At 39.4% G+C, this 144,179-nt stretch overlaps 2 protein-coding genes across 5 annotated transcripts in view; one reads left to right on the top strand and one right to left on the bottom strand.

Annotated features, from left to right (window-relative positions):
- Positions 1–37,695: 37,695 nt before the first annotated feature.
- Positions 37,696–130,000, top strand: DCLK2 (doublecortin like kinase 2). Of its 3 annotated transcripts, none has more exons than XR_012463468.1 (17): positions 37,696–38,113; positions 51,801–52,135; positions 88,288–88,390; positions 90,809–90,910; positions 95,456–95,550; positions 101,819–101,891; positions 102,869–102,977; positions 108,934–108,991; positions 112,724–112,843; positions 114,565–114,711; positions 116,955–117,088; positions 118,390–118,467; positions 120,282–120,378; positions 122,257–122,337; positions 123,487–123,603; positions 124,640–124,722; positions 128,614–130,000. XR_012463468.1 is itself a non-coding variant. In XM_074155221.1 (17 exons), exons 1-17 carry the CDS (start codon positions 37,696–37,698, stop codon positions 128,833–128,835), a joined length of 2,340 nt encoding a protein of 779 aa, XP_074011322.1. In that variant the 3' UTR covers positions 128,836–130,000. The 3 variants fall into 3 exon arrangements, 2 of the variants coding, with proteins under 2 accessions (XP_074011322.1, XP_074011323.1); XM_074155221.1 differs by lacking the exon at positions 124,640–124,722 and adding an exon at positions 92,245–92,295; XM_074155222.1 differs by lacking the exon at positions 124,640–124,722.
- A 10,084-nt stretch (positions 130,001–140,084) lies between these two features.
- Positions 140,085–144,179, bottom strand: part of LRBA (LPS responsive beige-like anchor protein) — a 416,351-nt gene continuing 412,256 nt past the window's right edge. For both annotated transcript variants that reach the window (XM_074154664.1, XM_074154665.1), the window contains one exon: positions 140,085–140,175. In XM_074154664.1, the coding sequence (XP_074010765.1) occupies positions 140,085–140,175 (91 nt within the window). The remainder of the gene's footprint in view (positions 140,176–144,179) is intronic.

Genomic DNA, 144,179 nt, shown 5'->3' with positions numbered 1-144,179 from the left:
AAGATATGCATGACACAGCATTCATATCCCATGTACACAACATGACACTACTGCTAAATTTATGTTCTTAGTAACCAGTCAAGTTTTTTCCCCAAACTTAACTCCTCATATCATCTCAGTAATGCATCTTTGACACTTTCCAAGCTTTATACCTGGCTTCTGTGTGTCCATTCTTACAGCAATTATAGGTTATGCTCTCTGACATAGCTAGAAAGTGTTTTACTTGCTTCCTTTCAAACACAGGGGGGAGAGAGAAAAAAAAAGAGAAGTAATTCTATTGGGCATAGTTCAATCTCAAACTATTCTATTCAGACTATAGTTTAATTCCCAGTACAGATCCATACACACTGACCCAAAAAGCCTAGCCTCCAGCCCATGGAATTTTGCTACTAACTTCACAGGGATTTTGCCTGAAAGAAATAGTACTAAGTTCTTTCACTAGATTGAAAAGTTGAGGTGCAGAGGGCAAAAAAAACTCATTGAAAATTCAACAGATGCATCGCTTTTAGAGACAATCAAATTAGCTCAGATAACCTCAGTTTGCCCTCCTTTATGACCTAGTTTAACGAAATCTTGAGTAAAACTTCACATCGAAATGTCACAAAAAAAAAATACAGATGTACTCAATGTTTGGGACTTCAAGAGGGAGAGGCTACGGTGTTATCTTAGAGGATATATCTTACTGGTACAAAAGGTGAATCTCTTCTTATTTTGACAACTAATTCATTTTGAACTTGATGTTAAGACCTGTTGGGAGATAGAAAGTTTTAGCTGGGATCTAAACTGCCTAAAACAGCCTTTACATTTTTGCAGTAGTGTACAATGGAATCCTTAGTAAGAGATGAGTCACACCCTGGAATCCCTTTGTCATTTTAAAAATATACATTTTGATTGACATTTCTAAATGCTGACTTCTCTAGATAACAAGGGAAGTAAAAGAAGTGATTAAAAATCTAACAGTAACTTTGTGGGTACAGGTTACTTCTTGAAATATCAATTGTTAGCTAAGATTTGCCAAGCACCATGGATCACAGTTCCTAGAAATTCTGAAATATGGACAATATTCTTGTGAAAACTTAATCAAATTCCCAAACTTCATGTTAATCCAATTTGTTCTCTGTGCCTGGGATTTTTTCACCCAAAAAGTATTCTTCTTTTAAGAACATTTTCTCCTTTGTTAAAAAAAAAAAGCCAACTCCCAAAAAAAAACAAGGGGGGGAAAAAAAAAAAAAATCCCTGTTTAAGTGTTGGTATTAGATGAATAGTTCTTCTCATCCACTCCTATTCCTGATCCTCTGCAAAATTTTCACACTTTATAGCATAATTCAAGTAAGAATATTATTCAATGTAATAAAACTTGTGTTATCTTACATGATGTACAATATTCTTATTCTCATATATAAACACGTATATATAAGAATAAATTTATTCTTTTATACAGATAATTTACACATAAATAACAAAATATTTTATCTACATAAAAAATATAAATATTATTTAATATTTCTTAAATGTTCTGGTTTCATTTATAAGCCTATAATATATACTATCTAAAACTATGCTTTTGCTCCTTAATCCTAACACCTCCAGAGTTGAAGGACCGCAAGATGTGGACCCGGGGGACAAAGTCCCTCACATTTTAAGTTCAGTTCAGCTCATGGTTCAACAGAATGGTTCAATAGAATGCTGTGTCCCTCAGACTAGCTACATGATTTGTTTGAAAGAGTACAAAGATCGGAGAAGGTAGAATTTGGAAAATCAAGATACTAATCTTAGATATCTAGAAAAAAAAAAAAGAAAAAAAAAAAGGATTGGGCTATATGGAACTGCCTAACAACACACTAATATATTAACCGTGCTAGTGCTTTCAAATTATATTAATTTTTCCTGCTTTAATATTCTGTGTATTTTTAAAAGTTTACTTTAGAAATAAACTCCATGGGGTTCCTGGCAGAGCTGCTCTGCCACAACAGTTTATACCGACCATCTGTGGTGTGCCAGAAGCTTCCCGAATGTTCTGCCACCTGACTCAAAATCCTGAAGCTTTTCAGATTTTTCTGCCAATTTTCATCCATACTATGTCTGTTTCCAACACTGAAACCCTAAAAAAGCAAAATATATATCTAAAAGACGCACAGAATAGTAAATTCAGCCACAATATCATGGCCAAAAAAAGACCAAAGACTACATTAATCTGCATCTGTGGGCTTTAATCATCAAGGACAGTTGCATACTCTGAAAATAGAGTTGTTAAAGAGGGCTCCTGCCTTTTCTAGGGACACAGAACATACAAAACTCAGTGTCATTTCCTTTCAGAACATAATAATGTCAGGCTAGATGTAAGGCTGATTTCTGTTTTTGTAGGTGACCAAAAACCTTTCTTTGTAACAACAGCTAATACTTCTTCTGGCGATGTTTCAGTTTCTCACATGTAAAGCACAGAAAACATAACTACGATTTCATAATGTTTGGTCAATTTGCAATAAATGAAGACCTCCTTCTGGAAAATACAGCAGATGATCAAAGAAAGCACAAGAAAAAAAGGACACTAAAATAATTGAACTGTTACGCTCGCCAACAACAGGAAAGGCCATGATTCAGGAAAAGATTCATATTTGTGCTGCATGGAAATCGACTACCAGGGAAATAGATCAGCAGCACATGCTTAAGTTCATGGAAGTGTTTCTACTGAAGAACAGACTCTTGAAAATGAAGCCTTATTTACACTATGAAAGAAGGTAAAACTAATTTCACTGAACAGTGACACTGAAGTACTTAATTAGTACTGAAATAAAGAGCTTGCTAAGGAACATGTAGAAAATAAACACGATGTGATGTGAAAGAGCCATCAAGAGCTGGTAATTGTGTGGAATTATCATGCTGCCAGTATGGACGTCCATATAAGTTTTGCTTTTCTTTCTGATTTAAGCACCTTGAAATGCTGTGTTCCAGTAAACAAACAAAAGCTGCCCTGTTTGTAAAGATCATCCTGTTTTTCCTGAGAAACATCTGCTCTTCGTGTAGTCCCAAAATAAAGACCCTAACAGGTTCAAATCCTCATGGAGTCTGTCTCAAGAAAAAAAGTCTGAAAGCCTAAGATGATGTACTAAAAGCAGATAGAAGAGCAGCAGAATAACAGTCAGAAGCCAGTTTGCTACTTGATCCACGTGAGCAACTCTGCAATAACTTTCCAAGGGCTTAGAATAAACCTCTATCAAAGATTTGGTCCAGCTGTTTCTGTACAATTCTACCAAGGTTAGACATGTGCTAAAGCACACATATGTAGATTCAGATTAATTATTTTTTTTCTGGTTAAATTATATTTTAAAGCAGATTATAAAACCACTTTTTACTAACAACATTGATGCCACAAAATAGGTAACTATAATTTATCAATATCTCATAAATCCATCTTACATTTGAGTAATAACATCCAACTTGCTCTTATGAATACCTAGCCAGTAAGCATTCAAAAACCACTTCTGTTTTTAAAATCAAGACACTATAAAGTATTGTTCCCTGACCACTTTCAGCACAGAAAGCTGTTTTTTACAGCCCAAAACGGCTCTTTCATTGTGATTGTCCCAACACCAACCTGTTGAGTCTGCAATCATATTCGAGCTGGGCACCTAAGAACAGACAGATTTCTCAGAGCCCCCAGGAAATCCTTTCTAGACACTGTCTACTCTTGAGCAACACTATTATTTAAAGGAAAAAAACAAAAAACAAAAAAACCCTGAGAGGTCATTTCTTAGGCATTGATGCAATAAGCCTCCTCTTTCAAGTGAGATCAGAAAAGGGCTGCATTGCAGATTTGTTTTGCCCTGGTAAACCCCAGATCAATGTCTATCCCTAACCAGGATGTTGGGATCCCATGGTTTAAATGTTTGTCTCTGACTGGGTGCTACAGAAACTTTCCAGACATGCTTTTCAATCAACATGTTTAAACAATACCAAAAAAGCAAATATGAATTTCAAGCACCTACTGGTACTGGAGTTCTGGGGGGGGAGAGGAGCTGGTGGTGGGTTGTTCTCTTTTGCTTTGTCCATCTCAGTTTGGAATTTGTATTTTGTGCAAGCCAGACTTTTAAGAGTCATTTAGCTAAAATATTCTCGTCATGAATTCTTATACAACTCCTGAAGCTCCGGTGAAAGAACTGAGTGTTCAAAAGCCAAAGTCTTTTTCTAACTTCCCTCGCATACCCTTTGAACTTTTTAAATGGGGAATGAATTTTCTCAGCTACATGCTTCAGCCGGTTTCCTTGGATTTGGTGCTGATATAAAGAACCCCACCAGCTGTCACTTGCGTTACTAGATTCTAGACTATCAGACAGAAATGTGTTGGCCTTTGCATGTATTATCCAGCTTTTGCCAGTGTAGTGGTCTCAAGCCTGCATTAACAATTTCCATGCTACCAGACTGTGTGCCTTAATATAATGCAGATGAACTTCCATACTTTCTGCTGAGCCTTTGCCCTATATTGTCTCTTCTGTTATCATCATCATCATATTTCTCGCTTTAGTTTTGCTCTTGTAAAATTGACCATGGTCTTTTAGATTATACCAGGAGTTTGCAAGTTGTTCAACAGAAGCCTGTGAGAAGCAGAGTGTCAACAATAACAAAAGATTCTGGTTTCAAACCAGCACTCGCTGCATGTTCCACAACATCCAAAACATTTCCAAAAGCTAAGCACGTTCTTCTGCCATTAACAGCATGCTATTCCCTGTGACTCTACAAACATGAGTTATCATTCTCTCACGCACAGCTGGCTGACTGTCTTCTGTCACAAGCAAGAAACCTGTTGCCTCTAGTAACAGAGTACTTTGTCCATGTCAAAAGCTACTACTGATTCTTTTCTTCACATAAAAAGAGCTCGCTCTCCTTTTGGCTCCATGCATCTTTCCCACTGACAATTCTTTTTTTTTTTCCCTCTGCCTCCCCTCCCCCCAAGAGAGACTCCAAATGTTTACATTTCGTAATTGAATTTGTGCAGAAAGGAAATCCGAGTGAACTTTGGCTTATGCTCGACAGTAATTCAGATAAGAACTAGAAGGAAGTTTGAATTTAAAGAAGAGAAATTAGAAACTCAAGCTACCAAACGTTATTCAGTGGCATGTCAAATGCTTATCAAGATATCATTTATGACATATTTAATTCTTCCTTGTAATTTGAGTAATAGGAAAGACTTTAGTAATAATGAATGTCTCATTGTGTTTCTTTTTGAAGTGCTGTCTGAAACACTGAAACATTTAAAGAGGATGCTATAATTAGACTTGGCTGGAAACTTCTTGATTAAACACTTCATTTGAAAAATGCTGATTTTTCAGAAGTGCAACTTTTTGCAGAAATGTATGTGTTTTAATGAAACTTTCATGAGAAAAGCTTCTCAAGTCAAAACAGGAGATAACCGGAGACAAACCATGACAACACTCAGCTCACAGAGGTATAATGTTGTTCTGTTGTGCCCTGAGACAGAGGCCTAACAAAGAGGCTGTTTTGGTGCAAGTTCCCTAGTAAATGTTACAGGATAAACTGACACGGTATCGGACACTAACTGGCATCTTACCTTTCCTTCCACATCTGATCTTGTCACCTACCTCCTCCATAGCAAGCTAAGCATTTCTTTATTCTAGAAACTTTGCAACTTTGGCTTTACCAGGTTTTCCTGACTGCTACTGCATTCTCCTTGGTTATCCCAGTTCATTATAATCTAAATTTTGAGTACTTCTGAATCTGTAACATTTCATTCCACCAGGTCACCTTCCACACTCCACCCAAATTAGGGAGAGCTTATTTAGTTGGTTAGCTTTCTTTAACTGGTGTTCGTCAGAACCAGTTCAAACTGATGTTTTCTTCATGTCACTGACAAACCCCTCAAATTCTGCATGACTTTAAGAGTTCACAGAGAGCCATCTTCAAAGCTTCATCTGTAGTAAAAATACAGTAAATCAGTCAGTCAGTTAATTAAGACTGAAACACCACTGTGACCTTTTCAATCTAATTCTGAATTTCATAAAGAATTGCTTTCCAGAACGGGTAGGGTTGCATGATATAGTGACTGAAGCCAAAACTAACAAGATCTTTGAAGGTCTTGAGTAGTCTGCTTCCAGTGAAGTCTAGAGTCTCCCAGACTTGTTACCTGGCACACAAGCTATACCATCAGTTCTCATGAACAGATTGTGAAATTTGCAATTTCCTAGGAAAATTTTTGTGCTGCAATCTACCCTGATTTTTTTCCGTTGTCAGGCTGCTCACTTCTCATGCCAGCTGCTCCACCCACCTGTTCCCCTGTGTATAACTTAATAATCTCCATTTGATATAAACTAGAGCAGACCGCGGAAGTGTAAACTTTCAGTGTAGGATGATAGTACGGGGCGACTCTGGGGGAGTAGAATGTCTGGCAGTATACATACAGCAAGCACAAGATTTTGATCAGCAGCAATGAATAGATAGGTTCAGGGATAATGCTCATTAAGTCGGCTGGTGCTACGCGGATTGATTCTGCAAGGTGCTGTTCATCTTGTGGCCATACAAACATTTTTGAGCAAATGAAATGTTCTTCCCCACTTTCCCGTCTTCTAGCATTCCACAGAAGTCACGGTAAGAATTCTGTATCCAGGAAGGAATTCTAGCTCCTACAATCACAGGGTGAACAAACTGACAGACACGTCTTCCAGTCTTTGATTAAAACAAACCAAAACAAACCCCAAAACACCACCAAACAACAACAACAAAAAAAAACCACCACAATCCACACCAAAGAAAAACCACCCTACCCTACTCCCACATCACTTTAAATCTCCTATGGAACTTCCCAAAGTCTCATGTTGAAGTGATGGCGGGGATTTCCTAGAGTTTTAATAAGTTATTGTTTCAATCCAATGGTATGAATTCTTTGGTAAAAAACCAGTGATTTAATGTCATAGAAAATGGTGATCTTTCTTCAAAGATCAGCTGCTGAAAAGTTAAACATCAAAGGTAGCAGGCAAGCTGACCGGAGTCCCCTCCACTAGCTGTAGAAAGAGGAGAACTTTCAAATTGTGGTTCATCCCATCTTTCATTAGGTGACAAGAAACACATTTTACAGTTCCTTATTGCTCTCCATTGACTAATGAGGCAATCTAGATTAGCAGGTTGGAGTAAATGTCTAACTTTAGAGCGTTAGACTTTTAAAGTTTAACACAGGTGACACAAAGTTGACCCTAGAAATTTCCTTGTACATACCACTGCATATACATAGAAATATCTGTATAACACTACAAAAGAATTGCCAATGTACTTTCATATCACCATTATAAAGAATCAAGTCTTTGAAGATCAGCTGTAAGTACATTAATTTTCAATATTATCTTTGAGTAATTTATTAATTGACTGAGAAAGTTTTCATAGTTTCTCAATCTGGTGGCAATTTTTTCCCCTATAGAACCAGGAAATACAGCACTAATTAGTTTTCTAATTTTAGATTTGTATCTCTTGGTTTTGATTTCACATTTGTTTAATTGCATTTATAAGTATCGGTAAGGGGTTTAGATACTGAGCAAAGGTAGTTTAGCTAAGTAATTTGAACAACTTTTTTGTTTGTTTAATTATATGTTATCAGTCTACAGCCAAACACTTCACCTTATTTAGTCAAGCAGTGCCACTGCCTTTGCTATATTACTTACGCAAGTAAAATGAGCAGAAGTTGTGTGCCATGACTCTTAATTAGATGCCTAACTCATCATTGAAATCCATGGGGAATCAGAGGTTTAAATCTGGACAATTAAACACCTTCATGCACCTGGGCCTCGGTGGCCTCCGTGTGCTGAGCCTGCTCTTCTCTTACTGTTTTCAGTGTGAGCCAAGTTGCTCAGCATCTCACATTTCTCTGCCTGGATATGAACTCCATTAAAAGCTGGCAGTAGCTCTAAGAGCTAACAGTTGGGAACAGCTAAGTAGAGGTGCAGAGTCCATTTGGACAACAACAGTGGAAAAAGGAAGTGTATTACAAATCAAAGCCTAGGCTACACATGCAAAAATAAAGAGCATTTCTGACAGGAAAAACACGGCTGTCAGGGTCTAACCCCAGCCAGCAATTAGGACCATGCAGCTGCTCGCTCACACCATCCCCCCCATCCCCAGTAGGGCAGGGAGAAGAGAAATAAAAGGAGCGGGGGGAAAACTCCTAGGTTGAGATAAAAACAGTTTAATAGAACAGTAATGGAAGAGGAAAATAACAACGACAATAATAATAATGGTAAAAGAATATACAAAATCAAGTGATACAACACAAATCGCTCTCACTAGCCTGACCCAAGCAGTGATCGCGGATTCCTGCCCCTCAGCCAACCCCGATCTATACACTGAGCATGAAATCTATGGTATGGAATATTCCTTTGGCCAGCTTGTCCTGGCTATGCTCCATCTCAGCTTCTATGGGAAACTGAAAAAGTTCTTGACTAACATAAACATTACTTAGCACATACTGTTTTAGTTGCTGCTATTAACAGTATTCTCATACTAAATCCAAAACACAGCAGCTACTAGAAAGAAAATTACCTCTATCCAGCTGAAATCAGGACAATGACTACCTCTTACTCACCACAGGTTAAGAGATATAGCCCAGAGAGCAGTATATTCACAACACTATGAAAATAAGTAACTACAGTTACCAATGAATTTAGGAAAAAAGGATAGTATATTCTTATCTCTTTAGAAGCAATGTGGTTTTCTAGTTGCCCTTGTGGGCGCTCAGGACTAGATCAGGACTGTGGTCTGTTAGCACTATAGGTACCTGTATTGCATTTATTGTCGCACTGCATAGAAATACTTTAGCTTAGTTTTCCTAATAGTTCCTATTATTTCCTAATATTTCCTAATAAAATAGCTTTAGTTTCCCTAATCATTATGGATTCACATGTTTATGAGTCCTTCCCTCCTTAAGTTTTCTAGCACTCTGCTGGGTATTTTTCCAAGGGAATCCATACCTCAATGATACTGTTACATCATCTATTTCTAAAATCCCATGACCACTGCTGCTGCTTTTCCTCTAAATACCCAATTCTGTATTTTAGGCATTGTTACACAAGGTGGCAGACAGGAGCTCTTTTTTACTGTAACGAACCTGGAAGGATTTTTATTTCTGTAACTGTGTCAAGATGCAGTCCTAAAATCCCAAAGCTTTAACTACTCCCAAACACAGAAGCAGCGTATTCTAGCTAATTTTACAATACAACACGATGGGCGCTTCCAAGCACCTTCACCTGGGGTTTATTTCCATACTTAACGACATATATTGACATAGATACATTTTATGGATTACAATTCTAAACTAATAACAGCTGTTCTGTGTGGGTCTGATAAACCCTCCTTACAAGTATGAGACACTTTGTTAAATTATTACACTGTTAAACTTGGGAAAGAACAAATCCTGCCAACATTTATGTATGTGCTTGACTTTACCAGGCTGACTACTCCTGGCATCAAGTATGATGTTCATAAGATCAAGGCCTAAGATTTCATATGCAATAACTTGGAATACTTACAGCCTTCTACAAAAATAACACTTGCCCTAGCTGAAAGCTACTGAGATTTCATTGCAATTAGCAGCAGCAGCCTGGTGAATAAACATGAGATGCTCAGGAATTTACTCTGGTCAGGCACCAGGCAGAAGAACAGCACAAAACAAAAGAGGAAGAAATGAGGCAGAAGGGCAGAAGTGATTCTTTATACCTTCCAAGTGTTGTGATTTATTTTGAAATGTCTGGTTATTCTTAGTGAAAAGTCAGGCAGGCCTAGAAAAGGGCCAAATGTGTGTGCTGGGACAGATTTTAGTGTAAAACACATTTTGGAAGTAAAGCTCTGGAATCACAGTAGCTTTGCCTCTGAATTCTGCGCCTACTTACTACAGAAATAGTTAATGTATCTAACAGGACAAGGAGATCTGCGGCTAAAGGCTTTCTCTTTATTGTTAGTGTAGTGGAACAGAGGATGAAATAGGATACACGTGATTAACAAAAAATCTCATACCACTCTGTTTGATATGACCTAGATCTGGGAAAGGTAGGTATTTACTAAAAGGAATTATTTAATATCCCAAAGAATATAGGGAAGCTGTGTCATGGATTGGCTTGGAAATCAGTCGAGCTTATGCTATGATTTATTTTATTACAAAGGAAAAGGTTTTAGGTTTGGTTTTTTTTTTTTTTATAGCTTTGCTGCTTTTCACTGGTTACTTCTGAGCTTTGCACTGCTACTTCTCATCATTAGACCTTTTCATGTTAAAACATCATCTCATTTTCTGTCAAATCCCGATGTCCATAAAAGATCCATTATTAAATCCCTGAACTGAGAGGATCTAAGGTACTCCATAAACAACCTCAAATTACAGAGATAATTTTAAGTGGTAAGACATGGTCAAGCTAAACCAGTGGCTTCAACTATTTCTGCTGAAATTCCCTACGTTTTTGCATCTGTTAAAAAGGACTCCAGACTGTCACATTCCTTGTACATGCTTCTAGCTGCAACTTATTTAATATTTTCCTATATTCAATGTTTCCTATATCTGAACTACAGAATCTGGAAGCCCTTCCAAGCCGTTTGGTCTAGCTGCATTCTCTGTCTGCATCCTGAAACCATGTCAAGTCAGGTGCTCAAGAACTTCTTGGCTCCCTCCACACTTTTCATCATACCTTGCTTCCCATGGGAAGAAAAATAGACATGAAGAGTGGGAGAGTGTTGTAGTATGCTGTGGCCAAGTCTTCAAGTAGGACAATCATGTGATCAGGTCTCTGGGTGTATCCCAGTGTTTAGACATAGTCATTATCCATTCAGTGTTTAGGGTAGTACAGTCATTTTCCCTCATGTGAAATGAGAAGGTGTTGGAAATGATCACAGCCCAGCTCCTTCATTTTATGACAGACAGACCCAAGTCATTGGAATATCATCCTGGAAGATCTGTGATAACTGAATCTTTGAAAGATGGATCACAGGCAGAGTAACTAATGTCACTAGGACTTCCCCCAATGCTGAGGACATTATTCCTCATTGCTAATTTCTACATTAGCCCCACTGGAATTGTATTCTAATTTCCAGATGTATGTGGGTGAGATGAAAGGAAAAGACTTAAGGGACTAAACATGAAGGTGTCGCGACAGTTACCTGGTGGGGCAGCTTGCAAGGGCTAAAGCTACTGCAAGGAATAGCTTGCTTAGCCATGGCCCTAGCTCTGCAGAGACTTGTTAAGTAAAATTGAATCAACAATAAAGCTCATAATTTTTACACGATAAATGACATTTTACAAAGGGTGTTGAAGGAAAAGGAATAAAGCATATCATAACTGCCTACCGCTTGTGGAACTGTTGAACCACTTTCTGGTTCTTTCTTTTTTCTCCTTGCCTTTTTATTTTTCCATTACCATTCCAAGAAGTTTCTAAAAACTACACCACTGCTAGAGCTTTTAATTTCCTGCTGTGATTTGTGGGCAGCAAGACTGTTGTATTCCTCTATTCTTTGGCAGTGAAGAACGGAGAAAGATATTGGAGCTTTCTTTCTGAGACACTACAAGAAGAGACAGAAAAGAAGGAATCGCCTTGCTACATAAGGCAGTAAAAGATTGCAAATTCTCTTCAAGCACTCTTCCGAGACAAGCAAAAGCAGTAGGATTACTGAATAAATGATCATTTCCTTGAAAACTGTTAGGAGAGACAATCACAGAGAGAATATTAAAGTTCTTAAAGTGCTGATAGATTATGGCATTATCTCGAGGAGAAGATCTGGTTTGGAAGGAGTTACACTCTGAGGCATTGAGAGGAATCAAAAGAGAATGAATAATATTATCAAACCAGCTGCTGAACAAAGCAAATGGAAGTCTGCTTCGTCTGACCTTTCTGTCTATACAACAAAAACTCACAGTACACTGGCCTTGAGAGACCTGAAATAAGGATAATTTTTCTGAGCCTTTTTTTCTCTAGATAGTACAAACAGGTTGTGAGCAAGAATTCAGGAAACTCAAACCTTATCCTAAGATCTAAAAGTAATAGGAAATGACAAAATTTAGTGTAACACAGAGATCCTAGTATTAGTGAAAATTATTTAGGATTGTGCCTAGCATTTTCTAAACTCCTTTCTTTCATACCAGTCCTGGTTCTCATTAAGTATATTAGAAGCCTTTCAGAAAGAAATTCTCATTTTGTTGTGCAAGAGTTCAACAGTTGTGTTGGGCAACTGGTTTCACCTCACCCTGTTCAGTTCATATTCCAAAATGACAACTGTCAGAAGCTGGACTGACGGCCTACTCTTATCTATCCTATTCGGTCAAGTACAGTCAAGGACAGCCTGATTTGAAGATCTGCTGATCTGCCTCTCAATGAGCTATTCAAGGTCCAGCCCCAAAAGAGAATTGCTCCTCTAGTTTCTCTCGAGTTACTTCAATTTTTCTTGACCAGCAGCCATGCCATACTGGGGTATACCTCTCCCTTGCTGAGCATGTGGTGCAGTAGAAGCAGTGGTAACAGAAGCCCAGAGTCTATCTTCATAGTGATCTGACTCCTAAGCAAAGATCCCCACTTCTGCCAACGCAATAGTACTCCTCCTACCTCTCTCACTAGACTGCCTAGACAGCCACAGAAACAGCTTCACGGAAACACAAAATAGTTGGATCCAAGGAGCAGGGGCTCAGTGCCACGTGAGACTGAACAGGCCCTGGGTCAAGGACAAAGGGTATTTAAGAACAGCACAGTTGAATTCCTGATGAATTCTACCTCTGCAGGATATTTTTTGGTAAACAGTTCACTGAGGCAGACAGCTTGCAATAATATTTTAATTAAAGCACGCAAGTAATTGTGAATAACTAAAGTCATGACAGGAAAAAAAAACACGTATCAGTCTACAGATACTGATACAAAACTAGTTGCAATTGAACTTACAGATGAGAAAAAGTACAGATGACACAGTGCTTGTGTCAAAGATGTATCATTGGATTATCTGGAGTAGGAAGACACAGACTTTGCTGTTGAAAGAAAATGGTTTCTTAAGATATTAAAAGCAGATCCTTGGGTCAAATCAACTAGCTCATTATCACAAGACTAGACTCTGGTTTGCTAAGCATACCTGAGACCAGAAAGTAGTTACTCTCATACCGACCAGTCTGCTCTCAGTGCTTCTATTACAGAAATGCTCGTGGTTTTGTCAGATTCATTGAAACAGAAATTTCAAAATAGGTAAGGAAGGGTGAAAGGATAACTGCTGTTCCACTCCCACACACACCATGATTCCTCCCCTTACTGTCATTACAGTAATGTCAAACTCAAGCTTTCAAAAATAATCATAAACAAGGACTCTCTAAAGTAATAAAATGACTTCATAGAAGCAGAACTAAAAAAAAAAAAACCCCACCACAAACAAGCAAATCAAAAAAACCCTAACCACCCCACTGCATAAGTAGGCAGGGAGCATAAAGGGCAGGGAGTTCTTTGTTGTTATTCACCTTTTATAGTTCATTGTTCCAAGTTCTCTTAAGAAACATTTCTCTAAACATATTTTAAAATTAGTGGCAGATGATACTATCTATAATTAGTTAATTCCTGGAGATGTTTAGAAGAGACATCAGGTATCTCCCGACTGCTTCTTCATAGCATTATATTTCCACAGCCAATACATAAATATTCTCCTGTTTCATGCTTTTTCTCAGAACACCTTAAAATTCAAGATTCAACAGAAGCCAAACAACACAGAAGAGAAAAATTGGCCAGACATCTTTTCTAATTAAGTGCACCCCACAAAACAGTTAGAAACCGTTTCAAAATACACTTTCTACCTATGTATCTTGGTAATATGCACTTGGAAAAATACGTACTTTCAGTGAAATACCAAAGACATGCACAAGATTAAAGATATGAAGTCGTTTGTATTCAGGTGTAGGGTAAAATTAATCACTAATACAGGAAAAGGCGAAAAAGTTGTGAGAGTATCTGTGGACAGTGACTGTGCATTAAAAAAAAAAACCAACAAAACCAAACCAAAACCAAACACCAAACAAAAAACCCAACAACTAAAACCAATCAATCAAGTATTAGTTACACTCACATTCCATACAGATGACTTGTTCTGCTTTTAATAGACATGCCATTTGTAACTAGAAAGGTTTTATTCAGTGTCCTCTGCTCTGCGAAAACAAGACTGTATTATTAGAACCCCTCTTAAAACTAATCAGGTAGAGTTTAAGTATGACACAAAAACCTGAATTCAGTATGACACTATTCTAGCGTTCCTAAACTTGAAGATACACATACTGGACCTGACACAGAGCTTTGTCTTCCTTTCAGTTGAGTAACAAAAGATTCTTCCTGCTATCTTCATAAAATGACATTGAAACATCAATTGATCCTAAGAGCAGTTTGACCAGTACTGTGCAAGCGCAGAAGGACAGCCTCTTTGCAGATAGTTTTCCACTGATATTTGCAGGCCTTTCAGACTGTTCAAGCAGGGGCAAAATTTGCTCTTTGCCATATGTAACTTAGAATTATTAATTTGCTAAATCAACAGGTCTTCTAAAATAGCATTGTTATGGGAGTTATAACAAGAAACAGCTTAGCAACAAGGGAAAAAATTCCTTTTGTAACTTAAAAAGAAATGGTGATAGCCGTTCTGCTTCTGTACTTTTTCTCATATATGTATATTCTTGCCAACTCATGGAGAAACTAGCTGAGAGAGTTGAACCCCGCAGGAAATGCAGATGGCTCCTTGATTTAGTTATTGGTGAAATAAAAAGAAATTCTGCCTGTGGACAGAAAAGTGGGTTTTGTTCTTTATTTTCCATTTACTGAAGATGAAAGTTCCCATATAAGAAATGTAGAAATCCATGCTGCATTTCTTGCTTATATAGACATCAATGACCTAGCATGCACACAATTGCCAAAACCTAGATTAAGCATTGTAAATGACCACAGCATTTTCTTCCTGGAGCTAAAGCTATGATGTGATCTACGACCATTATTCCCTTATTTGGAAACCGTAGGGTTCATACTCCGGGCAGAGTAAAAACACAACACAGGGCTATCAAGCAAAAGTAATCCTCTTTATTTCAAAACAGATGACTAGCTATTTGCATGGTTAAAAATACCAGAGTTTTCCCTGGGTAATCCGCTAGCCAGTCTGGTCTACTCTTCCCCCACCCCCTCCCTGCAACTCTAGGTCATTCTTGGATTAAAAACAAGAGACTCCACCCTTACTGAAATTGTCCTTAATACCTTCACAACTTAAACCAAATAAAAATCCAAAACTATCACCTAGACCTTTACAACTCATTTATTTTTTTTCTTTCATTAGCTTTTTTTTTTTTCAGTTACATTTTCATATAATGTTGTAAATACTCAGTATTGTAAACTTCTTATGTATGGTAGTTCAACTTTTGCGACTATTAGATTTCTGCACTTCCTGTAAGAATAATTATGACTTCTGCAAGTATAAACTTAGTAGCAAGATGTCTACTATGGAAACTGCAAGAAACTAGAGGAAACCTCCTCATCCCTTTGTAGAGCGCCGGCACCACCCAAGAGAATGGGTAATGCTTATTGTCAAAGAGGCTGGGCCATACCAACCAGGTAAGGATTCAGCTCCTCACAGGAGCCACAGCTCCCAGCAAGGCCCTAAGAATTGTTTAAAACTCCTGTTTATCAAAGTAAGCAGGCTCCTGAGGCCGTGGTGGTAGACACAGCTTGTCGCCTCTTGTTGTGCATAAAGTGAGGATTTTGCAAAGGACTCCAATTTCTATTGTAATGAATGAGATCTAGCGAACACAACTGTAAATAGCCAAATGTTCCTGGTGTGACAGTGTTAGATATTCATTGTAGGAATAGATGGATCGTGGCAGGTAAAATAACTCTCTCCTTGGCACTTTTACAAGTTTTTGAAGTTTTATGCCAGAGTATACAGTAGTCACATGAAGCAGGAAGAAATTAACAGGCTTGCTTAAAAGTCAGTATTATGACACGAGCCATCAGATAGATGGTTTGGGATAAGAATTAATTCTTAGGTAAATGGTAAGCGCTGACAGCAATATTTTTTTCCATCTGTAATATACATAAACTTTTTTTAAGATAAAAATACTGATGTGAAAGAAAAGTTGACCTAGAAAGGGAAAAAATTCATCAGAATCTAAATCCTTCTGAAGTAAAACTAAATAGAGAAAAAAATGAAAAATTTAAGGGCACACAAATTAGCTTTCTGAGAAATTTCATGCTTACTAGCAATAGCACTCTTTTTAAGAAAATAAGTATATACAACTATTAACCCCATTTTAAGACATAACCCACACTGAGAAATTACTGGCAAGGTATCTTTTATAACACTGCGCTAATATAGATCTCTGGTAACAGCCTCACACAGGCTGTCACTGCTATTCTCTGATGTAGGAGGGAGACAAGTATGTGAGGCAGCACAGACTGGCAGAGCAGGCTATACACACTACACTTGCCAAGACGCCTGAAGTATGGAGCAAAACTGTGCCATTCAGCCAAATACGGAGCCTGTGGAAGTCTAGCAGCAATAAACAGTGACACCTAAGGGAAGGAGTGAACATTTCCCAAGGGAAATAAACATTCATGCAACAGAAGAAAAAGCAGCTATCCTAGCCCTCTTGAAATTACCTTTATGATTCCCAAGAAAAAAACAGTTTTAAAGGGGCAGGTTGTCTATCACGCTACCTGCCCAGAATAGGAAAACTGGCAGAAAACAACGCTTCAGTCATTAGAAAGGCCTCTAGTCACCCAAAAGGTCAAAGCAGGTACTTCCATTATCACCTAGGACAACCTCATCCACCTTTGGACTACGTGTAGATTTTAAAAATAGCCTGCTATCCAAGCAAATTTCCATGTCCAGAACACTAGAAGTAATATAACATAATATAATAATGTCAGTATTATGATTAATACCACATCAATTCCACAGCTAAACAATCTCCTCCAAAAAGGTCAAACAGATCCATCCTCTCTGTTAAAAAAATTTATTTACCCCTCTGGAAGAACATATTTGTAGCTTCATACTGCATAGAAACAACAAAGCCTACACATCCTGTAACAATCTAGGTGCTAGCAGGGAACAGGTGTATTTTCTGTTCTGCTGTTCTATGGTCTGCACTTCCTCAGGAGCATGCTTCTCACTAATTTTCTGCTTCCCAGCTCTGATTACCAGCAGATCCCCACATTTGTTCCATTCAGCAACCATAATGCTTTAAAGATGCTGTCACCTGAAATAGAAAACTATACTAGCAAAAGAATTACATGGGTTTACCAGAGGGTAGGAGACAAAAATCTCCCTTTCTTTCTTGCTTTTAACACCTCTGAACTTAATTTTAGCTTGAGAAATTCCCTGATGATATGTTACATACTTTAACTGAGAATAAGACCTCAGAAAACACTGCAGAATTCAACCTTAAGTCACAGCCTCACCATTCTGACACGTCTTCTGTATCTTACTGTGTCATGTTCTTGTTTGTCCATGTCCCACAATATAGCATCTGCGTGTTTCTCTATCTTAATGTCACCAAATGCTAGTTTACACAGAAGGGCTTGCTTAGGTTCTAGCTAGTTATATACTGTACAAACACAAATTAGCAGCTACAAAAATTACTCTGCAATCTTCAATATCTGAGAACATAAAAATAGTCCATTTACTCTCTCCAGTACTGGTATAATAGTAGATGCTTAGGAAAGATCACATAAGAACAGAACAAACATGCAGTGATGTACCGCAGTACTCCTCCAGCTTCCAGTGGTCTTGGGGAATTAACTTCATCAGCTAGAAGTCTTATCGTTGGGTTTTATTTTATTACTTTTAACCTGCCTAAACCTTTTGGCATGCACAACATCCTTCAGCAGCAAACTCCACAGTTCAGATGCACATTATGTGAACACGTTTGTTTTGTTTTGAAGCTCCTGATAGCTCCTTTTAATGCCCTTCTTTCACAGGCCAGAAAAGACTATGATCGCTTGATCTTATTTGTTCTCTCAATGTCACTCATCATTTTATAGATCCTATTGTATTCCCCAGCAGCAGACTTTCACAGACTGTAGAGTCATTAGGTCTGTAGTCACTTCTCATGTGGAAGTCATTCTGTAATGTCAATCTACCTTTTTTCTCTTTCTGCTATGGACATCTGAGATCTGGAAAGTTATGGTATTTGTTTTGCTCTCTGTTCCATCTCTATCATTCTTAACACCTACCTGCTTTTTCGTAATTTCCACAGAGCACTACACTTACATTTTCATGAAAATACTCATGACTGCAGCATCTCTTTCCTGACTGGTAACAGCTAATTCAGAACTCTTCATCACATATAAAAAGTTAAGAATTTTCTTCATCTGTGTTGCTTTACCTTTCTCTACAGGGAATTTAATCTGCCATTTTATTATTCATTGTCATGAGAGTTTTCTTTTCTACTCCTTAGCACAGCTTAATGCCATCAGGAAGTGTTGACACCTCCCTCTTCACTCTCTTTCCTAGATTGTTTACATTCAATAGCATGGGCCTTAATGCAGATCTCAGTGGAATTTGCCCTGTGAAAAGCCTACGCTGAAGAAAACTGAACATTTGTTTCTACCTTCTGTTTCGTATCTTTTCAACTGTTACTAATCTACGTGAAGACCTTTCCTTTTATCCTATGGCAGTTTGGTTTCTTTAAGTACTTTGTGGGGATTTCTGAAGGCCTTCTGAAGTCAACCTCAATTAGCTCACCTTTGTCAAGCACACCACAGTGATTCCTTCAGGGAACTACAGCAGGGTTGCAAGACATGACTGTCCCCTGCAGAAGCTACACTAGCCCTTCCTGAATACAGTGTATTTACCTACAGCTTCACCACCCTGTACAGACATCAGACTCACCAGTCAGGAATTTTCCAAAGTCCTTTTAAAACCTGGTAACTCATTTTCTGCCTTCTCTGGTACAGAGGCATTTCTAAGTGATAGTTTATATAACATAATTAAGGGTTCAGCACTATCTAAGTAACAACCTCTATTCACGCACTATTTCACACTTACATCAACCTTTTCAGAATGTCACAGTAACCTTTGCTTTCCATCCTCTAAGTAATGCCTAGAATCTAGGAATTAGCAATAATTTCTTATTAAAACCTTTTTGTTGTTGTTTAATTCTTCTTATTCCTACATGATGAAGGCCGCCTCCTATATGAAGAGGGCTGGCTGACCAAAGTTTCTATCCTGTACACAGCAGGTGCATTACAAACAAACATCAACCTATTTGATGTTCATTCAAATCCTGACCTCAACTAAAGGATGGGGCTGAACACCAAACAGCAGCATTTGCAGTAATAAACATCACATAAACAGTGATCAATATCCATCTGCAAGGGATGCATCTTTGCATGCAGATAACTCAGCAATGATAAAAACATAACTATTAGGAACTACAGGTCTGATCAGCTCTAAAGTGCAAGTCTCTTCCCATTTTAATTCTTATTTAGGTTTTATTAAGAAAATCTAAGGGAGAAGAACAGAAAATTTTCAGTGGCATAACTTTTAGTGATATTTAGGCATCAAGCGCTCCATTTTGTGCCCTTGAAATCTCATGTCCTGTCATTTATCTTCATTACTGAAATAAAAAATTTAAAAATCAGTACAAGGGGTGCTTCCCGTTGAAGTTCCACTTTTAACAATCTGTTATGGCCGACTTACGGAAATGTGCCAGAAGTGAACTATACTTATGTGTTCTTAAAGACAATGTAGCAGTTGAAAAAAAAAAAAAAAAAAAAGGTAGAGATCTAAGTATCCTGTATGTCAAATGGTAATTTTGGCATTTGTCATAAACAAATGAAAGTATTGTCCGTGTAGCTCATTGAATTCTTCTGCATGTTTTACTCCCTTAAGTAACTAACCCACCTCTTCTGTGTCATCTTCTAACAGTCTGACCCACTCAGCTTGCCAGTAAAGTGTTTCCAATTTCCTTCTCTACAGGCTTCCTCCCAAATCTAGTTCTCCAAGGTATACATAACTGATGCAAGCCAATATAAGACCAGTAACAGATCAAAATTTAACAGTATTCTGGGGAAAGGAAATACGAATTGCACTAAATAATAAAAATGGAAAGTTTTCCTTCCACCAGTCTAAAAAAGTAATTTTCTTCCTCAACATGAGCACCTTACTTACAAACTACCTTCTTACTTTGGCTTTCAAGTAGCTGAACACCAAAACTATGATGTGTGTTGTGTGCAGCAACTATGTTCAGAGCTGTTTGGAGATTCAGTAAAATTATGGTATTAAAGAAACTTGACTTTTCACATGGAGTAGTACAGCAGTTAAAGCCAATTTTAGAAGCATATCTAAGCTGATGTCTTCTCTTTCACTTGCAGAGCAAAGATACCCAGGGAAGATGACTGATTTACAGAATACAAAAGTTCATAACTGGACTAAATTAAACTAGTTTGAGAGTCTAAAAACTGTATGAGTACACTTTAAATGATAAAATTTTTCACACAGATTAAAAGAACAGTTTTATTAACCCAGGCTATGTATATATTATAATACAAAGAAGTTTCCTGTAGGGATTTTAATGAATAATTGTATAAAGTACTATAGACAACTGTATCTTAGTTATAAACAGCAACGATATAAAGTCTGTTCTTATAAATGGTATAACAACTAGAATAACTGTAGAACCACATTGCTTTCACCTTTATTCAAATCTATTGGCTTTTTTTATAGGGCAAATATTCAATAATCAATAATTTTTTTATGATTCATGGATGACAATGAAGGTAAGTCATCACAGGGGAGCCCACAAAGCACTTCTTGGTATTAAATTTGGTGCCTAACTTAGAAGTTTAGGATTTGACAGGTATCTCCCTAATTGAATGCCCACAGTTAAATGAATCTAATCTGCTCTATACTCCAGCCATCTCTTCTCAGCCTCCCGCTCATCAACACACAATGGCATAAGAAGACAGTGACAGAAGTCTTTTCAGAATTAAGTCATTTTGGAGGTATTGTGCCCATTACTGTAGAAATGCTAGGAACATAAATTGAACCTGTTTAGAAAGGACTCCCTAAGGTAAAGTCTCTTATAGTCCCATTTCTCATGTTTCTTTGCCCTCTGATAATAGCTGAAAGATGCAGAGCAGACTTGTGAATCTCCAGCAGGTAACATGCAACCAAATCCCCTTTCCTGGGATATTTACTTACAACCAACTATCTCCTTTTGCCTGCAAACTTCCAGACACAATAAAGAAAAAGTGAACTGACTGTTTTACAGGGCAGAGATGCTAAAACACACTCCTTTAAGATAGTAAATTGGTGCTGACAGTGTCCCATTTAATTGGAAGTTTTGTGAAATGAAGCAAAAGGAAGCTTAGCCTTAACATGTTTGCTTGGCTGGAATCTAAAGAGACTCATTTTTCACCGATTCAGCTAATTTACATAGAAATTATTTCACTCCTCAAACATGCAAACAATTCATTAGTTGGAGGGGGAAATAAAGAAAACCCCCATCAACCCTTTCAAGTTGTTGTCTGTCATCAAGACTTTCCTAAACTCTAAAGCCAATACCTTTTCCATTGAGCACAAGCCGCTCAGAAAGCGAAAAGGAAGCAGATGTCAAAACAAGTCTAGCAGAGTGGTTCAGGATGTAATCCAAGTGCCTAACCAGGGCAAACATCAATGCGACATAGGTCTTCATTTGGATCTTGCTATTCTCTGTATTGCAGAAACCTGCTCTATTTATGGTGCTCATTCTGTAATCCACTCCCCCAAGCACATCAGCTTTCTAAGAGAGGCTTTCCAGAGTTGTCTGCTCATGTCCTTGGGACAGTCCCTTACCCTACAGTTTTGCAGGGGTTTAGTTCCTTCTAAGTTTTACATAACCATGTCCATAGCTGATATGATAAATTCAGAATTGTAATATGTAATAATGATCACACCTCTTCGATCATCACACAGTCCTGACTTGTCTTACCTTAGCACCGGCTGATACAATGCTAACAACTGATCTGTTCAGTTTGAAAACTAACTTGGACAGCATGAGCAAACTGAGATCCTCCAGCCACTCACTACACTTTTCCTTCAGCTAAAGTACCTTATAATCCCTGCTTGCCTGACCATAGCACTACTAGCTGTAGCAAATAGATAAGAAAAATGAAGGAGAATGAGATGAAGGTGAGAAAGGAGATGAAGGAGGGAGGAAGGAAGGAAAATATGGAAGAAATCCAATATAGAATACCAGACGCAGATTCAACAGGGTTCAGTTGATAGAGACCTAGCAATAGGTGTCTGATGATAAGCAATTGCTCTCTTAATTCAATAGAAGTCAACCCACAACTCCTGCTAGGTTTTAGGATCAGCTGAGGACAAGTTCCCAGCTCCAATACTTAGCACAGAATAGACAGTTCACCCGAAGGAATAACTAATTCTCCCTATAGGCTATAAGCAGGGAGTCTTGGTCTGAAGTGCTCCTATTAAACCCCAGGTGGAGTTTAAACAGCTCTCCTAAATTATAAAACATGTGAAAGGATTGCAGTAGATTCTTGACCTTTTGTCCTTCCCTGGAGTGAGCACTTGCAGTACAGTAGCCGTCCATCTGCCCTGTTAACACCCTCTATGTTTCAGTAACATACAATATTAAAGCTATTCAGTATCAGGCAGTGTAGATCTCACCTAATTTAACACCTGGTACAAAAAGCAGCAAGCTATTATTATAAATGGCAAACACACTTGAATGTATTTCAAGGGAAAAAAATACAGACCCATGATTAATAGACTAGCCATGCCCCAACTAGACAGTCAATTACTAGTATCTTTTTATTTCATTTGAGTTTTAAACACAAACCAGTGACATCGGTAACCTCCATTTAGACTGACTAGAGTAACTTCTACTCAGAGTGCTAGTCATTTGGAAGTATTGACTTCCATTGACTTGTCAAAAAAATGGCATTCCTGTAATTTCTCATCTAGGTTTGACAAAAATGAAACGGAACATTTTCTGAACACTCCTTTGCAAGCACGGACATTATCAGCTGTATAGAAAAAAATCTGCAAAAGAATACAAGGAATAGGAAGCAATCGGGGACTAATCGTGAATGTAAGACTAAAACAAAATTGAGTAATGGAAGCAACAGAATACAGATACACAGAGTGTGTTACTGCAACAAAGAGAAGGGTAGCCAAAACGCAGAATGAATTAGTGCAGTCAAATCAGTTAAGAGAAAATTGGATGGGTTATAACAAATCATGGAAAGAATACAACTGGACAGAACGAAGGACTTAACGAATGAGGAGGCTGCTGAAATTAATGAAGCACATCAAATGGTTGAGATACTGCACTGCTTTATAAAAACATGTCTTCTGTGAGGCAAGTTGAGAACAGAACTGCCATGTTATCAGATGGGTAGATATATTTAATGCATTGTATTGACTGTAGGTAAGAGAGGACTTCTAAACAAGACCATATGTACCTAAGAACTTCTGAATTCAGGAGACAGGTATTTCTTTTTCAAGACATGCATGCCTTGAGAGGTACCAAGGTATAGGAGAAAAGAAAGGCAAATACATTTTAACAAATACAAAAAGAAATCTTGTAATTATTTTCCGTAAATTCAGCTCCAGTTACTGGCCAAATAATGGAACTAAACCATTTCCTGTGCAGGAGGTAAGCAAGCTGTGATCTAGAAACATCATAGGTTATAAATTGTACCCAATCACCCTTTAAAAACATATCTTAAAAATAATAAAAAAAAAAAGAGGAAAAAAAAGGGAGGGGAGTAATAGGAAATAGAATTTTTGAAAATTATTTAATAGAATCTTTTGGGGTTTCAATTCACACATACATGATAGTATTGTGTTAAGTCACCAGAAAATAAAAATCCAGATGAGGGAAATAAAAAGACTAATGGCCACATTCATTAGGGATTTGCCTGAACTTTCTGAATCTTTTGAAAGTCAATTGATAGAAAGCAAATAAAGAATATCGATAAAACTTCTGTTTATTGACCTGAGGAGGGGTATCAGGAAATGCAAGCATTATACCTACACTTTAATGTTTGCCTAATTACAGGAAGCATAAACCTGACTTATTCCTGACAAACATGATGTATTCTACAAGTCTTGCCATTAATGAGTTGGCAGGGAAGTAGAACAACACAATTAGAATTACCAGAAGAAAAGAAATTCAGATATATTGAAATATCAGAAAGAACAAAATAGAAGAGCAGAAGACAGATAGCTCAGGAGCAGAAGGAAGAAACTGAAAAATCCTGGAAGGAAATTTAAGCTATCTTTCAGAACTACGATTTGTCATGGCCAAATCATGGAAAAATTGTTGCTGATAAAACTAAAAAGGTGAGTATCAGATACTAAAGGTGCTTCCTCATCAATCTTTCTGGCATCCTTTGCCCTGATTCTGCTGTTCAAAATACCTCACATTTGCCACAGCCCCTGTATTTCATACCTAGCCCCTGTATTCTGTACCAGTTGATATGCCTGTCCTGGCCTTGCTCTGCCAATCTACTCTAGAAGAGTGAAATGTGGGTTAGAACAAGGCAGAAGGTATAACAATATTTCTCTATTCTTGTCATTGACTGACATTATGATCTTAATCAAATTACATTCTGTGGATTCCCTCATCTTTGCAACAGGACTGAAGGCTATTAAAACAAGAAGGGCTTTCAGGTAGTGTTTTGAGAATTAATTGCTCCACGTAGAAGACTTGTACCTTGTGTTAGCAATACTGTAGGAACCCAGAGAACTAACCTTTTGCCCAGTCAATACATGCAACTCTGCTTTCAGCATGGGGATTCTTGATGGATTTAGATGCCTGTTCAACCATTGCCACTAACATGCACTATTCAAGCCTCCTTATTTATTCATCAGCATTCAGGGAGAAGACTAAAATCAGCACAGTTAGAATATGACCTTTTTGTTCCAGTTCATATAAATAATGCCATGAGATCATATTTCTGCTCTCCCTGATGTGAATAGTTACATGAACTGAACAGAAATAGAAGCTTTCAGAACTTTCGCAGTCGCAAACACAGCATCTCCCCTAAGTGGCTAAAAAGCAAAAAAGGGCAATTCAACCCCTGAGTAGCATGAGTGCTAGAAAAGGCAAATCTGACCTATTTACTGAATGAAAAGGATATTAGCAGTACTTGTAATCTTCATTGATACTCTCAGGAAATGTAACATTTCTTTTTTACTTCCTCCACATTTTCAAGAACAGAAGAAAAAAAAAAAAATCATTTTACCCTACTACTGAAATAAACCACTCCTGTCTAGTGTTTTTATTTTACCCAGAAAGATCAAAATAATTTACAGGTATTTATGCAAGAATTACTTCTGCTTCACAGATGGAGTATGTGAAACAAGACTTGTTTAGCAGCTTTACATCAAAGGAATGTCGGAACTCTTATTCTGGCTGTGTAAATCTTTGCTGTGTGGTATTGACAAAGTTGGATGTAACTTTGAAGCTGGTCCTGCTTGGAAAGGGAGGTTGGTCAAAATGACCTCCAGACATCTATTCCAATCTACTAATATTCTGTGATTCTAATTTGCTTTATATCTTTCAGCTTTCCAGCCTGAACATCACAAATCGCTATGCAGACTTCACAACCCAGATACGACATATTGCTAGGCTCTGCACAAAGTCAGTGCTTAATAGGGAACCTACTAGGACACAGAATTTTAAATAGCAAAATCTAGCCCTGAGCATTTGAGCATCATAGTGTTTGTGGAATGACAACTGAATACCCCTACAAGCTTTAAAATAAGTGCTAGCACATAACACATCATTGTCTTCCACAGCACAGAACACCCAGCTGTTTTCAATTAGAAGAAAGCACCACTTGACTTCACTAAATGTAAATAAGGCTATTGATTTGTAAATTACAAGATATGTTCAGCAAAAGATCACAAATCAAGTTTTAAATTATCGATTTCATAAAAGAATTCTAAATTTCTCCACTAGTACTGAAAGGGAGAGATCTCTCATGTGCTGCAGTTTTGTTTGGCTGTCTGTCAGCATTCTGTCGTAAAGTGGTTTGTTTTCTCTCCTCTAGGAAAACAACTTGAAAGCCTAGAAAATGTTAGTTGAGAAGCAGGGTAAAATGGATATATTTTAAAGCAAAGAGGCAGATGACCTTGTAGTAGATAGCTTGACTGAAAGGGCTGAAGAAAGAGCTGAATACCTTGTTAGGCAACCAGCAGCACTGTAAAAACTAAAAATTAGAATTACTTTTAATTCAACTGATATTTTGCACATCAGTACACAGGATGACTGATACCCGTGACTTTTTGATATCACATTGCTCTAAGTGGTTTTTACTCCAGCTCTGTAAAATTATGACTTTTTTTTTTTTTTTTAAGACCAACTCTGACCAGTTACCTTGCAAGTCTTCTGATTTTTGTTGATGTAGCTGTGTTTTCATAATTATCTCATTTGCTTTTCAGCAAGGACAACATGCCTTCTGATTTGTCTAATGCCAGGGGTTTTGCTGACCATACTCTAGCATCATCATTCTTGTTGCTGCTTTCTCTGCAACATTTGCAGGAGATTCTTAAAGCCTTGCAACTACAACATTTTTAAAGTTATTTTAATTGTTTTAATTTTAACCTTCTTCCAAATGAATTTTCAGAAATGCTAATGTAAATTGCCGGTTTTGTATCTTAACTGCAATACCATTACCTAAAAAGCAGATAGTCATTTCTTTAATTCTTTTGGATCTATGCATTTTTTAACCTTCTATTTCAGTACTGCTTGTTTCTTCCAGATTTATTTTCCCTTAGAAGTTCAACAAACTTTTTAACCACAAAACTAAACCACAAAACTCACTTTTGAGATGAAAAAGAAGTTTAGGATCTGTGGAGTATTTCCCCATTTACAGCTAAAAATCAATTGCAGGTCTTCATGTCTTTGAACATAAGATCTTTTGAACTTGGGTGCACTTGATTAAAGTTACTATCACCTGCAGTCCTCCCCTCTGTGAAAAGCTATTCCCCCATAACCATCAATAAAAGCAAATCTGTAAAACTACTCAAATGTCATAGTTCAGCGTCTGCTGCAATTGATTAATTCACCAGCAAACACAATACCGCAGCTAGTACCTTACGTAGGGAACAGAGGGAGCTGAAGAGCTGACAGGAAAAGTAACCTTCAGAGACAAAGACAGATGGGGAAGTAGCAGCTTAAAGCACCAGAGGTAAAACTGACAGCACCTGTCTGTCAGAGCCTTTGTATGTTTTAAAAAAACACACAAAATCTCTGTTTCCTTTGAGAAGAGGAACAAGGCACACGGGGATATTTCTCCAGCAACATACCTCTGGCTCCTTTACAGAAGCAACTGCCTTGTACCACTGCCTCTAGGGTCTCATTTAAGAGAAACTATTAACATCCTTTGTGCTTCTTTTGGTTTTGGTTTTTTTTTTTTTTTTTGATACTTATTTGCCCTCCACTTTCCATCAGAGAAAAAGCGGCCAAAAGAGCAATAGCCTGCAAGGGTGAGCCTGCATGGTTGCTAACTCCAGCTGTCAGAGAAAGGTTTAGGCTTTTTCTTTTAACTGGACTTCAGAGTTGCTTTTTTACCCTTCCAAAGTCTAGCTTTCGATTCTTTTGTTCTTAGAATTCATCCACACGGGTAAATTAACAGGAAAAAGTATTGTGGAAACAAGTTGTCTGCAGTAGCTATGAAATCTCTCTCTGTGGATACTGATAGACAAATGAGGGTGCCTTTCCCTAAACTAGTTGCTCTGTAAAGACGGGACAGTGGGACTGGACATCGGAGATACCCAGAACATCTGCTGCAGTTGTTTAGCACTGGGCTGACCTGAGTGGCTAGACTGGGCTGGACTGGAAGTTTTCCCTTCAAGAACTGTGACCAAAACTGAATGCAGTGATTCATGTGAGGATGGGTTTTTCTAGGGTGGCGGTAGGGGGGTTCTTTTGGTTTGGGTGCTCTTTGTTGTGGGTTTGGGTTGTTTTGGGTTTTTTTTTTTTTTCCAATAGAGTCACAGCAATTAGAAACAGCAATTAGAAACAGCAGGAATAAATCATAACCAAGGCAAAACTGTTTTCAATTGAATGAAAGATTTATGGTCATGTTTTTTCACTTACAGCCTTATTTCATTCCAGTTATTTCAAATTCTGGGGGCTAGAATGTACTCTGCCCCCATTGCTACCTTATTCTTTTCTGCTTTTCAGGACTATCCTTTAGTTCACCCCAGGCATTTTATTCTGTTTTCCTGTCTGGGTTCCAAATAAGCATTCTGATATGTTCAACAGAAACACCCTGATGAACTTGACACCCACAGTAAAGTATTAGGACTCGAGACGTGCAAAATTTATTGCCTCTATTCTTCACATTGTACCATCCAGCCTCAAAATATTTGTTGTTGTTATATTTGGGCACACAGTATTTACAAAATACTGTAAAAAACATCAACACATTCTTCAGCTTCAACCCATAAAATAACTGTTCTCTAATGACTTCATACAACTTCTCAGTCTTCTCATGGAGAGCTTCATCTTGAAACATAGCCCTCTCCTCAATGGTGCAAATCACTAACATGTTTTCCTCCTAGCAATGCTTAACTACTATTTCCATTCAGTTGTTCACTTAACTTGCTGAATGTGATATGATTTCTAAATATGGACCAACTCGTTTTATTTTCCTGTTGGTCTGCTGCCATTGTAAATAGTTCACAATATGTAAAAATGTAAAGATGAAAGGGGTCTAGGAGAAAGAAGATAAGAGTTCTGGCTCTAGGAGTCTAACCACACGATATTGCTGTACTAATTCCCTTTTCTAAAGGGAAGAAAAGATGTCCTGTCTTCCTCTCTTCTTTTGTCTAGCCTGCTCTAAAGGTGAACTCTTTGGGTACTATACATCATTTTTTATATATATATACACACACACACCCCCCTGATGTAGTTGAAGATGCCCCTGCTCATTGCTGGGGGTGTTGGAGTAGGTGACCTTTAAAGGTCCCTTCCAACCCAAAGTACTCTACGATTCTATGATGTTTGGAGAGCACCTCTTACAGCTCATTACTCTCAGCTAGAGCCAGCATATTTGTGCAACAGCAATAAGGCAACAAGAAGTCACCTGACATGTTCCAAATGTCTAGATTAATCAAGTTTAGTTAGTTATGTTGATGTCTACATCCCGAAATAGCCTTTCCCTATGCTTTTTTTTTTTTTAGCCATCAGAGACATACACAACACAAAACACCTATTTATTTTCAGTACATAACAGCACACAGCCTGAGATAAGGCTAGCTAGATCCAATTTGTGAGCTAGATTTCTACAGTTGTGCATAATCTCTTCTTGCAGCCCTTCCTAGCTCTCAGTTAAGAAATGTCCAATAATTTGTTGTGAATAATTTGTTGTGAACCAGTCCTGTTGTGGATTAGGCTGAAGACAAGCACGACAGCAATAGGTCACACAGTACTCCTCAGTGACAGAGATACAAAGATACAACAGTCAAGCAATCTGTTATCTGTTCTAAAAGGACTCTTTAAGACAATAGGGGTTTTTTGTTCTGTTTTTCTGGAGGCTCTCTTTTGTTGGGGGGTGGGGGTGGGTTTTTTTGTTGTTTGGGGGTTTGGTTGGTTTGTTTCTTTTTGTTTTGTTTTTCTTTTTTTTTTTTCCTAATAGACAAAGAATTTTACTCCAAAAAATGAGATTTAAGTTTCCCTTTTTGTTACTGTTGAATGCCATAGGTAGTAAATACGTTCCTTAATTTAAGAAAAACAATGAAAAAGGAAGAAAAAACTAAGTTGTGTAATAGGATACAAACACATGATTAGCTAAAGAGCCAACATGCATTTGGAAGTTATGTTTCTTTCACATTTGTTCCTTTCTTATAACAATACCAAAATTTTATTCCTGCAAATATTAACCTACACAAATATAAAACTTTATTTCTAAAATAAGCAAAAATTTTTCACATCCTCGAATTATCCACAAGATGGCAGTGCTTCCATCATACAGAACAATCTGACCAAACCGATTATCAGTACAACCTGTCTTTCCCTGACTACATATATAGCTGTCGGAAGATGGTATTTTACTCATACCCAGACAAAACACTCACCATTTAGCAACTGGCTGAGCAGTATTTAACACACTGTAATAATGAATTGTACAGGCTAACAACTGACAGACAGATTGGAGAAGGTCATTTGGGGTTTACTCTTCTGTGAATGAAACGCAAATCTTCTGGGGGAAAAAAAAAATAAAAATTATAGGCTTCATCTCTGGTGCAAAGAGTGATGCAAGGGCTGCTAAATTGGTCAATTTATCCTCTCCAGCCAGCTGGCTAGCTATCCAAGACCCACTCAACAGCTTAGTTTGGACTGGTGACAAATCATGATAATCAAATATCATCCCGTGTATTCCTAAGCAGAAAACAAAGGCATGATAGTGCATGTGTTACAATGTGTGTATTAGTTTGATATAGCTATTGCAGTGAACACAGAACAGCATATACTATCGATTATAGTATAAACTCCTCACACACCCTTAGTCTTCATTCACCTTGCTATTGTTCCTCATGCTAACAATATCAAACTTACACAGAACACCCACATGGCCTACAGTCGTATTCTCATTTAGCTGGACAGATTTTCACTGTCCAGGTTAAATCATGTTTTATCTGAAAAGCAAGGAACTATCATTGTTTTAGATAAAGGAACAAAATATGGAGAATATTTCTGCTATTGTGAAACTATCCTGTATCAGGAACAGTGTGGCCAGCAGGACTAGGGAAGTGATTGTCCCCCTGTACTGGGCACTGGTGAGGCCCCACCTCGAGCGCTGTGTCCAGTTGTGGGCCCCCACTACAAGAAAGACATTGAGGGGCTGGAGTGGGTCCAGAGAAGGACAACGAAGCTGGTGAGGGGTCAGAGAACAAGTCTTATGAGGAGCAGCTGAGAGAACTGGGGTTGTTCAGCCTGGAGAAAAGGAGGCTGAGGGGAGACCTTCTCACTCTCTACAACTCCCTGAAAGGAGGTGGGAGTCAGTCTCTACTCCCAAGTCACAGGCAATAGGGCAAGAGAAAACGGCCTTCAGTTGTGCCAGGGGAGGTTTAGATTGGGTATTAGGAAAAATTTTTACACTGAAAGGGTTGTCAAGCACTGGAGCAGACTGCCCAGGGAAGTGGCTGAGTCACCATCCCTGGTGGTATTTAAAAGACAGGTAGACATAGTGCTTAGTAACATGGTTTAGTGATAGGTTTTGTCAGTGTTAGGTTGATGGTTGGACTAAATGATCTAAAAGGTTCCTTCCAACCTAGGCAATTCTATGATTCTGTCACCACTCTGCTTCTCTTTCTACTCCACTCTTTTCTATTTCTTTACCTATTTACATATCTTCAGTCAAACGCAAGGCTGGGAATACCATTTTTTTTCCCCCCAATTTAAAAATCTTTACTCGAGTATGGGGCAGTGGGGGAAGGATCAATCAAGTAAGAACAAGATTATTAAATTTTATCTGCAAAATTTTTCAGATAAGAAACACTTTACAAACTAAATATTAAATCCCTGGTTTAATCCACAGCATATTCTTGCAATAGATGTTCTGAGAACAAATAATATTGACCTACAAGTTCAGAGGTTACTAAGTCTCTGCAAATTTCCTGCTCGCTGTAAATGAGCAGTGCAGAACAAAAGTTCTAGCATGTCCACGTCCTCCTGCTATTCAAAACAAAATAAAAATGTCAGTGGGCAACACAAGTGTCCAAATTTAAAAAATATAAAATTAATAAATTCAAACTAGAAGTATTTCCATAGTATGATAACAGCTGACTCTCATGACTAATTTGCCAGTAAAGGATCAGACAACAGAACAGGAAACCAGATGGAATATCTGTTGAAATATGTAGGTTTGCACACCAACCAAGTATATATCATCCCAGCTGGTGTAAATCCAGCTCACACTGGACCATAAGCCTCTATATTATTGGCTGAAACACTGCAATAGAACAGTTACTGCACTTGGATTTGGACTTTGAATGAACTAGTATGCTTATATTCTGTTTCACTCCTGCGTGTCTTGCTAGATTTGAATTCCTCTTATATAAGAATAGAATTACAAACTAGCACAATTTAAACTACTTTGGCATATGTCCTTGTTAAGCAGATTAATAGCCTAATTCCCTGTTATCTGCTCTGGGTAACTATCTATAAAGTAGTACATATGCTGAAACTAAATATATATATATATATATATATATATAAAAACTTTCAGTTTTTTATGAAAACCTCTAAGATATACGGTATTTCTTAAGAGTTCTCTACTAGAAGAGAATAGAAGTTCCTAGAAAGGTTTTTTCCATAGATTTTCCTCACCTTTAAAATTCACCACTAATTTGTACAAAATAGCTAGATATGTGACTTTTAGACCACTGAGGAGAAAAAAAAGAGACAGAACACCTGTGTGTGTGTAACAGAAAAAAATGAGTAGTAATCAACGTTTCTTGTTTCCCCTGTATTTTCCCTGTAACATTGTATTTTGGTTCCTGTTCTGCAAACACAGGGGAGTTTTTAAAGTCAATGAATTACCATTTGCACGCACCCTCTTTAAAGATAGTATCTTTGGACTGTAACCTCTATGAATTTAGGATAAGCGCACATGTGACACTTAACCCATAGTCATTACACAAGGAACAAATAAATAAGCGATAAAACTGAGTGCTTCAGGCACAGTTTCCTTTTCCTGAGTTCTACACAACCAAAGGGCTATGTTGCATTTAAAATCTCCCATCTCTAAGATTTGAGGAAGTTCCTTGTGAAAACAGGATTCAGACTCCTTGAGTTCTCTGAGAAGGCTTGATTTAGAATTAACCCCTAACATCTGACTTTTCTACAAGAAAAAAAAAAAAGAATTAAAATTATTACTTCCTTTCCAAACTCAAGTCTCAGCAAATACACTGAGAACTCTGGAACAGCCCAATAGTTACTTTGTGCCTACAGCCATACTTGTTCTTTTGTCAGCAGCTACCTTCTCACCATCTTCTGTGCCCTTCAGCTAGAAGTATGACTGAGAGAATCCCAATTTTGAATCCTAATTGATTCAAAACTGACCTTGAAATTATTTAGCTTAAGAGTTTGCCTTCTCAAGAATAATAGTTGTCTGCACTTGACGATCTCAAGGTAAATACTTTAATTCTATACTATTTCCAGCTCTTTTCAAAGCAGCACAAACGACTGCCCTTTTTGGAAGAAACATGACTGGTTTTGCAGAAAATTGTTCATTTTCTAGCCCACACACCCTACCAGGACCTGAGAAACTCACAAGATTTCCTCCACTTACCTCTCATGATTTCTTTATTTATTGATAAATCAGATTCTTTTCCTCCTCCCAGACCTGTCAGGATGAGTGATCCTAAAGGAAACCATAAAATAAGAAGTCATGAGGTAGCAATAGTCTCAGTTAAAGTCATCTGTAGAGAAGACTCATGATATTCACAACATTCCTGACAACATGCTTGACAAATTTGTTGGCCTTCTCCGATGTTGCTACAGCATTGGTAGGTAAGGGAAGAGCAACAGACGTCATCTACCTGGACTTGTGCGAGGTGTTTGACACTGTCCTGCATGTCATCCTGGTCTCTAAATTGGAGAGACACAGATTTGATGGATGGACCACTTGGTGGATAAGGAACTGGCTGGATGGCCACACTCAAAGGGTTGTGGCCAACGGCCCAATGTCCAAGTGGAAGCCAGTGATGAGTGGTGTTCCTCAGGGGTCAGTACTGCGACCAGTGCTTTTAAAATCTTTGTCGGAGACATGGACAGTGGGATAGAGTGCACCCTCAGCAAGTTTGCTGACGACACCAAGCTGTGTGGCACCGTCAACATGCTGGAGGGAAAGGATGTCATCCAGAGGGACCTGGACAGGCTTGAGAGGTGAGCCCATGCGAACCTCATGAAGTTCAACCAGGCCAAGTGCAAGGTCCTGCACCTGGGTCATGGCAATCCCAGACACAAATACAGGTCAGGCAGAGAATGGCTGGAGAGCAGCCCTGAGAAGAAGGACTTGGGGGTGTTGGTGGATGAGAAGCTCAATGTGAGCCAACAACGTGCACTCGCAGCCCAGAAAACCAGCCGCATTCTGGGCTGCATCAAGAGAAGTGTGGCCAGCAGGTTGAGGGGGATGATTCTATCCCTTTGCTCTGCACTGGTGAGACCCCACCTGGAGTACTGTGTCCAGTTTTGGAGTCCTCAACACAGGAAGGACATGGACCTGTTGGAACAGGTCCAGCGAAGGGCCACAAAGATGATCAGAGAGATGGAGCGCCTCTCCTATGAAGAAAGGCTGAGAGAGTTGGGGTTGTTGAGCCTGGAGAAGAGAAGGCTCCAGGGAGGCCTTCTAGCAGCCTTCCAGTATCTGAAGGGGGCCTACAGGAGAGATGGGGAGGGACTCTTTATCAAGGAATGAAGCAATAGGACAAGGGGTAGTGGTTTAAACTGAAAGAGGGGAGATTTAGATTAGATATTAGGAGGAAATTCTTTCCTGTGAGGGTGGTGAGACACTGGAACAGGTTGCCCACAGAGGTTGTGGAAGCCCCATCCCTGGAGGTGTTTAAGGCCAGGCTGGATGGGGCTTTGAGCAACCTGGTCTGGTGGAGGTGTCCCTGCCCGTGGCAGCGGGGTTGGAACTCGGTGATCTTTAAGGTTTGTTCCAACCCAAATCGTTCTATGATTACTGCCAATAATTAAGCCCCAAAGCAGTATTTTGTTATTTTATTAAGGCCAAGAGTTCAATTTGGCAAAGTTCCAGCACAGTCTTCGACCATGCTGACTGTAGTAGTCGAGAAACATCATTCTGCTGCTAATGTAAATGGTTTTGCTTGCATGAAGCAGTCAAACGTATAAATTTCTTGTCAAAGATACAAACAGTACCGAAACATCAAGTTACAGAAACAGCACGTGAAAATTAAAGGAACGTTTCACAAAATTGTATCTGATTTTCTTTTAAAAATTAAAGCAAGATTCTTATCAAATGAAAGCCAAATGACTGCTTTCTCTTTTCTTCAGCTGACCCCATTGACTGAAGTTCATTTTGTATTGTGCTTATGAACAGGTAAAATAATTTTGTTAAGGGTAACTAAACCCATTGCTTGTAGTTAGGAACTAAATAGCAGCATGTCATTGTCCATTAAATCTGACAACAGACACAGAAATATTCACAACATAATTACTAGAGCAGTCACACAAACCTAGAAGGCCAGGACTGGGTTTGGTCCCTCAGCTTCAAAACACCACTTATCTTTAGATGCAAGAATTCTCTAACAAAAATTACTAGAGCTCTAAGCTGAACCCAGTCTCCACGGATGTTCACAGAACATATATTAGCACAAAAAGAGTGAAATCACTCTGAGTAGATACAGCTCAGTCTCCCTCAGTAGCTGGCTAGGTGAGCTTTAAATAATGCTATAAAATTATTATCTGTAATTTCTGCAACCCTTCTTAAAGACATCCATGACTGTATTGGAACAGTATAAAACAAGAAAAGGCTCTGACACTTTATAAAGTCTATTCCTGGGAATAGCACTATGATCCAGGACTTCCACAACCAAGTAGCAACAAGGGTAAGGCCCGTACACAGGCTTCGAAAGCAAGATACGCACCCACAGTCATGGCCGTGCTCACCCTACACATAGCAACACATACCAGCAACAACAGTTTGCTTCCTTTCTGAAAAGCATTAAAATTTAATTCTTCTTTGTAAGAAGTAGCTAGCTGTTTAATCTACTTTGCAATTAACCCATCAATAATGGTGAGATAGTGCTTGAATTAATTGGTATTTCAAAATATTCAAAGGGAAAAATAATAAATCCATAGAAAGTGTGGCAAATAATATTTCCAAAAACTGATGAAACACAAAACCAAACATTGATAAATATTCTTAGCCAAATCTCTTCCCTTTTCCAGTATATACAAATAGACAGAAAACCTATTTCCTAAGCTTTGTAGAATATTTTTAGTGAGCAGGGACTTTTTTATAAAGCTATCCTCTTCTCTATGTGTCTTTCAGTTACTAATTTTTAATTTTCGTATAGAGAAGCTCCACCTGCAGCAGTTAACACTTGCAATGCAGAGGATCAATCCGAGTGGACCTCCTGCCACCAGCTGAGTAAGCAGCATGGAGAAGGGTGGCAAAGGTTCTCGTGGACAAAAGAGCAGCTCCTGTGACAACCTGTAACGATGTAACTCAACCCACCTCTCCCAAAGCCAGAGACCTGACAAAAAAAAGTGAAAACCTGGACTTAGTTGTAAATACCTGGTTAGGTCCCGGTTTGTGTCGGGTTCTCACAATACCTTGTACATTTTTAATGGAGTTACTATGCCAAGAAAATAAAGTATATTCTGTAGTAGTTGAAAAAAAAAAAAAAAAAGTTGAAATTGCCTCCATTTTAATGCACCTGTCGGCCATTTCTACCAAAAGGGAATTTGACTGGAGCAGCTGAGGGAACATTGAGAAGCTGCCCAGGGAAGCCATGAACCCTGGGCTAAAGCACATGTAGGAGGTTGAGACTGCCGGAACAGGAGTTGGGCTTATTTGGTTCCTCAGAGAAGGTGAGAAGCTCAGAGGCAGGGACGTTCACAAGTGAAAGAGGGAAACGACAGGGATGCCTAGCTTCCTGTCCCGGGAGATGTATTTTAGGGAGAAGGCCATACAGAAAGAAGCCCTGGAGGCATTTTTAGCGTTTTAACTTAGTAGCCGAGCCGACCTAAGGCCAGGAGAGAGCTAGCAGACAGCTCCTCTGGTGCGCCTGAGGTGGTCCTGTCAGAGCCGCCGCGAGGGGGGCAGAGCTGCTGCTGCCAGAAAACTGCTTCCCCAAAACCCTTTCCCAAGCGAACCCCTTTCCCTTCATCACCTGAGCCCGGCCGAGGAGCCGACCACGCCGCCAGCTCCGCTCTCTTCCCGCTCAACACCCTCACCCGCCCGCCTGCCTCTAGTCAAGATGGCGCCGCCCCCGCCCCGCCTGCCGCCCGCCCCCTCAGCGGCCGCGCCGCCCGCCCGGCCCGGGAGCCCAACCCCAGCCCCGCCCGCCCCGCGCTCCGCCACCGGCACCGCGGGCGGCCGGGCCGCGGCTCGCCCTTCCCGCCAGATCCACTGCGGTTGATTTTCTTTCCCAGGCGGGCGCTAGCAGCGCCTCGGCCCGCCGAAGACCCAGGAGGCTGCGCCGCTCCCTGCGCTGACTGGCGGCCCTTACCGCCGCCGGGGGTTCCTGCTGCCCCCGCGCTGGGACCGGAGCCGCAGCCGGAGCCGGCTGGGAGCTGGCGGAATAGGCGCTCCGTCCCCACCCCCTCGCTCCGGCGGAGAAGCGGCTGAGGAGAAGACCTGCGCGTACGGCGTCCTCCGCATTGTGCGAGCCCGCATGGGCACGGCGCGGCCGCGGGGCTCCCCCGAGCCTCCCGCCGCCCCCTCGCTCCCGCCCCGGCGTTGCCCGTAGCCGCCGGGTGAAGGCATTGAGGGATGCTTTTGTGTGCGGCCGCGGGCGGAGCAGCGGGTAACGGCGCAGCTAGCGGCAGCTGGGGCTGCGGCTGTGGGTCAGGTCGGGCGCCGCGGTCAGCCGCAGCCCTCCCGGCGAGGCAGGCCGGGGGCGATGCTGAATTAGGCGAGCAGAACCCTTGCAAAGCTCGGGGGCAGGCTTAGCAGTCTGTAGCTGGCCCTGGGACCCAGCGGAGCTGGGAGGGCGGGCGGGCGGCTCCCCATGGCGAGCAGCCGGAGCATCGAGCTGGAGCACTTCGAGGAGCGGGACAAGAGGCAGCAGCGCTCCGGGCCCCGCCGCGGCGGCAGCGGCTCCGGTGGGGGGGGCGCGGGGCCGCGGGGCAACGGGCTGATCCCCAGCCCGGCCCACAGCGCCCACTGCAGCCTCTACCGGACGCGGACCCTGCAGGCGCTCAGCTCGGAGAAGAAGGCCAGGAAAGCCCGCTTCTACCGCAACGGGGACAGGTACTTCAAGGGCTTGGTGTACGCCATCTCCACCGACCGCTTCCGCTCCTTCGATGCCCTCCTCGTCGAGCTCACCCGGTCGCTGTCGGACAACGTCAACCTGCCCCAGGGGGTCCGCACCATTTACACCATCGATGGCAGCAAGAAGCTCACCAGCCTGGACGAGCTGGTGGAAGGTGAGGGGGCTTCCAGGGGCAAGCCGGGGGTGCAGGCCATGGGTGGGCTCTGCAGTGGCATGTTGAGGTCCTGCGAGAGGTGGCATGGGGCCCGGTGGTGAGCTGCAGGCTCTCCCAGGGGTGGGCTTTCCTCTCGCTACCCTGGTCAAAGCTGAGAGAGGTCGCTTTGCTGAAAATCTGCAGCCACAGAGCCCCTGTGGGCAGGTGGGCCAGAGTTGCCCGCTGCTGTGAGATGCGCACACCAAGAAAAAAAAGCCCTTGTGCTGTGAAAAGTCCATATTCATAGAAGGAATTATCTACCTTGTTTGACTTCCAAAAGTATTTTCAGAATTGTCCCTAAGTAGCTTTTGATAAGGGGACTTAGCTTCTCAGGTTATGTAGACCTTGCAAATCTGAGCAGAGCAGCGCTTGACTTTTCAAAATGGGGCCAGAAGTAGGGTTTTTTTTCTGAATGAAACATATGCCTCTTGTTTGTAGGGAATGATAATCACCAGAACAAGGAGCAGATTTACCCCGTGTTCTCTCATGATGTCTTAAATACAGTTTAAACTCAGCGTTTCGTGAATCGGCCTTTCAAATGCATGGGTTCTGTTGTAGATGCTGTGAGGTTCGTAATCAATTTGCACTTAATGCCTCTCCTCAGGTATCTGCCTGGTACCAGCCACTTCAGCCTTCTACCCAGTGACTCTATATACCAACTACAGCTGATTTGCATTAATAAAGAAGTACCATTTGTAGGTCTTCTAGTGCCCCCTCCTTTTTAGGCTTTCAGTTGTATATCCTTTAAGCTTTGATTTGGAAACTCCCCTTTTCGGAGCAATGCTGAATCGCAACTGGAGAATTTGATGAGAAGGGAAACTTGAAGACCTCTATATAATCCATCAGTAAAGGCACTGGGCATTAGGAACCAGCAACTCCAGAACATGCAAGAGGAAGCGAGAGGCTACAGCATTTGCTGCATCAAGGGGGTCTTAATCAAAAAAAAATATGCATGAAAGTGCACTTTGTAGTAGTAACGCAGTGCCTGAGGACATTCCCCATCATATGATCTACCATAAAGCTGTTCTGCAGTCAAAACAGAGAAAATGTGAAATGATTGCTGAGTGAAATGCTGACTCTGTGGTAATGAAATAAATGTGAAATCAACCAAAAACTTTTTCATGATTCGGTGATTAGTTTAGGGATAGCTTAAAAAAAAAAAAAAAGATATGCTGGAGTGGGGATGGTAGGGAAAGGAGATGAAGCAAAAATTGGATAAACTAATGATTACTTGGGGTGACTTTTGAAATGTTTCAGAAGGAATGATCTTAAGCTTTTATGGCTTAAAACAAAGACAAAATGACTTGCTGGACAACAGTATAAATGCAGTGGATACTCTCACAACTCTATCTACATTAATAACTGAAAGCAAAAACTTCCTGTCTCTTCAAACGCCCATTGAAAGAGTGACCTTTGTCATTACTCATCACTGGAAAAATAAAGCAAAATAAATGTCACAATTGAAATGCCACTTCCGTGCTTTATCAGTAAAATAAAATGGGAAAAAGATGGTCCCAATTACGGAGTCATCTATCCATGACCAGTACATGTCTCAGGAATCTTAAGAAAATCCTGTAGCATTGTAATTGGATTAGTATGTTCTCCAATTAGCATGCCAAAAACTTTACCAGTGTAAGTCTAATCACCATACAGAGAAAGGAGAGCATATACAGGGTTGGGAAGGAAGCAATAAGTAGTGAATCCATCATTCCTTGAAATTATCTGAGCTCTTTGCCAGCTGTTTTGTTCTTGAGATGCTGGAAGAGCAGCTGATTTAGTTTTATTTTCTTCATTTCTTGTAGTTCCAGCACAGCAAGCCTGAACTTCTGATCTAGTTGGTGGTATCCTAAAGCTTGAACTGCAGTAGTACCAAAAGCGGTTTGGAATGGTGTTGTATTGCTTTTTAACTTTCAGAAAGGGAAATAAAATTAAGGTAATGTTGTGCAGGCACAAATACAGGTTGGGTGGAGAGAGCAGCCCTGAGGAGAAGGACTTGGGGGTGTTGGTGGATGAGAAGCTCAACATGAGCTGGCAATGCGCACTGGCAGCCCAGAAAGCCAGCCGCATCCTGGGCTGCATCAAGAGAAGTGTGGCCAGCAGGTCGCAGGAGATGATTCTATCCCTCTGCTCTGCACTGGTGAGACCCCACCTGGAGTACTGTGTCCAGCTCTTGGAGTCCTCAACACAGGAAGGACATGGACCTGTTGGAACAGGTCCAGCGGAGGGCCACGAAGATGATCAGAGGGATAGAGCACCTCCCCTATGAAGACAGGCTGAGAGAGCTGGGGTTGTTGAGCCTGGAGAAGAGAAGGCTCCAGGGAGACCTCATAGCAGCCTTCCAATATCTGAAGGGGGCCTACAGGAGGGGGACTCTTTGTCAGGAAGTGTAGTGACAGGACAAGGGGTAGTGGTTTAAACTGAAAGAGGGGAGATTTAGATTAGATATTAGGAAGAAATTCTTTAGGAAGAATTTCTTGTGAGGGTGGTGAGACACTGGAGCAGGTTGCCCAGGGAAGTTGTGGCTGCCCCATCCCTGGAGGTGTTCAAGGCCAGGCTGGATGGGGCTTTGAGCAACCTGGTCTGGTGGAGGTGTCCCTGCCCGTGGCAGAGGAGTTGAAACTCGATGATCTTTAAGGTCCTTTCCAACTCTAACCATTCTATGATTCTATGCCAGCTACAGGCTGAACACCAGACTGAACATGGCTACTCGATGCGATACCTAATTGACTAGCCTGTTTGCACACCATCAGTGGTGTTGAACTGGTACATGGAATTGCAGCAGTTCAGGTTCAGTAGTGGCAGCTCTATGAAGTGACCAGGTGAGTGCTCAGCCACCCTTGCCAAGCAGCAAGATCTGCATTAAACCTCCCTCAACTCGAGCCTGTGTGAGTAACTCTTGGACGTTGATGCACCCCAGTGCAGGCAAGTTCCTTAAGGCCTATTTACTGTATATCAGGTTAATAATCTGGGGTATAAAAGCTGGTCCAAACTAGCTGAATTGAGTCATGGATGAATGCTTTTTGGAGTTTGGGTGTACTTGGCAATCTGTTTTATGGTTTATCATTTTAAGAGGAAAATAGCTAATATACAGTCATACTGTGGATTTCAAATATTACTGTTACAGGTTGAGTCAGTTAAAAATATGACCAGATCATACTTATTAGTCAAAAATTGACAAGCTCCATTTTAAGCACATTACTTTTCTTAACTGGGTATGACAGTCAAAAAAAGCATGCTCTGCTTGACCGGCCTTAGGCAAATATCATTTATATTCCCAGCCCCTCTAGATTGGGGAACATTATGGCTTATGAGTTTGAGAGTTTTCATTGCTTTCTTAGAATGAGAGGAGTGAAGAATTTCGTTGTCTGCTCCTGATTTTGTTTGAGCAGACAGATCCAGAGAGGGAATTGGGGCTGGGAATGTTCTGACTTTCTTATAGTTTTCTTCCTTTCAACTTTACTGTCAGACAATACAGCAATTTTTACTTTTGAATAGGAGATTCCATGTGTAATTTTGTATTTTCCCTTCAACAGCAATAATAGTTTCATTATTATTCTCTAGCAAAGTTAACCAATTAAGTGTTTGTCTAAATCCTTCAGTTTTCTTTAAAAAATGTAAGCTTCTTAAAGCATGACACAATGGTAATAGTAAGAACTGTGCAGTTCTTTAGTGCTGAGGTTTGTGTTTTACACTGATGTCAGTCAAGCTCTGTCTCGCTATCCTGTGCTTTCGTGGTCTTGGTAGCGAAAGACATGGAGAATCCTGTCTGTTAAGGTCTGCTGCAAAGTTGGGAGACATTGTTGGATTTTGGGAGAGGAAACCAAGTGTAGACTCTATTCGTGGCAAGAGAAGTTAGGTTGATTTGGCACGTGATAGGGAATTTTTCTAGGTCCCTAGGTAGGAAGCATTGCTAAGAATCTTTTGTTCTTTCAACTGCGAAGCTTAATTAATACAATCCTTTATAAAATGTCAGTGGTAGTCAACAAGCACCAGTAGGGAAGTCTTTGGGCAGGAGTTGGGAAAGTTCTGAGCAGGGCAGTCCTTATGCATGGTCAGGACATGTAGCACAGGACAATATCTGCTTTAAAGAAATGGGCTCTGCCACACTAATACAGAGTTAAAGAACGTTTTTGAAATGAGGTATTGAACAATCCAAGTATTTTCTGCCTTAGATCATTGTAGCTGCATATTACGTTTTAATCCTGCTTAAGTACCTGTGATTCTAGTCAATGCACACTGTTATATTAGGTCAAGAATATCTTTTCTCTTGTCAGGGCAAGCAGATGGTGACACCCAAGTAGGCAGTTTGTATTTTTGCTTCTTCCAAAAGGTATGAATACCTTCCTGTGCTAGAGCCAAGAGCTGTAATGCTTTAAAAAGAGGCATATGTAGCAGGTTTAACAAAGAAGGTTAAAAAGGAAGGATAAAAGAAGGATTAAAAAACATATGCTTCCAAATATACGTTCAGATCACTGTAGTTACACAGTCCTGGAGCAATGGGGTGTGGATGTGAAATACTGATGTAATTGTTAGTTAACTTCCCATGCAAGCAAAATAAAATAGTTCTACCACTGTTTATCTCCTCATTCCAGGGACAGGAGAAATGTAGTTTACCTGAGAAGAGTTATTTACTTACTGTAGAGGAGGCATGTGGTATTAGCCGATTTTGATACCTTAACAGGTGGCCTTAGTTATCTTCTGAAAGCTCTTGCCCTGCCCAAGCTGGGGGTTGGACCAGATGACCTCCACAGGTCCTTTCCAACCTCAGCTGTTCAGTGATTCTGTGAAAGCTTGTAGGAACCTGTCATCTGAAACTCCTGACTAAATCAAGTCAAAAAAAAAAAAAAAAAACCACCAACCAACTAGGAGCAATTAGTCATCGGCTAAAATCCCGGTTGTCATTCCAGATTTTAAGAAGTGTATGGGGAACTAAAACGCTGTAGATGAGGAAAGATGGTGACTTGTGCAGCGTTATTGGAGGTGACATGAAAGTGAAGGAATCGCAAGAGACTGAGACTGATGAGGAAGGAAGTTCTGTGAAAGAAAGGAAGGAAAGAGAAATCTAAATAAGTTAATCCTTCATAAAAGGGGTTGCTTTATTTTTAGATCAGTCCTTCTATAACATGCTATAAATATACTGTTCTGGAAATCCGCTCGACTTTGTGTTACAGGACACAGAAAGGGTACTGTCCTGTGATTCCTGGAGTTAGAAGGTCAGTAGCCCTAATAACTACTGTGCTATACTGAATAAGCAGCTTTTGGCAGCCTTGAAACTAATGAGTTCCACCAGAAGAAGCTGAGGAACGTGCGATGGATAGATGTACTGTACCTAGAAACCTGCCCTGTCTGATGTGCTTCACAGGGGAACGCACATTTAAAAATACAGAGACTAACTTTTTTTTTTTTTTCCTGTAGGGTTGATTTTACCTGTGTCAGCTGTATCGTTCTCTGTTATGCAGTGTGTCATTTAAACCCATGGTGCTTTACGTGACTCTTAGGAGGTAGTTGTTAGTGCTTGTTAACACCTTGCAAAAAGCAAACCAGAAAACCTTGTTCAGAGACTTTGGTTTCAAATATCCTAACTCAGGATTTTTGAGTGTTGTACATTTAATTTCTTCCTTACATTACCCACCACATGGTGTATCCACAGTTTGTTTTTTAACCTATTGCTAAGGAATATGAAATACCTACAAGTCTTTAGTAGTAGTCTGCTGTTAAGGACAAAAAGTCTGAATATTTCTAGGCTATTTGCTAAATGCCTAGCAGTGGGGCTTCAACTCACAAAACTTGCGCTGTGAAGAACCCCAAGTTTTCAGGCAGCAGGGTTTCCTCAGAACTGCACATAGTTGCAAGTGATGTACGCTTGTGATGCAAAAGGACAAGATATATCCTTCTTTTCCTATCAGTACCTAAAATTGCGTGGCTGAATTTTGGAGAGTTCACATACACCCTACTCTCTTTATCCCTGCATTTATATCTTGAAAGGTGAGCTAGGCACATTGCCTGTGAATAACACAGTGGAAGAAAATGATGGCAAAAGAAAACCTTTGTAGATGAATTTTTAAGTAAGCAAAGCAGTATTTAGGCAAATGATGGTCTGTGGTCATTCTGACTGATAAATAACCAATGTAGTCTTGTTTTCTCTTTTATCCATTCTCTGTGTTGACCATCTGTATTTTACTGTTGTGAGGGAATAGCAAGTATTATGTTTAGACTACCAGGTGTTTGAAACTGGAATCCTTCTACAGTGGACTTAAACTGCATACACACAGGTCTTGCTTCGTGGACAGTGCGTCTGGTTATTAATGCAGTACAAGTAAATTATTTAGAGGCAGGTAATGTTTCCTTATTAATAGGCAGTGTTTTGTGTCTTCTAGTTGTTTTTCTACTGTTAATAAGATGTAGAGAATCAGAAGTAAACTTACTCCATTTGTTGATTATATTGTGACCCAAAATATCAGCAGATGTTACTCCATTTAAGTGAACATATGCCCCATTTGAAGAATTTTCGGTGGTAGCAGAATTTCTTTGTGGAAGAGTTGACACTTTTAGATTGCTCTGGGTACTGTCATGAAGCCTCGGATGGATGGCACATATGCTCTGATGAAATTATAATGCCAATTTACAAGGAGGTTTCATACTTCTGCCAAAACTGCTCTGCAGCCCGGTTAAGCTTTCTGCTGTTTGGCTGGGTTCAGAGTCCCAGCTGTAACCTGTATCTGTGATTCTTGCTTTTTTTTTCTGCATTAAAAAAAAAAAAAAAGAAGAAAGTATTGTTTAATAGATCTTTCTGCTTCATTAATCTATAGTTTACTTTTTTACCTTCAAATCTCAATGTAATATTAGAGACTAACTTCACAGTCTGGTCTAAAAACTAGTGAGCTGATTCACGTTAATGCTAGTGTTGTAAGCTAAAGACTTGGTATTTATTTCCAGTAACGTAACCGCTGTGACTATGTGCCAGTTAAGGCTAGTATTCATTAGCTTTAGAATCTTTCAAGACTATAAATGGAAAGTGGGCCTTCAAACCGTAAAATTGACCATATCGAAGAAAGCAATGTAAGTATTTGAAGTACTGTTTATGCCTATTTGTGGACTTGTGTTGACTTTCTAGGGCTGGTAGATGTACAAATGACAAAAGAAAAAAGTTACAGTCTGATCAAAACACCACTGAAGTCTCAGAAAAGATTTACTTAGTAGTTGTGATGATACGTATTTAGGTTAGACACGTGAAAAATCTCAATCAAGGCAGTTAGTGGAACACACAAACTTACGTATGTGATTTTAACTGTAAAGTTATCTGTTACTTCGTTAACAGTGTTTGAAATCTATTTGACTTGTTTAAACAAAAAATGAAGTGCTGTATGTTACACTTTACAAATATTGGTTTTCTAGGAGAGTGTAGAGATTATCAGAAGTGTGTATTTATACATAAATTAATCCCAAACAGATTTAAAATCAAGTCATACACTAAAGCTCTGAGCAAATATTGTATATAACATTACACTTTCAAGTGTTTACCTACAAAATATAATGAAAAAGATAATACTCTTACATAATGACTTGATGTTTCTTCCAAACAGGCATATATAAAAGCGTTTTCTACTTTGGAGGATGGCTAAAATAACAATTTAAACAATAGCATAGTGTTAAAAAATACCTGCTCATCAAAGGGTGGTGTTTTCTTAGGCATGATTTTGAATACACCATTCTGTAGGAAAGTTTCTTGTAGTGGACTTTATAGGTGTGATTTAACTTACCCCTGTCATTTTTTTTTGTTCCTTAAATATTGTGTTGAATGATCAATCATATGCCCTTGTTAAACCAACAAAATAAGTGTTAAACTCATTCCTAGAAAATCATTCTTTATGCAGAAAGCAGCAATTGAATTCCTAATTATATTCCATATCTAGCATTTTGGGGGTATTTTGCAAAGCTCTCAATAGAACTTAGAAATTGTGTGGGAAGTCCTGGCTGTGGTGAAATAATTAGAAGTTTAAATAGTATTACCAATAGAGTAAAAACTTTTTCTTTTAAGTGGTGAACCAAGCAAGTCACTCAGTTTATGTGTTTTCTCACTTACAGTCCTTGCTTTAATCCTGCCATATGTGCCTGCCTTGCAGGTGTAGCAGTAAAATCTGTTTTCCATATAAAACCTGTGTTACTAAGTTTAGTTTATATGGCAAGTATAAGAAAGCAGGCATGGAATTTAAAACACTTACTAAACAATCTGTAATATACTACAGTTCTCAAGTAATTAGTCGTTCCTGTATCTGCCAATTATAGGAAACTTTGCAATCATTTTTTGCCAGATACTTTTTTTTTTTGTTTTTTAAAGCTAAAATAGTTTGTGCTTCAATTTAAGGCTTGGCTAAATGCAGTTGAAACAAGTTATTTGAAGTTTGTTCTTTTAAGGTATTACATTGTTTTAAGTTGAAAGCACTTCCTATTTTTTTCATCATAAAAAAAAAAAAAAAACCAAACCAAAACTAAGACTTCTGCTTAAAGGAAAAGAAATAATAATAAGAAATCTGTAGGGCATTGCAACCTGTTCAGATAATCAAGAAATTATTTTATTTGTGCATCAAGAAAGGGAACTAGTAGAAGGCAGAGAGTTTTACACTGCTATTTTAAAGAAATAAAGATCCTTTTGGATTAATACTGACTGAAAATTTTATAATGAGACAGTTTCTGCTGTCCTAAAGGGTGCTGTAGGAGATTTGACAGAGAATAGATTACATTCCATGCTGGTATCAAGAAAATAATCTGTTATGATACATGTCTGTAAAGGACAAAGTTAGCATACCATATTGAGATTCTTCTATGGGAAATAGTTCAGCAAGGGATCGTTTGTTCTCTCCCTTTACTTTTTTATGTAAAGCAATTAATTTATTTCAAGTTGGAGAGCCTGTTTCTGAGTAGTCTTAATTTTGAGGGGGTTTTGTGAGGTTTTGTTGTGGGTTTTTTAACTGTGTTAATTTAAGCTTTAGCCCTGAGGTTTAACTTTGAATTGTCTTGTGTCCATTTATAGGGTTTTTTAATGGTCTGAGAAGTGCATTCTTTCTGATTTTTGAAAGGATAGTTCTGAACAACCTCAATGATGGTGAGTTTTGAGGTACCTTGAAGTGCTGATTGCTAGAACTTATTTAACTCTATTGCTCACAGCTGGACAGGCTGCGCTGAAGAGGTTACTGTGAGGTGATAGGTGACTTCATGCACTGAAGCTAATAAATGTTTGAGATGCTAGGGGTACTCAGTGTGTTTAGAAAGGTATTCTCGTGCATAGGATGCTGTCAGGTTTATTTATATAAAAATTATTATCAGAGGATGATTAAATATTACCAAAGTCTTATGCAGATCAATAAACTTCAAAGGAAAGGACTTTCCAAAGTTGAATGCCTACTATTACACACCCATAATAATGACTAAATTACCTTCTGTTCATTTTTTGTAGCAGGAAATAACAATTAGCATTCTTAACCAACATGCACACAGAAAAAACAAAGTCACTTGCTAGGTGCGTCCATAAGAAGTTTAGCACGCGATTGTGGAAAAAACTGTCCTAAGGGTTTGTGCTGGGGTAGAGTTAATTTTCTTCGTAGTAGCTAGTATGGGGCTCTGTTTTGGATTTGTGCTGAAAACAGTGTTTATAATACAGGGTTGTTTTAGTTACTGCTGAGCAGCGCTTACACAGAGTCAAGGCCTTTTCTGCTCCTCATGCTGCCTCACCAGTGAGTAGGCTGGGGGTGTACAAGAAGTTGGGAAGGGACACAGCTGGGACAGCTGATGCCAACTGACCAAAGGGATATTCCATACCGTAGAACAACATGCTCAGCATACAAAGCTGGGGGAAGAAGGAGGAAGGGGGAGGACGTTCAGAGTGATGGCATTTGTCTTCCCAAGTAACCGTGATGCGTGATGGAGCCCTGCTTTCCTGGAGGTGGCTGAACACCTGCCTGACGATGGGAAGCAGTGAATGGGGGATGAGGTATTAGAAAGCAGCCCTGAGGAAAGGGACTTGGGGGTGCTGATGGACGAGAAGCTGGACATGAGCAGGCAATGTGCACTTGCAGCCCAGAAGGCCAATCACATCCTGGGCTGCATCAAAAGAAGTGTTGCCAGCAGATCCAGAGAGGTGATCCTGCCACTTTGCTCTGGTGAGACCTCACCTGGAGTACTGTGTGCAGGTCTGGAGCCCTCAATATAGAAAGGACATGGACCTGATAGAGAGGGTCCAGAGGAGGGCCACCAAAATGATCAGGGGGTTGGAGCACCTCTGCTATGAGGACAGACTGAGGGAGCTGGGGTTGTTCAGCTTGGAGAAGAGGAGGCTCCGGGGAGACCTCATAGCGGCCTTCCAGTACCTGAGGGGGGCCTACAGGAAGGCTGGGGAGGGTCTGTTTCCAAAGGCCTGCAGTGACAGGACGAGGGGCAATTGTCTTTAAGTTGGGAGAAGGGGAGATTTAGATTGGATATTAGGAAAAAGTTCGTTACTATGAGGGTGGTGGAACACTGGAACAGGTTGCCCAGGGAGGTGGTTGAGGCCCCTTCCCTTGAGATATTCAAGGTGAAGCTCGACGAGGCCCTGGGCAACCTGGTCTAGTTGGGGGTGTCCCTGCTGACTGCGGGGAGGTGGGACTAGATGACCTTTGGAGGTCCCTTCCAGCCTGAACCAATCTATGAATCTATGACTTCCTTGTTTTGCTTTACTTGTATGTGCAGCTTTTGCTTTACCTATTAAACCTTTTTTGTTTCCATCCACAAGTTTTTCTCACTGTTACACTTCTGATTTTTTCTCCTCCATCCCACTGTGGGGGCGCTGAGCAAGCAGCTGTGCGGTGCTGAGTTGCCAGCTGGGGTTAAACCACACCAGGGTTCTGCTTCACACGGTAAACTAGTTACAGACGGAAGAATAACAAAATGCTCAGCAGTTATAATGTTCAGTTTATTGGTATGAATTAGAACTACCAGCTTCATTGAGATGCCTCTTATTTGGCAGGATAGAGGTAGACAGCTTCATGGCTTTTTGGAAATTGTTCAGAAAATAAGCACAGTTCTTTGAATCTAATATTAGATGATGTACAGGTGGAAGCCGTTGCTTTCTGTTGCAACTGTAGAGAGGTGGGGATTGGTCTCTTCTCCCAAGTCACAGGTGATAGGACAAGAGGAAATGGCCTCAAGTTGCACCAGGGGAGGTTCAGATTGGATGTTAGGAAGAATTTTTACACTGAAAAAGTTATTAAGCATTGGAATGGGCTGCCCAGGGAAGTGGTTGCGGCACCATCTCTGGAAGTTTTCAAAAGACGGGTTGACATAGTGCTTAGAGATATAGTTTAGTGATGTGGGCGGTTTTTTTGTATGGTTTTCTTTTGGGTTTTGGTGGGGTTTTTTGTTTGGGTTTTTTTTTTTTTTTATCAGAGTTAGGTTGATGGTTGGACTAGATGATCTTAAAGGTCCCTTCCAACCCAGACGATTCTATGATTCTAACTGAGCTGCTGTAATAAAACTTGAATATCTCATGCTATTTCACAATAACAGGATAGATGAGTGAAAGGTCTCTGAAAATAGCTGTTGAAAGAGAACTGTCCACCTATTTGGAATCATGGTATAATGTAGTTTGGAAGGGACCTTCTGAGGTCATCTTGTCCAATGTCTTCCTTAAAGTGTGACTGACTAAATCAGACCGCTTCGAGACTTGTTGCAACTTAGCATGTAGTTCTGGGGCAGTGTAAGCTTCAAGGCCACCACAGTTCTTTCTAAGTTGTGTGGTTTCATGTTTGTTTTTTCCTCTACCTGTAGATTAGTGCTGTGTGGAAATCCCATTCAAGGGGTTTATAGGCTGAAACCAGCTCATTTTTCTTTGTTCATTTTTGGGGAAAGAGAAGACTGTTTCTGTCCGTATTGGTTTCTGTTTTGTGCACCACTTGGTCTACGAATATGAGGAGGAACAATGGAGATGGGTGAAGAGGAAGAATAGAGGCAAGGCAGGACATCCATAAAACTTCACACCCAATTCTTTCTTTGTACCTCTGTGGAATACAGTCCCAGTGATGTTTGTGGAGGCAGAACTGACTGCCAAACTTTCCCAAACAAAATCATTGTTAACTTGACTTAATTATAATCTCTTTTCTTTCAAATACAGCAAGTAAACTTTCAAGAACGTCTGAATACAAGATAAATTAGAATTGGTATGGGAAAAGAAACAAGAAAAAGTCTTTCAGATCACAGTAATTCTTCAGGGGTTTGAAAGTAGTTTGCTGTCTTGCTTTTAGAATAAGCTGTACAACTTCTAAGCTAAATCAACTCTCCAAATGAGTTCAGAATGTAAAAGTATTAAGTTTTCTAGTGTGTATCTAAACATGGGTATATATTTTGTAAGTTTTACAATACTGTCCAATAGATATGCATGTACTCTTTACTCCTCTTGCTGCGAGTATAGGAGGTGAGTTTGATTTGTTCCACCAGTGACCTTGGGCATGTAGCTTTAATCTTAGAACAGGCTAAGCTTTTTAAGGTATAGGTAGTTCTTCTGCCTGGAGGAAAGGCATTTTCCATCAGTTTGGAATGCTTCCCTTTCATCCTTCTGGCAATATTCTACCTCTTCGAGAAAGTCTTTAGATGTCATTTTGTGAAACCCCAAGGATGTGTCTCTCTCTCATATTACAGAAGTAACCCAGAGTTAAAGACGTCCTGCGTCATGGTCTGCATCTTTAATATTGCTGTCAGACCGTTGTAGCAAACAACAGATAGCAGTTTGAAGAGAAAACTGTCCTCTTCTAAAGAAAAAAAAAAAAAGCCAGTTAGTCTTGAGCTTTGCATTGTGTCAAGGAATGGAAAAAAGTAGCAGATTCCTTAGGTCTGCATCATGGCTGGTGCCACTTCAAATAATTTGATGTAAAGGGGTGCGTTACTCGCCTGTGATAACATTTTTTGGTCCTCTGAAAGGGAGTTTCATGACTTCAGGAGATACTGGCAGTGCAGGCTTTGAATTAGGAAAGAAATAAAAATGGGAAATGTAGATGCCTTTCATATTCCTGTAGTCTCAAAGTCTCATTTGTGGCCTCAACAGGTGTTTGGTCTAAAAAATGTTGAAGTGAATACATTCCAACAGTGTATCCTTGGTAGGAAGGCAATAACTCATGGTAAAAGAATGTCTCCTTCCGGGCAAGGATCTCAAGGTGCTTGAATTTTATTCTGTTAAAACTTGCTCATTTTAAAATAATTCATTATGAAACATAGGTATGTATGTGTATACACATCTTAAAGTATATACTTGAGGAACATATAGGGAAGGACCTGGATATTTGCTGTGGGAGAATTGTGAGCTCAAGTAATTTAAACATTTGCAAAATGCCTCTGCAGTCAGAACTTATGATCCAAAATAAATGGGAAATATCTTCAACCCCTTCATTATCCTTTACTTTGTTTTTCTACTTCAACCAGAGGTCTGTTGAAACCACTCTCAGAGTATTGTTTGGGTGGAAAGCTCTGATAATTTACAGTCCTCCATTTAAAATCGCCTGCAGTTGAAGTACTGGAAAATCACTCCTGAAATATTTGTCTTTTTTTTTTTTTTTTTTTTTTTCCAAATTGGCAAAAAAGTAGCTTCAAACCCCCTTAAATTATGAAAATGTTCTCTCTTTTCCAGGTGAAAGTTATGTATGTGCATCCAATGAACCGTATCGCAAAGTTGATTACACCAAGAATGTCAATCCAAACTGGTGTGTGAACATAAGGACTGGATCCACTCGATCCTTGACATCTTTGGCATCTACAAAGAGTGAAGTGAAGGAGAGTAAAGACTTCATTAAACCCAAGTTAGTGACTGTTATTAGGAGTGGAGTAAAACCACGGAAAGCTGTGAGAATTCTGCTGAATAAGAAGACTGCTCACTCCTTCGAACAGGTCTTGACTGACATCACAGAAGCCATTAAGTTAGATTCGGGTGTAGTCAAGAGACTTTGTACACTGGATGGAAAACAGGTAGGAGAATAAATTGCTGTGACCATCTAATAATTATGAGTTAATCAGAGCTTCTTTGTTTTTGTAACTTGAATTCTTGTAGCTGTATATGCTTTAACCTGCTTCTGAATAAGGAACAGTTTAATAAATGGCAAGTTTTAAATTTTGTATTAAAATATTGCTATCTGAAAAAAATTAAAATTATATATAATGCAAAAGAAGTTGACCATTTTACATTCTAAGTAAAAAAAAAATTAAAAAAAATCTTTTTTGTATACTAACTCTGCTGCATTGCTTAAAAAGTGCCTATTGATTAAGTAATACAGTTTATTAGAAACATTTGAAAGTGAATTTGTTAAAATACATATGTGTTTTCAGAAGCAGAGTTATGTTTTCAGACAACTACATAGGGCTGAGTGGTATAAGAAAAATATTGCTGCCTCCTTCCATTTCACTTCCACAAATTGCTATTTAAGTAGCTAAAGGACTGAAATGGCCTTCTGGAGGTAGTAACTGACATGATCTAAGGTCAAGAATTTTATCTGAAATGAATAATTCTGGGGGGTGGTCATATCTTTGTAACTTGCTTTTAGTTTTAGCACTGCAAAAACATGCTGCTAGGATCAATGATGCAGTAGGTCTTTTATTCTCGCTCGGAAGTACAAATGAGCGGTCCATAGAATGTTCTGCTGCACTAGATAAGTGTTGGGGATGCATTTGCTGTTGATCAGTTAATTTAATGACTAAGCCCTTCATGGAACAGGACTTTGATACTTGATACTTTTATTTGATACTGATGTGGGTCTTGAGCAGCATTGTGTCTTTAGAGATACAGAGCAACGCAGGCTGCAAAGTAGATTATATTCAGTATCAGGTACCTAGACTATTGTATTGTTGCCTAACTATTAGGATCCTTGTTCATTCAGCAGGTATTTTGCACACCTGCATATTTGCATGAATCACTTGTAAAATGTTCAGTTGTGTTCCAACAGGCGTGGGAATTCAGATGGGCACAAACTTGAATGTAAGAAGTTCCACCTAAACCTGAGGAGGAACTTCTTTACTTGGAGGGCGGCAGAGCCCTGGTACAGGCTGCCCAGGGAGGTGGTGGAGTGTCCTTCTCTGGAGACATTCAAACCCCACCTGGACACGTTCCTGTGCAACTTGCTCTGGGTGGACCTGCTTTGGCAGGGGGGTTGGACTGGATGATCTCCAGAGGTCCCTTCCAACCCCATGTGATTCTGTGAATTTTTGTTGTCTAGTTTTTTATAATGGTTGTAATCCTGTAGATTACTTAAAAAACAGCTTTTTGTGTTGAAAGTCGTTAGCAAATCTATTGCAGAAGAAGTGCACTTTCTCATATTGTCTCAATGAGGTCTGGTTATGTTCTCTGTGCTGTGGATACACTTGTTATAATTAAGTACTTGAACTTATTCTGTTCTTTGGTATTAAATATAGCGAGGCAAATGCATCACTGAGACTCTCGATTTTCAGTATTTGGCAGTACTATAATGTGCTCTTTGGTTCTAATAGGTTTGATTTTTAATGAGATTTGTTAACAAGATTTGTTAAGAGAGAATCTTTTCTAGGAACATCCAAAATGTGATTTAGTCATGTTTAATTTAATTCATAATAAAATAGCTTTGAGGATATTTATTATGCAGTAATTAGTCTCTGCTGTCCATGAAGTCTTCTGTTACTGTCTCAGATAAGATGATTTTAATCTTCTCAAGCAAGTAGATAGAAAGAGTCAGGAAAGGAAACTGCAAAAACTAGAATTCTCAGTTCAGATTCACCTCTTCTATTGTATTGTTAATACAATAGAAACTCACTGGTCTGCATTGATGTGGGAGATGCAGTAGTACATCAGGGATCAATAAAATTAATTAACATTAAATCTTACATATGTTGCTTGCACGTTACTGTCACCCTGTTGCAAATGCAGTGATGTGCTTCACTCATAAGAGTGAAGCAGCAATGTATTTATTGATATAAAACAGTGATTTAACAAAATTTGATAGTAAATGCGACAGTGGTTTAACAAGATTTGATGGCAAGGTGGCACTTGGTTATTTACTGCATAGAGGACAGGGTCAGACAAAACTATCAGGGAGACCTTTGCATTGAGTCATGTGAGATTCAGAGAGGACCCCTTGCTTTCTAAACTCCCTTCTCAGAGAGGAGTCTAGGAGTGACTGGATCCAGTCCTAGTCCCAGACGTTGTTGACGGCTTGTGTCTAAAGGGTCAATCTATGATATAATCTATCTATGATATAATCTTCTTGAAGCTTCAAAGTTTAGCATGCTATTTGTCACTTACAGAGCATCTGTTGTGGCAGGAAATCTCTCAGCCTTGAGGAGTAACCTTGAGAGGTGTCCCTACTCAAGGGGAGTTCCTGGTGTGCAGCCGGCTGCCATGCAGGAGAGCTCAAAGGGCTCTTGGGCTGTTCGCTGTTTATTGGGGTAAGATGATTGATTTATAGTCATATTTGCATTTCAACCACAGTATCAGTACTGTGGTTAGGTGAGCGCATTGCCATAAATTAGCCCTTGGCTATTGTGCCGTTATCTGCCTCCCCCGAACCCACTGGTGTAGCCATCATGACCAGACGCACCCATTGTGACCACCATGGGTGGTTATTGCTTGGGCAGGGTTATGGGAGGTAAAGGTCAGGTTGGGGTTGGGGGGAGTACGCAGTCACACACTCGTGGTGGATGATGGCTTTCTTCAGTTCATGGTGAGGATGACCACTCATTGGTAATGTTCCAAAATAAGTGTAAGACTTCAAATGGCTGCAGTACCTCCTCCTGCCCTTTGATGGTAAGGGCATTAACCAAACTTGGATTGCAGATGTAGATGTAGGTGTCCTCAAGCAGGATTGGGAAATCCCTAGTTCTCCCTGCAAACAGCCTGCAAATAGCTGCTTATTACAACTGTCTGTCTGTGTAAACTGTTTCAGCAGTAGTAGTACATAAATGTGGAGATGTTCCGTCCATTTGGAATACAGACTTTTCCATAGACCTTGGAAAGGAGCCTTTGGTCCATAGTGTAATCTTGATTTAAGTGGTCACTGCATATAGAGCCCTATATAGAAGACCTATGGCTTTAAACACCCTCATAATAAAAGCTTTCTTCTGCTTATCTAGGAGGAGACTTCTGGGGCTCTTTTGTTTGTTTCTTTCTCTCCAAAGTGAAGGGCTGACCCCAGTTTTAGGCAATAGGGATTTTTTTTTTTTCTTTTCTTTGTTTGTTCATTGCTGGTATATGTAGAGGTTGGTGCCCGAGGGCTTTGTGGGGTTTGGCAAATAACGAGTTGCGTTGCTGCCAATTACCAATTGGTGGAAATTTCTGAGCCTATTTTCTCTAATGTAGTAATTGCTTATTCTTCTGAACCTGCTAGGAAGGCAGATCTTTTGTGTTCATTGTAGTGTTGGCACAGCTTGAAAGGCAACCATTTTAAAAAAAAAAAAAAAAAGACGTTTTATAAATGGCTATGTTCCTATAAACGTAGCACTTGTGTTTCTCAAGGTTTTGTTGGGTTTTTTTCCTTTTTGCAGCTCCTTCATGTATTTATCTCTGAGAAAATACACATTTTTTTCCATTTTTTGGTGGGTGAATAGGTTTAGGTTGTATTTTCTGTTTAATGCAGAATTGATGCTGAAATTCCGGTGTTTAAAACATGCATGTATAAAATTTGTATCCTTGTATTAGGGATTGTGTTGTTCTGTTAACTTATGGGGCAATTTTATTTTTCCAATAGAACTATTTAACATGTGTAGTAAGAAGTGGTCATGAAGCCAGTGACCTGTGGAGAAATCTTTTTAATGTTGAGCAGTACAACAGTATTTTCCTTAATTATCTACATTTTAATTGTAAGGTTTTATGGCATTTGAAAGGTTTCCTTTTTATCTTCAGTTTCCATATGGATGCTGAAACTTAGAATATTAGTGCTTTGTAGCCTCAAGTACAGATTTTTTTTTTTTAACTACATTGATGCAAGGCTGACTTTTGACTTTTAAGCTGTTGAGCAACCAACTTTTTCTACCTCCCAAGACTTTTGCGATGGTTTCTATGTGAGGAAAAACAGCCTAGTTACTTTTACAGGAATAAACTCTGCAGTGCAGGCTCTGCTATTCCAGTCTTTGTGCTTTTGACATTGAGGTTTGCCCAATATATTTGCTTGACCAAAGTGTTTTCCTTACTTGGCAGCATGTTTCCTTTCTGTTCTTTGCTGGAGTCTGTCACTATCCTACTGTGAAGCAAGGACAGTCAGACTGAAACTTTTCCAGTTGGGAAGTTAACCCTTCATCATCTTGGAAGAGAATGGAGGGTTTCTATCTTGCTAAATAAACTTCAAGTTTCAGTCATTGTGAAGCGTAGGATAGCACCTTAGTGATAAATTACCAGCACTAATTGTTTAAAAGAATATAATGTATGGGGGTGGGTGGGAAATTTCCTGTGAGAAACTCAGAAAAAGCCATCCAGAACTCTGAAGCATGAGTTATTTGAGACACAAAAGAAAATTAAATCTTCACTCCAGGAAGACAGTAACTTTTTAAGCTTGATTTGTGTTGCAGCTTCATGGATTAATATCCCTAACAGGATTGAAAAGGTGGATGAGCCACCTTTTCTATACTCCATTCCCCAAATAGTGATTACATACCACAGATAAGCCTTATTTTAAAGGTCTTTTTTGATGCGCCACAGTTATGTTGGTGGCTATCTCTGAAACCAAAAGCTCCCTAACTTTCTTTTAATGAAGTTTTTCGTAAGCTGCTCATCAAAAGTAAATGGGTTACTAAAGAAAATGGATATTACATTTAGAAGTATGCATCAGGCTCATCATGCTCTCCTCTCAGTAATTTCTGTATTTTCCAGTGACAGATTTAAAGATTCTTAGTAGAGATAATAGCTTCCATGAACTGAATTTTGTTTGCTTTGTAGTGGAAATATTAAGGAGATCAATGCGAGCTATTAACATACTCATCATAGAGGGCAGAAACCAAAGCAAGGGATAAGCAGGAGACATCTCGATTATTAGTACAACTGATATTCCCAATATTCTTGTTTCAGTTCTTTTGGCACACGGGCTTCTGTCATTCAGATCTGAAAATCTCCATTAATATAGTGTTTTTACTAGAATCTTAATCTCAGTGAGAGCTGACTATTTAGTACTGAGGCAAGTTTTCGGCACATAAGAATTTTGTTTTTCTCAGTTTTACAGTTTTGTCTGTGAAGTCATACTTGGATGAGAATTCTTTTTTTAAATAATTTTATTACAGTGAACTGGGTTGGTTTAGCAAATATTTACCTTTAGTTCAATTCTCTTCTACCTAATGATAGTGGAAAGGCTACTTGGTTTTCAACTGTTTCTTATTCATCAGCAGTACACTTTTTTTTTTTTTTTTTAAGGAACTAAGAGTTAGATGTATGTGGGGTTTTTTTAAGTGTCATTTAATTGTATTGTTACATCACTGGTATCTCATTGCAGGCTGAGAAACAACTGTAATAGAAACTTCCTATTTAATGTTTATGTTTATTTAATGCTATTTAATGTAACTGCTAAATGTTAGCAGGCATTATGTGTAGTTGAAACCTACTGAAACGAAAAGAAGTCTTTATCTTACATCTCAGGCTCTAACCTAGTATAGGCGCTTTCACAAATGTATTGGAAATAGCACAAATGTTAATTTCTGCTACAGGCAATTTTGCAAGTACAGTGAAAGCACCAACTTTTGTGCAGTTCTAGTTCTGCTGAAATTTAAAACAGCACTTTAAGCTGAAATGTTACGTTAGCCTCCAAGTACAAGGGGAAAAATCCCTTAAGCCCTTGTATTTCTCGCAACTCTTAAAAAGGCTTATCTATTGTTATAGATGAATGTCAGTGGTGGCTGCAAAGTGAGTGATTCTCTGCATTGCAGATCCCACAGAAGTTTGGTATTTGTGGGTAAGGAGTCTTTCCTCACCTAGCCTTAAAATGTTGAACAGTAATGGCAGACCCGGCATTCATCTTAAAGGCTGAGGGTCAGAACAGGTAGAGTCAACTTTTAGAAACCAATTTAAAATTTGCCAAACAAACTGCAGCAGATGACTTGCTGATTTGATGCTATGGGTATGATTGACAATACAACTACTGAAAGAGTAGATATGTTGGATAGAAAGGTTTTTCAGAATTTGGGGTTGATGTTCACAAGAAAAAGCAGGATAATCTGCGTATGTGGCAACTTACACAACTGAAAGTTATGTCTACTCTATGGGATAAAAAACCAAAAATCACTACAGTCTTTATACTGGTTTATGAGACTTCAATATCAGCAGTGTGTGCAACATTGAATGAGAGAATGGGAACAGGACCATTGCCTCTGAGACCTCTTGATGCAGCAGTGGATAGCGTTGCAATGTAAGAGCAGAATATCGACTTGAAGGAGGCATACACATTGTTGGTTTGATGGGGTTTTTTTTTTTGGTTTTGGGCTTTTTTAGCTGACATGAGTCCACAAGCTGATATTGTGTGAGAAACAATAAAACATATTGATGGAGATGCAACCAGAAGTACTATTTAGATTGTCTTTAAAAGAGAGAGAATAGAACTTCCGAGAGAGACACCTTCCAGGAAAATAAGAACTAAGTGGCCTTGGAAATTAAATCAGAAAAGATACTCACAGTACAGAGGAGAAAAAGAAAAGCTTGTAATAGATGTTGTCAAAAATGATGTTTCTCATTCACTCGATAGACATGAGACACAACTGATACGGAAGAGTTAAAGATTACTTTCCAAGGCATAGGAAAACCCTGAAAAAGAGTATAGAGGAGTCCTGGAAGAGTCTAATTGTCCTACAGCTGGTGCTCATTGGATGAGATGAGTGTTCCTAAGGTTGAGCTAAATAAAATTCACTCTGAGACTTACGGGGTAAAAATGGAGGAAGCAATATTGTGAATCACTTGCGGATGGTTGGCTGGATCCTTTTCCCCTTTTATGAGTATATATGAAACAGTGGAACACCTTTATTACCTGGAAGTTAAAAAGTTCCACGTTATTTGGTACAGCCACCTTTATGTGTGTTACAGGCCAGAAGGGCTCTGACAGCACCTGTCTGTTCAGGGAGCCCGCTGTTTTGGGTTGAGTTCAGGACACAAAATGCTTCAACAGTGTATGGTGTGCTGTTTTGGGGCGGGGAGTTGGTTTTTTGTTATTATTTTTTCACAATAAAGAGTTATGAAACAATGACTTGACTGAGGAGAGAGACAAGGGGAAGAAAACAGTAGTGGCTGCTTTCTTGTATCTGAAGTAAGCTCTTCGACGCTGTCTTTTCACATCAGTCAGCTAGGGAATCATGGTCTAGAAAATGGCTCTTCTAACTGGATACACAGTTGTTGTTCTGCGTGATTATTGATGATTCACTGCCAAACTGGAATTTTATATTGAGTAGGGGTCAATGATTGTGTGCCTGTACCAGTCACTGTAAATAACCTGGAAGACGGAATGGAGGATTTGCTTAATAAGTACAAAGAAGACAGCAAAGAGATGAGCTCCAGGAAACCTGGACAACAGAAAGTTAGAATAATTTGGACAAACTGCAGAAATAACGTAGGATAAGGCAAGTTGAGTAATCTTAGACTCGCTGGTTATTAACAATGCAGATAGGAAATGGCAAGTAGTTCTGGTTGAAGTTGTAAAGGATCACAGCTGAAGGTGAATTAACAGTGCCAGTGGTTGTGCACAGGAGAGGAAGGCCAACAGCAATACAGAAGATATGGTCAACCATCTTATTTCTGATGTACATGTCAGGGGGCCATTCTGCTCTTTCTCACTCAGTGTAATGATAGCACCAAGAGACAGATTTGTTGTGGAAAATCCAGAGAAGAGTAAGAAGAATTACGAAAACATATTATGTGAAGAAAGATTGAAGGAAATGGAATTGCTTAGACTTGGGAAAGATTGTCAAGTTTTCGGGGGGATGAACAAAAAAAAACTATCAGTACAAAAAAAAGGAAACTACTTCTATGTCTTCCCTATGTATAGGAAAATAAATAATAGGCTTAAAGTTAATCAGATCCAGTAGAACTCAGTGGTAAATAGTCACTGTAAAATTAAGATTAATTAAGAGGTGATTTTTGTTGGAGCAGATAAATAGGGTTTTAACAGTCTCTGAGGTTTCTGAAAACTTTGTTATTTGAGTGTTTTCCATAGCTAAAGACTATCTACAACTTTGGAAGAGCTGTTGAGCTAGAGATAAAGTAGCAAAAATTTGAATGCCAGTTAACATTAAAATGTGCATGTATACACACCTGCATACCACAGAGAATTCAGGGTTTACAGCAGGGTTTACAGTTAGAGTAAGTTTTATCCCAATGCTAGCAAACCTCTTCTAATATTTGATATGAAAAATGATTTAGGGGAAGTTGGGCTTATACTAGAGGCTTGAATTGCTTCAGAGAACAACTGTGGGAAGATGTGACTGTTGAGTCAGTGTGGGATACGTATCTTGCAAGTCTAAGGAAAACAAAATAATTAATTAAAGTGCCCCTAATCTTGAGGAAGTCTGTATGATAGGAAATTAATTCATCGATGGACACTGCTACGTGATATTTTTGTTCAGACTTTCAATGGGTATGTTCAGAACTAGAAGCTATGGTTATTTATTGCTGGAAGAAAGGAGGAAATAGTGTACTCAAGCAGAGGAGATAATTCTGGCCTCTGTCTGTGAAGACAGAAATGTTCCCATCTGTAGTTATTTATGGAAGGAAATGTTATCTGAAACTAACCTGAAATTAACTGTGCCCTGTCATAGATGCAGAGATCTGAAAAATACCCTAAATATGAAAATACAGAGATCTTTTTCACGCTACAAATCTTGTCATGGAACACTTTCTAAAGCAATTTCATTACGTGGAGTGGTTCAAAGGCCACAGGCAGATAATGTGTGGTTTAGGATTTACCCTAGAAAATATTTGCAATTTTCATCACAGTTGTCACAGGATGATATTACCAGTCCAGTTACCATTTTGATGAAAAAAAAAAATGTAAAATGGCAAAGATTTTGCTTAAAAGTAACAAAATTATGATGCTTCAGGTGCTACAGAAAAAGTATTAAAAAAGCAACAGAACATCAATCATGTAGTGAGTCATCTCAGAAGAGTGTCTTAAACTGTGAGTGAACAATAATGCTGAGGAAGCTCTTCAGCTTTGTTGCATAAGCAAAAAATAAAGGTCATGCCATGTGGAATGGCCACAGTCCAGCACTGGAAAACTTGGCTGTCTGAAGCAAAGGTCTTTGGAATTTCTTGATAGGGTGGGGTAGGGACAGAGAACCCCCTATATATTATTATTACTTTCTGGAGATCAATAATCAAAAATATAGTACAAATAAAGTAAAGAACGTACATCTCTTTCCTCCCCACAAAGGTACATAATTCTAGTTTTGGGGATGTGGTGTGATGTTACTGAGAATGTAATGTCTGGGGTCCACTGGGAGTGAATTTAATCTTTTTCAGCAAGGTAAGGTTTAGATATGTAATTAGTAATATCCACTGCCATCAAACTAACAGATTGGTGAAGTGGGCTATTAAAATAATAGACTATTTTTCATAATGAATGGAAAATCAGACCATGATTCCAAGTCAGCACTTTTAAATTTCAGCATGGCAACTGAACAAAATTGCCGATATTTTAAGCCAATGGCAAGCATGTGTGTTCTGTTAAAAGTGACATCCAACTTGCTGGAGTCTTTGTGGATCTATAGAGAGGATAAATCCTACTGGGTTTTCAATTTTTGTGTGTGCACACGAAGACCTGACAGCACTTAATAAAAAATGACATGCTGCACAGTGTGGGAAACAATCACTGCGAAAATAGTGGTGTCACCAGTAGTAACGTTGTATCTTGGTTGATGTCTGATTACAATAATTTTAGTGCTGGGTTACAGAAATGGCGTGTGTAGCTCTTGGAATAAAAGAGGGGTATGCAGTCATTGTCTGCCATCTGCCATGCTGAAGATTGAATCACATGACTTGGAAACTAAACCTTGGGAATTTGTCGTGTCCCGCTGAGCCTGGCCATTAACAGATAATTAGTCTGGTAAAAATCTTTTGAATTCATTCTGCAGCTGTCATATGCCAGATTACGATTTGTGTCACAGGTTCCTCATTACTTTGAGATCTTTGAATTTTGTTTTTGCTGTAGTTAAATTACCCTGTGTTACTTCAGTAAACAATTCCTGCACATTTAAACATGCAAACTTTTCTTTAAGAAGCCTCTTACGCCTTACAGTGCAAAGCTGTTCACCAACCACATATGAAAGGGTTTCAAGGTTGAATTTTCTCCATTCCTGTTCATAATGCAGTCTATAAACAGACTTTCTAGTTTTAAGATTTGTCTTTCACATTGTCAGGCTGATGGATCTGTTCTAGTAGCTGCTTCTTGGTTGGCTGTAATCAGATTGTCAGCATCTCTTAAATCTATAGAAGAAAAAGTACTGAAATCTTAAAATACAAACTTTTCTTCTAGATTTGTACCAGTTATTAAGAAAAATAACATTCTCTTCCATAATAAATTAATGGCAGGAAATATGAAACAGTTTGTCAGAGAGAGGAAAGGGCATATTCATCTTTAATGTTTAAAATATTGCTAGCTGATTAATTTGCAATGAACCTTTAAACACAGTAGTCTGAAGACTCTGAAGGGAAAGTGATGAAGTAATAACGACACAACCCAACTTTTAAAGGGCTTCCCAGCGCTTAAATGGAACAATGGCCCTGTTTGTGGCTTGAAGTTAGTAAGCTTTGCATAGGAAGGAGCGATACTCAGTATGTTCTTGTAGCACTTTTCTTGTTTACAAAGTCAACAATCATTTTCTTCTGTTGTGCAAATACACAACCGATGCCGTGTTCTTAAATATTTATTTTGTTCCTGTTTTTATTGATACATGGCACAGGGTATCTCTGCCATCGTGGAAGGCTTTTCAAAGAAACTAAAATATTTCAGAAGAGAGCAAAAAAGCTAGAATATAACTTGTAAAGGTTAGAATTTTGGGCCAGTAGGTTTGGCATTTCTTGGCTTTGCCCTTCTTACCTCTAACCTCCAACTCAACTAGTATCTGGATAAAATCAGTGGAAAATAGACTAGTTAGTTATGAAAAGTAAAGATGGTTTTCTGATGGTGCCATTTTCTTGCATGTGGAAAACTTGCAGTTTCTCTTTTAAAGAAATCAAGGTTCTGGTTCATTTAAATCTGAATAAAATTGAGCAAGAGAGATTCAAGCGTAGATAAATGTGGAGTTGGATCCTACTTAAAGAATACTTACCTTATTCTCCCTATATTTTGGAAGGGACCCAATAGTGCAGACACTTAGAATAAGCCTGCGTGGTTGTACAGGCAGACACCTGGCACCAGCTCGTTTTGATCTGTGTAACCTATGGACCCGGAGGTGGTCAGTGTCTGGTCAGACTGCGGACTGATTGACATCCTATCTAGTTGCCACCAGGTGGGTAAATGCATTCTCACCCAGTCAAGTATATAATGCTTTTTGAGGTAGTAAGTACTGTTTGTCTTGTGAAGAGAATCGTAATATAATGTGTACAATTGACAGATTTCTATGAGGGTAATAGAGAGGCAATTGATTTTCCCATTCTTTCCCTTCTTATAGGCCCTCCTTCTCATGTGTCAGACAGTAAGAAATTTTCCCTCTGACATATTTGCTTTATTACCAAGTTTCAGATTTTTGTTTCTCTTTTTCCTGCAGAAATGAAGTGTGACTTTGATGAAGGGTAAATACCCTTGAGCAGTTGAGTTACTACTCATGTTGACCCTGAGATACCACGGCTGTATGAATTTTCTGGAATAGCTCTTCTAATATATTTCTAATATTCTTTTTCTGTATATTTCTAATCTATATAATTATGTTTCTAGCATATACTGTGCTATAAACAAAAGTGTTCTGAATATTTGGTTACTAGGTTTTCCTAGAACCTGGCGTAGTTTTCAGATGCATTTAGATCCAAATTCTTCTTTCCTGCAATCATGTTACAATGGGAAATAGTAATGCAGCCAAGGTATGTTTAAAGGTAACCATTAACGAGAGTCCTTCATAACAGTCACTTTAGGAGTAGCAGAAATAAACAGCCTGCTGAGATACAGGAGTGGAAGGGACAGCGTGGCTGAGAATATCCAATCACCTATGTTGGCATTGTCAATCTCGTATGTCCAGAATAGTTCACAAGGATGTCCTGTGTGTCCTTCTCCTATACACTGTTAGCCACAAGTCTATCCCCAGGACCTGCAACAAACTGAAGATTGCTAATCCATGAGATTTTGGGACCTTAATATTTGTGCATTACAGAAAGAGGGGGAGAAATTAAAAAAGTTCCTTTATATCCTCAGCCCTTACACTGCCGAGTAATTTTAGGTGGGGTATTCCAAAATAAATCTAGAAAATGTACAGTGTTCTGGCTTTCTGAGCAAAGAGAACACACTGGTGTTCTTGACATCTGACTCAGAAAACCGTCTCTGCAAACAAAATCCACGTACCACAATTAGCTTTATATGAGCATAAGAGGAAACGTGACACTGTGGAGGTTCCTGGTAGACTTAAGTATTCTGGCCAGTTCTAATTGTGGCTGATCTTTTTGCCTCAAGGGGAAAAATATTCTCTCCACTGCCTTGGAGCTGAGGGTTTAAGCGGAGAAATCTGTCTGTCTTCTGTAGGTACCCATGCAAGCACTGGTATAGAAGATTAGTGTGTAAAAACTTATGTATTAGGGCATATTTGTAATATTTGTGTTAATATATACTTTTAAATTTTATAATATTTTATGTATTTTTACTTAAAGCATAAATACATTAAAATCAATATTCTAAGCTTGTGAAGTCTGAGGAAGAAAATGAACAAATGATGAAATCTGTTTCACAAAGCTCTGTATTTTGTCCCCGTTATTTTCATACACAGACTATAAAATTTCCTGAAGTTTTAGTGTCGGAGTGGCTGTTGGTACAGACAATGGATTTGCTATTACCTGCAGTCTTTGGGGACTAATGTTTGCTTAAGAACACACTTCTAGTTCAAGCACTAATCCCCCTTTACTGAAAGGGAATTGTTCTTGCTTTTGGACTGATGGACCTAACTGGATGTGTGAGAACCTCACCGTTGTTTTCTGCCACATGTTATTGAGATGCCCACAAAAGAAGGTGCAGTCCAAGATGCAAAGGTGTTTGTTGAGGAGTTTTTAGGATCTGAGAGCGCTTCAAATACTCTTTGAACTAGTAATTATTATGCATATTTGCTTGGTTTTGATACATGAATACATTTTGATTTCTTTCAGCGCGCTTCATCTTGTCTTCTACTTTTCAAATATTTGACTTTAAAAAATGTATTTATGATACTTATATTTAAACAACTTATTTTTCCTGCCATATATATGTCACTAAATATACAAAATTTAGAACAGCATTATAGTAATGGCTGAATGAAGGTGTTTAATGCTACTATTTATGATTTACAGACACTTGGCAAGAATTTCCAAAGTAAATAGTCAGAGTGAGGTAAAACTTTCTGTTCCTTGAACTTGTATTTTGGAACTATTTGCCATCACAGTAACTCCATCTTTGATATATATGTATCTTAAAATATATAAAATAAATGCTAATACTAGGAATGTTCACTGGTTCTAATACTGTGTAACAATTTTCTTGTCAAAAACTGCATGTAAAGAAGTGCAGGTTAGATGGATGAACTTTTTTTACCTTACATCTTCATTTAAGACCTCTGTAACAAACTATGATTGACACTGCACTTATATTAATGGAGATAAAAAAGACTTACCAAATATAATTTTGTTTATTCCAGTACAAATCAAAAGACATGAACAGAAAATTATCAGAAGCACTGAGACATCATATGACTCTAAAAAGGACTAGGAGTCTCGCACCTTTCTTAGTCTTATCTGAGGCTCTCAAGAATTCTCTGTCCTAGTCCTTAGGAAGAAATAAGATTTATATGGAATTTTTGGAGGTAAACACTAGTATAAGTTAACAAGTGTGGGGAAGGGCTTGTCTGAAAATTCAGCCTGATTGCTGTTTAATAAAAAGAGAAGCACCTCTAGTTTTAAAGCTATTAAAATATGATTAGCCAAAGAGAGTCTATGAGGCCAGATCACAATGCTTAAAAACTTCGGTCTCTGATGACCTAACTTAAGGAATGTAGTTAGTGAGAACAAGTAGAACAGTGATCTACTTTATAAACTCATTGTTCAATTGTATCTGCATATGAGGGGAAAAAATATTTTGAAGTTATGTTGGACATCTGAATTGTTAGAGTGAATGATTTTTCATTCTTTACTCCTACACTCATTAGAGAAATAAAAGGTAGCCTCACAGCTATTTGGACATTTACTGAGCTATGTCTGATTGGAGAGAGAACAGCCAGAGCACAGAGCCATCCAGCTACACTTTGTCGTTTGCTCTAGTTCTCCTTAATCCTCCTTAGTCTTATGCATTCCTTGTATAAGTAATACTAGGTCAAGGTATGCAAAACTATTCCACTGCTTGCATATTAGTCACAAAAAAACTCTCCGGGGATTTTTATCAACTCAGAACCGAGCAGGCTTCCAGAATGCAGAGGGACTCCAAGCCTGTAAATAGCCAGGCCCCCAAGATTTCTACTTCATGCTCACATAGCGGGGAAGATCCTTGTGTCACATCCTAGACCTTCTTTCTTCATCTACTGGGAGGTAGTCCCTAAATGCTTATCTGAAATTGAAGATGACAGTTTATCCACCGTGCTTAAATAAGGATTCTTAAATAAGTCATAAAAGCAGCTTTTCACTGTGTTAGCCCTGCCACCAGGGTCTTCGCTTGATGGTTGGGATTGAAGGGCATGGTTTGTTCATCAAAAACCTCCCTTAGGAGAGGAAACAGAATAGTCCAAGATATTATCCTATGGAGAATGTTTCTGTCATGTAGAAACCAGTTGCTACTTACTCTGCTAGTTACAAAAGATAAATTGTAATTTTAAAATGTCAAGTGGTAAACTGAGGAAAACAAGGTGCATGCTTGCTCTGGCTCTTCTCAAGTGTTTGGACACAAATGCTCAATACGGATTGAGGTGCATTTTTCTGGACAATGGAAAAACTGTGAGAATAGGTCACAGGATATTTCTGCTACGTATGACTGCCCAGTGTTTCACAGCTCTCCAATTTGCAGGATATAGCTGAAATGACTTGCAAATTTTCTAGTGCGGTTTGTGTTTTGTTTTTTCCCTTCATCTGTAGCACAGTTTATTGGTGAAATTCTCTCGGAAGAACATGTGCCGTAGGAAAAATATGCCTGTCTTCTGGCTTGTCTGCTTGATAGTTAGAAGTGGATCTATCTCTTAAATGGAATCTTTTCCTTTTCCCAAAATTTTTCCAAAATTGTAAATTCTGTGTTTCCTCTCTCTTTAAAGCCAATGGGAATTGACGTGTAAATACAACAGGAGATATTGCTGAAATTCTCATTACTCTGGACAAAAAGGGTTTGTTGTCATAAATACTGGGAAGGATGAAGGAGGAAAGCTAGGATCCAGTATTTTCCCTGCAGACCCAACTATGAATCCTTGTTAGTACACTGGTACTAAGTAAGAATTACAACACTTCCTCTTTTTTATGGTGGAAAGAAAAGGTTATGTGAGGTTTGAAATTGACTTTGGAATGAACTTAGAAAGCATTGTCACTTGTGACGTGAGAAATAAATATTAATACATCTTGTGTAAATTGACTCTTAGGGATGAGGCTGGAGTTAGAGGCTCTTTGTGACCTTTTTTTTTTTTTTCTCAGTGTTTTATATATCCATATATAATGAATTTCAAAATGTTTTAGATGATTCATCCTCCCTCGTACTATGAGTCATTTTTAGTCTGACTAGCATACTCAAAAAATCTTATTTTTAGCTAGAGGCTAGATATTGTGTGTATGGTACCTGAATGTTTGTGACAGGACCTTACCTGTAAACTGTCCTCAGTTGGGAGGGAATAAATTACATTTTTGTCTTACTCTACCAAAGTTCTCTTTTAATTGTTATTTGCTATAATAGAAAGTGCAGGTTTTCTATGAAATGGAATATTAACAAGATAACTGTTATTCTTACAGTGTGTTACCAGGTTTCAGTGAGAAAAATGACTTTTGTCAGTAGCATTCTTTACCGTATATGTGCTTGAGTTTGTGTATTTTGTAAAATGCATAAATAAAATTGTTTTCTGAACATGTATCCTCAAAGTAACAGCAAATCTAATATTTTTTATTAAAAATCAGTACAAAAACTTAAACAGATTGTTCACTTTTAACATTCTACTAGACTAGATTTTTTGATGTTTAAATCTGGCTGACAGTTCTTAGAATTTCATATATTATGTTATAGTTAAAATCTCCAAACTCACGCACAGATTTCCAACTATTTTAAAAATTAAATTCTCAGGGCAAAATCTGGCTTCTGAGAAACTAATTTCCTAAAATACCTGCATATTTTCATGTTTCACTAGTGCATAGGTATGCTTGAAGTAGTAGGTTTAATTAAGGAGTGTTCTTTGTTTGGTTCCTGGTGATAATATACAGTTTCTACTGAAAGACAGGTGTAACTTTTCAGTAATTCTAAAATTGCATCAATGTAACCATTGGCTCTTGATATTATAATGGTGTCCTGACTTTATTTGGAGTCATAGTGTGGGCTTTTTATAAATAACAGCAAAATGACTTGACTCTGAATTTTCGCTTGCTTTTTCGCCTCTCTCTCTTGCAGTCTTTCCTCCAGCGTGGAACGGATTTTAGTAAAAAATGGACATTGTAGCCTAGTGATATCAATAGGGGTTGAGTTTTGGTTTTGTTGCTATAGCAAATTATTGGGTAATTATGATATCTTTTAATGGCAAATCTCTCAGAAAACCACTATGAATTTTTGGCTATGAATGTAATAAAAGTTATCTAGAAGACTATGTTGAAAGAATAAGTAATCTTGCAAATTGATGAAAAATATTTCTTGTTTTTTAATTGATTAAATACTGAAGCTTCCAAACAAATTAGGAAAATGTAATCTCACTATGCAGGAAGGGAATTCTGTCAAGTGAATCCTATTTTTTAAATTGAAGTAAATTCAGTGGGTTAAAGTTTTACTTTCCTTTGGCTGATTTCACAAGCTTAATGTTAGTAAAGAATGGGTAATTGTGTTTCTCAGGATTTGTGAAGTGGAGATTGGAGGTGCCATCATGAAGTAAATGAAATGCACTTTTGCAGTGTTTCTTTAAAAGAATGTCAGCTGACAGTTTTAGAAAAAGCTGATGCAGCATCTGCCACTTCACACTGGCAGACAATAAATCCGCACGGAGGATCTCTGCATTCATTTGCCTTGGATATAAAGAGTAAGGAGTTTACAATGACAAATAATAAGCATGGTTTTTACTTCAGTCTACTTGAATGAAGTAAAAGCCTTTATTTTGAAAGCCTTTATTTTAAAAACAAAAACGTCTGTGAAATTTGCAGATTTTGACAGAAAAAGTCAGTATTTGCTGTGAAATCTTCGATTTGGCAGATGACTGGAATACTTTCTAAAGTGCATGGCCAAGAGGGTGGCACAGTTAGGGACTGAGGATAGATACATTTGCATATAGCCTATGAGGCATTAAAATTAATATGATTTACTTTTCTAACTTCTATACTTGCTAAAAAGCCATAAAATCTCTACATCCACCATCATCCACATCTCTATAGAAATATTTTAACTTTTGCTTTTCCATCTCTAATATAAGCTTGGAGGGAGATGAGGCGTGTACGTGTTTAAAATAGTGTTATTTTCCTAACTGTTATATTCTTAAATTTTGCGGCTTTTCCATTCTTGCTGAGTGTCACTACTTTTTACTTCCCTGCATGTACTTCTCATGGTAGTAACTCACTGATGCACGGGGCAATACTTGAACATTTCTGGGGGCTGTGTGTAAACTTAAATTTGAGTTGGCAGTACTTAATGAAACGTGAAGCATGGTAAGAGAAACCATGTGTAGGGGGAGATGGCACTCCTGCTGTGAATTGAAATGGGTTTTTTTAAGCCTACTCCTTTTAGAGTTATCCTAAGTATTACAAACAAGTCAACCAAATCAGAGAAAAGAATCTTCCCAGGAGAACCAAGAACTTTCACTGAACTTGGGTTTTGTACTGCGGGCACTTCATACCGTGTCTTTCAGAGCGTTCTCCAGATAGACTTTCGGGAATATCCATACTGATAGATGCTGAGTTGAGAAAAATCAGCCCAAGTCCAGAGAACCTGACCATTGCACACCTGCAGGCTCTGAGCTGTCGTGTTTTGTTTGATCTGGGTCTTAAATGCAATAAAGAAATCATAAAAATCAGTTTTAAACTTTAACACAGCTCTGAAGAAAGCTGCATTCAATCCTCGCCTGTAAACAGATTTCAGGATGACTGAGTTCCTCCGCGTTTATTAATAGTTCTCGCTCCTTTAAAGGCACCATTATGTAACTGCCGTGTATTGAATGTAAATATTTGTATAACAATTTCAAAGGATTTTTTTTAGACTAGTAACAAAAGAATTTTATAACAGAAAATACTGCTACGGTCCCCTTTCCACCAAGGCAAAAGCCTGTTGGGGAAACATCTAATGAATACTTAGCAGATGCAGCGTGAACCATGGGTTCCTGAAGCTGGAGTTAACTTTTCCATACAGTATTCTAAGCAGCAGTTTCAACATGGTGTTCATAAAAACCAGATGGTTTCTAAAAGCAAATTAGGAACAGTAAAGTAATAGCTGATAATCTTGAATTCCCTTCTTGGGGATCTGCATCTCCACTAGAAGTATTTCTAGGGAGGCTCAGAAAAAGGAAAAAAAAATATTCCACTGATCCAGTATATGTTTTCTAGAAAACCTTTTAGTGTTATGCCCTTATTTTGGGAATAGATGAGCCACGTTGCCTATTATCCCTCAGACTCTCCTCTTGCACCTGAATTAAAAAAATACTATTGTTGATGTCGAATAGATGGTCTGTATCAATACGAATCATATCTCTAGGCATTTTCTTTAAGGCAGCTTCTAAGGGAGCTTCTTGTTTGGGGAGGCTTTGCAAGTCAGAGAGAGATGTGTCAGCCCGTTTTAATGCTGTGTACGGAGTGCGCTGCAGTGCCGGTCCGTTTTAATCTACCAGTAGAGAAAATGTCAAGGTAGTTAAAATCAAGTAACTATGATTGCATATATGCTGAATGCAGATAAGAATTAAGACTCTTGCAGTGAATCCGCTAAAGTATCTGGGCTTGGGTTCTAATTTTGAACGCTAAATCAGTTGATCACTGACAGGGCCCCACGGAGATCTGCTTGGCACACGTAGTGAAACTCTACCCAGAGCTCGTAAAAACAACATATGTTCCCAGAAGCTGCTTAGGAAGCTCTTTAAGCACTGGGGAATATCTGCAAAAGCCTTAGACCTTGAGAGTAGAAATAAGGACACCAATAACCTCATAATGAAGGGGTATTCGCCAGAACTATACTCCTGCTTTAGCAATAGTGACTAAATGGATTACAGCTAATTACTGCTGTAAACAAGTGTAAGAGCGGTTGAAATTCTAACCAGGACAGAATGGACAGAAATTCTCTCAATGGGAGGAATTGCAAGAGCAGGAGGTGTAAAGTGAATCTGTTAGTATAGCTGATATGTGAGATTCAATGATGATATCCTGGTACATTTTTGTTTCAGTGCCTGCTTTACCTTTTTATTGTCGATGTTATCTCAAGACTGGTGATATTTCAGCATTTGAGGAGAATGTCAGAAATCATGCCTGAGGAAGCATTTTCTGCTCGTGGAGAGTATAAGATCCTGGTGGTCTAAGGAGGAAGAGAATGACAAAAATTCAGGTGTTTCTGTTTCTGACACGAGATACCTACAAAATATTAGTCAAATGAGAATTTTTTTTATTTTTTTTTAATCTGATTGTTCAGGATCAGACAACTAAATGTGTATTAAGCCATACATGTGATAGAAGTCAGCAGGAAGAAAAAAGACGAATCATACTATGTGCTGCTTAAATTAGGATGCTTCTCCAGACGCTGTCTGCCTTTTGGAGATGGAACAAATAACATCTTGACCTGGCTGCAGAAAACTGGAGGAATGGGGTTGGTGCCATCTTCTTGTATGTATAACCAGAAGTGTGTGACAATGACAACCTGCTGCAGTGTTTGCTGCAAAACCTGTGTAATTCTGAGCAGATGCAGTATCTGCTTCTGATGTGCAGTACTGAATAGCACTCCCTGGTGCTTCTGCTAGTTGCAAGGTACGTTTGTGATATTAAGAGACTGCCCATACTCCTTTTATTATTCTTTTGTTATATTTATTATTTTATTATATTTATTACTCATACTCCTGAGTGCCATTACACAGTGCATGAAGGACACCCAGGTGATCAGGCCCAGCCAGCACGGGTTCATGAGGGGCAGGTCCTGCTTGACCAACCTGATCTCCTTCTATGACAAAGTGACCCGCTTGGTGGATGAGGGAAAGGCTGTGGATGTTGTTTACCTGGACTTTAGTAAAGCCTTTGATACAGTCTCCCACAGTATCATCCTGGAGAAACTGGCTGCCCATGGCTTGGATGGGAGGACTCTGCGCTGGGTTAAAAACTGGCTGGAGGCCGGGCCCAGAGAGCGGTGGTGAATGGAGTTAAATCCAGTTGGCGGCCGGTCATGAGTGGTGTCCCCCAGGGCTCGGTACTGGGGCCGGTTCTCTTGAACATCTTTATCAATGATCTGGACGAGGGGATCGAGTGCACCCTCAGTGAGTTTGCAGATGACACCAAGTTGGGTGGGAGTGTTGACCTGCTGGAGGGTAGAAAGGCTTTGCAGAGGGATCTGGACAGGCTGGATGGATGGGCGGAGGCCAATGGGATGAGGTTCAACAAGGCCAAGTGCTGGGTCCTGCCCTTGGGTCACACCAACCCCCTGCAGCGCTACAGGCTGGGGGCTGCCAGAGTTGCTGGAGCTGCCTGGCAGAAAAGGACCTGGGGGTGTTGGTGGACGACTGTGGGCTGAACATGAGCCAGCAGTGTGCCCAGGTGGCCAAGGAGGCCACCAGCATCCTGGCCTGTGTCAGGAACAGCGTGGTGAGTAGGACTCGGGAGGTGATCATCCCCCTGTACTGGGCACTGGTGAGGCCCCACGTCGAGCGCTGTGTCCAGTTGTGGGCCCCTCACCACAAAACAGACATTGAGGTGCTGGAGCGGGTCCAGAGAAGGGCAACGGAGCTGGTGAGGGGTCTGGAGCACAAGTCTTATGAGGAGAGGTTGAGGGAGCTGGGGTTGTTCAGCCTGGAGAAAAGGAGGCTGAGGGGAGACCTTCTCACTCTCTACACCTACCTGAAAGGAGGGTGTAGCCGTGTAGCCAGGGGGGGTCGGTCTCTTCTCCCAAGTCACAGGCGACAGGACTAGAGGAAATGGCCTCAAGTTGCGCCAGGGGAAGTTCGGGTTGGATATTAGGAAGAATTTTTACACAGAAAAGGTTACCAAGCCTTGGAATGGGCTGCCCAGGGAAGTGGTTGAGGCACCATCCCTGGAGGTGTTCAAGAGGTGGGTTGACATGGTGCTGGGGTACATGGTTTGGTGATGGGTTTTTTTTGTCAGAGTTAGGTTGATGGTTGGACTAGATGATCTTGAAGTTCCCTTCCAACCTAGATGATTCTATGATTCTATTGTACTGCAAGCAGACTCTAGTGTACAATGTGCATTTCTGTGCAGTTTCATACCCAGATGCAGGCTGGGGGGCTGTCAGACCTCCCTTCTGCATGGAGCAGGGGTGAATTTAATAATACATTTTAATTCCAGAAGGATCACTTGACAGTGAATAGGCGCTATTGCAGCGTGGCTCTAAGTTGGCTCCGCTACAAACAGCCGTTAACTGGCAGCAGCCCAGCCCTCAGCTGCCGGTATTGGTACCCAGGATGCCAGACTGCCTTTTGCAAAATTTTATGCTGGAGCACCGCTACTGTTAGTATTGAGTGTGGCTAGATTAGAACTACCTGGGATTTGTCTGCATCAGATGGAGTCCGTATTAGCAGTCAAATTTAGAACTTGTATGCAAATGCAGATACTATCATCTCCAACCTCAACATTATTTTTATTTTTATTGCAGAATAAATTAAAAAAACTGTTGTAAATATGCTTTTCAGCTCTTTATGCCAAATCTTATGTGTGCTCAGTCATAGTAAGGACAGTGCTTTGTTTTTTAGGAAGAGGAGGAGTGGGGAATTTCAAAGTTTTTTCTGTTCTGCAAACTAATCCTGATAAGGGTAATGAAAAAAACCTGTAATCCAAGGATTCCCACACTATTTGCACAGGTATTTCCATTAGCTGCAAAAATAGGTACATTTTTCAGCCAGACTGAACATCTTTATACCGTTCTTTTTAAATTGCAACTGAGATTCAGCCAGACTGACCTGGGCCTTGATTAATTCCACGTGTTGGGAGTTGCGCTGGGAACATCATGAGAGATGCCAAAGAGGTGCTGCAGCTGCAGTAGCGTGCAATTCTGTGCAGAATAACATGGCAATTCACTTGTTGGGGTTGCATTTGCTATTTTTTAGCTGCCCCAGACTAGCTTATGATCAGGAACACGGGGAGCATCCTCTGTGTTGTTGGAGGTGACCTCCGTGTCACTAGCTGTGTATGTGTTACAGCTGGAAAGACTCATCTGTCCCCAGTTTTGTTGTAAACTGTAACTGAGTTTACATTTTTATCTGTATTTGCAGGTTAAGTAATGTATTTTAAAAATCCTCTTTCATCAAAGCTGAAAAAAGGTACGATAGATATATACAAATGCTAAAGAAAACTAATTAAATGAGAAAAAAAAAACCCACAGAGGCATTATTACACAGTGGCAGTAGCAGGCACAAACCTATCTCATAACTGCTCTTGCTGATACGTGATGAATGAGAAAATAGTGATGGTATCTCCATATATAACTCTGGTTCCAGTTCCATAGCCTGGTCTCAGTTTTTTCTTGAAGCAGACTGGGTTTTGCTTGTTGTTTGTGTGTTTGTTCGTTTATTTAACCAGACCTAGGTGATGAGCGATTTTACAGACTGGCTGGCTTTGTATACAATATGACTAGGAATGTGAAGGGATTCTACTGCTGAGTTTCCCGGCTTTCTGTATGTGAAAAACAATGCGGTCAGTGCAGTGAAAATAATGAATCACGGAATCACGGAATTGTCAGAGTTGGAAGGGACCTCTAGAGATCATCCAGTCCAACTCCCCTGCTAAAGCAGGGCTGCCCAGAGCACATCACTCAGGACTGCATCCAGGCGGGGCTTGAAGATCTCCAGAGAAGGGGACTCCACACCCTCCCTGGGCAGCCTGTTCCAGGGCTCTGGCACCCTCACCCTAAAGAAGTTTCTCCTCATATTTGAATGGAACTTCCCATGTTCCAGCTTGTGCCCATTGCCCCTCGTCCTATCACTGGAAACCACTGAAAAGAGTCCGGCTCCATCCTCCTTCAACCCACCCTTTAGGTACTTGTAAACATAGATAAGGTCTCCCCTCAGCCTTCTCTTCTCCAGGCTGAAGAGCCCCAGCTCTCTCAGCCTTTCCTCATCAGGGAGATGCTCCAATCCCTTAATCATCTTAGTTGCCCTACGCTGGACTCTCTCCAGTAGTTCCCTGTCTCTCTTGAACTGGGGAGCCCAGAACTGAACGCAGTATTCCAGTTGTGGCCTCACCAGTGCAGAGTAGAGGGGGAGAATGACCTCTCTCCACCTACTGGCGGATCCACGAGGTCTTAAGCATTGTGAAGACAAAAGTACGATGAAATGCTCGATCATGTGGTGATTTTAAAAAACCAAAACCACCAACAACTTGAAATTAACAGATGTATCCCAATTCACATTTCTCATTGTATTTAAATGGCTTTTTGTGTAATATATTAATGCTTCTAATTAGTTTTTGTGTAGAGGAAAAAGAGTTATTTGAAAAAAAAGCCCTCAGGTAAGATAATGTATTTAATGAACTCTGACTTTATTATGGGAAAAACACAAACCTGGGAGGCTGGCAGTTTGCCAACAATTATCTCAAGTAAAGTTTTGGAAAAAGACTAAGCCAAATCACTGAAAAGATTTGGTAAGGCCAAATCTTAAGATTATACTAATCTAAATTTTGCATTGGGCCTTCCACTATGTAAATTAGGTTTATGTAATTCTGAAGTCGCATTTATGTAATTCTAAAGTCAGAAGAGGTTTGTATTACAGGAGTAAATACATTTTCTATTTGCTCTTCAGTGAGCGGTGGGTGTTTGGAGAAAAGTACTGATCCAAATATTGCCAAATGAAAGTGGAAGAAAGTGAAAAATTCTTTAAAAGCGCCAGCATTGTTTTCTGCATTTCTGTTTCTGAAATGCATTTCAGCATTTCTGTTTTCTGACGGTAGCAGAGCCTTCAGTGACTGGCCTTCAGTTCTGAGTTTCACTGGGGTTGATGTTCTGATTTGAAGATTGCGTTGGCTCCATTTTACACCTCATAGTTCAGTATCTTACAGGAGGAGGCCTGGGATGTATTTTTAAAGTTTCTTCAAAAATAAAAAAAATAATAAATAAAAAGTCAGTGTTTTGGAAATGCTCTTCAATAGCTATCTATGATGCATTGTTCCAGCTCTCTGAAAATTTATTTCCAGATACCAGTAATGAATTCTGAACTAATAACTCAAAACAGGATGATCTTTCTCATGCATTTCAAATGCCCCTATCATATAATTGATACAGATAGGTCCACAAAACGAGATAATGCTACCAGATGCTTCCAATGTTCAGCAGTGTCTCTGATGTGCTGACTCAGCAGAAACAGTCATCCAGACTGCTTCAGGGTTTTTTTAATATTTAGTAGTTTATTGCTGAATTGTGGCACTATATGCATCTTTTTCACCTTCCAATTTACTCACACTTTACCTAAAAAAAACCCCAACAAACCCAACAGATTGAGTCAGCCTTTAGCTCCAAAAAAGTACCGAGTCATAGAAATCCTCTGCCTAACTAAGCAAAGTCGAGTTCCAAGCTGCTAATAGCAGTATAGCCGTAAAAGTGCAATACCGTGTGATTTTTAAAATGGGATATCTAAAACACTTCACCTAAGCCTTGCAGCAGATGCCACAAAAGTCAAGTGACTGGCAAATAGAGCTTAGCACTTTTTTCTGTATCGTCATATGGTCTGGAGAGTTTTGGGTGGCAGGGTTGGCTTTGTTCCGTGCTTCTTGGGGGGTGTGTGTGTGTGTTTATTTTGCTTTTTTTCCTGAAACTTGTGGATGTTTGTTTGATGGAAGACCTGACATTTTCAGACATGAAGGAAGAAACGTGTGTGTGATTTTGTTGGGGTTTCTTTTAAGGAGAAACTGATGGAGAGACACCTTTTTTTTCTGGCAGGACTTCTGGTAAAATAGTATTGATACATCTGTTCTTTGGTCAGTGCCTAAAAATGTTACTTTTCCACTGTCTTTGTAATCCGTTTGATGTCTGAACATGAAACCAAAGATGTTTTTACATCTTCCAATGTATTTTACATCTGTTTATCTGCTTAGTAAAGCAATTCAGAAGCAGCAGCAACAGACTTGGAAATAATGTTTTTCGAAGTTAGGAGTTAAGGGAATTGCATTGGATCTCTGAAAGCCAGTTATATAGTACAGTTTCTGTTCCCTGTATTACTGTGATTTTTCTCGCCTTTCTGAGCATCTAATCTTTTGATTAATCAGATATAATCCTCATTGGGGTTACTTGATGACCCTAGCCCTGCATAACTTTTCCAGATGTTGCATACAAGTTCAACAGACCTGAGTAGCTCATGACAGGCAAAACAGAGTAAGCACGGAAGCTAATTTGGTGACCCCCAAATACCTTTATAGGATCTCTACACTGAATTTCTGTTACTTCATCTCTGAAACGTTCTTGCTTGAAAAGGTGAATAGAGGGCATCCATAAGCTTAGTTTTGTTTCTGTTATTTCCAGTTTGCAATTAAGTGAGGAGGATACTTCAAGAGTCTTTCAATGCCTTTGAAAGGCCTGAGTGCTGTTTTTGAATGCCTGGCAAGCAATTAGCATTGCAAAACCTAGAAGCTGGTATTATAAAAATAGAACTGCAAGGTTAGTTGGAAGTGCAGTTGTTGTACTGAAACGGATAGAATGCAGATTAAATGAAATAAGGGTTAAAAATGTTGAATGGCCAATATTTAAAATACATGTGAAAAGCATCCTTTTAGTCTGTGAGGACCTCAATGGATTTGAAGCAAGACTTCCTGTTATGGGCAGTGGTATATATGAAGGAGGCAAAACTGAATTTATAGGGTACCTAAACTTTCCTCCTTCCTATTGCAGTGCTGTGAGAAACAGCTTTGGATAAGTACAAGATTGAAAGCCTGGCACAGGAACTCAGACAGCAATAAGATTTTTATATCTCTGCATAACAACATTAAATTGCAGTGAGTCATGCATTTCAACTAATATTTTGAATCTTAGAGTTACATAACTTGATTTTCTTTTTAATAGAATTTGAACAGAAACCTGGCTTTAGCAGCTACTTATACAAACAGTCAAGCCATAGGAAAACCATAGAATTGTAGAATGGTTTGGATTGGAAGGGACCATTAAAGGTCATTTAGTCCAAGCACCCTGCACTGAGCAGGGACATCTTCAACTAGATCAGGTTGCTCGGAGTCCTGTTCAACTTGACCTTGAATGTTTCCTGGGATGGGGCATCTACAACCGCTCTGGGCAACCTGTTCCAGTGTAAAACTAAAATTTCCATTTAAAGCTTAAAGATTCATGAAAATTTATTAGTACCCTTTGTCAAAGGACTTTTCCAGATTTCTACCTTTTCTTTTATTCTTTCTGCACTGGTCACAAACATTGAGTTTGAATTTCTCATTTGTCTGTGGAAAAATATCTCTCATTTAAAGAACTGCTGCTTCTGTAACCTCTCCAGGAAATAGTGTCTGCCCATGAACCGTGAAAGCTTTGGATTGCAGTAGATGATCACTGCATGCCACAGCAACTCTTCTGATCTAAACAATCCAAGAAATGAAAGTACATTGAATATTTGGCCATATGATTTCATTTTTTTAAGTTCTCCATAGTGTGTGAATGTCATGTTTTTCAAGTTAGGGTGATTAGCGAAGGGCACTGATTTCTGTAATAGTGCAGAAGGGGTAGTTTTATGGGGAAAAAAATAATAGTATAGCATATTCAAACTGCATTTGAGTTGTGGAACAGGGTGTCATTAAATCCATAAGATTTTACTGAATCAGATGAGCTGGCTATCTGTCCTTTTATGTACACTTCTTTTAAAGTTCTTTCATAATACAAGTAGCTTTTATTTTTAGACTAGCTCCTCAGCGGTAAGATGGAAGGTTAACTGTGTGAAGTCAGGTGCTATTTTTGGTTCTGTATTAGGCTTCCCAGTTATGCCACTTAAGGAAAGAATCTGTTACGCTGGCTTTTGAGCTGCTGTGATTAATGCACTTATGGGCAAAGATATAATCCGTGTAACTGAAAATATTTTTTTTTTCCTCTTCAAACAAACTGTATTATGATCATATCATGAGCTGCATTTGTTAATTATCCATTTCCAATTTCCAGTTATTCCGTGTTTAGTAAGGCTGTTGTTTCTTTGTGTAACTTTTGAAATAGAGAAGCATAACGTTAAATTTCGCTGTTTGATATACTGAAATGACTCTTGTTGAAGTAGTGGATAATACTGCAGAAAGGATTGTTCTAGGGTGTTTTGTGTTACAGATAGACAGATGCGTTGTACAGTGTGGTTCAAAATGATTCAAAATTTCCAGAATTTTAGTCATTTTCAACTGTAATTATCTGATATCTAAATAGCTGCGCATCATCAGTGCAATACTTGAAATGTGAGTTTGCAGAAAGAGATCAATTTTGCCCTTTGGAAAAACTGGTGTGTAAACCTTGCCAGAAAGGTTTACGGTACTGGAATGCTTTAAGAAATAAGTATGTGTAGGAACTCTCTTTAACTTGTGCATATTTCTACAGCTTATTTTTCTTACTGTCATTTCCATTGCAGTGAGAAAGATCTATTTGAATCGCACCCAAAAGCCATCTTCCATTTCCACATATATTCATCTTCTGAATTAAACTTGGAGATGTTAAAAAATACATGCAAAAATCTGTTTAAAATGGAAATAAAACTAAAATGCGATACGTGCTCAATTCTGTCATCTGTTCCCGATAGCTTATGTCTGCAAGAGTTGTGGTGACCTGACCAGTCTGTTTATGCAGCCTTTCTGCATTGTCATACTGTATTAGGCGTTTCCTGGGCGTACTGCCAGCCTTTTTCTGTTTACAAGGCAGCAGGCAAAGATTTAACATTTCTGTTTTCTTTCTAACTCTTTAGATTCCCTGTGGGACAAAAGGGTTTGTCTACTCCTTTTTCACTGCTGTTCCTCGTCATGGAGTCTCAGTGAAAGGAGGTTCATTTTCTAATGATGACTGTAATAATGTGTCACAGCCATTGATTAAATAGTCATTTAGGAAGCTGGCATAGAAGAATTATTCTCATTATGGTCTTTGTTTCAATATTCTTTTTTTTCTTTTTTTTTTTCCCTAAATAGGTTAACAAGCTCCCTTTATCCAAGGCAGACAAATTCAATATTTACAATTTTTTAAAAACAGAAAACTTAGTTTTTCTCTCATTGTTTACTGAATTTAATAAACATGAAAGAAAAAACAAAAGGGTGCCAGATGCCAAACCTCAAATGATAAATTAGACAATGCCTTGTGGAAGTTCTAACCTAGAAATCAGATTTATTATGTAGCTTTATTTTCGTGTCCAGCAGAGCTGGGGAGGCCCTCAGACCTTTCACAGGCTGTGGTTGTGGGTAGCTTTGTGAATGTGAATCATTCCATTGACTGGAGCAGAACTGCTCACAAGCCTAAAGCTAACTAACCGCAGGGGTTAAAAAGGGGCTTTGTAGAGTGAGACCGAAAAACAGGTGAACTACTTATAGAGAAAAAGGACCATCAACATGTTTTCACAGAACAGATCAACTGAGACTGTTGGAAAGGTCTTAGAGCCTCTGGGTAACTTGCAAACAAAAAAGCCCCCCCACTTTTATAAAGTTTATTTAGTCAAGAAATATAGGAGATTAATATAAAGGAAAATTCTTAAAATCTGAAGTAAATTTGCTGTTCAAGATACACAGTCATATAACAGAAGACCAGGTAATGAATTCTTAACTTTTGTAACACAGTCGATAGTTTTGCATTCTTTCTGCATGATCTGATCTCTGTTACTGTATTTCACATTTTAGTTGCAGACAATATAATTTTGCATTTGAGCCTCAGAAATCAAGAGGTATTTGTCCCAATGCCAATTATTTTTAGAGAACAAAGGAGATTTTTTTTTTCGTCCTGGTCTACTAATGACCTTATGGAAGGTGGCTGTTGGGGAAGTTACTATGATGCGTTGCAAAGTCCTCATAGCTACAGCTACAGCAGGAAGGGTGTCTGGAGTCTATCGAGCTCATGGTTATATGTCCTCAAGCTTTAGGACTCCCCAGCCTACCCTGTAGCTGTTTCAAAGAGACGTGCCCAGTTTTAGTAGCATTTGAGCTCTTTCAAGCGTTGCATCAGAGTGTAGTAGCTTGCATATCCCTCTTCTGGTGTTTAGAGATTCTGTGGTAGAGCTGTCACAGAGAACATAAGCTGTTGATGAACAGAAGTTTTTGGAAGTGTCAAGTGCTTCTTCTTGTCTATACCAGCAGGAATCTTACCACGGAATCACTTGACCTGTTTTTCCAGTTTACTACATAGCTGGTATAGCAATGTTTTTTGTTGCTGTTCTTGTGTACAGTGTTGGCTTCCATACTTGTCTGGCTCTCGAGCAGTTTCTTTTTTCCCTGCTTCCAAATCACTTACCATAGTTGCTTTGGTCACTTTGTCATTTCTACCAAATGAATGGGTTGTTAATTGAAAAAAAGAATACTGGTAATTATGGTATTATTTTTTTCAAAGGGCAGGGGCTCATTGGTTTGACTTTTCTCTGTATTTCTGCTTCCTGAGGATATTCCAGCTACCCATCTGGCTATTCTCTTGCTGTTTACTGAAGACATGTCAGGAAATGTGACTCAGTATAACCAGGCAAATAGCTGCCTTAAGCTAGTACCGAGTCTCTTCAGTGCCAGTCTCGGTTTCAATCATGAAGGATATTGATAGATTAGTAAGTAGTTAAGAATATTGGTTAAACACAGGCACCACCTTTCTCTTGGTCAGGTTTTTCTGTGAAAGTGCAGAGACCAAGGGGAAGTGCCGAGGTAAGAAAATCTGTGTTAAAATCACAGTACTTGGTGGGAATGGGTGGGAATGCCCTTTTTACCTTCCTTTTTGAGTTCCTGAGGCTGCCCAGAGGAAACTCTTCCTTTTGAAATTTAAGTCTGTCCCTGTTGGTGATGGAACTGAAATAGAAAATGGACAACTGACCTGTTCCTGCAGGAGTGCTTTCCTTGCATTTTACACTTTAGGACACGCACAAACCCTTGAACTCTGACAGCTTCAGAAACACTGCAAGAATTTTAATGAGACTGTTTGCGTGGCAGTGAAGAGGAAGCGGCATGGCTAACTTTATTGGAAAAGGGGAAACTAAAATGATGATTAAAAATATGACCTGACTGGCAAAATAGACAAATATTTTGACTTTTGCTTACTCAGGAATAAAGGTTGATGCAAGGGGCAAAGGGCAAAACTGTCAGAAGGGTGTACTTTTAATCTGTCCCCGTCAAAGAGTAGCATTTCCTATCAGAAATGCGGAGACCCCTCACACTGAAGGCAGTGGCAGGGAGGTTGGATCTAAATTTGTCATGCTGACATTTAACAAATTATTCACATTCTTTTTTAGCAGTTCATGGAAAAAAGCTCACTGCATTTCTTTAAGAATTTTAACCTCAACGCCCGTCACTGCTGCTGAGCTGAAAACACCTACACAATTCCAGCTGTTACTGTGCATGCCAGTTTTCCTAGTTTTTCTTTTGTCTGGTATGTTATGTGCTTCCTTTTTAAAATATTTACACCGTATCCTGTTTTCTTGAGGTCAGAAGATATAAATATTTCTTCCATTGTTAAAACAAATGCAAATAATCTTTCATCTCTTTTCCAGTTTTGATGTTTTAGTTCCATTTTCAGCTGATGTAGAGAATTTGTCACCCGGAGAAGCTTTCCCCAGACACAGGGTGTGCCTCTTCAGACTTAAACTGTACAGTCCTTTTGCTGCTTACTTAAATTGAACCAGCCGTACTAAATTCAGCCAAACTATTTGTCTTTACAGCTCTTGATCGTACATTTAGAATGAAGCTGTATTTGTAGAGCTGGAATAAATGCAGTTTATCCAGTGAGCTCCTGGCTGGAGGGTGTTGTTATATGTTACATACAGAACTCTTTTTAGTGCTAAAGATTTGAGAGGAATTGAATTCTTCAGTAATTTTTTGGGTGTTCATAAAACCTCCATGATGTCAGTCTCTCAAACTATTTAGGTTTTTTTTTTTCCTGTGGTGGTCAAGTATCCTGTGGATAAAGGTTTCTATCATTCAATTTTTTTAGTTGTAGCTTCATCATAAAGGACAATTACTAAATACCCATTGAATTCTCTCTGTAAAAGATTGATCATTATTCATGTTTCTTCTGGTGGGAGTGTATCTTCTGCTTGTTAGATTCAGAGGTGGGAGTAGGGGTTGGTGTAAGTTAGATTTCTAGGTCTGTGTGATGGTGATGTGGAAGGGTTTTCTGTATCAATCACAATTTGTGTATTCTAGTCCAGTAGCTGCATCTGACTGAAGAAGTACTTCTTTGGAAAAAGCAAACTTCTTTGGTTGTAAATATTTGTCAGAAATATAACCCTGTTTTAAAAGGTAAGTATGATGGGTATATGTGACATTAAAACACTGCACCAGTAGACAGCAGGGGATCAGGGAATTAATTTTTCAAATAGATGTGTTTCTCTCCTTCCCTTTCAATACCCAGTTTTCACATTGTGACTTGCATTTTTGCCCATTCCTGTGAGCTCTGTGATTTTGAAGTCCTTTTACCATTAATGGCCTTGCAAACTACTGTTAGTCATGTGCTTCTGTAACATAATGAGTATTTAGTAATAGGTATCTCTGTTAGAAATGTCTGTGGTTTTCAAAAATTTTCATCTGTTCAGTGTTCCGAGATTTCCTAAACTGGGGGGGAGTTTTATGAGAAAAGACTGCTTTTTTTTTTTTTTAATTCAAGAAGTAATTGAAGTTTTGAATCATTGGATCGTTTTGCCTCTTGCATACTTGTTTGGATTTCTTGCAGTTGAAGCTGATGACGATTATATTCTCCTGGTGCTGCCACTTGAATTATGTTGTCCTCTGATCCTTGGTCTAATGGTGAGCACAGCATTTTTGAGCCCATCAGGAAGCAGTGATGCCCAGAGTCATTTGCACGTAGTGTCAGAAAGCTATGGTGAGAATGCAGGTGAATGGTTTCTGTTGAAACAGGCACAAAATGATACTGTGGGTGACCCTACTGAGAAAGAAAATGTAATGTTGACTTTCAGCTATATTTATTCTGAGACTTTTTTGCACGTTTTTGCTTTTCCTTATTCCCTTATATTCCTCCTTGTAATTGTAAGCTATTAGAAGTAATTTTAAAGGCCTGAGTACAAGTCCTATCTAAATATGTACTACTACACTGTGTATAGTGACATATTTTAAACAAAAGAAGTGCAGCGAGACAACCTGATAGCAGTCTGAGTTGTCAGAGGAACAGGATTAAGTCACTTTTTGTCCTAAATATAGAGAAAGCAGTGGAGTTACCAGCAGAACATAGGCAATGTTTTGCTAGGAAGAGGTGTTGTATTTAGACATAAATAGGGTTTAACACATTTTAAACTTGTTAATTGAAACATCCAGAGTTAACAAGATAATATTTTTCTAAAGTGTTCCTAAAGCAGTTTTTCAAAATATATTTCATTTTCCTGAGTGGGGAAAAAAAGAAAAAAAAAAAAAAAAGAATTTGAGGAAGTATAAAACTCCTTTGGTGTAAGGCAAAGCACTGCAAGGCACTGGGGGCATGAGTAGAGCAGTGATGGGTAGGCAGAGCTTGTGGAAATGGCACCTGGGTTTGGGGGGCTTTTGGTGTGAACTTGTGCCCCTCAGAACATCTCTGCCCGTGTCCAGCAGCGCGACTGGGGTAGGTGTTTGGAAAGCTTTCTCATCACTTTTCCCGTAGCGGTGGGTTTCGTTTGGTTGTTGGATTCCTGAAATCTGTGGCAATGATAACGAGTCCTCTTAAGTAGAGACAATTATGAAGTAGAGAGGAATAAATCCCACTTAAGTAAAATTTCTCTTGAATTTGTGCAGCTTTTCAAATCCAGTTAACGAGAAGCAGCAGCTTCAAGAACAGCTGAAAATGTCTTTCAGCAGTGAGAGCAGACTGTCATTGCGGTGGTGAGATAACAATACAAGGATTTTGGTGATGGCTGGAGTCCTTCGGCTGCGTAACGCAGTGACACAGATGCTGGATGCTGCGTGTGGCACCGGAGTGAGGATCTTGCTGTCAAGGGCACGGGCTGTTATTCCTGGGTTAGCTGCCATGACAACTGCGCTGCTGGTGAATGCTCTGGGTGGGTGTTCCTGCGGTGAGCCGAGGGTCATTGGTATTCCGAGTCTTTCTTGGAATACTGCAGGCAGTGGAGACCCTGTCCTGTAGTTCTGCCAATGCTTACTGTTACCACAGCGGGAAAAATATGCAAATAGTGTTGACAGGTATCTGGGAAGGAAAAAAAGCTACTTTCCCTAAAAGCAGGTTTTTTGTTTTACCTCTTTAATTACATGGTTTTACCAAGTGGTTCGAACTTCCTTAGCTTCTACATAGCTTTTACTCCCAGATCTCATTTGGGTGTGCAATGTGAAAAGAATAGAGAAACAATTATATAGTAAAATTTTAATCTGTTTCCATTTTAAAAGTAGCTTGCTACCTGCAAACTTTGTTTCCTTACAAGGGAGTTGGAATGAGTTCAGTGGGATTTCTTGCCGTGGTATTGTAGGTTTTAATTGTTTTTAAAGCAGAAACTTGCTGCTTCACAAGCTGACTTTCATTGACTTTTGAGGAGTGAGGTTTTTTCAAGGTCTTCGGTTTTGTGTTTTTAAAGAATGTGTAAAACATTTTTCTTTCTGATATCCTTATCCTTCTTGAAATACATTGTAACATGATTACTGAGACGATTAAGAACAGAGCTATAAAAGGCATGGAAGGGACTCTATTTATTTTTTTTTAATAGGGAATACCTTTTAATAAAAGCAGATTTTTTTTTTTTAACAGGACATTAAAATATAGAAATCAAATGCCTCCGAGCATAACAAAATAAATTTGTAGATGCAAGGATTTTACCTTGACAGATTTTTCTCATAAACAATTAACGTAAGAATACAGGAAGCTTTGATATTTGATTAGTGTTCATAGCTGATCTTGTCAAAGTCATCACATGCATGTGTACTTAGAGGCAAAAATACAGGTGTTAAATGTAAGAGAAAGTGTTTTTTGATGTGAGGGGCAGTCATTTTACATTCTTGGCCCTGAGGTTTCCTGCATTGCTGGGAGAGCTGAAGGACAGATCATCCTGAGTGCCATTACACAGTGCATGAAGGACACCCAGGTGATCAGGCCCAGCCAGCACGGGTTCATGAGGGGCAGGTCCTGCTTGACCAACCTGATCTCCTTCTATGACAAAGTGACCCACTTGGTGGATGAGGGAAAGGCTGTGGATGTTGTTTACCTGGACTTTAGTGAGGCCTTTGATACAGTCTCCCACAGTATCGTCCTGGACAAACTGGCTGCCCATGGCTTGGATGGGAGGACTCTGCGCTGGGTTAAAAACTGGCTGGAGGCCGGGCCCAGAGAGTGGTGGTGAATGGAGTTAAATCCAGTTGGCGGCCGGTCATGAGTGGTGTCCCCCAGGGCTCGGTACTGGGGCCGGTTCTCTTGAACATCTTTATCAACGATCTGGACGAGGGGATCGAGTGCACCCTCAGTGAGTTTGCAGATGACACCAAGTTGGGTGGGAGTGTCGACCTGCTGGAGGGTAGAAAGGCTTTGCAGACGGATCTGGACAGGTTGGATGGATGGGCCGAGACCAATGGGATGAGGTTCAACAAGGCCAAGTGCCGGGTCCTGCCCTTGGGTCACACCAACCCCCTGCAGCGCTACAGGCTGGGGGCTGCCAGAGTTGCTGGAGCTGCCTGGCAGAAAAGGACCTGGGGCTGTTGGTGGACTGTGGGCTGAACATGAGCCAGCAGTGTGCCCAGGTGGCCAAGGAGGCCACCAGCATCCTGGCCTATGTCAGGAACAGCGCGGTGAGTAGGACTCGGGAGGTGATGGTCCCCCTGTCCTGGGCACTGGTGAGGCCCCACGTCGAGCGCTGTGTCCAGTTGTGGGCCCCTCACCACAAAACAGACATTGAGGTGGTGGAGCGGGTCCAGAGAAGGGCAACGGAGCTGGTGAGGGGTCTGGAGAACAAGTCTTATGAGGAGAGGTTGAGGGAGCTGGGGTTGTTCAGCCTGGAGAAAAGGAGGCTGAGGGGAGACCTTCTCACTCTCTACAACTACCTGAAAGGAAGGTGTAGCCGGGGGGGGTCGGTCTCTTCTCCCAAGTCACGGGCGACAGGACTAGAGGAAATGGCCTCAAGTTGCACCAGGGGAGGTTCAGGTTGGATATTAGGAAGAATTTTTACACAGAAAAGGTTACCAAGCCTTGGAATGGGCTGCCCAGGGAAGTGGTTGAGGCACCATCCCTGGAGGTGTTCAAGAGGTGGGTTGACATGGTGCTGGGGTACATGGTTTAGTGATGGTGGTTTTTTGGTTTATTTTGGGTTTTTTTGTGGGGTTTTTTTTGTTGTTTTGTTTTGGTTTTCATTGTTTTGGTTTTTTTGTCAGAGTTAGGTTGATGGTTGGACTTAGATGATCTGAAAGGTCCCTTCCAACCTAGATGATTCTATGACTTGAAAACTGGAGTGTTTCTGTCATTGTAAAAGAACATTATGGTGTCACTGTGAAAAGGAAAACACAAACTTACTAATTGTTGCTGACTAACTGAAGATTTATTATTTGAAAGTACTGCATTTGTTTATTTTGCTTTGCATACTTTGCTGTTAAGGTGACGTGCCTGCAGGACTTCTTTGGAGATGATGACGTCTTCATTGCATGTGGGCCTGAGAAATACCGGTATGCCCAGGATGACTTCGTGTTGGATCACAGCGGTAAGACTGTACATCCTAAACTCACTGAAATAGTCAACTTCATTGAATTTCATTGTTCAATCCCCAGGAGTTGTATGATTTAGGAAAATATACATGGGAATATATTTTCCTATGGATTAAACAGTTTTTTCCAAATCATCATCTGTATTCTTTAAGTCTGTTAAAATGCTCTAATAAATCTGATCTATTTTCTTGGAAAACAGTCCCTGTCCCTAAAGTTACGTGGAAAACAGCATTGAATTTTAAAAGGTTCAGTCATGGATCTAATGGATCTAAAATCTGTTTAAAATGTTCACTTTTGACATCTGTGACTATAAGATGATTTTCATATCGCTGTCTTAATGAGATTTTTGACAAATCACATATGTAACCATGCTCATTTCAGGCCTTGAATTGTCCTGCTAGACAATTCACACATTCCAGTCTATAGACCAAGTCTTGAGTCTGTTTATATTGTGAGGTTGTAGGGTGTGTTGGGTGAGGCAAGGAGGTGAGACAAACTGGGACTTTGTGCCCATGCTGTCCGCTATTGATGGATCATGAATTTAACTTGTTTACGGAAGGTGTTTTTCTGTAAAGAGAAAATCTATAATTTAAGTTCAAGGAAAAAGCTCTCTCCTCTGTCAGGGAGTTTTAGAATTGGCTTGGAATATCAAATCATACGCATCTTGGGTTTTTTCTCCATTTTCATAGAATCACAGAATGGTTTGGGTTGGAAGGGACCATTAAAGGTCATCTAGTCCAACCCTCCTGCACTGAGCAGGGACATCTTCAACTAGATCAGGTTGCTCAGTGTTCTGTTCAACCTGGCCGTGAATGTTTCCCAGGATGGGGCATCTACAACATCTGTGGTCAACCTGTTCCAGTGTTTCACCACCTTCATCATAAAATATCTTCCTTATAGCTAGTCCGAATCTACACTTTTTTAGTTTAAAACCATTATCCCCTGTCCTATTGCTAGAGGCCCTCTAGACATGGGTTTTTTTCTGTCTATATTGGTTCAGATTTAGAATCACCCTTATTTTCTTTTATGACATAATTAATCTGTGATAAAGAAAACTTACCCTGGCAAGAATCATCATATTTGAGGTTCAGGTTGTGAATGAAGGGGGCTGGGGGTGGGTGGGGTATTTGCTTTGCTCTCAGGTAACTGAAAGCAAAAGCACCTGCTGTTTTTCTAATTTTTACAAACACCATAATTCCATTACGAAATCTTCGGTTACATCAAGAAGTATAGGTGTATATCTAACCCTGGTCCGTACATTTGGGTGGATGGAGGATTCAGCTGGCTCCCATTCTGTTGTTACTGCTAGCATGCTGCTTTTCCAGAACTGCTCGATTATGTTGATTCAACTAGTGTGGAGGTATTTTTTTAGCATAGTTTTAGACTACCTAAGATACGATTTTATTCTTATGGAGGAATGGAAGAGCATTCTTGTGTTAACTCACACTGCAAATTCCAAGTCTGGGCAAAATCATAATTTCCCATGGAGATTTAAGGTTGTAAATTTGATTTCCCAATATTCCATGCACAGACTAATTGGGCTCATTTCCTTTCTGAGAACACAGCGATGGAGGGCTTTTATCTCCCTTCATCTCTTTGGCTTCAGTGGTCCTTGCTTCCTCTAATAACTCTGGAGGTCTTAATGGAGAAAAGCAGTTTAGTACAGAGGGGAACACGACTTGACTGGCAGCGCATGCAGCTCTACTTACTAGTTTTGATGGTGGTGCGACATCGTAATGATGGCATTTACATTGTAGTGATGAATAACAGGGACAAAATCAAGAGGGAAATTTATATGATTCCATTGGGAGTGATTTGCAGTGGATACTAACTGTAGAAATTAAAATGTTTCAAAAATCTCAGTGCATGTATACCTACTGATTCCTTTCCCAGTTAGATTGTCCTTTATTTTATGATATATAGCTGATGGTAAATGTCAGTAATCTATTGTCTCAGCCCTTTGGAAACAATAGACATTTTTCACTTCTTTAAAAATTGGCCACAACATCAGTTTCTTGCAAAAGAAGGTAAAAGGGGCTTGCTGTGCAGTTGCCCTATATGAAGCTGCCGTTACAGTGTGAAGGATTTACTGAATTATCAGAAGAACCTTGGCATCAGCTGACTTCTTTACTCTTTCAGTTGTGAGTAGTTGAGTTATAGTCATAATTCAGCTTCAATACATGAAGAAATATTACATGTAGAATGTTACATACAGCATTTGTGTAGCTCAAATATCTTTGTGTGGTATGTAGGTTAAAGTTCTGAGATGCTCTTATAAATTTGCTTCACTCAGTTGGGCAAGCAGGGTTAGAAAATACTGATGTTCTTTTTCTGGATAATAAACAGCAACAGTAGTGTTTGGAGGAAGCCTCTACATTGAACTGTTGTCAAAACTCTATCTGCTTGCTTTGTAGAATGCCGTGTTATGAAGTCCTCTTATTCCCGATCATCTGGCATGAGGTATACTGGGTCCAAAAGTCCAGGACCTTCACGTCGAAGCAAATCACCTGCCTCAGGTACTACTTCTAGGAAAGAGCTGAACACAGAAAATACGTGAAAGTTAGAGTTTGTTTAATGGGTGAAAAAATTGTTGTCTCTGTCTGAAATACAAGTGCCATGCTTTGTTTCCTGAGGGGAAAACATGTTTTTTCAGTTTGTCTCATAGATTTAATACTAATTAATAATAAAATTTGCATTTATTTTTGAATCCTGAGAAGTATGGTTTTTAGTTTTTAATTAACAGGCCCAAAAAGTTTCAGTTTATGAACATTGGAATAATTTGTGGTAATTGTACACTTGGGATATGTTTTCAGCATGACATTTGATTTTCTTGAAGACTATTAACTACAGGATAGTTATGTGGTTAAATTCACGTTCATTGAACTAGAGTATACCTTTAAGTGTTTTGAATTTGAAAGGTATCTGCTATATAAGACAAATATTGTTGGCAATACTGTATTTTCCTGTTTCAAGTAATTTTAGGAGATGTTCTGGAATGTTATTGCCCATTAACAGAGAAGTATTTTTTTCTTTTTCTTGTGCTTCCTGTAATTTCAAAGAAAGGTTCACATTGTGTTTTTGCCAGCAGTTTGGCTGAACACCATATGTTCCAACCATTGAATCTTTTATGCAAATTAATAGAAGGGAGAAACTTGGTTTTTTCCTTTTTTTACCTCTGCGTTTAATTTCTAAGTGCAGGAAAAGTGGATTATTTTATTTCCCTCAGACCGAGAGAAGGAGCCCTGAAATCAAACCATTGAATATCTAAATATATATGCTCTGTTTTGAATGTAACTATGCATGTAAGCTCCTGTGCGTGTATTCAAAACTGCAACATGTTCCATATTCTCATTTCTGTATCAATATTTGTTTTGCTTAATTGATGCTGGTTAAAGTAATTTTATGTCTTTGGGTTCTTTCAAAGTGGAATATTGATCACCTATTTATAAAGGTTGAATATTTAACTGAAAAGGTTCGAAGAATGATCGCAGTAACAACAAAGACAAAAGGTAGCATGAAGGGCCAAGTTTCACAACTGATCTACGTTTCGTGCAATCCTGTTAACTCCAGTGAGATAGCATGAGAAACCTATCAACAGTGAAGTTTATGCAAAGTATTTAGAAATCAGTGCTGCCGTTACCTTACTTATTTCTAATTGGACACCCCTTCGGTTAGGTTAGTTTAAAAAATTTGTCCGAAGTGTCTGGTATTTATCCTTCTATTTACTTGCCATTTTTTCTCATGTAGTCTTTACTTATCTTTACCCTTCTTCCTTTCATGCATGTTCAGAGCTGTTTAATAACTTCTTTCCTTACTGTCTTTTTCCTTTGTGTCAAATATATGAGTACAGTAAAGAGGGGTGGCCACTACTCCAGTGCTTATTCTTCAGCAAAATCCCCAGGTGAGCCATTATTATTATGGCTGTATATCACTAGTGTGTCTCCTCCCTCTCCATTTACCTGTATTCTTTTTGCTGTATTTGTGAATATTTTCAAGCTTGGTACACATGTTTTGCGTTCAGTGAACCAGAGACGAAACGGATGTACGTTTTTTGTTGAAGTAGATTGTTTGAGTGAAATAACATAAACGATGCTTTACAGTTCTTGGACAACTGCTAATGGTGTCAAAGTTAAATTTGTAAAGGTGTAATTTGACTACAAGTAGAGAAGCATTCTGAGGAGCAATACATTTGTATATGTATTCTAAAGCAGAATAGAAAATTTCAGCCAGTGTGAAAAGACAGGGATGAGGATTGCTGAAAAAAGCAGTGCAAAAACATATGTCATTTTATTTGCAGTTACTTCTTTTGTTTTCTTGTGTTATTTCAGCCTATGCTCTAAAACACTGAGAAACCTCTTTGAACCTTCAGTTTAAAGCGAAAGTATCTCTAAAAGAAGTAGCATGTATTTTGATTAGCAAGTAAGTTGAGACTTTGGACCACACTAGATTGTTAAAAGATATTCATAGGTTTTTCAGTTTTCAGCATTCCAATATGCCAAAGAATTGTAGCCTAATACGTACTACTTAAAGAGTGACAGAGAAGAAATTTTTTTCCTGTTTATTCATGTCTAAAGAAACCTCAAAAGAACTAATACTTAGAAAATAGATAAAAAAGGTGAGTTTTGCATATACATGAAATAATCAGGAAATCAATAGCAGTGGACAAGTTTGTGCCAAAAATGAATACAGATTGCTCGTGTGGTTTCTGATTTAAAAAAAAAAAAAAAAAAAAACACCAAACCAAAAACGTACTGCTGTCTGAAATAGCAGTATTGTGGTTTAACCCCAGTTGGCAACTAAGCACCATGCAGCCACTCACTCGTGAATTTTTTACACCTACACAGGGCCCATTCCAGCTTTTACTGTTGTTGCAGTTGTGTACCAACTCGCGTGCAGTGGATCTCAGAAGATGTTGGCAAAGCTGTATCTAGAGACAGCTCTTTTAATTAGCAGAACGTACCATGTGTTGTAGAATCATAGAAGGACAAAAATTGGAAGGGACCTCTGGATGTCATCTAGTTGTACCCTTGGCTCGGAACATCACCCTTGTCCACCAAGCATGCCTGAGGTATTAGCAAAGAGCGAGGGTGCTGTCAGTGTAGGCTCTGTGATGTTCTTCCTTACACAGTGAGGAGAGAGAAGAAGATTGTTAACCAGCCAATTTCACAGGTTACAGTTTAGTGCTTCCTGTCGATGCTTAAAAGGATGGTAGTGACTTAGAGACAGACAAGGATGTCTCATAGTGTAGGCCTGGTCATGTTCAGGAAATAGTGACCTTTTGTGAACTGTATAAAAGGAATTTGTGAATAAAGAAAACTTTTTCCTCCTGTAGTAATAGTTGGTCATTTGGAAGCAAATTTTTCTACTGAAGTATCTCATTTTTGGTCATGAACTTTACAGCTCTGTATTTTTTCTAATGGCTAGAGCAAATTGTGTATGCAAGAAGCAGAAAACAGTAATATAGCATTCACTAGCCCTTTTCATTGTCATACTTGCAAATTGTTTATAAAACAAGGTGCATTGATATGCCAAGTTTCAATAAAGTTATCTAAAACAAAGTGATGAAAATAAGTCTGCAGGAGGAACGTATACTCCTAAATACTCTTAGCTTCTTAAAAAAAACACTTAAGTAATTTGCCGGTTGTTCTTACAGGCAGCCCTTGTCAAAGTCAAGACAAAAATATCCTAAACTTACTGAATACTTTTAATATAAAAGACTAGCTCTTGGTCACGTAATAGATCTGGGAATGTAAATCCAAGTTATCAGACTTCAAGACAGACTTAGTCTGTAGCTAAATGGTAATTAGTTATATCTTAACATCACACATCGGAGAAAGAGGTTTTTGTGAAAAACGGGGATTTGTGGAAGTTGCAGTGCAGTCAGCCTGGCCTACTGGTAGGGGTTGTCCGGGTTGTAAAAATATTACTTGGAAGGCATCTTCAGCACTGGGAGAATGTTAGGGTACTACGTTAATAGACACTTGTGAAATAAATCCAATAGCTCTGGTTAAGAAGTGTTGTGTAACCCGTGACAGACCTCTGAATGTGTATAGGATATGCGTAGGTGCAACTGTTACTTGCTTTGAAATTAAGTTTCTATTTGCCAGGGTTGCTTTTTTCTTTCTGAAAAAAAAATTCTTCACCATGAATCAGCTATGAAACCTTTCTAGCTCTTAAATTTCTGCCTAGTATTTTCCTCTCCCAGGAAAAATGAGGTTCAGCTAGAGAGGAAATAATGCTGCATCATATTTGTGTATGGTGAGCAGTGTGGTATTCTGTCTGCATAAGGAAATTCATCAGTTTGGTTTTTTTTCAGAAAATTACAAGGGCTAACCTAAGTTATATTCAAGTCACCAAAGATGCAACAGATGTTGTGCCAGGCCTCTTTGGAAAACTGGACTTAGAATGAATGAATTCTTGCAGTCAAGAGGGAAGATGTATGTTTTCACAGACACTTGAACTTCTTGGAAGTTCGGAAAAAAACTAGTAACTTTTACCTTGTTGGGGTTTTTCTCCCCTGAATCAATATGTTTCTGAATTATTGTTTAAGTTCTTTATCATCCAAACAGCTCATACTTCTTGCTTGTTTTTCTTGGAAAAAAAATCCAACAAAACAACTTGTGTTCTGCGAAAGAGTCTACCTAGAAAGTAAGGCATTGATCCAAAAAGGAGAGGTGGCAGGTCAAGAGTATTTAGGAATGCTTTGTCTCTCCATAATTTATTGTGCGATATAACAATAAAGGATATAATTTAAAAAACCTGTAGCTATTATTTGCCCAAAGCTCTTGCCCTGGCAAAGGACAGAGTAGGCCTTTTTAATCTCTAGAATGACAATGCAATATGTGTGTGTATTCTTGATCCTGTATCCAGCCACGTGAGTTTTGGGGGTGCAGTTGTGCGACATGCAAGCATATAATTTTTTCCTAAATGCTGAGGAGTCTATTTTGGTCTTTGTATGCAGATTTGAGTGATAACTTGTCAGAGATGTATGTTATGTTTAAAAGCAAGTTAGGGGTTTTGACTTCTATTCATCTTTTCTTTCATTTGTTTGCTTTTGCCAGTTAATGGAACCCCAAGCAGTCAATTATCCACCCCAAAATCTACAAAGTCCTCCAGTTCTTCACCAACAAGCCCAGGCAGCTTTCGTGGACTCAAGGTAAGTGCAAGTACCGTCAAAACCCCTAAATTCCATTATTCAGTGAATGATGTATTATACTGATGCTGAAGAAGAAAAAAATCAAAAAGAGTTACAATTCTGTAGGGTAGCCTTGCTGGTATGATTTTCTGAGTTGAAGCGGGAAAGAGATCTGAAGTAAGATTTTTGTATTTTGTCTTTGGTTGGCAGGATGGAACTCTCAGTTTAGGAAATGCAGAGGGTGATGGTGGCTTGAATATGCCGATTTGTCCTCCAAATTTTCCATTGTTTCGTGGGCTGCAGAAAGCCCCCAAGTAATTTATATTCCCTCAGCCTATATAAAAGTAGTATCCTCTTTTAGATACCTTATAGTTTTGTAGCATTTTGTAGCAGAATTTTATCTGAAGCACCCTTCTTCATCCGTGGCACACAATTTCACCTCTTGATGCAGTCTTGTGCCTGAAAGTGTGTGAGAAGTTCCTTTGGGAGCAGCCTGATGTCTGGCAGATTTTTCCCTGTGTTGCACCAAGAGAATTCTCTTCCTCTCCCACTTAAAAATTGGTAACATTTACAGTTCTTAGAGGCTGCTCTGTACCTTTTACTCAGGAAAATAAAAGGAACAGGCTGGAGCACAGCTGAGCATCTCACTGCTGCATTGGTGCAGCTGTCCTTTCAGGGAGAATTTTCTTATGAAATCATCAATTGCAGCCTTTCTGGAAGCACACTGGATGGTTTGCGCTGATTATTCTGATCAAGTAATAGCTCCCATTGGTGAACACAACAGTTATGAAGAGGCTACATAATTCTGTGAAAAACTGTTTTCTCACTTAAGAGACTGGCTGAAGGACGTGATTTGAATGGTGTTTAGATTTGGGTTTTGACATGCTAATTGTTACCAAGTCTTTGTGTTGCAAGGAGTATGGCACTGGTTTCTGCCAGGCTTCTGTGATAATTCTGAGGAAAGATTTTTATTTATTTCTTTAATTCTAATGTATTTTTAGTTGTCTGATTCATTGAAGCAACTTGGTGTTGGTCTCTGCCTTTATGTTGCTGAGCTTCTCTTTGTCCAAAGTGACATAGATTGGCCTTTCCCCTGTAAAGCATTTTCAAGAGCAGTGGTAGTTCTGGCATTGAAAATTAGGACCGTGTGTCTTAAAATTTGTCTGGACAGCTCTGCTATAGAACTTACAGTAGAGGACACCAAAATCATTGGACTGAGGCTCTCAGCTGGTCTGCACTATATTTAACAAATGCTCTTTTGTCTTTCTTTAATGAAATTACAAGCTTAGAAACTGGGTTTTTTTTTTTCCCACGCTGTCCTGTCTGCTTGTAGCCGATTAAAGCTCCAGAGATAATTCTGATAGTAAGAAGCGATTTTCAGTGAAGTGGACATGTCTTCTTTCCCCTTCACTGTCAGTTTCACTGCAGTAGGCTGTTGTACTTTTTCATTTTGGAATTTAATTGATGCTGGATACTAATGGGTTTTCGTGTCAGATACTTCATCCCAAAGAAAACAGCAAAAACAACTTAATCATTTCAGACCTGACCTGTTACCGAAGTAGTGACTACCTTTTGTTTTATCTCGTTAGGATGCATCTGTTCAGTAGGAGGATCCCAGCTGTGCTCCTGAGACTAAAGATAGGGAAAGTTATCTGATGAATCTCAGGATAAATTCCAAAAGGATCAAGTGCACAGTGCAGTGATCCTTGTTTCTTGATTATGTTCTAGTAGTAACGGCTGTTTTGGTGAAGTATCAACATAAAACCGGTAACAGGCGGGCGTGGTTTTATGCAAACCCAGATGTTTTTAAGAAACCCATTATTATTTTTGTAGGATTTATTTTGGCCAGTCAGATGAGGAAAACAGAAGGAAAGCAGGGACCAATTTTATCATTTTGAGATTACTGCTTTTCCCTATAGTTAAATAATTCCTTGTTGCTAAGACTACATTGCTGTACAGACAAGTAGTCTGGCTTCCTGCACACGTATAAAGAAGTGCCATGACTACAGCTGAATGAAAACGTAGATATAAATACCATGGCAGACAGTGAAAGAATAAAGTATTATTTTGGCTTTGGAAATGCAATATTTTGGCTGATTTGTTTTGTAGAAATCATATATGTTTATTTTTGTAGAGCGTGAAACAGCAACACTTAATAATGGTTTTATATGAGCTTGAGGCAGCAGGAAAAGGGAACAAATCAGGGTTGATGCTTCTATTTCCTGTAAAGAGCAGACCATCGAAGCAGCTGCACGTGAAATGTACTTTAAAAATGGTGTTGTTTGGAAAACCAGGGCAAAATAAAATATGTGGCTATAGATTAGAACCTGGCCAAGCTTTTTGAAGTTTGATGATCAACATAGAGCTTAAATGATAATATTAATTATCAAGGCAGTAAACTTGCAAAAGATACTGATTGCAACAGCAATTTTTTTCTCGGTCTCAGCACTGGGTCTTACATCACATTCTCCAAATGCCACTTTTCCTTTAAAGTGAAGTCTCGTCAGTCCCCAAGGATTCCTGCTGCTTCGCAACACTTTATAAGCAGATGTAGTATGCTTAGGCACAAAAAACTCCTTGCAGGAAACGTTCCCCATGAACAGCTTGTCTTTAAAGAGAAGGGCTTTCCTTCTGTCCTTTTCAGCTCTTCCAACCAGAGCGCCCTTGTGCTATTAATTATTCAGTACGTACAGTACGTCAGTTTGCTGTCCAACATCCCAATCTTGCAGAAGTGTTTTTAAAGAATTACTGGAGTGTGACATTGTATTGAAGTAAGGAATTTATGCTATCGTTTAAGAATAGTGAACACTACAGAATTTTCCCACAACCCAAATAAATGCCTTTATTCCAGTAAGTGACAAATATGGATACCATGCACCCAGTTGTATGCTACTATGTATTCTTATTAAAGTTGTTTATTTTTAACGTCACAATTTTAGCCTGTAACCTAGACATTTCCCTTCGCAAAGGGTTTGTTTCAAGGTAAAGATTTAGATATAAAAGTTAACAAGTGTGGACATGAAGTCACTACTCTGTACAATATTCTTTTTTGAGCAGATTTGCCGAGTTTCTTATTTTTCTATTAACTTTTCCATAGAGATTAAAACTAGTACATGGATTAAGAAATAATAGTAACAGTGCATTAAGTGGCACAGGAACAATTGACCAAGAGGAGTCCATTCTGTAGGCAGGTGACAACCTAAAGGTTTAACCTTTATCTTTGGTTCTCATTGTGTATTTATAGATACCTAGCCATGCAATGCTGTTAGGGGTACTCTAACTCTTAGCTCTGTTAGTACATCTGTTACATCTTCTAATACATCTGTTACTCTGCGTGCTTCATACCATAAAAATCATCCAGAGACTTAATCTAGTCAGATTAAATATGAGATTTTGGAAAGTGGTGCCCCCTTTTGAAATTAAGTACCACAAAGTCTTGTCATCTTTTTAAAAAGAAAATAAAACTGTACAAATAAAGAAGCTTTACAGTTGAGGCCTTTCCTAGAATCCTAATTATGCTAAATAGCGTTGTGTTTGAATTTGTTGCTGTATTACTTTTTCAATTGATTGACCAAATGACCAAAGTGAAAGGGCATTAAAACCTGATCCAACAAATAACTTAAGTACTTGCTTAACTTTAAGCTATTGAGTAGTCCCTTTTACTTCAATGAGGATGTTAATGTACTTAAAGTTAAACATGTGCTTAAGTGATTTAAACAATTAGTGCCTATCTTCATCAAGGTTTTAATCTCTTCAGTTTTGTACGCATGTGCTTCTGTTAGCGGTTTCATGTTAAGAATATTTACGTGCAGTTATCCGACCCAGTGATACAGGTGCAATAGCAGTTCTTAGAGGGATTCTTTAACTTCTCCCTTTGAATTTACAATTCAGCATCCTTCTTGCTTGTACAGTGGATAAAAAGAGTTGGCTAATTTGTGCTGGAAAGGAAACTGAGGTTTCACATGGCATCAAGTCCATTCACCATTGTCATCAGTTTGCTAAATGCTTTACATAATGTGTTGCAACTCAAAATCTCTTTAGAAAAAGGGTAAATCTTTATGTGGTTCTTCAGTGTTTCCAGAGCAGTGCAACAAAATGCATGACATCATATATATGTATATATTTCTACTGTGCTCTGGTACAGTATAGAAAGACCAGACTGATTTTGCTGCTGAGGAACTGAAACACAGACTTACAGCAATCTCTGTTGTAGAATGAGTTCAGCCTCATGTCTAGAACCATAAGGGAAATTAGTAGCTGAGCTAAGGTTAAACCTGCCATTTCAGGTTCTGATCTAGCATCTCAGCCACAACAGCAGCATTAGTTTTGGTTTTTTCCTTTTTGTATTCCTTTTAGCTTTTTTCCCTGTTGCTATTTGCTTCCTTCTTGTAAATACTGTGGTAAGAAGGTAAGAAGGAACATGCCCAGTCATGCTCTGACCTTATTCCAAGGATGAAGGAAGTTGGAAATGTGGTCTAGATAGTCCCATGTATTGTCACTCACTGAAAACCCAGAATAGATTACCAGTAGTTTTGACTGATGACTGATTCTTTGCAGTGATCTGTTCTGTTATCCCTGCTTCATGCTTGAAGAAAATGTGATTGACTAGTTAAGAGACTGACTCATGATTTTGCACAAATGTCCCTGTTCCTGGTCCTTGTTAAATAAATAGGTAACTCAGACAGCAGCATTAACATAGCCTGGTTTTAAGTTATTAGCAAGGAGCAGAGTAGTAACTGACTGGTTGCTGTTTGATACTACTTCTATGCCAAATGCTAGTAAACATCATTGTTTCAGAGGCTCTGCAAAATGAAGTTTTACAGCTTCTAGTTACCGTACCTTTAGCTGATTTGGCAGCTCAGCTGCCACTAGAAACTTGAGCGTTCATTAGCATTTCATGAGCCTTTAGACAATATCCCTATCTGTCAGTTCAGTTCTTTCATTGACAATAGTGTTAATGATTTAAAATATTCAGCAGTGTAACTAGACAATGTCAGCTAAAATGGAAAATGCTGCATTTGCATTCCTGGTGTGATGCAAAGCCATTTCAACAGACACTGAGCTTAAGGCAGAGAAGCGTTTTAATCCTTTATGTGGTGAGTGGCGAGAACTACTATAATACCCCATGAAGAAAACAAGATATGGAACTTCACAAAACAGCAGGAAATGTTACATACAGAAGGGGGAATGATCTAAAATATGTTTTAATTTCATAGAGCATCCCTATACTTAACTGTAATGGGAGAGCTTATAAAACAATGATGCATAGAACACATCCAGTACATTTTACTATTTATGGCATTCATTCCTATGTGCCCACCCCTTTTTAAAATAAAAATTGATTGTTGTGTATGTCCCTGGGCAGTATGACAGGATGACTTTGAGTAGAATTGTCAAGATTCGGATCGAGAACCAATTAAATTGTTAGTGCAGCAAAAGTAGTTTTCTTCATCATTCATCCTTCAAAATCATTTAGATTTTAGTTACTGTGACACTGTAAAAAAACAAATACTGGATCTATGTCTGGTTGCCTATCAGACATCTAACTTGCAATGCTTGTAGATGTCATAAATCTTCACATCGATAATAACCTAAAATGTAGACTGCTATATTACCAAGCAAATCTGACTGTCATAGATAAACCTGGCGACCTATGCCAAAATTCTCCTCTTTAAATGAAAGCTACCGGGGCTATTCAAGCATTTCTACTTTACCTTCCTAGCATGCTTCACTGCTAATCTGTACAGAGCATGTATTGACAGAGTTCAGTTAGGAAAACCTTAGGCAGTGCCAGCTATGAAGGGATGTTTTAGACTACAGCACGAGAGCACGTGCTTGCTGCACTGGCCACTGAGTAGTTGTCTGGAGGTGGCTGTCTCTGGCTTACATGAAAATTTACGCGGAGTGTATTGTAATGATCTCGTTGAGTAGAATGAGGAAGGAATGTTGTCTCACACACACGGGCTCTATAGTGTTTAGATGGAACTTGGTGCAGCTGGAGGGAATTTTCTTTGCTGTTTACGGAAATCTGTTCAACTACCTATTAAATAGGAATATCAGGGCTGAATCTGAAATTGGTGCAAGTGACAATGATGTACTATAATGATGATGAACTGCGACAAAGCAAGAATAAAAATAAGATGGGAGTAGAAAAGTAAACTGACTTTGTATAGGTGTTTTTAGGGTGGTTGTTTTTAACTTTGCTGTTTTTTGGTTTTTTTTTTTTGGCTGACTCCTTCTTGTGGTTACTTTATCGTCAGAGATAATAAGTTCTTATGTAATTCCATAGATTTCTCCACATGGTGGATCTTCTTCCAATGTGAATGGTGTACCTGAATCTCTCCATTGCCAGAGTCCTGAAGGTAGGACACCAATAATTGCTAACAATCCTTGCAAAAATTTTGTTGTAGGTGACAGTTGGCTTAGCACTTTTAGGTGGTTTCTGATGACTCCAAACAATTTTTTGTTTTGAGATATTTGATACCTTGTCGACAACCTTATCTTGGAAAAATTGTTATCACGTTTTTCTACATCAGGGGTTTAAAGCTAGGAAATAAATTTTGTTCTTTTTTTTTGTCAAGTGGTAGCATATTAGTGGATCCTGCCCTTCAGTGGTCACTGTTAGGAATTTGAGTGATTTTTGAACATGACCGGCAGAGTATCACTAGAAATGATGTTTGTGGCTGGATTGAAAGTGGAGCCCTCCTCAAAACAGCACATTCTGCTTCAGGTAGAACCACTAGCCCGTCAACTGACCTTACCTAAACTTAACCTTTCATTCCTCATCTCTTTAAAGTAATGTTATTTTTTAAATTTATTTTAAATTTCATTTGCAAGTCATTTTTTTAATATAATAATATTGAAATAAGCCCCTGTCAAAATTATTTGCATTTTGGATGTTTTGGCGACAGCTAAGGGAACTTGAAGGAACTCAGCAGATAAAACTTGGTTCTTTTACATGCATTGTAGATTAATCTGATTTGAATTTCTGCTTTGAGTATGCAAAAAGATACCTCAGAAATAGTATTTTGAGTTCAGAAAATATTTAGACTAAGGACTTCTAACTGCATTCATTACTTTTAGAATATGTCCACACAAAACCAGTAATATTTGATTTGTGTGTTAAAAGGTCCAACAACTCAGGGTAGTCTTATCATGTTCTTTCTTATGTTTGAAATGAAAACAAGGGAATAAGCTGTGAAGAAAACAGCTTACTGGTTTTGTTACAAGTTTTGTTTTGCGTTTGTGACTGTTCTGTATCTGTTGAACACATTGGGCATATATTACGTCCTGCTGATGCTTCTCTTCAGCTTGCATTATTGACCTTGCTCTTTTGCAGGTGTGAATGGAAACAAGTGCTCAGGGTCATCTGCAATTCTGGAGAAGTATAAAGTGGGGAAGGTGATTGGTGATGGCAATTTTGCTGTTGTAAAGGAGTGCGTAGAACGGTAAGCAAGGAAACTGTTCACTACTGCTGTTTATTTTACTGGATAAAGCCTTGTGCATTAGCATAATTTCATATAAAATGTGATGAGATGAAAGCAAAGAGCAGTTGCAGAGATATGTATGTACTTCAGGAGAACTAGGCATAGCAAAACACACGGAGCTTCCTATGTATTATTCCAGCAAAGGGATATGAGAGCAGCAGAGGAATATGGCTTTTTATCCCAAAAACTAAAGGAGGTATCACCTTCTAATGGAGAGGTTCTTAAGGAAACCCCACAGATCTTCAGGAAATCCCTTCACACAACAGACTGTTGTGGATGGCAGGAAATTGTATGTGACATCTGAACACTCTTTGAGAGGCCTCCCTTCTGCCTCAGCAGTTCTGCTGCTACAATATCCCTACTGCCTGCTGCTTAAATGATTTTTGACAGCTTTCAGTTGAAAATACTGTGGGCAAAGTATTCTTAAAGGCACGCCGTTACAGAATCACAGAATCTTCATGGTTGGAAGGGACCTTTGAGATCATCGAGTCCAACCACAAAAAAAACCAAAAACAAACAAAAAAAAATCCCAACACCACCACCACACAACCCCACAAACAGACACAAACCAACAATCTCGGGCACTAGAGCATGCCCTGAAGTGCCATGTCTACACGTTTCTTAAACACCTTCAGGGATGGTGACTCCACCACCTCCCTGGGCAGGCTGTTCCAGTGCCTGACCACCCTCTCAGGCAAGTCATTCTTCCCAATATCTAATCTAAACCTCCCCTGCCCCAACTTCAGACCATTTCCTCTGCTCCTGTCCTTATTCCCTTGGGAGAAGAGGCCAACACCCACCTCTCTACACCCTCCTTTCAGGGAGTTGTAGAGGGCAAGGAGGTCTCCCCTCAGCCTCCTCTTCTCCAAACTAAACATGCCCAGATCCCTCAGCCTCTCCTCGTGTGACTTGTTCTCCAGACCCCTCACCAGCTTGGTGGCTCTCCTCTGGACATGCTCCATGCTCAATGTCCTTCTTGTGGTGAGGGGCCCAGAACTGAACACAGCCCTTGAGGTGAGGCCTCACCAGTGCCCAGTACAGAGGCACCATCACTGCCCTGCTCCTGCTGGCCACGCTGTTCCTGATACAGGATGCTGGTGGCCTTCTTGGCCACCTGGGCACACTGCTGGCTCATGTTCAGCCCACAGTCCACCAACACCCCCAGGTCCTTTTCTGCTGGGCAGCTTTCCAGCCGCTCTTCCCCAAGCCTGTAGCGTTGTCTGGGGTTGCTGTGCTGGCTACCAGCCTGTGCTACTGACTCTCTTGTGCTTGTTTCTTCTGAGGTAGGGCGCTGACTAGCCAGAGACTTTTGAAATCAACCCTTTAGTATTCCAGACTCTGAAATGGTTTTGTGCCCGATTTCCCGTGGGGCAGACAGAATACCTTTAACAGACCTGGGCTGTGTTACTGCTCTTCCTCTGCAAGCTGTGTGTCACACTTTGCTGCTAGTGCAAACATAACAGATGATTTGACTGTCGCTTTCTCAGTGTATTTTTTAGGACCACCTTCTGCTGTCTTCACTCTGAGAGTTATGTAAGCTTCTTAAATATTATGAGGAATCTCCAACTTGTACACAAACGCTGGGCAAATTCAGTAAATGCTGCAAGAACCGTAAAAGTTACAGAAACAGTTTCTTTCATTTGATCCTCATCTGCTGGTTTTATTTAAAATGAAATGAAAGATAATTATGAGTGGAAACATCACATTCCAGTCTTAGCAGATCATAGACGCATAGATAGATGCTTTTGCTGAGTTACCTAAGTGGGCCAAAAGGATTGGGTACTGAGGCTGAACCTGGGGCCTCCTCTACTGAAACACGGGTGAATGGATCTTACAATCCATAACTTTCTGTGGCCATTATCGCTGTTGTCAAGAGAATTGTTTCTTCATACTGTATCTGGATTATTTTTCACCATTACTGAGAATAATACTGGCAGGTGGTGTTTAACACGATGTCTAATATGCCCTTCTGGTTTACAGGAGAAAATGACAATTGTTATTTTTAATAGTTTTTTGAGAAAGTGATGTACAAGTATGCAAAGTTTATAGGGAAAGGAATAAAGCAGCTCCAGAGAAAGGAAAGGTGGCAGCTCCTACAGATACGAGCCGAGTACAGTGCTGATGAAAAAAGAAATGGCTGTGTGATACGAATATGCTACAATTACTGCTCAAAAAAAAGTTCCTGTTGTATGTGCAGGTTTAAGGTAATGCTTCTTGTCACTCTTCACATCTAGATTCCAAGGTCTTGATTTATTTTCTTTTTGAGCAGTTTCTACCAAGAAACTCTGGTTCCTGACAAGCATTAACACATCAGTCTGTAATCATGTCCCTACTGCTTTAAACACCACAGGTCTGTTACAAAAGCTGTGAGAAGTCAATATAACCAGCTGAGTTGCAACTGGATTTCTGTCCATTTCATTTTACCTGAAGCTACACATATGAGGCTTGAGTGAAACTGAAGAGATGAGAGAAGAGAGGAGAGAAGAGGAGAGAGAAGAAGAGAATATTTTGGTTGGAAGGAACCTACAACAATCTTTTAGACCAACTGCCTGACTGCTTCAGGGTTGACCAAAAGTTAAATCATATTATTAAGGGCATTGTCCAAATGCTTCTTAAACACTGGCAGGCTTGGGGCATCAACCACCTCTCTAGGAAGCCTGGTCCAGTGTTTGACCACCCTCTTGGTAAAGAAGGGCTTCCTAATGTCCACTCTAAACCTCCCCTGGCACAGCTTTGAACCATTCCCATGCGTCCTTTCACTGGATGCCAAGCAGAAGAGATGAGCACCTCCCTCTCCACTTCCCCTCCTCAGGAAGCTGTAGAGCAATAACGTTGCTCCTCAGCCTCCTTTTCTCCAAACTAGACAAGCCCAGAGTTCTTAGCCATTCCTCAGAGGACATTCCTTCCAGTCCTTTTACCAGCTTTGTTGCCCTCCTCTGGACACATCCAAGGACTTTAACATCCTTCTTAAATTCTGGGGCCCAGAACTACACACAGTACTCAAGGTGAGGTGGCACCAACACTGAATACAGTGGGATAATCACCTCTCTTGACCATGTTTGATGCTGTGTTTGGTGCACCCCAGGATGGGGTTTGCCCTCTTGGCTGCCAGGGCACACTGCTGACTCCTGTTGAGCCTCCTGTCAACCAGCACCCCCAGATCCCCTGCTGCAGGGCTGCTCTCCAGCCACTCCTCTCTCAATTTATACTTGTCCCTGGCATTACTCCGTCCTAGGTGCAGAATCTGACATTTTGACTTGTTATATTTCATCCCATTAATCATAGCCCAATGCTCCAATCTATCTAGATCCCTCTGCAAGGCCTCTTGTCCCTCAGGAGAGTCAATAGCACCTCCCAGTTTGATATCATCAGCAAACTTGCTAACGATGCATTCAACTCCTGCATCTAGATTGTCGATAAATACATTGAACAGGAATGGTCCTAGAATTGAACCCTGAGGAACACTCCTGATGACTGGTCACCAGCCAGATATAGCCCCATTCGCTACAACCCTTTGAGCTCTGCCCTTCAGCCAGTTTTTCACTCGACGCAATGTGAACCCACTCATCCCACAGTTGGACAACTTATCCAGGAGGATGCCGTGAGTGACGGTGTCAAAAGCCTTACTAAAATCCAGAAAAACTACATCCACCACTGCCTTCCTTTCATCCACTAGGCAGGTTACCTTATCACAGAAGGATAGCAAATTAGTTAAACAGGACTTTCTCTTTGTGAATCCATGTTGACTGTTCTCTCAAAGGGTCTTCCATGGTGTAAAAACCCAAAGTTTTGGCACAGACACCAAATGAATGATACTTGAACAGTGTTTTCCCATGCATCCTGAAACTGGCCCCACATCCTTTGTTATATATGGAGTGAACAACGTTCACAAATAATGACAGGTTAAAATCATAAGATAACACAATTTATTATTTTCAGGACTATCAACTGGGCATTTTGAATATCGCTTTAAGTTCCACTGACAATGGCAAAAGGGCTGTTAAGTCACTTGGGTTTCAAAATGTCATCTGTGCTTTTTTGAATGAGGGGACTGGACTAGAAAAAACAACCTTCCAATTATTTAAAAAAAATAGGCAAAATTAAACTTGTATGGGATTCAATCTTTGTATTTTGTGAAGCATTATAAAATGAATTTTATATAAAATACATATACAACAGTAGTTACTAATTATAACAATGAGAGAAGAAACTCCAACTATAAATGCTTGCCTTTTAATCCCTACTAATTATTATACTTCATTTCTAATAGTGTTGTGCTTAGGAGTCTTAGTTGTGGAGCCAGGATCCTATTATACCAGCTGTTCTACAAAAAGAGTGAGGCGGTTGCTTCTATAAAGCGTGCCTTTATGTCTGTATATAAAGACATAAGTCAACAGATGGACGCTGACAGCTAGACAGAAGAATACCAGAAACCCGTCAGACAATACTGGTGTATGATAGGCAGTGGTATTAGCACACAAATTCCGTGGATGATATCCAAGGTTTTTTCTTAGGTGCTATAGTAAAGGATATTTGCGGGAGGGACTTGAGGTTGGTTGATGAATTTGGCTTTGTGAATGTTAACTCCTCTTTCTACACAGCGTAAGTGCCGAAGGTGTACTAAGCGGGTTTTGCTGATCAGTTGTTTGCAGGCTTTCAGATAACGCACTTAATTTAGTACAATGCATAAATTGTGATTCTGAATTGCACGCTGTATTCATAGTAGATTTTACATCAGGTCTATAATATAAGAGGATGGTATTTCACAGATACTACTTAGATAACACTTCTATCTAAAGACCTGATCAGGTCGTAACTATGACAACCTCTCAGATACAGCTGCGCTTTCAGAGCAGAGATCCTCTGCTGTATTTTTTCAATAATGGACAGATGGAATGCGAGACATTAATTCAGTTCCTTTTTATAAGGTACTGATATTGACTAGTTGTATCTAATGCTGAAAGTACAGTGAAAATTAACCTGGAAGTTTAAAAGCTGCCTGACTTCTGCTTTTGTAACTGCCTGCAGTATTTTTTACCATACGTGCTAGTGGTGTTCTGATGCACACTGGAGTCTGTAGGTACTGACACAACACAAAATAGTAGGAACAGGGTTATATCACATTTTCTTTTGATTTTTAATTCATCATTAATATAAGTAGTAAAGTTGTCTTTGTTTAAAAAAAAAAAGATTCATTTGTGTTGTCTTTTTCTCTCATTTTCTCCACTTCTGGAGAAATGGAGAAGATTATTATTGCTTAGAGGGACGAAAGGCAAACAAGAACTCCTTTCTGTGAGAGTATTTACTGAGAACAGTAACCCTTTTTACTTCATATTTCACCACCCTCTTAAATATCATGGGACTTTAGATGACTGCTATAGAATTCTGTAGAATACTTAAAAAAATAAAGAGAACGAAATACAAATAGTCAAAATTAGTGCCTAATAAATTCTGCATGATTTTAGACTAGTCTGTAGTGAACTATGGGGTTTTAGCTCTGCTGAATCCTATTGAATTTTTCCACTAGGGTATCAATCTTTCTTCTGCTCACTTACACATAAATGTGTATGATTTTATCTCTGAAGCCTACCAGCTGAACAAAGCCCAAGGATCAAGACAAATTTTGCATGTTGCATTAAAGAAATGACAGAGAGTTGTGCCAGGGTGCAAAAGAATGAATTGCAGCTGGAGCCTGGGATTAATACACAAAGTGAGCTAGGTTGTGGTAGTCAGGGAAACAGCAGGCGCAAAGGCTGCTGAGAAAACAAAAAAACAAGATCAAGTGCGTTCCGTGAATTTTCTGTCAGCACCCTCCATTGGTCAAGGCACTCTCTTACAATAATGGATGTTCTTACAGAAAAATGCCACAATTTGTTGACCAGTTTCTAATTAACTGTTCTCGTATTTTTCTTGCTAGGTCCACAGGAAAGGAGTTTGCACTGAAGATCATAGACAAGGCTAAATGCTGTGGAAAGGTAGCGTACAAAAATTTGCATGCATAAGAAAAATAGCAGAAAGAGCACTAGCAGCTGCTCATTAGTCATAAATGGTGGGTGTGTTTGGGTTCTCTGACTATTTTCAGAATCTCTCTTTAACAGGATGATAACACATCCAAGAAGCAAATAATAAAAGTAGCGAGTGTTAGTCTAGTAGATAATAGAGTAATAAACAAATTGTCGTCTGTTTTATTGGACTAACAAAGAATATGCTAATACGTGTCCAAAATATATTAGAAAGACTTTGGTCTGTAAAATATGAGAGAGGAAATTTGCAGCTGTATGTGTATTTACGTAATTCCCATCCCTCTCTGCCTCTTGTTTTTATCTTTTTTTTTTTTTTTTTTTTTTTATGGCTGCACATGCTCCTTTTACATGCAGAACATGGATTTGGAAAGAAATTTTCGGAACCATTTCTTTCTGTTTATGTAGTTTCACCATCCTGTATAACAAAGATCTCTTAACAAAAGACTTCCTTAAACTTTCTTTTTAATTCAAGCTCAAAAAAAAGTTGAGAGTTGTCTGTCCAGCAGATTTATAATAAACATGTTACATAATTGAAGCAAGTTATCTGAGAATGTCAGACCTCTTCTTCAGCTTCCTGCCAACTACAGAGATTTTAAAAAAGGAAGAAAAAAACCCCCAACCTACAGCCAAGAATGTAGACAGAGTGTTGGAAGAGATAACAAGAAATAAAATACTTCTATTTTCACTTGTTTGCAGTATCATAAAAACAAAGTACTCGAGGAACTTGAGTATCAAATGGATCGTAGTTTAGTGTTAGCTAAAAGAACACTGAGGGCACAGTATTAATTAGCAATCAAATTCTGGATTAAAGTCCCTTTGAGAGTAGGAAATATGCCATTCTCTCAAGGATGACTCAAAAGATGGATTTTTGATGCAAACACCTGATTTTTTATGTAAATGATTGCATTGAAAGGATTCTAGAGATAACTTTGCAAGCAAGTCAGGGTTTTAATTCAAAGGTACTGTTTTTTTCAGTTACATAGAGTAATTCTGGAGTGTAATTCAGAGCTCTAAATGCTGAGTGTGGCCTCGTAGGAAGATGTACCAAGTCTGTATGACATTTTTTTATATGGTAAGGAACTGTGTATTACTGTACACTAATGCATTACCTGCTGTGATGACTTGCTTTAAGTAGAGGTCCTCAAATAGAAATGTTTTATCTATGCAGATTTTAAATTGTGTATTAGGTGCTAGGAGATGAGTGTTCCCATCTCTCCATCACTTTATCTCATATTCTTTAGGTTTATTTAAGGGAAAATTTTGGAACAAATCTTAAAAATGTATAACCACAAGAAAAAGTGTTAGATTTGCCTTTTTGGGATTAAAATGTTGCCATTTCTTTGGCTGCAGGAAGGGTGACCTTTTGCAGTGTTTCACTGCAAAAGAAAACTTTTGGGTGATGTGTTGCAACTTCAGATGTTTTTTATTGCTTGTCTAGTCAGCTGCTTAGGTATCATAAATTGGATGGTCTAGAGATAGACTATTTTACACAGCAGCGTTTAGACGTGTTTTCTATTAACCATTCTCACTACTTTAGAATGAACAAATTTAAAAAATCAACCCCATTGATGCATACTTCTCTGTTTTGAAAGCACCTGCCTGTATAGCTACATAAAGATGTGTGTGTATGTACAAGCAGAGAACTGTTTTTAGGAAGATGGCAGGACCAACCAAGCAAATAATTAAATTTTGCTACAGCTTACTCCTTCCTCGCTTCATTTCACATAAGCCCTACCTTAAAAACACCTGTCTGGCCCAAATATGCATGACTTGTATTTTGCTCACTGCTCTCTAGCAGTTTATCTTGGATGCCCTACAACTCGAATCGAATTGACTAATGGATTGTCCACAGGCGGCTTAAATGTTAATTATACAATAATTTCTCTGTAAATAAATCATATTAATGTAGACTGAAACCTATATTGCACTATCCAGGAGAATATTCTAACAAGTTTGAGAATTATTTTTTTACATGAGAAAATATAGCAAAAACAGTGGGGTGACTGAAAATAACTAACAACATATTAGTCAGCATTTTGAGGACAGGTCTTATAATAGTAGCTCAAAAACATTTTGGAGCCTTTTTAAAAAAGAAGTATTATTGTTTATTTTAAATAAACATTCCTTGTGACTGAGTTTTATTTAAAGCAATTAACAATTTAGTCAAGTGAAACAAAGAAAGCACAAGTAAAGCTATTGTGCCTTAGTCATAATTAATGGCTGTGATAAATTTAATATGTTATCTGTTCTTTAGGTAGAAAAAGCTGTAAGAATCTAGTTTTTGCTTGGACTCAATGCTAGTTTTGAGTTTACAGGCTTCCATCCATAAGGCTTAGTATGCTGTGGCTGTTCACTTTTGTCTGTTGATGAGATTCAGCATTGTGTTTAACAAAATTGCTTCATGTTTGTTTGTGTTTTGTGTTTTTTTTTTCTCCAGAGCACTTTGCTTGGAGCAGGCATATGTTTGTTCAGAATGACAATTGATGCTCTTTCAAACTGAATTTCAGAGGTGTGACTGTTTAACCCGTATATGCTGCACCACACTCTCACGAAATGAGATGCACACATGGCATGTGGTTTCTGAGTTACGTAGCCACATAAAGCTTTGGCAAAAGCACAGTGCATCTGTAAATAACCCTGGAAATAGAAGGTGAAGTAGTGTAAGATCTGCCTGTGCACAGTGGGTCACAAATCACTAGAGAACGTCTAGTGCTCTGCTCACAAATGCATGAAGTGCCTGCTACTAATCAGTACATTAAACATGAATAAGTTCCAAGCCCAGCCACATGAGTTGTTATCTGTCAAAGTGTAAGGAAACTAGTGTTTTGTGCAAGCATTGCTACTTATTTTGCAGTGAACCTAAATACAGTATCTGTATTCCAGTATTTATAAAGCAAAATGTAAATCATTCTTCACATGAAAGGGACACGTAATTTTCTTCGCTCTCTAGTGTTAACCAAGTACTAAGATGTTCTAGAAAATGAAACATTCTGAAACTAATTTGTTCTTGAAACCCATTACTTCCTCAGAAGTATAAGGAAGGGGGAAATTAAACTCAATCTGTGTGCTAGTAAGCTGTTGGAGCCACAACGACTTAACTAAGCTATTATGTATTTTGCAGATTGTAAATCTGAACATACATATAAAATGAACTGAAATCCATAACCAAAGCAGTTATAATATTTTTTTCCTGTGTATAATCTACAACTTTTTAAAAAAAAATTAAGTCCTTGAAAATAAATCCTAGGTAATCTGTCCTTGAGTAACCTGTGCTAAATGAGAGGTGAAGGCTGGAGAGGATCAAGAACATGTTACCTATTGATGAGGGGTGGTAGGTTTCAATGGTCCAGCTTGGGGGCGGGAGGTTCTGAATTTAATTTCACCTCATAAGAATATAATCTGCACTCCCTGAATTCCTGTCATGTCCTGGGGTCTTTTTTTCAGTGATATCCAATTGGTCATGTGTGTGAAATACGGTGTTTTAAATTGTTTGGTCCGTGATGAAGTGTACAGTTAGGCAAAAATACAAGTTATAATCCAGCATCTGACAATAAACCTCTACTTTATATTAATCAGCAAAAAGGGTGCATACTGATCAGGTGATCAGTGGTCAGCTGATCAAAGGAAAGTGAATTGGGAATTTCATGTCTATTCAGATAAACTTCCGACCTCTTTTCTGAACAGGAACACCTGATTGAAAATGAAGTGTCTATTCTACGTCAAGTGAAGCATCCAAATATCATTATGCTTATAGAGGAAATGGACACCCCAACAGAACTCTATCTAGTGATGGAGCTGGTCAAGGTAAGACTAACGAGCCTTTTGTTAAAAAATTTTCTGTGTTGGTGTGAAATCTAGGAACATTAAGATCTTGGGAGACATAATCAGATAAGATTGCAGTGGCAACCTGCATTTTTAATCATGCAAATACTCTTGTACTCTTGCATTAATGGCATTTATGTCTCTTCATTCGTAATTAGACTATTTACACAGTTTTGAGGTAATTTTGCAATGTGCTCAGTCTAGGGAGAAGTGGATAGTGGTTTTTATATCATGTTTACAATATGCGGGGGTAATAGTGATATGCATTTACTGACAGAACACCTGCATTTATTTTACTAACATCTTGGTTTAATAATTTACTTTAAAGAAGCAAACTCTCTTTAATGAATGTATCTTAGTAGGCAACAGATCCAGTGAATAGTTTAAGCACAACTGATGATGGTCTAGCAAAATTTAAACTCAAAAAATCTCACCTGTTTTACTTATATCAAACATTCACTTTACCTTATTTCCAGTTCACCAGAAAATAAATGATGCTTTCATGCATGTACAGAGAAAACACAAAGATCTTCATTTTGCTGTCACCTCGTGAACTAAATACACAAGTTGCATCAAGTTTTAGTCATGCACTCTCATCTCTGTTCAGTACATACACAGCAACACTGCGCATCAGCTCGATCGGTGTCAGATTCAAGTAATATACATGTAATTATCATCACTTTTCATTTCTGTCTGAAACATTGTTAGATTCAAGAGTCCCCTCTAGAATGGTTGCCAGCCTGGGAAACCTCTAAATAAAGTCTGTAGTTGTTGATTTCATAATTTCTGTAGCCTACTGCCCCCTTTCTTTTCTCTCTAGAAGTTATTTTTATGTAGTAGAGGCTTTTTTGGATTTAAGACTATTTTTTTTTTTAAATATTTTAATACACCACTATTGTGGCCTGTATTTCCTGAATTGCTGCTTCTCTTCCATGTGTGTTGAAATGCTTGGAATGCCACCCACAGCTCAGACAGATCACGCCTACGGATGTATCCAGGGTAACCATCATAGAGACACCCACATAAATTTGTTGCAGTGACTGGAAATGCTGCATCAGTAACTCGCTTACATGTTGTTATATATTCCAAGAGGAATAGGGCAGCCATAATCGGAGACTGCACAACTGGCACATTCAGAAATCACCTGTAGGTTCTGCATTTTGGTGTATCATAGAATCATGTAGGTCGGAAAAGATCATGCTTATGTTTGTTCTCTTCAGCTACATTTATTTGATATTTCTGCAATATCTACAGAAATACCAAATTGCAGGTCACTACAATAGCTGAATATTTGTTACGTTAGGATTTTTATTATTGGGCTAATTTATATTACCTTAGGCTTTACTCAAAATTAGGGATGGTTTTTGCTATATGGTATTTTATTGATAAGATAAAGGAAAGGCAAACTGTATGCCTGTACCTGTAGGTAATGTAAATGAGTGATCAAAGGTAGGAAGATCAATAGAATGAAATCAAGACAGGGAACAGCTGTGATTTGCCCAAACTCAGAAGCCTGGAGTTGAGAATTTAATGTAGATGACCCAAGTCTCAGCCTAGTATCTTTCTGCAAAATAATTGTTTTTGCTGTTTAACGGACATTTGAGCATGCCTTTTGTAAAGGAAGATTTTACGTGGCTTTTTTACGGAATATCGTCGTCTTAATAATCTTTCATGTAGTGATCTATTATCTTTCCATTACTTAGGGAGGAGATCTATTTGACGCTATCACTTCTTCTACAAAATATACAGAGCGAGATGGAAGTGCAATGGTCTACAATCTAGCCAGTGCACTCAAATACCTTCATGGTCTCAACATTGTGCACAGAGACATCAAGCCAGAAAATCTCCTGGTACGTCCCACTTACTTTCTAATATTTTTTTCTTACTTTGTTCTCATTAATGCAAATGCTTGTATATAAATGTCAAGGAGCTGAGCAGAGAACAGCAGGAATATTAATTTAGGATAAGTATGTATGAAGTAAATCTTCTGCCATGAGGTAGCAATCACCATAACCCAAATGAGCTGTGCTCAAACCTGTCCTTAGACCTATCTTTATTTACATTTTGATTGGCTGCCACTTGGATAAGCAGGAGTATTGTCTTACAAAACAATGAATTTTAAAGCTATGTGGATGAATTATTTGTTATAGTTTGGGAGAAAAGGTGGGCTGAGTGCCATTTCTTTGAATGATCATACGGTTATCTCAAGCAAATTTTTTTTTCTCTTTCTTTCACTGTCATAGGAGGAACATCTTTCTGGTGATTTACCGGTGTTCTAGCCATGAATTAACTCTGTACATACATTTATTTAGTCCTGGGGGACTGACTACTTTTGTTTTCAGCAGAGACATAAAATAACTGTGTTGACAAGAATTACCATGAACTCTGCATTGGGAACTGCTTAGACTACAGTTCACAGACTGGGAACAGCGTGCTTATACACAGAGGTTACACTTACGCATTACATATTGGGTATTAGATACTACATGTCACGCACTGAACAAAGAGGGCCATAATCTCCCCTACTTTGAGCCATCAGGAATGCTAGTAGCTTTCATCAACATCTGGTAGGCACTTCTTAAAGCCTTCTCTGGTGTTTGTCAATCCTGTTTAATGAGGTTGCATCTAGAGTAGGAGTCGTGGTTTATTCCAGACCGGATTTTGAACTATTACAAGGACAGGGCTATAAATTGAAAATATTTTCCAGTTAATAATCAATTCTTTCCCGACTAATTCCACTGGCAGTGCTTAGCAATTTAAATAAGCCCTCAAATAAATCAGATTGTTTAGCAGAAGGAAGGGAGGCGGTGCTTCGCCTGGAAAATGTAGTCACAGCAACGTGGCACTTAAGAGTAAGAAAATGAAGGTGGAAGTCTCACTTATTATCAGTGCATCTTCAAACACAGGCAGTCCAAAGAAATTTTAAACTCTAGTTAGTGACTGAATTGGTTATAAATAGGCACAAATGTCCTTTCTGCCTAGAAAGCCCAAAGAGATTACTCAACAGATGCAAATCTTTTTCACTGTGATTGACAGTGGCAGAATGTTAAGATGACGTACTGGTATTGAATGTAAATGCAAATAATTCTCATCAATTGCTACCTATAATTGCAAGTAGTTAGTTCTTTCGCACAGGGTCATCCAGCTGTCTGAATTACATTCTCTTTACTAGTCATGGATTTAAAAATACAAACACTAAGAGTAATAGCAGATATGAAGGTGTTATATCAAGAAGAATATGTTTCCATTAATTATATGAATTACACAGGGGAATGGAGGAAGACATTGCGGCCTTTGCAGTTGTTTGAGGAAACAAAATAAATTCGGCTATTCTGGGGATTCTGGAGTCCTACATTCTAGAAACTAGACCCCATTGAAATCATGTTAATGTAAATATTTTACTTTAAGAACAAAACAAAAATTAATTTGTTAGGGGTATTTCCTTTGCTGGTTTGATTTACTTTTGATATAGCTGTTGTATAACACTTTTCTTTCTATTAAAATCGAGCTGCTTTCACCAACAAAATGACTCGGAGCAAGATGTGCTAGATTCTTTATGGGCCTTTTGGTAAGATGCACTTGGGTCTGCACAGAAACCTAAACACTTCTCAGTCAGCCTTCTCACTCCTGTACTGAGCTTACCTAAACTAACCTTAGGAAAGACATTTGCCTATGAAATATCCAGTATGCTAGCGGACTAGATTTATGCTAAGTTAGTGAGAGATGTTAAACAAATCTCGTTGTAAACTGTAGGTGCCAATCAAATGGAAGTACAGTATTATATTTTTCTTAATATGTTTAAAACTTGCAGCATTCTAGGATTGGGTTTTCTTTTCCCACCTCTGGTTGCTTGAGGCTGTATCATGGTCTGACCTACATAGTTGGCAGACAGCTCCATTGAACACTACTAGCTCCAGCTGCACTGTGGCAATCAATGGTCATAACATTTTTCACTTCTTTCCCTACAGGGCTGTGGAAGTCACCTCTTTTTCCTATCTTCTTGATGTGATGATTATTATTTTCCAAACGAATTAAAGGATTTTAAAAAAATGCAGATGCTCTTCTCATTCTGTTTTCATTTTGCTGCTTTTAGGTATGTGAATATCCAGATGGAACCAAGTCTTTGAAGCTAGGAGACTTCGGACTGGCAACTGTGGTTGAAGGACCTTTATATACTGTCTGCGGTACACCCACATATGTGGCTCCGGAAATCATTGCAGAGACAGGGTGAGGATGACTGACCAAGATATAGGTCCAAGCTATTGTCACCAGCTATTTTTGGCAGGTAGCTCTCAACTGTTGTAAGAACTGGAATGTTCTAATAGGATGGTCCTCCATCTTTATGTGGCCTATGAGAAAACAGCACCATTCAGTTCCTCGGAGAGGCCAGTTTCCTTGCTCACCCTGCTCCCAGAATTCACCTTTGCCTCCTTACGACCAGCACTGGTGCAGTGGAGTTTACTGGTTTGCGTTCCCTGCCTCACCTTGCGGTTCAGAGCCCATTGTAGCAGCCGTGGCAGCTGCTTGGGGAAAAATGGACAAGGAAAACACAGTGTTCATGTTAGAATAATTTATACTGGAAGACACTCTGGAGGTCACCAGTCTAAACCTGTTCTCAGAGCAGGTCTAATTAGATCATGTTGATTCAAGCGACCTTGTTTGGGTGACGCGTGCTATTTGATAAACTGTTGGTTTAATTAAACAACCCCATTTTTCTGTATTTAACAGGTGGTTGCATAAATACAAAATAATTCTGTAAAATGATAGAATTTCACAAGTCGTTTTTCCTTTTAGACCTCCGTTCCATCCTAGCTGACTCTTGCCGTAGCTGTGACCGTTCTGAATTTGGTCTTCCCAATGGAGGGACGTCTGTTGTGTTGTTTCGGGCATTGTTCAGTGCATTTGTTATATCAAGAACTATTTCACAGCTGCAGCAAGCTCAAATATCAAAGGGCCCTTCATCTGCATGTTTTAGATTTTGATGAATAGAATCTACTGGATAGAAAAGAATAGGAAAGGCGACCTTTCTTTGACCTCTAGTGTTTTAATTTCTGTGCTTTAAAAGAAAGGTGCAGTTCTTTTTCCCTGTGTTACTCACTCAAGAGACTGGAGAACCGGTATCTTTCTTGTTGCTTAGCAACACATGATAACCTTAGAGATAGGTACTCCAATATGGGGACTGAGAAAGCACATCCTTGTCTTTTATCATTAGTGAGTCTGGATTGGGAAACCTTGGTACTGAATTGAATCTGAGTATATTCAGAAGGCCCTGGAGAGCCTTGAGGCTTCTGAAGGAGAAAAAAAAAAAAAAGAAAAAAAGAGAGAAAAATGATGTTATCACAGTTTCCTGAAGACTGTGAATGACGCTAAGTAAAATGATGCTTAGGTACAAAATGCATCCATGTCATCAGGAAGTTACTTAGAACAGATACTCAATATATATTCATGCAAACTTAATCAATTGTTTGATTGGAATGACTTTTGTTTTTTTCATCCAACACAAGTAACACAGTATCTTGTTTTCTCAGATACGGTTTAAAGGTGGATATTTGGGCTGCAGGTGTGATCACGTACATACTGTTATGTGGATTCCCACCTTTCCGCAGGTGAGTTTCCCTGTATGTCAAAGGGAAAAATAGTAAAAAAACCAAGTTCTTTATAAGCAAGTCTTATTTATCTCCCTGTAGAAGGCATTTTGGGGCAAAAAAAAAAATGGATTAGATTGATGCATTTTCTTTACCTTTTTATTCTCTTTCACTTATCCTGTCAGGTTTTGGGATCAATTTTATTTACTTATTTTTCTAAGGAGCACTTGGTTTACTGCTGTGAGCGGGGATAATGGTGGTGTTGGGGGGCATCATTTCTGTTCCTTTTGTCTGCGACGTGTGTCCGGGCTCAGTGAACGTGTATGCTTTGCCCTCTAGTGTTTCTGTTTGGATACAGCAGCTCGCTTACAGTTTTAAGTTTGTAGTGTGAAGGGTGAAGGTCAATGGTGAGCCGCGGTGAGGGGAAGAATGTGCTCAGGTTCCATTTTTAACCTTGTTAATCTTCTTGATAAGTGTCATATGAGCGATGGGGTTCGCAAACATGATTCTTGCTACTCAGTGTCACAAGAGATAGGACAAGAGGAAATGGGCACAAACTTGAATAGAAGAAGTTCCACCTAAACATGAGGAGGAACCTCTTTCCTGTGAGGGTGGCAGAGCCCTGGAAGAGGCTGCCCAGGGAGGTGGTGGAGTCTCCTTCTCTGGAGACATTCCAAACCCGCCTGGACACGTTTCTGTGGGACCTGCTCTGGGTGGACCTGCTTTGGCAGGGGGTTGGACTAGATGCTCTCCAGAGGTCCCTTCCAACCCCATGCGATTCTGTGATTCTGTAATATATATGAGTTCTACTAAAAATCAAATGGATATGCTTTGTGCCTCAGCAATTTTTTGGCCAGGGAATGAGACAGAATTAGCACATTTTAATAGGGAGTTCTCCCTTTAACTTATAAGAGGAGAATATAACTGTGCACAACCTGTTTATCAATTTTTACAGCAAAATGCTGAGTTTTCAATTAAAAATCATCAGACTGAATATTTTGCAAAGAATACAATATAAACAATTGTCAGGGGAATAATTATCTTTCAGTTCAGGTATTTAGTTTTTGCATGTGCTTAGTTCATGTTTAAAACTGAAAACATGTTTTGAAAGATACACAAACCTATGGCAATTGCTTTATGTAGAGTTTGGGGGGGTGGGCATGGAGAATGTCCATACCGTGCTATTAGAATTAGCTATTAACCAAGCTTAATAAATATTTATTGCAAAAACAACCCAAGAGGCAAAGTGTTCATTGCAGAAGTAGGTTGGGTGGATGTTCACAGTGGTTAGGGCCAGCAGAGGTTAAAAAACAAAAAAACTTGCTGCCATTGATCCCTGACTATTCATGATACCATGGTTTTGACACAACACTACTTATCCTTTCAATATCAGTCGTCTGCCAATACTCAGTAAACTAAATGTATCGTGTGTTTTCCGTATGTCCTGTTTGGATTTTGGAAATTCTCCCGTTGTGGTAGTTTAACAGAAGACTTATTTCACTACACTTTTCCCCCCTATCATAGGCTTTCTGTAGCAGGTCCTTTACAACTACAATGGCAAGTGGCTTATTTTTTAATCACCTCTCCTGTTCCTGTATGTTAGCCATGCAGTCTCTATTCCAGTGAAACTCTGGTTTTTTCACCTCAATATATTAGTTTTTCTGTTCTCATCGTTCCTGACAGTGTAACTATGGCAAACACCTCAGAAGTGCTGCCACTATAGAAGCTTGCAAATTATGCATTTATAGTACTTGACATAACATAATTTCTGTTCCATCCCCAAGTTAAAAATTCACTTCCTTCTCATGATCTTTTTCATTACTGCTGTTCTACAGTGAAAACAACCTTCAGGAAGACCTCTTTGATCAGATACTTGTTGGGAAGCTGGAATTTCCATCACCCTATTGGGATAACATCACTGATTCAGCAAAGGTACTGATTTTTTTTTTTTCCAACCTGAAAGTTCTCTGACAAGCCACTGAAGACCGTTCTGTTGGAAAGACAGGAGATTCAGAACAGCCTCTTACCCACACGTCCAGCTCCTGTGCCTTTTTATTTGATGAAAGCTCAGGTTTTGCAGGCCATCGTGTTATTATCTGAGTTAAGTGTAGCAGAATACCAGTTGCATTCACTGAACATCACATGTTATTCAGTTTTAATGATGGACTGTTATAGCAGGGTCATTGCTGCTATAAAATAAGTGAATAAAGTGTTCACTTTAAGAAGATAAGTAAAATAAGTGCGTCTCTGAATTTTTCCCTCCTATCAGTCTTTTAAAACAGAAAAATTATTGCTATGTTGATTGAATGCAGTTGTCATCATTTGTTCCTATTTTACTTGAGCTACTTATTAGACCTTTTCAGGAGGTGCAGCCAGCCTGGTTTGCCATTGCTAATGGCTCTTGTGTTATCATTTGTTGCCATTTGTGTTTAAAACGATTGTGTCTGTAGGATAAAGGTTCCAACTTTTAAGCCCCACTTCTCAAGATAATTCAGTAACGTGCTCTGAATGATATTTGAGGACTCTAATTAATAAGTGTGGAGATTATTTGTTATCCAGCCAATGAGAAGTTGCTTCTTTTTCTGCATTTCCCAATGGCTGTTTATCCATTTGCCAACATTCCTAAGCTCCAGCCAACCCACGCTCTTCCAGCCATGCATTCTGAACAAACAAGGCCCTCAGTCTTGGTATTAAAGGTGACCTTTCACTTAGGACTCACACAGACTAAATAACATGGCGGGTTGGGAAACCTCTCAGATAGGTATGTTATTATCTCCTGGAAGAAGCCATTTCCCAAAACTGAAGTGATGAACAATCTCTTTGAAATACTCTTGATAAGGAGATGACGACTGACAATTTGGGGGCTATAAAAGGTTTTTTGAAGGGGGATTTGAGCTGTTCATTTGTGAGGGAAACATATTTCTCTTAAAAGGCTTGTAGAATCAGAAATTACACCAGTAAACTAGTTGTTAGTTGCATAACAAGAAACTTGAATGAATAAACAACTGAAGAAAGTTGGTTTAGATTTTTTTAAATTTTATTTTACTGACTGCTTTGTATCAATGACCTCTTAAGGCTTATCATATCTGTAGGCACCGTTTACGGAACGCCCATGGAAGTATTTGATAAAGCTGAAGACATCTGCTCCAGAGCCTCTAAAGTATGATCAAAGCCACAATACCAAATATTTTGGGATTCACCATATAATTAGTACAATTAAGCATTCTTCTCTTTGTATCTGTGTGCTATACCAGGTGACCCTTAGCTGATGAAATGCGTTAAATATCTTTTATTCTTCTGGAGCAACGCAGAACAGAACATAGTTTTCAAATACTTTCAGCAGTTTCTTGAATTTCAGGTGCAGTTTCTTGCCTCTGATTTGTGCTCTTTACGTCCTGTCACTGTGTGCCTGTTCGCTGCCCACAGAGGATCTCATCTGTCCCAGGTTTATTTTCTTTCTGGCCACCTACATGAATATATAGAGAACAAACTGGAACAGCTGGAATAGCTGATTTTTTTTTAACTTTTCCTTTTCACCTGGTTTCAAAAGACTCGGTGAAACATGAATACAATAAGAAAGTTGATAGGAAATATGCTGTCCAGCATACTCTTAAATTTTGAAGGGCAAAGTTTTTGTTCCACGGAAGTCACGCTGGACTCGCTGGTTCTGGTACGAGTGTAAGCTGTCTCTTTTTACCCAGGTAGCATGAAAATTGCGCTGAGAAAAACTTGATGCAACAGTATTTTCTATTGTAATATCCTTACCCACTCTCCTCAAAATGTACTCTTCTTTTTTTTTTTTAAATGAAGGAGTTAATTAGCCTGATGTTACACGTGAATGCTGAAGCCCGATATACAGCAGCACAGATCCTAAGCCATCCCTGGGTGTCAGTGAGTAAAGTCTCTAATTTGATATTAAATCTGTAAATCTAACCATTAAAGTGGAGTTTTCGAAAGAAGCAATACGCTTCTACTATGCCCATTTCTGTTTATTGAACCACTAGTCCAATTTCCACATAAAAGAGAACAGCAAGAGTCTGAAGTTAGCTCTGACAGCACTGTTAGCGTCTGCGCTCTGAAAGAAGCTTGCTGACTGCGATTAGAAGGTGCTGGGGGTTGCTATAACCCTCCTTAAACATAACGCTAAATACGTTAATATTAAACATAATGTGTTATTTCACATCCAACCTAGAAAACAGTCATCTCAAAAATGTGTATTGGAAGCACTGCTGTGCATGTTGGCATCTTGCTTGCTGCAATGCTACTTGAAGTGCAATCTCCTGTTTCTTGAAGCACTTCAAGCTTCGTAAGAGACAAAATTAGCAAATAAAATACCTAATTTAACATATGCACTAGACTGATGGCTGCTGCATCCTCCTTCTTTTTGGGCAGCAGCAATGGGCAACACCAAAGCACATCACTTACTGATTTAAAATCAGTTCATTATTAATAAATACTAGATTTACATGTACATAGTCAATGTTTATTTCCACACCCATTTTAAAAGAGATCTGAATATGATCTATGAGTTCCCTCAGACAAGAGAAGACAATTATAATGAGTGTGTCTACACATTTCAAATGCTCCTTTCAAATGTATTCGTGGTACCTTATAATGTTTTCACACTTAGGACATGATGGACCATTTAAAATGCTGATTTGAAAGAAAGCCAAATGACAAAGATGCTTTTTAACATTATTTCAAGCATATTACTTTTAACATGCTTGAATCAAACTTGCAGCTGATAATTATGGGACAAATCAAAGTATGCAGCATCATGTGGCATTTTAAGAAACAGAACTTCTTACGTAAAACAGTGGTTGCTACGTTCCTTTCCTCTGTGATTTGTCTTAACACATTTGAACTATATCTCATGTAGCAGAGTGCGTTCACATTTGGGCTGCCTCTCTGAACACTTACTTCACATTAAAAAGGAGGAAGTACCTGAGGATAATAGAAAACTTCTCTTTTACTTGGTTACATTCAAGCATACTTTTGGGTTTTTTTCCTAACTTGGATATTGTGTTTATTCTTACACAGGATGATGCTTCCCAGGAGAATAATATGCAAGCTGAAGTAACAGGTAAACTGAAGCAGCACTTTAATAACACCCTACCCAAGCAAAATAACACATCTGCTGGGGTTTCTGTCATCATGGTAAGAGAAATGACCATTTTTATACATTGATATTATACTTTGCATAGTTTCCTAACAGTGCTCTATGAGCACGTGTGGTGCAAGAATAGCAAAAGCAAAGCTAGAATGGTCTCTAATTCTAGTCTTTATTTGTGTGTAGCGTGGATTGTCTCATCATCGCTTGAGAGCAACTGAATCTATCACAGCGTGCTAGCTGAGCTATGAAAACAGGCTTTCAAACAGAAACATGTAAACACTAAGTAGCTGTATGTTGAAATTAAGCTTATTAATGATTTGAAATCTTTCATTATAAAAACGGTGATTTTTTGTCATGCTGACCACCCAGTTAGTTAAGTGGGCTCTCTCCCTCTGCCCGACCAAGTAGTGCTTGATCTTCAGCACACTCTTGTTCAACGCTACGCTTGCCAGGAAACAAGACTCCATTTCAGAAACCTTCTTCATAGTATTGAATGTTTACCACATTAATTTTGTCCCAGTTTAACCACTGCTGTGTTTTTTCTGTTCCCCAGTGGGGAACTTTCTTCAAAGCACACAAAGGAACTCTGATGACCTATAGTTGAACTTACATAAGCAGGAGTTCCAGCAGGCAGATGTGTGAATCATGGTAGAAGAAACGGAGTTTACTCTTATGAGTAAATTGGCCGGTCACTTTTGCAGAGAATATGCAACTGCTATAGAGATTGAACTGCCATGCTCTTCTTATTGTGGTCCATTTTGTCTAACGCAAGGATGGACACTGCCCACAAAGAGGATCTTCAGTTACTAGAAGAAAAATAAAACCGTCTCTGGTAGTAACGTAACAGTGATTTCCACCCCCACACCTCCCCGTTAGAGGTAATTACTCTCAAAGTCCAGCCCACTTACGCTAACAAAGAATTGTTTTAATCCTCTGGAAGTAGGTAAATTTAAATAGTGTTTCTACATACATATATGGGCAAAGATTTAAATGTAGGAAAAGTGGTAATATAAAATAAAAATGAGATAAGTCAGAAAATAGATTTCAGGTTCATACTGTTGTCTGCATTTCATTTGACAGTTTGACTTGACAGTTTGAGAGGGACTTCAGAGCTACATTCTTTATACTGTTGAGACTATGGATAAGCCTGAAGCTGAAAACTGGTATAAAACATACTATATGTAATAAGAGCAATTTTAATTCTAACTCTCAGCCCCTCTCCAACTTGCATGCCACTTAAGCCTGTCTCAGATCTCTGACACAGCATAGCTTCTGGCTTCTTATTGGTGTGGGTTTTTTCTGATCCTGTTAGCTACTGACCTTCCTTCAGCCAGGGAAGTAGACTTCGTGAAAACTTCTTAATTTTGCCTTTTCCTGCCTTATTTCCTTCTAACAGGTATGGAAGGACTTAATGCATAATTATTTATTTCTGAATGCAGCTCCCAATTATTGCCGAAGGGAAAAGTAACTTCTTGTTCAAAACACTGTAATCTAATGAGAGTTAAGCCCTCAATTTGTTATTCTTGCCCTGGTTTATCTAGAGCATTTGAAATTATTATCTTGGTATTAAGGAGTTCTTCACTTGTGCTAGGACTCATTGCTTAAAAACATTCAGATTCAGACAAGCACAGTGTTGTAATTCTCATGTATTGCAGTGCATTGCTTTATCAGTCCACCCGCATATGTAATGGAATCCCTTTTAGCGTCACTTCATGCAAACATTGTCATCTGGCCAATGCAGATAATACCATCATGTGGCAGATAAGTAAAACTGCACATACCTACCTAAGTGCTCTTGCACAGGAGACTCTGCCCCTAAAAGCATGTTGCTATTAATTCATTACTGATTTTTTTTTTTTTTAAATCAATTTCAAAATGTTCTGTAAATCTAAATTTGTTGCAATTGTGTTCTGCTTAAAGTAAGTCTAGTTTCTGTCCCTTGCTTCCTTCCTTTTTCCTCCTTTCCCAATGCCTGCATTGCTTTCCTCTGAGTAGGTCCAAGGCAATGGTACGTACTAACTGCGATGCTTCCTTCTGCTGCACAAAAAAAGTACATGTTCTCCATTTTTAACAAGAAGAAAGGAGAAATAACTCAGCCAGTCTGAAGTGGAAAAAGCTTTAACAGAGCTACACAAAAACAGTAAAGGAAAATCTTTTAAACATTTATTAAAAAGTTTTCTGTATTGTGATGCATATTTTAAATACTCTAAGCGAACACCGATATAACCAGCTATTTTTTACTTCCTCAGACATATCTTGGTCTATTCCCTTGGGAGTAATTTTGAGCACGTGTGTATCTTACAATACCCAATTAGAAAAAGATAGGAATCATATGAGGACAGAACCAAAAAACCCGAAACCGCTGAAATAAGCATTGTCTCCATTTAAAATAAAAATGTGAGTTGTCACTTCAGCCTTTACGGTCTCACAGAGCTTGTCAGAAGGTAACAAGTCCTAAATTAATAAGAAACATTCTTACTTAGCAACTTAAAATTAAGCCTCCTCTTCAATCTTAAAATATAGAAAAAATCTTAAGTTGCGTTACATGGGTATGTATTGCTATGTGCAAGGTGTGACAGCTCTCGGAGGGTGCTGTGAGGACAGCACAGGAGAAAACCACCCTCAGCACGAGCTGAAAGCATTTCCGTTCCCTTTTAAATAATTTATCCTGCCACTGAAACAGCAGAAACCCGTTTATTCACAACTCTTTTTCCAGCAAGCGAAAGAGGAAATGCAGTCCTGCCAGGTAGCAGCTACTTTGATGATTATAAAACTACTGCAGATCGTAGCTACTCTCAAAAGCCTAGATACAGCTCAGCCAGTCATTGCCTTGCTCCCTTTGCAAAGTCAGTTGTTAGCAGAGTATTCAATTGTGTATTATGGAATTTTTTTCCTTGGACCTGTATGCATGTAGACTAATATTGTAATTTGATTTAAAAAAACCCCAACAAAACCGTAACATCCTGAATTTAAAATACTTAACCTCTTCTTCTGGGAACCGTTATACTTGGTACTTCGGTCTGAAAAAGCCTGGCAGGAAGGCCTCGGGGGGGATAAGGGGTGTCGTGAGGCTGCTTGCTACCTCCTCTGCTGCAGCACCCAACCACGTCATTGTACAAAACGGAGTAGTTTCAGCAGGAGAGTCTGAGTGAGACTGATCCCAAAACAACCCTCCATCTGTATACCTGCAAATTCTGGAAGTCCTCCATTTGAAAAATCAGAGATGCTAGTCCAGTTGTCTTTGCCAGGTACAAGAGATATTTGAATTCAGGTACCCCGTAATGAAATAAGTGTTTACTACCAACTATATGATCAGTTTGGAAAAAAGAGGATAAGTACCTTATTTCTGCTGTCCTTGATGACTTTGATGCAATATACCACATCTGAAAAAAACATACATGCTAAATTTAACTTGTATCAGAGAATTATTTCAATACCTAAAACTACATATTTTAGTGAATAGTGAAAAGTTCACTGAGAATACACAGAAATTTTCACATTAGTAAAGCAAGTCCTCATCAATCAAAGAAAGAAATTGCTAAAGAAAAGGCAGAGCACCCGACCTTACTTTTACAATTAGGACATCCCAGCTCAAAATATGAAATTCCACATAACGCATGATGCTTACACATACACATACAGGGGGTGCCACAGAGGTGAAACATGTATTTGTGCTCTGCTCCTCAGTTCAAGCGTCACACATTTGTGGATTACTGTAGAAAGTAATGTAGTGACAGGACAAGGGGTCATGGTTTTAAATTGGAAGAGGGGAGATTTAGATTAGATACTAGGAAGAAATTCTTTGCTGTGAGGGTGGTGAGGCACTGGAACAGGTTGCCCAGAGAAGCTGTGGATGCCCCATCCCTGGGGGTGTTCAAGGCCAGGCTGGATGGGGCTTTGAGCAACCTGCTCTAGTGGAGGTGTCCCTGCCCAGGGCAGGGGGGTTGGAACTGGATGATCTTTAAGGTCCCTTCCAACTCTAACCATTCTGTGAAAGCCCAAGCTGTACGTGATCAGACTAAGCGTACCTTGCACCATTCTACATAACCACCCTACACAACCAAGTAAACTACAAAGAACTTTATTAATCTGTATTAATTTATATCTGTATTACCACTGGTACTTGAAGATCTTCCATAAAGTAAATAGTTAAGCCAAGAACTATATGGATTTATAATGATCAGTATCAACCTTCAAACTGTGAAACAAGACCGATTATGCTATCCCTCCAAGTCTTGGGAAGCAATTGTGATGTATGTCTTTGACACAGGAACTAATAGATTTCCCTCTAGGTCACTTTAAATGTTCCACTAGCAATTGAACATTACACTGTGGTTTAATGTAACTTGCAGTATCCTTTAGAGGGTATGAAAGTTGTTGGCTTCAGCAGACACACCACATCATACTCCTGATAAGCCACCTACCACACTATAGAGTTCTCAGTTTTCACTCTAACCTGCTACTCCAGTAAACTAATTTTTAAGTACAGTATTCAGAAATTATGCATTTTTGCCACTGTGTCAGTTCAAAGGTATTTGCCTACTCTCAATGATAAGCAGAAAAGTAGACTCTTTTCTTTAAGATAAAAAAAATCGTTAGGTTTTCACCTGTCAGCTTCACAAACAGATACGTGGTTCGTTACAGAAAATGTATTATTAAGTTTTCACTAAGCATCATGTGATTCCTTGTGTGTGCAAAAACACAGGTACGGAAATTTTGCCAATAGCTCGTATGACAAGTTCCTGCCCTGTCATAACCACTCATGTCATTTTTTTTTTTTTCCACATCAGACTTGCAAGACAAAAAAATTTAAACTCACACCATCATGGCAAACACACGTCTGGAAGATAACTTTTCCTTACATTTTCCAAAGTCAGCACCGCAAAATGCTATATAAAATTATATCTGAGATTCCTCATGTTATTTCTCCTATTTTTCTGGCTCTAATGCATGCACTTCATGTCTTGTAGATTGTTGTAACCCTTAAGTTAAGACAAGGCTTTGATTTAACTGCTCTTTCATATTTTGCCTTGGGTTTTTTCGTTTCTTTTTAGAACACAGCTCTAGATAAAGAGAGTCAGATTTTCTGCAGCAAGCGCTGTCAGGACTCTGGTAGAGCTGGAACGGAGAAAATTTCGGCAATTACTGCTGCAGCTGATGATCCTCGTGTGGCTGGGTCCAAGCCCCTCTTCCCTGCTGCTTCTGAGCCACTCAGATGCCCCACGCCCCCGGCCTCAGTGTCTCCTGAGTTTGCTGGGGATCAGCCTGGTGCGTGAAGACTGACAAAAACCAAATCCAACTGAAGCTCCCTGCACTCTCCTCACATTTCTCTTCATTTCACATGACACTTTGTTTTCAGTTTGCGTGCACCCTCTCGTGGCAAGCCCAAGGCAGGCTCTGTCATGGGAGACTGATCTCCTAATAGCGGGTGAGTGAACGTGCATTTCGAGTGCTCTTTGCCCTTGTCTTGAGAATAGCAGTAGGGGAAAGATTCTGGCAGTGTTAGATGATATTTAAGTTATCCATGTTAATTAACTGCATTTCACACAGCTCCAAATAGACTAACTTACGGTGTAGCTAACCATATTTTCATACGAGCAGTTACCTGGCCTCACCTCTACAGGCAGGTACGGTTCCTCTGATGAGGATTCTCAGAAAAGTGGGAGAGGAAGGCAAGGGAAGAAAACTTACATTCACCTTATATTCCAATGCCTCTATTTTTAGCCAAGTTTCTACTAAACTTGAAGAGGCAAATTTTCAGAAAAATTTTTTTAGTGGACTAACTGTAAAATATCATGAGACAAACATTGGAGCTAGAAGGAAGGATGGTTGTTTTGCATCAAGTTTGTTATCTGACTTGCAGGCTACAGGGTAGTATTTAGATAATATGAATTTAAATAAAGTGACTTGGATGTAAACATGAGCACTGGACATTTTATTTGTAATGAAGACTGGAGTCAAGGAAGCCTTTTTATTCTAGCCATTTTCTGTCCTAACCATAAGCGTCCCATCCACACCTTTCTCCAGGGTCAGACTACCTATTAGATAAAATAAAATTACTTTGGACCTGTGAACAGAAAGCCTGCTGCATGTTATCTAAGCTAGGATGAATGGAGCAGTTCCTAGTTCAGGTGAGCTGATAGAGGAGCTACTACAAATAGCTTCCATCAATAGCTAGCGATCAGAGGCTGGTCAGTGCTATCTCCCTATTCACCTGGTGCAGGCACTGGAAACAAGGATTGGGGAGCAGCTATCCTTAGTCTGCAGTCACAAGATAGATGAGGTTTTATCTTTACCATAATGCTTAGTTCAATATAGTATGTATTCAGCTTATTCTTTTCCTTTGCTCGTTCTTACGAATTGGTCATAGTTCATTTTCTTTCTTAGCTATACTTTCTACTAGAATTGTAAAAGAAAGACCTGCAATAAACTTTCTTCATTAAAAAAGAAAAAAAAAAAAAAGAGGACGTTCATTTCATTGAGAACTCAGTTATTTTGTCAGTGAAAATGTCGCCTTATTCTCTCTGGAGAGACTGAACAGTTAGGTACCTACCAAAAAGATTTCCTAAAATTAATCTGAGGGACATCAGGAAGAAATCTTTCACTCTGAGGGTGGTGAGGCACTGGAACAGGTTGCCCAGAGAAGCTGTGGATGCCCCATCCCCAGAAGTGTTCAAGGCCAGGCTGGATGGGGATTTGAGCACCTGGTCTGGTGGAGGTGTCCCTGCCCGTGGAACTAGATGATCTTTAAGGTCCTTTCCAACCATAACCATTCTAGGAGTCTATGATTCCCATAACCTTTTAAAGTTCATTGACTCCTATGGACGACATACATAACACATGACTGAACATGAGTGCTTTGCCTTTTGAAGAGGCAATTAAAGATCAAAAGGTACAACACCTTGGCAAGAAAAGAGTAGTAAAGGCATGAAAACATACTACGTGTCTTAAACTATGATAAAAAGGTTGGGGTACAACCAGTCATTGTGAATTAACTTTGTTACGGGTTCACTAGAGCGAGTTCACGATATTTGCAGAGTATGGGAATGGCCTTTATATAAAATTAAGTATAGTTATATTTTGGTACAGTGCAAAAATATGAAGATAACACTCCAACCTCACTCAGAACAGAAACTGGGAAGAGTCCGTTAGCTAGTCGGGTGTGCGGCTGGTAAATTCTGTAACAAGTCTTAGACTAAGCTAAAGAAAGGATGTGTAATATCAGCTGGAGCAGGCTAACCAGCCACCTACAGCAAGGAAAGGGACCCCCAACAGAGAAGACAGTGACAGACAACTGAACCGGGAAATCAGTAACAAAAACGCCGGGTTGAGTTCTGGGTTTTTTTTTTTTTTTTCCTAAAAGGATGGATATTCAGCTGTGCAAGGCCTAGATACTTATTTTATGAAGAAAAATGTCATAGCTTAGCAGAAATAACTAACAAGTTGTGTTCCACAAAACCTCACGCATATATAAAAGAAAGGATGATAATTTGCCTCGTCAACAGCTGCCAGTTCTTAACTATCTTTGTCTGATGACAGAAGAGAGTAAAGACATTGCATCCATACCCTAAATTCATGTCCCTAAGCTGATGACTGATCGACAATCTAAACATTCTTAGACAGGTGTTTTGATTCACAGAACAGAGGCAGTTGATAGACTATGGCAAACACCTATTTAAAAATAGTGATAACAGCTGGAAAAGATGATCATGTGGCCAACGTAATCCGATAAAAAACCCACAGAGGATAGCTGGGCAAGTTCTTCACTGCACGTGTGACCTTAGGAACATTATATCATTCCTCCGTGCCTTAATTTAGTTGCACAGATGTTAAACCTATGGGTGCATAGGTGCTATGTTTGTGCTGCTCAGGGTTTCACAGTTCAACGTAAAAATAAAGACACGTTGGTTAACAGTAAAACACTTAATGAAGGCTCTTAACGTTTGGTTTGTTATCTACTGCACTTTCATTTAAGCCTTCTCTCCTTGAACCATCAGTTGCTGGAGGAAGGCAAAAATGGAAAAGAAATTGTAAAACAGAACTATGCTGTCTGCTATAAAGGGAAAGAAGCGACTATAGAAACTATAAACTCAAGTTACACGTTTGTCAAATAGGACTGTCACCTTTTTTTTGTGTGTGTGTTTCATAAAAGTAGCTGAAATTCACACACCATTTTGATAGGTATTGATTAAATGCCAGTTTTTTCAAGCACTCAACAGTGACAGCACAATTGCTACCATGGCAAACATGAATTATTAAAAAAAAAAAAAAAAAAAATTCTTTTTCAAAATCCCTAGTCTTTTTAGCTCCTTTGAACACGAGTAGTTGTTCATATATCCCGACGGAGCCAACTCCTGCAGCTCTAGATTTGAAACCCCAGAACGGAATCCTCCCTTGCTGTAGATCAGCATCCATCGAGTTCACCGAGACTCCCAGCAAAACTTACTCCTTACAGACAACTACCCCCATTCTTGAACTTACAAAATTCATTACAATAATTGTCAAAATACATCAAAAAGTAGATTATGTTTTATGATGATGTTACTTTTATCAAGTATGGCCTCATGCATGTAGCTAGTCATTAAGAATATTTGCATAAGTCAGTAAACGTTAGACTACTTTAGTAAGCAAAGATACCTTGTTTTTAGATGCAGACATAGTTATGGAATGGAATGGAATACTTGAGGAAGAGAAGCTAGGAGGGAGTAATGACTAAAACTAACAGATTGCAGGGTCATTTTTCCTAAATGAAATAATTATATTTTATGTTTTAAACATATAAAATAATTAGGTGTGTAAGATACCAGAAAGTATTTTTAACCTACTTCTTACTCTGAGTGTTCCCTTTCTTTCCTTCTGCATTTTTTATTTATTTATTTTTTAATAAAACAAAGGAAAACAAAACAGTAATAGGATGCATCGAGCGCCCTGGGCTTAGGAACAAAAAGCCTGACGTTTTTTTGTTTGGGCTGGGGAAGTTCAGTCTTTTAATTCAAGCAAGCAGGTCTTCTAAGACCTCAATCTTTCTCAAAAATAGAGGCGCTCCGGTTTAGGTGCGTGTTGAGAAGCCTGCGGCAACAACGGTACCTTCTGCAAGGAACATCCAATGCCATTTTTCTTGCCTCTATGCTTAGAGATCACCCTGAGCACGCGTCAAAGAGGTCGCCAATTTACACGATGCAAGTGCTCAGGCATCCTTCAACGGGCGCCAGACACCTCCCGTTACAGGCTGAAGAGCCCAGGTGATACAGGAGACACTCGGCACCCTGGTGTACATACCAAGGGGATCAGAAACAAGATCCTGATTATGATTTCCAACAGGGATCACAGCTTTGGCCTTTATGAGAAGACTCTCATTTTCCTAATCTACTTGAAATAAAAAAAAAAAAAAAAAAAAAGTTAGCTAGGAAGCAGTAACTTGTTATAGCACTGCCTGTACGCTCGCCAAAAGGGAGTTCAAATTCCTATTCACAGAAATGATTTTGATCATCTCGGGCTAAACCAATAAATTCATGCAGCAAGCAGGAAATGTTTATTTTAAAGTCTCATGTAAGCCTGATTTTCGTCTCTTTCTCCCCCCAGTAGTCACTGGTCTAATTATTACAAATTGATAGAGTAAAATTACTGAAGTATTTATTCACTTTTCTATAAATAAACGTATTTATCAATTATCTTTGTTTTTAACAGTTTTAAAATGGGAAATGATATTTCGCATTTACCTCTTTCAAGCTACAGTCAAACAGCAACTGGAAAGCAACAAAACCGCACAGAACCAGTAACCTATCCAAAATGCTGGTTGAGTAAAACCGGGTTGTTGGTTTGGTTTTTTTTAAGATTCAAAAAGGCAACTAAATCAAACACTCCTTGTACAATCAGTTTCAATGTCTAATGCACACCAACAGGTATCTAGCTGAGCTTTTCTGTCAGGGGAATCCCTCCTAGGGGGATTTTGGTTTTGTTTTTAAACTCAATCGGCATTTAAAAAAATAAAATAAAATACCAGGGCAGGGACTGGAGAAGCAAGCTGCTACGCAACCATCCACCAAGAAGTTTTTCCTCAGCTGTGGCTTCTGCTCTTGATTTTGTTTCAAACAGCATTTGAATTTTAAGTACCTTTATCGTGTGTGGAAACGGAAAGCCCAGAGTGAGAATCACGTAGGATGCAGGTTTCAAAGAAGCACCAGCAATTTCTTCACCAAGAAGCACCAGCAACTATTCCCTTCTCCCCAGAATAATATTTGCCAATTAATATGAAACGCTGACCTTTAGAGTGTTTAAACACCGAACGCTGAAAGTTTACATACTTTGCTTAAGAAGACACTAGCTCTGTTGTTTAGGATGGGCAGATTTTGGTTTTGCAGCTACCGGAGCTTGCTTGAGAAAAGGGATCCCTAGCACACAGGGTAAACAAGACAAAAAGCAAAACGCAAGAGCAATCTGCAAAGCCATCTATCCGTTATTGGATCCATCTATGGCTGAATACACCAAATTCTGAACAGCCAACTAGACTACATTTTGCAGCTCGGAGCCCACAATACACAGCGAACAAAGCAGCAGTAGGAAGAGAAAAAACAAGTAGTAAAATGATCACATCAAGCTTTGCCCATTTAGCAATCAGCAAGCACAATGTTTTGAAAACCTCTCTTTTTCCATTTTCTCATGCGATACAGCGTAATTTCCGCAGCACATACCTAAACGTCCTCAATTAGTTGACGATATGATGCAGGCCCAAGTATGAAGTTGTATGTAACTTCAGATTTTACCAAATACACAAATCTCTTTGGTTTCAAGACTCTGCTTTCTGATATTCTCTCAATTCATTTACAGGAAAGTAGTTTTATTTCCCATAATTTATTACAAGATGTGAAATATTTTACATACTCTTTACAATAATACGCTTCTTTATAATAAGAAGCATCAACTAAAAATAAACTATTTACAGATACAAGTTAGGATTTATTCTTCCAGACTTTGTTTTGTGTGTTTTAATTCATTTTGTTTCCTCATGACCGGCTGTATTTGAATTTCAGGGCTTTGGGTTAAATGTAATTGAATTTCAGTACATCTAAACAAAATCAGAAACCATTTCCTACCGGTTTTGATCCGGAGCTTTTAAAGAGCAGCTTTAAATTATGACGCATAAGCACGGACATGCATCATTAACTGTATTAGTTTACTGAAGATCTTAGGTTGGTTCTGAATAAAAGTAAACTATTTGGGATTTCACGTCATGTTATCTCACATGGGAGATCCAAGCGAGTGAGTCATCTCCAGCTTTACACAAATATCCTAACCCTATATGGGAAAAGTCTCAGTGGTGCAGAGCAGCACCCGTGGAACGGCCGGTCTCTGGTTCTATTTAACGAGGTTGCAGCCAGTTCCTCAGGAACAACGTAGTCAGCTGTTATTCCCTTTGAAGTACTTCCAAGTAGGAGAGAAAGAGAAAGCAAAACAGAGGTGCCACGGCACAAGCACACTTAAATTTCTGTGAATATGAAACTTAGTACATAAAATGGAAAAGCTACAATCTAGATAGTCCCCGTATCCAGGTAATTCTTATCCAATATATCTAACGGCCATTATGTCCTGAGTAAATTGCAATAAAGTTCATTTCCCACAGAAATGAACCCAGTTTTTAATTTCCTAATTCCCAGTAAAAAGAAATGAAAACAATTTTTTGTTCCAGGAGACCAGCTCTCTATGAAAGACACGGGTCAGGTTTTCGTCGCTGCTGCTCGGGTGTGTGGAATAACCAACGAAACTCCACTGGGCCTTCAGAATCCCCAGCTTGATCCTGCATATTCTGCACCACAGCAGGAATGGTTCTCCGTAATATTTCTATACAGAAATTCTAGTTGCATATTTTTTTAGAATTACAAAGAGAACCTCAAAATCATGCCAGCTTCTGACAGTAGTTGTGAAAAAAAAAGCTACCACTGTATCATAGTAATATTAACATCTACAAGAAGGGCCAGAAAGAGGATCTGGGGTACTACAGGCCTGTCACCCTGACCTTGGTGCCTGGTTATGGAGCAGATCATCTTGAGTGGCATCACGCAGCACGTACAGGACAACCAAGTGGTCGGGCCCAGCCAGCAGCGGGCAGGTCCTGCTTGACTAACATGGTCTCCTTCTATGACAACATGACCCACTTAGTGGATGAGGCAAAGCCTTTGACAACATTTCTCACAGCATTCTCCAGGAGAAACTGGCTGCTCATGGCCTCGATGGGTGTACTCTGTGGTGGGTAAGAAACTGGCTGGAGGGCCAGACCCAGAGAGTGGTGGCAAATGGAGTTAAATCCAGTTGGCGGCCGGTCACAAGTGGTGTCCCCCAGGGCTCGGTACTGGGGCCGGTTCTCTTTAACATCTTCATCAATGATCTGGACGAGGGGATCGAGTGCACCCTCAGTGAGTTTGCAGATGACACTAAGTTGGGTGGGAGTGTCGACCTGCTGGAGGGTAGAAAGGCTTTGCAGAGGGATCTGGACAGGCTGGATGGATGGGCGGAGGCCAATGGGATGAGGTTCAACAAGGCCAAGTGCTGGGTCCTGCCCTTGGGTCACACCAACCCCCTGCAGCGCTACGGGCTTGGGGCAGAGTGGCTGGAAAGTTGTCTGTGGAAAAGGACCTGGGGGTGTTGGTCAACTGTGGGCTGAATATAAGCCAGCAGTGTGCCCAGAAGGCAACAGCATCCTGGCCTGTGGGCCAGGAATAATGGGACCAGCAGGACTAGGGAAGTGATCGTCCCCCTGTACTGGCCACTGGGGAGGCCCCACCTCAAGTGCTGTGTCCAGTTTTGGGCCCTTTCCTACAAGAAACACATTGAGGGGCTGGAGCGTGTCCAGAGAAGGGCAACGGAGCTGGTGAGGGGTTTAGAGCACAAGTCTTACGAGGAGCAGCTGAGGAAAATGGGGTTGTTTAGCCTGGAGACAAGGAGGCTCAGGGGAGACCTTATCACTATCTACACCTACCTGAAAGGAGGTTGTAGCGAAGTGAGTGTCGGTCTCTTCTCCCAAGTAACAGGTGATGGGACAAGAGGAAACGGCCTCAAGTTGGCCAAGGAAGCTTTGGACTAGATATTAGGAAAAATTTCTTCGCCAAAAGGGTTATCAAGCATTTAACAGGCTGCCCAGGGAAGTGGTTGAGTCACTGTCCCTGGAGGTATTTAAGACAGGTAGATGTGGCACTTTAGGGACATGGTTTAGTGGTGGACTTGGCAGTGTTAGGTTAACAGTTGGACTCCATGATCTTAAGGGTCTTTTCCAACCTAAATGATTCTATGGTTCTAAACTCTCCCTTTCCCAGTAAATAACAACCTCCATCAGCAGAACATCCACAGGTAACTCTCTGTATTATCTTGGTATCGGATTAGCTCTTTCAGATGTTTATTCTGCTTAGTGCTAAACCATCACAGCAGGAATCTTTAGCAGAAAAAGTGCTGCAGGTAGGTGGAGGACTACCAAGAGTACCTCAGGACCAGAAACAGAAACCAGAAATAAATAGCTATGTGTTGCATGAGGCACGCCTTCCAGGTGCAGAGGCCTTTTGATAACACACAGCACAACAGAGACAAAGCAATAGTCTCAAAAGTATTATGGCATTAATTTACCTTCACTTGCAGTAACACCACAACACAAGCTTCCTTCAGAGAAGCCACCACTCTGATCATATCATCATCTCCTGCCAGATCCTTACAGCGTTTATATCAGCAATTTGTCACAAAATAGAAGGGATTTCAAGCTATCAAGTACTTCCCCACAAACCAAACTTGCAGCACTGCTGCTGCCCAGCCTTGCTCTCAGCAGCAGCAAACGCTGCCGTGAAACATAGCTAACACCCACATCCATTTGAACTTACCAGAACAGAAGAAAGTCCAGATTGTCATGTAAAAAAAGTGTTCCCTCCAAATTCTTAGGAAAGAGAAGACTGGGCTCCCTCTTTTCAGGAGTATTCTGGAAATAACAGCTAGCCGAGGCCCCCGCTGCACGTTAATGCCCGGCACCTGTGGATTCAACAGGTTCCAGGCAATCCATTTGACACAGCTGCTGCCCTGAATAGACTAACAAATACCTCAACAGTTGGAAATTTAACCCTTTTTTTTGCCACCTCATCACAAACAGCACGACATGGACTAGGTCAGCCAAAGCTGGGATCCCAAGTGCAAGCCTGACCCCCCGAGGGACATTTGTTTACCAGGGGAAGGTAAGGGGTTGGAAGGAAGGGGTACATTCTACTCACCAAAGCCACCAGCAGAGCAGTCCAGAATGGGGGGTGTCTTCACAGGCTTACTCAGGGTGTAGAAGATGAAGATGTCCTTTTCCACAGAAGAGCTGCAGCAACTTGTCATGTGCAGAACGCCATCCCGCACCGCTGCTGCTGCCGCCCTGAGGAGTGCTCCGTACCAGGGCACAGCTCAGCACGCACTACCTGGAGGCGACTCAGGATGGCAGGCAGGGATACAGCCACGCTCTCGGTTTGGGCAAGCATCTCTCACGATCAATAGGGCCCTTTCTAAAACAAGCGATCTACAAAATCAACTCTCCATGAAATGTTTTGGCTCTAAGATCAGAAACTGTTACGTCTATCGATAATAAAGTGTTTCCTAAGTCAGCAGGAGATCATAAAGAGAAGACTTTCAGGATTTCCATTTGGCAAAATGCACCTTTCTTTGTTTGGGTTTTTTTCCCTCCACCCAGCCTAGGAAACCCACCCCTGGCCTGAGACAAATGCAAACTGCACTTCGAGAGCATACCAATTTCCCCTCAAAATCTTCCGATATAAGGCTATGAATGTTGTTGAACTGAAGGAAGTGTGAAGTACATGGTACTGCTCAACACACGGGGCACTTACCACAGACGAGACAACTAGAGCCTTCTTCTAACTCCTCCTTCTGCTGCACAAAACATACAAATGTAACTCTACTGATACCACCATAACCACATCAGCATAAAAATGTGGAAAGCACAGAACACTTAGTCACCATTGCACAAATACCAAGAGGACTTTAAATGCATGAGCCATAGCACCTGTCTCCTCTACCACCAACACACACTGAATCACAACGACCCAGTACTCCATGAAGCTCTCAATTAGAAATGTAATTTTATTTAATTTCTTCACTCAAACTGAATTTTCTCATTCCAAATCTTTAGTTAAAGAGATAGTAGTTAAACGCTTAGAAAAAAGAGGAACTGCTCTAGTAGGCAGCTAGAGAAATGTATGTATCCATACAGATATGGAATGTAAATTTCAACTCGGATCACAACATACAAAGAAGTTTTTTATGCAATACAGACTTACAAAACAATAACAGTTCTTTTCACAAATATTTTCACAGAGCTCTGCACAGCAATCTTGTAGAAAAGTAGATTTGTGCAACACCAAAATAACTTATTGTTCCTTAGTATAAATTATTTTTCATTTCCTAAGAGAAAGAGGTAATGATTGGGGCAGGATCTGACCGGATTTGGTGATAGCAAAATAGAAAAGATATCGTTGCTATACGCAGAAAAGGAATATGGCATGTGCTACGGTACTGCAGGGGCTAGTTCTGGGGGAAAAAACAAGAAAGTTGCCTGCAAGTCTAGTGCTTCTGCTGCTGTGTAGAGGCTGCGCACCAGCAAACACCTGCCTTTTCAGTGCTTTCACAGTCCACCAGCAGAAGCATGCTTTGGTACTTGCACCTATTAAAAAAATACCTGCCTCTGTGGGTTTCTAATTTGAGTTTAAAGTCTTCAGAAGAGCCTTCCTGATTTTGAGGAACAATCCACATTTTGGTGTGCTTTGAAGGAGATGCCAGGTAGAAACTAGAAGGATTCACACTCGATGTAACACGAACTCCACTTCCGATTTCTCTCTCTTAACTGCACAAAACATACAACGAAAAAAGAACTAATTGTCTAAGTCTAGAAACATGCTTGAATAGTAACATTGATGGAAACGATTTGCAAAGTTTAAAATTACAATAACCATAATTTAAATTATTACCATTGATTCCCAGAAACTTCAGTGCTGATGTAGTACAATCATTTGGAAAAGTATGAGACAAAGTGTGGTACAGAGAGCACAGATTAAAATTCCCCAAACATCATAATTCATTTCCATTACGTTAAAATCGTATATCCCTCAAGGTTACGGATAAAGCTTCAGATGGAAAATCCATTTCTTCATAATATAGCTTGAATGTGAGTTTTAACCGTCTTTACTTTAGGTTTCTTTTACATACAGGGATGAAAATAGACTTCTTATTATGACTAAAAATATAGATTTTTAACTACAGAACCCAGCAGCCATTTTTCTGCTTCTTTGCCCTTCCCCCAAAAAAGTCAAGCAAGGTCTACAAAAATAGCAATTAACTTTAAAAAATAGGTTGCTTCTTCCAGCAAATTCAAGTTACATTCAGATGTAATATAGCTATTTATAAGAAACAATGTTGTGGCAAGACACCAAGGGAGGCGTGCTGTGTTCACTTTCCTTCTGACCCCAGCTGCCCACATCAGTGCTAATCTTGGTCTCCACGAAGATCAGTATCTGGTTTGATACTCGTGGTGCCAACGATTGAAATCATTGTAGAAAACCACTATGCTCCCAGATGCCATGCCCGTCATTATACACCTAAAGAAAGCACAAGGCCATATTCGTTAGTGAACCACCTCAAATTCAAATATATAAGTCAACACATCGAAGAGTTACGTCAGTATAGGCACAAGAACCCAAGGCAATGACCAACTTCAATGACCTGAAGACAGCTGGAGTTGGAAGTGCTCCAAATACCACAAAAGTCAGGCTTTAGGGGCTCCCATCCTGGGCTTCCAAGGACTCCAGCAAGCTGGATTTGAATAAAACTGCCATCTGCACCACCTCTGACAAATTTATTGATGGCGAAACACACCAAACACCATGCAATCGTTTGTATGGTTGGCCTGAAGCTACAATTGGGAGTTAGACAATGAAATGTGCCCTCCTAGACCTGCTCCTTGTGAACAGGGAAGAACTTGTGGGGGCAGTAAAGGTTGGAGGCTGTCTAGAGCACAGTGATCATGAGATGATTGAGTTCTCTATCCTTGGAGAAACAAGGAGAAAGGTTACCAAAACTGCCACCTTAGACTTCCGGAGGGCAAACTTTAATCTGTTCAGAAGACTGCTAGACAAAATCCCTTAGGAGGATGCCCTTAAGGATACAGGAGTCCAGGAAGGATGGGCATACTTCAAGAAAGAAGTCTTAAAGGCACAGGAGCAGGCTGTCCCCGTGTGCCGAAAAACAAGTAGGCGGGGTAAGAGGCCAACCTGGCTAAATAGGGATCTCTTGCTGGATCTCAAAAACAAAAAGAGAGTCTACGACCTTTGGAAGAGGGGGCAAGTCTCTCATGAACACTATAAAGATGTAGCAAAGCTGTGCAGGGAGAAAATAAGGAGAGCCAAAGCGCAGCTAGAGCTCAACCTAGCTGCAGCTGTTAAGGATAATAAAAAATGTTTCTATAAATTCATTAACAACAAAAGGAGGATTAGGGAAAATCTCCCTCCTTTATTGGATGCAGAGGGAAACATAGTCACAAAGGATGAGGAAAAGGCTGAGGTGCTCAACGCCTACTTCGCGTTAGTCTTTAGCAGTGGAACTAGCTGTTCCCTGGACACCCAGCCTCATGAGCTAGGAGACAGGGAGGGGAAGCAGAACGAGGGCATCATGATTAAAGAGGAAGAGATCAGTGACCTGCTATGCCACTTGGATGCACACAAGTCTATGGGACCGGATGGGTTACACCCAAGAGTGCTGAAAGAGTTGGCAGACGTGCTCGCCAAACCGCTTTCCATCATTTACAGGAAGTCATGGCTAACTGGGGAGGTCCCAATGGACTGGAGGGTGGCAAATGTAACACCCATCTACAAGAAAGGCAAAAAGGAGGATCCAGGAAACTATAGACCTGTCAGCCTGACCTCGATACCAGGGAAAGTCATGGAGCAGGTCATCTTGAGTGCCATCAAAACCCACATAACGGGCAACCAGGGGATCAGGCCTAGTCAGCATGGGTTTATAGAAGGCAGGTCCTGCCAGACAAATCTGATCTCCTTCTATGACAAGATAACCAGATTATTGGATGAGGGAAAGGCTGTTGATATTGTATACCTGGACTTTCAAAATGCATTCGATACTGTCCCCCATACAATTCTTGTGGAAAAACTGGCTTCACACGCCCTGGATGACCATACGATCCGCTGGATCAAGCACTGGCTGACTGGAAGGTCCCAAAGAGTAGTGCTCAATGGATTTAAATCCAGCTGGCGGCCGGTCACAAGTGGTGTGCCTCAGGGCTCAGTGTTAGGACCATTTCTGTTTAACGTCTTTATTGATGATCTCGACAAGGACATAGGGTGTATCATCAGCAAGTTCGCAGATGACACCAAGTTAAGCAGCAGTGTTGATTCCCAGGAGGATAGGGAAGCTCTACAGAGAGACCTAGATAGATTGGATCATTGGGCCAACATCAGTGGTATGAGTTTCAACAAGGGCAAGTGCCAGGTTCTGCACTTGGGCCACAATAACCCCAAGCAGCGCTACAGGCTTGGGGAAATGTGGCTGGAGCTGCCTGGAAGAAAGAGACCTGGGGGTTCCAATTGACAAGCGGCTGAATATGAGCCGGCAGTGTGCCCAGGTGGCCAAGAAAGCCAACGGCATCCTGGCTTGTATTAGAAATAGCGTGACCAGCAGAAGTAGGGAGGTGATTGTCCCCCTGTACTCAGCACTGGTGGGGCCACACCTGGAGTATCGTGTCCAGTTTTGGGCACCTCAATACAAGAGAGATATCGAGGTGCTGGAGCAAGTGCGGAGGAGGGCAACGGAGCTGGTGAAGGGCCTGGAAAACAAATCATATGAAGAGCGGTTGAAGGAGCTGGGACTGTTTAGATTGAGGAAGAGGAGGCTGAGGGGAGACCTCATCACCCTCTACAACTACTTGAAAGGACATTGTAGAGAGGTTGGTGCTGGTCTCTTCGCACAGGTAATTAATGACAGAACGAGAGGGAATGGCTTCAAGCTCCAACAGGGTAGGTTTTGACTGAACATTAGGAAAGAATTTTTCACAGGAAGAGTGGTCGGGCATTGGAAGAGGCTGCCCAGGGAGGTGGTTGAGTCACCATCCCTGGATGTGTTTAAGAGACGTTTAGATGTGGTGTTGGGGGATATGGTATAGGGGAGAACTTTGTAGTGTAGGGTAGATGGTTGGACTCGATGATCCCAAGAGTCTCTTCCAACCTAGACGATTCTATGATTCTATGAAATTATTTACCAGCATCACTGTCCTGGCCAGGTCACTTCAGATTTCCTGGGACTATTTCTTGGCTTGCTTGGTTGGATTTTGGTGGGTATCGGAGTGGGATGAAGGCCAGGTGAAGCAGCAAAGTGAAAGAAGGCTAGGAGAAGTGTTCGTTTGGGTTTCGCCACTGCTTCAGTTGGAAATGTTAATGTTTGGGTTTGAAAGCAATCTGAAGGCTTTGCTGGTTTTGGAAGTTCCTCAAAGCAATCACTGTGCTTTCCCACTGAGGCACTCTTTCTTTCTAAATTCCTTACCCTTGGCCTACTACTAGAGATCATTTAGATCTGTTTGAAAAGCCATGACCCTGACATAAAACACAATTACAAGAGTTTTTATACCATCTATTCCACTGTCTCATATTAGAGTTTTACGAAAACTCTGACATTTTAGGAAAAAAGCCTTAGAATTAAAAAAAAAACAAAAAACAAACATTCAGAGTAAAAAGCTGTCATTTTTCCATTTAAATCAAAGACTAAACATGAGATCATCAAACCATTGCATTTTGATAGTATCACACCATTTCAAGAGCACCATTTTGATTGGTTTTGTATTAGGTTAAAACGTCTTTTTACACACTGTCACTCAAACACATACATTCACGCATACCAAATAAATTACTCTGAGTAATTACCTGTAATTACTCAGTAATTACTCAGTAAAATACTCTGAGTAAATCTCTTCAGAGTTTCTGTGTCTCCAAACCCAAAGTGAATAGGTTCCTAACTTGAGCACATGTATAAATTTATAGATGTCCATATTAAATTTCAGTTTATTGACATGCAAAGATTATGTTGACATGCCATTAATTACAGTTTAAAGACTGTCTAAATGTATTTTACACACTTCAGAGGTTTAAAATTCAACAGATGTAACTCCAGCTATTGAAATATTTTAAACAGCAGGGGCTTTTTAATGGAAAATTGTTTCTTCCAAAATGCCTATAATCTCTAATCATGCTTAACAAGAAGTTGTTGAATGTTTGATTCAAAACCACAGATTTTGCTGGCTTGGATTTTTTTCAGTTCATTTTATGTAAGGTAAAAACGTTAAAACATTCAGTACGGACTTCAGTAAGTGGAAGGTTCTCAGCAATATGCTGTACTGCACAATGTAGGTATTCCTAAGGGATTTAGGAGCCAAATGTGCTTGAAAAGTACACACAAACTCCGCTAAGCAAATACACCGAAGCAAACAAAATTCTAGCCCGCAAGCTGAAAGTGTACAAATGAAATGCTAAACATCCATCTCATAAACAAACAATACTTTTTTGATAAAAACACAGCAGGACTTTTAAGTACAGCTGCATTG

The sequence above is a fragment of the Numenius arquata genome, chromosome 10 (assembly GCF_964106895.1).
Source record: "Numenius arquata chromosome 10, bNumArq3.hap1.1, whole genome shotgun sequence".
NCBI lineage: Eukaryota > Metazoa > Chordata > Aves > Charadriiformes > Scolopacidae > Numenius > Numenius arquata.
The sequence above is the reverse complement of the archived record's forward strand: the minus strand, read 5'-3'. Positions and strand labels throughout refer to the sequence as shown.

Excerpts from the sequence above, each read along its gene's own strand:
- DCLK2 (XM_074155221.1), top strand. The coding sequence starts at position 37,696 with ATGGCGAGCAGCCGGAGCATCGAGCTGGAGCACTTCGAGGAGCGGGAC. Across the intron at positions 102,978-108,933 it reads GTAAAGGAGTGCGTAGAACG|GTCCACAGGAAAGGAGTTTG; the intron begins GTAAGCAAGGAA and ends TTTTCTTGCTAG. Across the intron at positions 122,338-123,486 it reads TAAGCCATCCCTGGGTGTCA|GATGATGCTTCCCAGGAGAA; the intron begins GTGAGTAAAGTC and ends ATTCTTACACAG.